The 143,402-nt window shown below is 43.2% G+C and overlaps 8 protein-coding genes, 2 long non-coding RNA genes and 2 other non-coding genes across 20 annotated transcripts in view; 6 read left to right on the top strand and 6 right to left on the bottom strand.

Annotated features, from left to right (window-relative positions):
* The first annotated feature begins 26,555 nt into the window (after positions 1-26,555).
* LOC109892278 (ras-related protein Rap-2a-like) lies at positions 26,556-28,325 on the top strand. The gene has a single exon (XM_020484731.2). The coding sequence runs from the start codon at positions 26,781-26,783 to the stop codon at positions 27,405-27,407; it is 627 nt and encodes a 208-aa protein (XP_020340320.1). The 5' UTR covers positions 26,556-26,780; the 3' UTR covers positions 27,408-28,325.
* Positions 28,326-31,128: 2,803 nt separating this feature from the next.
* LOC109893536 (phosphoribosyl pyrophosphate synthase-associated protein 1) lies at positions 31,129-42,336 on the bottom strand. Of its 4 annotated transcripts, none has more exons than XM_020486781.2 (11): positions 41,933-42,336; positions 41,319-41,371; positions 38,971-39,037; positions 38,390-38,562; positions 37,770-37,885; positions 37,600-37,655; positions 37,349-37,494; positions 36,299-36,343; positions 34,264-34,334; positions 33,919-34,065; positions 31,129-33,208 (listed from the first exon to the last, which is right to left on the bottom strand). In XM_020486781.2, exons 1-11 carry the CDS (start codon positions 42,013-42,015, stop codon positions 33,050-33,052), a joined length of 1,116 nt encoding a protein of 371 aa, XP_020342370.1. In that variant the 5' UTR covers positions 42,016-42,336; the 3' UTR covers positions 31,129-33,049. The 4 variants fall into 4 exon arrangements, with proteins under 4 accessions (XP_020342370.1, XP_020342373.1, XP_020342371.1 ...); XM_020486784.2 differs by having other exon boundaries at positions 38,390-38,460; positions 41,933-42,322; XM_020486782.2 differs by lacking the exon at positions 36,299-36,343 and having other exon boundaries at positions 41,933-42,325.
* Positions 42,337-45,527: 3,191 nt separating this feature from the next.
* LOC109893535 (cytoglobin-1) lies at positions 45,528-54,651 on the top strand. The gene is made up of 3 exons (XM_020486780.2): positions 45,528-45,913; positions 53,374-53,605; positions 53,693-54,651. The coding sequence occupies exons 1-3, from the start codon at positions 45,771-45,773 to the stop codon at positions 53,849-53,851; spliced, it is 534 nt and encodes a 177-aa protein (XP_020342369.2). The 5' UTR covers positions 45,528-45,770; the 3' UTR covers positions 53,852-54,651.
* A 2,447-nt stretch (positions 54,652-57,098) lies between these two features.
* LOC116374475 (uncharacterized) lies at positions 57,099-60,527 on the top strand. Its single transcript, XR_004210436.1, has 3 exons — positions 57,099-57,945; positions 58,046-58,089; positions 59,592-60,527. It is a non-coding gene; the product is annotated as an uncharacterized LOC116374475 (long non-coding RNA).
* A 9,661-nt stretch (positions 60,528-70,188) lies between these two features.
* On the top strand, positions 70,189-80,773 carry LOC109893532 (fas-binding factor 1 homolog). Of its 5 annotated transcripts, none has more exons than XR_004210433.1 (15): positions 70,198-71,526; positions 71,645-71,723; positions 71,852-71,906; positions 71,993-72,043; positions 72,146-72,496; positions 72,601-73,040; positions 73,125-73,218; positions 73,412-73,529; positions 78,812-78,960; positions 79,168-79,346; positions 79,523-79,664; positions 79,796-79,926; positions 80,116-80,210; positions 80,290-80,423; positions 80,625-80,773. XR_004210433.1 is itself a non-coding variant. In XM_020486778.1 (10 exons), exons 1-7 carry the CDS (start codon positions 70,215-70,217, stop codon positions 72,422-72,424), a joined length of 543 nt encoding a protein of 180 aa, XP_020342367.1. In that variant the 5' UTR covers positions 70,194-70,214; the 3' UTR covers positions 72,425-72,496; positions 72,601-73,040; positions 73,125-73,218; positions 73,412-73,640. The 5 variants fall into 5 exon arrangements, 1 of the variants encoding a protein (XP_020342367.1); XR_004210432.1 differs by having other exon boundaries at positions 70,245-71,398; positions 71,497-71,526; positions 80,116-80,423; XM_020486778.1 differs by lacking the exons at positions 78,812-78,960; positions 79,168-79,346; positions 79,523-79,664; ... (2 more) ...; positions 80,290-80,423; positions 80,625-80,773 and having other exon boundaries at positions 70,194-70,238; positions 71,374-71,398; positions 71,497-71,526; positions 73,412-73,640.
* On the bottom strand, positions 80,575-82,929 carry LOC109893534 (uncharacterized). The gene is made up of 5 exons (XR_002255769.2): positions 82,777-82,929; positions 81,627-81,686; positions 81,378-81,406; positions 81,117-81,174; positions 80,575-80,876 (listed from the first exon to the last, which is right to left on the bottom strand). It is a non-coding gene; the product is annotated as an uncharacterized LOC109893534 (long non-coding RNA).
* Positions 81,249-81,321, bottom strand: LOC116374522 (small nucleolar RNA SNORD49). The gene has a single exon (XR_004210489.1). It is a non-coding gene; the product is annotated as a small nucleolar RNA SNORD49 (small nucleolar RNA).
* LOC116374521 (small nucleolar RNA R38) lies at positions 81,484-81,555 on the bottom strand. Its single transcript, XR_004210488.1, has one exon. It is a non-coding gene; the product is annotated as a small nucleolar RNA R38 (small nucleolar RNA).
* Positions 82,930-83,631: 702 nt separating the features above from the next.
* Positions 83,632-104,791, top strand: LOC109892277 (sphingosine kinase 1). The gene is made up of 5 exons (XM_020484729.2): positions 83,632-84,294; positions 93,494-93,643; positions 97,437-97,531; positions 97,694-97,809; positions 100,804-104,791. The coding sequence occupies exons 1-5, from the start codon at positions 83,868-83,870 to the stop codon at positions 101,672-101,674; spliced, it is 1,659 nt and encodes a 552-aa protein (XP_020340318.2). The 5' UTR covers positions 83,632-83,867; the 3' UTR covers positions 101,675-104,791.
* A 530-nt stretch (positions 104,792-105,321) lies between these two features.
* LOC109892009 (serotonin N-acetyltransferase-like) lies at positions 105,322-107,944 on the top strand. The gene is made up of 4 exons (XM_031827752.1): positions 105,322-105,419; positions 105,845-106,131; positions 106,436-106,590; positions 106,774-107,944. The coding sequence occupies exons 2-4, from the start codon at positions 105,981-105,983 to the stop codon at positions 107,188-107,190; spliced, it is 723 nt and encodes a 240-aa protein (XP_031683612.1). The 5' UTR covers positions 105,322-105,419; positions 105,845-105,980; the 3' UTR covers positions 107,191-107,944.
* Positions 107,945-114,343: 6,399 nt separating this feature from the next.
* Positions 114,344-127,251, bottom strand: LOC109892008 (envoplakin). The gene is made up of 21 exons (XM_031827751.1): positions 127,073-127,251; positions 124,812-124,911; positions 124,434-124,588; positions 124,098-124,221; positions 123,661-123,792; positions 123,516-123,557; positions 123,058-123,327; positions 122,837-122,932; positions 122,633-122,743; positions 122,384-122,530; positions 122,109-122,263; positions 121,900-121,997; positions 121,576-121,748; positions 121,288-121,466; positions 121,002-121,140; positions 120,659-120,852; positions 118,893-119,043; positions 118,695-118,778; positions 118,470-118,577; positions 118,257-118,349; positions 114,344-118,144 (listed from the first exon to the last, which is right to left on the bottom strand). Exons 1-21 carry the CDS (start codon positions 127,114-127,116, stop codon positions 114,647-114,649), a joined length of 6,093 nt encoding a protein of 2,030 aa, XP_031683611.1. The 5' UTR covers positions 127,117-127,251; the 3' UTR covers positions 114,344-114,646.
* A 13,132-nt stretch (positions 127,252-140,383) lies between these two features.
* LOC109893531 (probable ATP-dependent RNA helicase DDX5) overlaps positions 140,384-143,402 on the bottom strand; it is a 5,451-nt gene continuing 2,432 nt past the window's right edge. The window contains exons 8-13 of one of the 2 annotated variants that reach the window (XM_020486776.2): positions 143,310-143,402; positions 143,099-143,209; positions 142,955-143,016; positions 142,825-142,884; positions 141,362-141,580; positions 140,384-141,134 (exon numbers count right to left, since the gene is read on the bottom strand). The exon at positions 143,310-143,402 is cut by the window's right edge and continues 80 nt beyond it. In XM_020486776.2, coding sequence (XP_020342365.1) covers positions 140,722-141,134; positions 141,362-141,580; positions 142,825-142,884; positions 142,955-143,016; positions 143,099-143,209; positions 143,310-143,402 — 958 coding nt within the window. In that variant the 3' untranslated portion in view covers positions 140,384-140,721. Of the gene's footprint in view, positions 141,135-141,348; positions 141,581-142,824; positions 142,885-142,954; positions 143,017-143,098; positions 143,210-143,309 lie in introns of both variants that reach the window. The other variant, XM_020486777.2, reaches the window with a different exon arrangement.

Genomic DNA, 143,402 nt, shown 5'->3' with positions numbered 1-143,402 from the left:
ACTGGCCAAGGCTGCCACTCTGTCCACAATGCCAGTAAAGTTAACTATGGAGATTGAGGGAGTGGGTGGAGGCACGCAGATTCAAGTAGAGAGCACCACTTAGATATTACAAGTCACGCACAAAAGCAAACCAAACCATTGTATTATTTTTGAAAAACAATCAACTACACAATTTAGGACCCTGCACTGTAAAACCCCTTACAAAGAGTTTCTACAGTTATTTGTCTGAGAGCTTCAGCCCACCTCTTCAAATTGGCTTTAAATTCAATTTCCTTGTTGACAAGCCTCATGGTTAGAGGTGGGGATGACCTACAGTGTGCTTCTGACCATCCTGACAGGGCACACAAGAAAACATTAACCCAAACACACAGGCTCAACCATCTTCAGCCCCCATTTATTTATTTCATTGAACCTTTATTTAACTTGGCAAGTCAATTAAGAACAAATTCTTATTTACAATGACGGCCAAACCCGGACGACGCTGAGCCAATTGTGCGCCATCCTATGGGACTCTCAATCACGGCCGGTTGTGATACAGCCTGGAATCTAACCAGGGTCTGTAGTGACGCCTCTAGCACTGAGATGTAGTGCCTTAGACCGCTGCGCCACTCGGGAGCCCACTACCCTCCCACTCATCTGTCTCACATGCCAAGGAGATGACTTCTCAAAAAGACACATTTCTCTTTCCATCCATCCGCCAAGGCAATTCTGTGAAACACACCTGTCGTACTATTGGAAGAGCGCATCACCATACACGCATCACAATTATATTTCTCCCGGTAGCCATACACTCCTGCACAAAAAGACATTACTCCAATCTATGAGTGCACAACCCCAACCTATGGCTAACCATTAACAGACTCAGTTAGCCATGCTGTATGAGATTGAAAAGCAGACAATAGCTTGTTGTCTTGGCACCTGAGATACATTGGGCAGATCTTAAAATGCCAGTGTCCAATTATGTTTACTAGAAAAGGGAGGAAAACTCATTTTCAATCACTTACTGTAGCTGCCATGGTTTTGCTTGTTGATTTAAATATAGACTTCAACAACGCTTAGTGGGAGTCGAAGTGATTGTGGTAATTAAGTCTACAATCTGTTCCCTCTAGTTCTCCTGTGTATTTCTGCCATTCACCTGCTCTGGACCTTTTATTTTATACTGGCTTGATTTTATCGCTGAATCATCTACATGGGACTCCTAATCCTTTCTTTTTGAGATGGTGTGTGTTGACTAGTTACTACCTGTAGCTCTTAGTTCTCTCTTCCATGGAGGCTAGCTGGTGCTGAAAAGGCGTCAGTGTCGGCACTAAGCTGAGCTCCCCATGGATCCTGCTAAGTGCCTCGTATCAGTCTTCCAGGCATTCAACGCTAAATCCTGCTGAGAGTTCAATAAATCCTCACTCACTTCATCACACCGTCAATAATTTGACAAAGGCTTCTGAAGTGGTAGTACATGTACAGTTATATCTTGATTCGATAAGTACTCGACCCCCTGAGTCAATACATGTTAGAATCACCTTTAGCAGTGATTACAGCTGTGAATGTTTCTGGGTAAGTCTCTAAGAGCTTTTCACACCTGGGTTGTGCAAAATTTGCCTATTATTCTTCTAAAAATTCTTCAAGCTCTGTCAAATTGGCTGTTGATCATCGCTAGACAACCATTTCAAGGTCTTGCCATAGATTTTCAAGCAGATTTAAGTCAAAACTGTAACTCAGCCACTCAGGAACATTCACTGTCTTCATGGTAAGCAACTCCAGTGTAGATTTAGCCTTGTGTTTAGGTTATTGTCCTGCTGAAAGGTGCATTAATCTCCCAGTGTCTGGTGGAAAGTAGACTGAACCAGGTTTTCTTCTACGATTTTGCCTGTGCTTAGCTCTATTCCATTTCAGAGATGAGGTAGTCATTCAAAACCATGTTAAACACTACTGCACACAGAGTGAGTCAATGCAACATATTATGTGACTTGTTTTTTTGGGGGGACTCTCTGTTGTTCCATGTAGTGAATCTGTTATTCAATGCGTTTGAATGGGCTAATAGCAGTAAGGCCAAAAATAATTTTTCATCAATAATAATATAGATTTTTTTTATACTTCAAGGGGTCTTAAAATTCAAAATCAAATAGGTAAAATATCTTAAACAATCCCATATAGCTTAGTAGAACCCCCCTTAGACAGGGCTTAGACTCTTATGGGAAAAGCACATTTTTACTCCTGAACTTATTTAGGCTTGCCATAACAAAGGGGTTGAATACTTATTGACTCAAGACATTTCAGCGTTTCATTTTTAAATAATATGTTGTTTTTTAAAAATCAAAAAACATAATTCTATGACATTATGGGGTAGTAGGGGTGCTGGAAGTGTTGCAGCACCCCCTGATAAATATATTTTCCCCTGAACAGACATAAATAAAAGCATTCAAAATACTATACCAGAAAGCATCATTTAGCCACAGAGGATCATTAGCTTCTAAAACAACTAATTGCTGTGGATTAAAGATTTATCACAAGCACTTACAGTTGGGAAGGCCGTAATATGAGCTGCACACGCACCAAATATAGAACAGCTTGTTGTGTTGTGGCCAGAGGCATCATGCCCATTATTCATGTTTTATTCATTCTTAACTAAACTTCATTTTTAAGCCCATATTTTATCGTAATTATTTATAAAAAGCCACAGGAGGCTGCTGAGCAGAGGACAGCTCATAATAATGGCTGGAAGGGAGTGAATGGAATTAAACAAATGGTTTCCATGAGTTCATAAGTTTGATACAATTCCAGCCATTACTAAGAGCCTGTCCTCCCCAATTAAGGTGCCACCAACCTCCTGTGCTGTCAACTGCATCGTTTATGCAGCAGTATCATCAGTGGAGGAGGAGAGAGTGTAGAGCAGGGCTCTCCAATCCTGTTCCTGGAGAGCTTCTGTCCTGTAGCTTTTCACTCCAACCTGAATTTGATCAAGCTATGTAGCCTATTGATTCCTTCTTGATGAAAGATAAAACAAAAAGCTTTTGTTGTTTCTCTGTAATAATAGCCTCCTAGCAATTTTATGAAGATGGCTTTAGCTAGCCAGCTAGATCTGTTCCCGATCTCCCAGCCTCATAACTAGCTACCAAACCATTTCAGGCTATCAATCAAGTTAAGAGTAGCTTGCCTATCTTAGCTGGCATTCCTTCTGGCAATGTTGCTAGACTATAGAAAAGCAAGCAATTAATAAATAAGACTCCTTTCAATCTTTTACTCAGATTTGAGCAAAAATGCATAGAAGCATATTTAGGGTTATGATACTCTACAACAGTGTTGCAGTTGTACTAAACAACTAAGGAAAATAAGTTCTCAAATAATCAATGTTCATCAATTAAAATTACAATTGAACAGGTTAAAAGGTATGCTTCGATAACCTACACAGAAAAATATACATATTTTTTACATAGAATTGGGCATAATGATTATAGTTCTATATTACAGGAAAAAGCTGTTACAGTTGTTTGAAAAATGCTAAATTATCTATCTTCTGAAGGGGGTGGATCAGCACACCTACGGACCACACTCATCCATCCACACAGACTTTGTGTCCCCTCTAAAATAATGGGTGCATGACGCCCCTTGTTGTGGCCATAGACATATAATCCATAGAAGGGTTTTGGAACCTCGAACCCTGGCTATTTGACTGTTAAACTCATGGGTTCACTAACAATGGCTGCCAGTCCTGACTTGAATGGAATCTGCAATCTATGGATTATGTTTCTTTTGTTGGTTGTAGCTGTCATTTGCCCTTTCGCAAATTTCTAAATACAATCACGAGAAAAACATACCATTTGGAAAGCCTACTGCTGAAAAGAGAAGACTAATCTGTCTGAAGAAGCTAACAAATGTATCCCCTCCACCCCGGTATATAAGCGTTCTCCCCTCTCTATGTCTCCAATGTCTTTAGCACATTCTTATCACTCAGAGCCAGCCGTGTCTTTCATTGTGGGACGGAGGGCATTGTGAATGGCTCCTCAGGAACCTGGCTAGGTGCCCACAATAAATGGCAACGAAGACCTTATTTAAATGGGCAGACAAACATAATTAAGTTGCAAATAGCAGCATTTACACAACACTTTCCAGGCTTTGGGCGTGAGGGTTTTGAAGGATAAGAGTCCTGCATGGTTATGTTTTTAAATTTTTTATTTAACTAGGCAATTCAGTTAAGAACAAATTCTTATTTTCAATGACAGCCTAGGAACAGTGGGTTAACTGCCTGTTCAGGGGCAGAACGACAGATTTGTACCTTGTCAGCTTGGGGGTTTGAACTCGCAACCTTCCGGTTACTAGTCCAACACTCTAACCACTAGGCTACCCTGCCGCCCCATGTGCACAATGTAAGCTTCAAATCTAAGGGCAGAGGTTAATAAAGAGAAAATCTTGCCGAGAACACTTAGCTGCAGCTTAACGTCATCTCACATCAGAGGGCAACATCCTCTAGCTGCAAAAACAGCCCTCACAATGCATAATAGACTGTATTACTGACAACAACAGCACTAAATCTATCATAAGTTTTTTTGTGATAATCATCAATCTCTCTTAGCTGTGCCCTGGCTACATTATGCATCATGGATGAACAGCATCCATTTCCCCTGTATTAAGCTCTTGGTTGAGATGAGTTGCATTGCCTAAAAGCAGGTCATAAATACATACACCACACAGTGGATACTGATCCTTGAGGATACTGGATGTCAAAAGACAGGAACATAAGGTGACGGATAAGAACATGTACCTGTTAAAGGCCCTGATTACGCAACACACGTGCACCCCTCTTTTCCATAACAGAGCTGAATATGTAGGTCAGAGGCCCTGACCTCTGTCAACATACTGATCATCACAAAGCCTCATAACCCACACAGGTCATACAGCTAAGTCTATATTGCAGAGAGCTAAGGTCAAACCACGTGCTTTGTTCCTCTGTGTTGAACATCTTAAACATGTCGGTATTACATGAGCTTCTACATCTACAGGTTAAACCACTTCAGATTCATGGACATCCTCCACCCTCTCAATCACACACAACACAATATGTCTGGCCAATGTGCTTGTGGTGGGAAGCTTTTATAAGTATGTTACAGTATTAGTGACCACGTTGAAATGACACAACATCTAATTCCCCTTGTGTTATGATGGTTAAGTGACACACGTGATGCTCTCATGGCCAAATCCAGCTCTTCTGTCCTAATTGTTGTTTTTTTGCTGACGGCGCCTAGCTGAGCCATCTGGCTGAGTGGTTGTGAAGAGCGCTTCTGGGCAGCTATCAAACGGATGCAGTAAAATTATTTATATACTTGAGCTGTATAAGTGGGGTCAAGAGACACGATAGACAGAAAATTACAACTAATATTATGCCATTTAGCAGACACTTTTATCCCAAAGCCACTTACAGACGTGTGTATACATTTTACATACAGCATGGGTGGCCCGGAATTGAACCCACGACTTGGCGTTGCCAGCGCCATACTCTACCGACTGACTTCATGAAACGGAAGTGACTTTAGAAACGTATGACACCAGAGGGGATAATCCCTAAAACTCTTGATTGAGTCTACCAAGGTTATTCACAAAAGGATGACATTCCTGCAGTATGGCAAAGAAATAAATCACATTTCCTCTTATTCAATCTAAATCAGTAAACCGCATTCAGAGGATAAGTTCAAGTAACTACAGTTCCTTCTTCACATGGAGGAAAGTCTTTTTTTCAGTTCTGTCCCTACTTTAGATCCATTCAGGGAAAGGCTACATGAGTGTACAACAATACATCTACAATCTTTGTGGTCATAATGTCCCAACCAAGCCAACGGGCTACTGCTGATAACACACTGTGTGGCAACAGCAACCCATTGACACATGCAAGTGGCTGATATTGTCACTGACCTTAGTTCTTTTGTTATGTCTTTGTTTTAGTATGGTCAGAGCGTGAGTTGGGTGGGTTGTCTATGTTCCTTTTCTATGATTTGGTATTTCTGTGTTTGGCCTGGTATGGTTCTCAATCAGAGGCAGCTGTCATTCGTTGTCCCTGATTGAGAACCATACTTAGGTAGCCTGGTTTCATTGCATTGTTACACAACTAAACCCTCAAGTGATTATTTGTTAAGCTTATCATTTATATATACCTAGATCAAAGTATTTAAAGTATGAATACAATATCGTGGTAACATTGCCCTCAAACCCAATGGTGCAACACCAGAGGGAGAGAAAGTGACAAGAGTAGAAAGTAGTAGGACAGAACTAACCCTTGATTACAAAACACAGTTGTCCCATGTTTCCAATTGATATTTTCCAAGAGCAAGCAAAGGCAAGGAAGGTGGCAAAGAAAACCTCTTTATGTAGGAAAAAACCTTGAGAGGAAGCAGCCATTTGCAGGGGAATCTCATCCATCCTCTTCTCCTTGACCAGATAGAGCTTTGATTAGAATGTGTTTTACAGTGAAACTATATTCCCTGCCACTTATTACATTTTATACAAGGCATTATAAAGCTATGAATAAATCCATAAATATTACTAACAGATACATAGCCATGAGTGCTTATGTGGAATATAAAATATGATAACCATGTTTGTGTACTCAAGCCTAGTCCATCAATCTTGGTAGCCTCTAAAGCAGGACTTTACACTGAGTGTACAAAATATTAAGAAACTGTGAAAAACCCAGCAGCATTGCAGTTCTTGACACAAACCGTGCCTGGAACCTACTACCATACCCTCGTTCAAAGGCACTTCCCATTCACCCTCTGAATGGCACACATACACAATCCATGTCTCAACTATCTCAAAGCTTAAAAATCCTTCTTCAACCCGTCTCCTCCCCTTCATCTACACTGATTGAAGTGAATTTAATCAGGGACCTTAATAAGGGATCATAGCTTTCCCTGGATTCCCCTGGCCAGTCTATGTCATGGAAAGAGCAGATATTCTTAATGTTTTGTACACTCAGTGTATATAGACATGTGTATTATTTTGATTCTCGGATGGTACTGTTTGGACCTTACTCCTTAAAGTTGTTTGGGTCAAACTAGCATGCTGCTAATGATCTGACCTCCAATAGCTCTCCACATTAAATGTGCCATAGCAGTTTGGCATATGCCTTCATATATCCTGCCAAGCTCTTTCCCTGAGGTTATATCTAGCAGGGAAGGAACATGGAGTAAGTCCACCGTGACCTGGTAGAACCAGGTATTTCATAACAGAGCATCAAGGGATATAGTGAATGGATGTTATGTAGAAACAGGTCATGAGGCCTGGAGGAGAAAAACACTCTAATGCCCAGCTTTGCCTGCCCTGCTGTGATTCTTGGGAGTCCCTGCAATCAACATTATCCAATGTGGATACAAAACATGTTGTAGACTGAGCCTCTTCAGGGCTCTGGGGTGGATCATTAGCCCCACTTCAAACTGAAAGCCAGACGTAGGTAGGTGTTGTTTACTGTATCCTAGGGTCATCTCCATGTTTATTTGTTTTTCAAATAAATAAAAATGTAGGCCTATAGGGAAGAATCCATCTAGGGCTAGTCAGAGGGCCGTGTTTTCTTTGTAAATACATTTGATCATAAATGTGCTGTCTAGGGTCTCCATGGTGACCAACAGCAGTTGTGAGGTAACCATGCTGTTATGAAAGACCCGCGGCCTACTGTTGAGCCTCATTCAGAATCAGGCTTCACCCAATCAAATCTTGTTCAGTCTCTGAGCCTCAAAATTCAATTCCACATACATTACATCATCCTATAAGGTCTTGCTCCACTCGATGCTTGTCGAATGGAATAAATCTTTCTTCTAGATCAACGTGAGCATTAGCGGCTTTGAAACTTAGGTCATTGAAAACTTGATGAGCGATAAAAGGACTGTCTATAATCTTGTAATAGAAGCTCTTTAAAATACAAAATGAACTTTTGTGTACTTTTTAGCTAGTAACTTTGAAAGTAGCAATCACAAGCCAAAAATGGTCCCCAAAAATTGCATACTACCTCACATATGTGCAGATAGGTGCACCACGTCATCACTCTCTCTATCTCTTGCTCTCTCTGCTGTGTCCACTGAGCCGTTGGGCCACCCTGCAACTTCATTGGATAATGCTGGGCAGGCCTCTTGCTAGCTGTCACTCAAATGGCAAGGGGCTGAACCACATTGACTGGAACTCAAATTGCTAAAGGGCTGGCACACGTGGTCCAAGCTCGCAGTACTCTAAATGGCGGGCACAGCTTCCAGAAAACAGTCACCTTCAAACTAGGGATTTCGTGGCTAATTGAGGTTAAGACAGTAATTCCGCTCATAGAATATGCATGTACGAATGTATGAACAACACATTGATACATCTAGCCCAAAACAGGAGGTTTAAAAAATACTTATTAGTCGCCAAAGTACCAGTGCATGTCTTTAATTTAAATAAACCAGCATACTCAATGAACTATGTATGATATGAGGAAGTAATCTGATGGGACACAGACAGTCTGGTGGTGAAATATCCTCCTGACCTTGGTCAGAGAGGAAGAGGTAAAGCGAGAGGGATAACTGGGCCCAAAATCTGTCTTCTCGAGTAGGTTGCGTTTTGAAAGTATTGAATTTGGTTAACAAAAAATTTAATGGCTTATTTCCTACGTGTGGCTCATTTGATTGAATAGACATTTCGTAATGCCTAGGTTGTTACGAGTGTACTGATATAAGTAGGACACGTGACATCCCGGCAACTTTTAGAACAAAAAAAAACGTTATATCGGAGTTGTACCTGTTGTTCATGTGCATATCTGCCCTCTCATTGGCTAGAATAGTCCCACCTGATCTTTGCCTGCTCCCGAATGCCTTCCATTTTTGAAGTAATTTATTTTCATTGTTAGAGCGGCCACTTGAGTATCTGGTAAATATAATAGATAATATGTGCCTTGGTTGGCTCTAGTGTTGTGATGATGCTCCTCATATGAGAACAGCCTCATCATACCCTTGTAGTCACTGACGGAACGTCATATTTCAGAAAGAACGGCACTCTGAGATGAGCTGCAGCAGCACGTCTGTCTGCTTAATAAAGTGGTAAACCTGGATCAGCAGATAAAACGCCCCTGCCATGCTATAGTGCCTATGCTAACAATAAAGCAAGGATTCAAGGTCATGTTTGTGTACCTTACAGGCTAACCTTCACAAGGTTTTCACACACTGTTGCTGGTATTTTGGCCCATTCCTCCATGCAGACCTCCTATAGAGCAGTGATGTTTTGGGGCTGTTGCTGGGCAACACGGACTTTCAACTCCCTCCAAAGATTTTCTATGGGGTTGAGATCTGGAGACTGGCTAGGCCACTCCAGGACCTTGAAATGCTTCTTACGAAGCCACTCCTTCGTTGCCCGGGCGGTGTGTTTGGGATCATTGTCATGCTGAAAGACCCAGCCACGTTTCATCTTCAATGTCCTTGCTGATGGAAGGAGGTTTTCTCTTAAAATGTCACGATACATGGCTCCATTCATTCTTTCCTTTACACGGATCAGTCGTCCTGGTTCCTTTGCAGAAAAACAGCTCCAAAGCATGATGTTTCCACCCCCATGCTTCACAGTAGGTATGGTGTTCTTTGGATGCAACTCAGCATTCTTTGTCCTCCAAACACGACGAGTTGAGTTTTTACCAAAAAGTTATATTTTGGTTTCATCTGATCATATGACATTCTCCCAATCTTCTTCTGGATCATCCAAATGCTCTCTAGCAAACTTCAGACGGGCATGGACATGTACTGGCTTAAGCAGGGGGACACGTCTGGCACTGCAGGATTTGAGTCCCTGGCGCCGTAGTGTGTTACTGATGGTTGGTTTGTTCCCAGCTCTCTGCAGGTCATTCACTAGGTCCCCCCGTGTGGTTCTGGGATTTTTGCTCACCGTTCTTGTGATCATTTTGACCTCACGGGGTGAGATCTTGCGTGGAGCCCCGAGGGAGATTATCAGTGGTCTTGTATGTCTTCCATTTCCTAATAATTGCTCCCACAGTTGGTTTCTTCAAACCAAGCTGCTTACCTACTGCAGATTCGTCTTCCCAGCCTGGTGCAGGTCTACAATTTTGTTTCTGGTGTCCTTTGACAGCTCTTCGGTCTTGGCCATAGTGGAGTTTGGAGTGTGACTGTTTGATGTTGTGGACAGGTGTCTTTTATACTGATAACAAGTTCAAACAGGTGCCATTAATACAGGTAACGAGTGGAGGACAGAGGAGCCTCTTAAAGAAGAAGTTACAGGTCTGTGAGAGCCAGAAATCTTGCTTGTTTGTTATTGAGCAAATACTTATTTTCCACCATAATTTGCAAAGAAATTCATTTAAAATCCTGTCGTAGTTGAAGTGTACCTATGATGAAAATTACAGGCCTCTCTCATCTTTTTAAGTGGGAGAACTTGCACAATTGGTGGCTGACTAAATACTTTTTTGCCCCACTGTATGCAGGCAGGTTTAAACGTGAGGAGATATAAAACATTGATGAAAATCCCTCCGGTCTTTAAAAAGAATGTGGAAGTACTTCTGAACTTCAGGGAGTAAGGTGGATAAGGGAAAACGTTTGATCAAACTTTCCTTTGTCATCTGTTCTGGAGTATAACTGTAGAGGTGACGCATCTGAAATCTGGCAACTCAATACTGTACATTACCATACCCTAGGACATATAGCACCTGTATGTCACAATGTATAAACACTTAGAAAAAAGGGTTCCAAAAGGGTTCTGTGGCTGTCCCCATAGGAGAACTCTTTTTCGTTCCATGTACAACTATTAGGGGTTCCATGTATTACCTTCTATGGAAAGGGTTCTACCTGGAACCAAAAGGTGTTCTTCAAAGGTTCTCCTATGGAGACAGCCAAATAACCCTTTTTGGTTCTAGATAGCACCTTTTTTTCTAAGAGTGTATGCAAGGATGATCCATATGGCTTTCTCATTTTCCCTTTGAAGAGTATGGTTGCTCTTACCTGTCTGTTGTTCGTTCAAGACCCAAGGACCACGGTTACGGTGTGTCCATTCTGTTCAACTGCCTAGCCTGCTCTTGATACATTTCCTCTCCCTGTGTTGTCTAAGCAGAGCAGCTGTTGAAACTTAGAGCCTATAGGGAATCAGACAAGTGGTGCTGTTATTTCTTTCATCAGCATGCTGTCACCTCCCAGACATTGACAAATGTATGTAAAAAAAACAAGACAGCTTTCTAACTTTATAGATATAGAGGCCTGCTGTCTCTCTTTATCAACAAGGAGAAACTTTCAGAGATACAGAAATGCATTGTGCAATATATTTTCTTTGGCATTGTCAAAATATTCACATCTAGGCTTCCCAGGTGGCGCAGTGGTTAAGGGCGATGTGCTGCAGCGCCTGCTGTGCCACCAGAGACTCTGGGTTCGCACTCAGGCTCTGTCGTAACCGGCCGCGACCGGGAGGTCCGTGGGGCAACGCACAATTGGCCTAGCGTCATCCGGGTTAGGGAGGGATTGGTCAGTAGGGATATCCTTGTCTCATCGTGCACCAGCGACTCCTGTGGCTGGCCGGGCTCAGTGCGCGCTAACCAAGGTTGCCAGGTGCACGGTGTTTCCTCCGACACATTGGTGCGGCTGGCTTTCGGGTTGGATGCGCGCTGTGTTAAGAAGCAGTGCGGCTTGGTTGGGTTGTGTATCGGAGGACGCATGACTTTCAACCTTCGTCTCTCCCGAGCCCATACGGGAGTTGAAGCGATGAGACAAGATAGTAGCTACTAAACAGTTGGATACCACGAAATTGGGGAGAAAATGGGATAAAAATAAATAAAGAAAATATTCACATCTATAGCAAGAAATTGTAAAAGAAAATAAAGATGAAATGTAGATCCCTGTGGCAAACAGATAAACAGATGTTCAGATGCTGCTGCTGTTGTTCAGGTACCATAGCAACACAGTCCTCAGGGTCTGGGCTTGACAACAAAATCTCCCAGCAGGCACTCATTACCGATTAACACATCTCAGCACTTGATATATATATATATATATAGACACACACACACACACAGCCCCTAAGTTGTACCCACATGTGAGCCAGCGTGGTGAGGGCCTGAGGTTCCACAGAGTGAGAGGGACAAAGGAAGGTCATTCATGTCTCAGAGCTCCGGTAGTGCCCTATCAGACACAGACACAAACAGACAACAACATACCATTGACATTTATGAGGTCTCTATTCCCTCGTAGGCAGTTTGGAAAAATTATTGCTCATGCCAAATGTTATGTTAAGAACAGAGCTGACCCTCACGAGGAGTCAAATCAAAGAGGAGTCACTGTCAGCAAATCTCTAATCAAAAGGGGTTATATTCAGTACAGTACACCATCAACACAAACTGACATAGTAACCTGGGGCCCATTACATTTCCTACTGAGCTGGTGTGATGTATTTAACCCTCACTGGAGTGTTAAAGGGGCAATCTGCAGTTACTGCCTCCATTTTTGGACTAATAAATTAATAATATGTACCCATTGATTATTGAAGAATATAACTTAGTTCAACTGTCGTACCCCATCAGAACGAAAAATATAAGTTTGTTTTACTCCAATGTTTGTAAACAATGTAAATGTAAACAAAAACTATAGCAGGGATCATCGACTAGTTTCAGCCGCGGGATGAATTTTTCTTGAGCGGAATGTCAGGGGGCTCGAACTAGCACTGACTTTACTGATAGCTACTTTATTGAGGAAAAATGTACTTATTATGACTGTGATATGTGGTTGTCCCACCTAGCTATCTTCAAATGAATGTACTAACTGTAAGTCACTCTGAATAATAGTGTCTGCTAAATGACAAAACATTTACATTTGTATACGATCACATACAGTATATATATATATATCTCTATTATATTATTGGGGCGGCAGGTAGCCTAGTGGTTAGAGCGTTGGGCCAGTAACCGAAAGGTTGTAAGATCAAATCCCTGAGCTGACAAGGTACAAAGCTGTCGTTCTGCCCCTGAACAAGGCAGTTAACCCACTATTCCTCATTGAAAATAAGAATTTGTTCTTAACTGACTTGCCTAGTTAAATAAATGTTGTTTTTTTAAATATGCATGGGAATATTTTGGAACAGATTTCCAAAATTAATATCACTTGTAGATGATTTGCTGTTTTTTCCCTTCTTTTAAGTTAAAAAAAAAATGTTAAAGTATAATTTTGATATCATGGAAGGTCAGTCCTTGCATCCATAGCTAATATCTATGAATTTGAATGTTTACATTTCTCCAGCCCCATCCCTCAGCCTTTTACCGAAACAGTGGCAGGAGCATGGTTTGTTATTGTTTCAACTGCTGATTGGCACTGTAAAGACGTGTATGTTGTCTGTGAGAACTGTCTCAGAGCTACTCTACTGTATTACTACTATGGTGATTGGGGAAGGTTTGTATGAGGACTAGGAGGGCAGAGGCAAATGGGTTTGGAAGTCCGCACACATACACTTTTACCACTGTATGTATTTCTGTGGATTGAATAAATGTTTTGAAATGAACAATACTAAGTCATTGAAATGAAAATAGTGATGCTATGACAAACTGCTGGGTGCCATGGACACCACATCAGTTCAGAACATTATCTAAACGAAAGAGAGAGAAGCAGAGGTCACGGGGAGCTTTATCTTACGATGTCAGATCATTTAATGGTTCCTAGTCAGAAAAGGCTAATTTAACGGCACAGGCTGAGATCAGTCATAAGATTCTCTCACATTCAGAAGAATAATACCATTCTAAACATTATAATGACCTAATTATACTGGCTCAGTGGCCACGGGGTCTTAAAGAGAACTAGGCTGAATGAGAAATTTTGATTAAGTGGTAGTGAGGTGACTGCGAATTTGTCCATCTTCCATTTAATCAGAAGTAATCTGCAGCTTTATTTTTATGTAATGATCCCAAAGTTTTGATAGATATTCATTCAAATGTTTGAGGGGGAAACTAAACATTTGTTTGGTGTGCTGGAGTATCCTCTCTCAACATGTTCCACAGAAAAACTTGGTCACAATTTGTTTAATAAAATACAATGGAAAAATAACAGCTCTGACTTCTTGTTTTCAGACTTTTCTGAATAATTTCTACATTGAAATAGAGTAGCAAAACAACACAGTATGAAACTGTTGCTGGTCAAACCACAGACATTTCAGTGTAAACTTTGGGACTTTTTCAATATCAATATTTTAACCCAAGTTCCACCCGATATGACATTCTGTGAATATTGATATAGTTCAAGGAGTCCAGCTAGACTTTACAGATTTTGCAGATGAATGTTGAATAGCCCTTGCACTCTGTATTCAATACTGAACAAAAATATAAATGCAACATGCAACAATATTACTGATTTACAGTTCATATGAGGAAATCAATCCATTTAAATAAATTAGGCCCTAATCTAAACTAATCTAATAATGCTGCGGTGCTATCAGGACTCCAGACTGCAACACTTATATCATACAAATCCAATTAAAGCTAGAAGTCTTCAAACGATCCCAAAGTGGGTCAGTCCTAAAGAGAGGCGCGGCTTCACGTGATGGTTCTGACGTTACATTCTGGATGATTCATACGGGGTCAATTCTCTGGCAGCGGAATAGAGAAGATTCCAGAGTGTGCTTTATATCATCCGATGCACCAAAAAGGAGATAACTACTCAGAATTATGGAGCTTCTCAAGTCTGTGACTAATGATGAATGACCTCATTATTGTACATATTCTATAGCAGGCTCTCCTACTCTCCTCATCTTGGATTCCTGTGTGTGACCTACAGATGTCGGATGTTAATTTGACCCCTTTAATCGCAGGAGGAGAATAATCCCGCAGCAGGAAAATTTGAATATCTGGAGAAATATTTCAAATTGTTGCCAGGGGGCAGCTGGAAGTAGTGTTTGTATACAATGCAGTATCATACCTCCATTGTACCTTCTGCAGGCTACGCGCAGGCTACAGCGCGTCGCTTGTGAATTCATATGTGGATTATAATAAATTAACATATTTGTTGGAGGTAAATGTATATTTTGTTAAGAAAAATAGTTTTTTTTTAGATCAATTGTTTCATTATATGTTGAAGGCAAGCAATAAGCAGAATAAATTCTTGGTTTCCTCAGTGCCTGTGGGTCCAGTGGTTACAGCAACTGACCCTGGCACACATACGCCCAAGTCGGCATGGGCTTGAATCAGGCTCACTTCCCTTTGACTTATGGATGAACTTATATTTCTGACACAGGGTTAAAACAGAAACAACTCAAAAGGTTAACAGTTTAGGCATTCATTCTGAGTGGTTAAGGTTAGGGCTATGGTTTGGGGAAGGCTTAAAACAAAATAATGAAAAATGCATGCCTATGTTTCATCAGTATTCATTAACTCAGCAAAAAAAGAAACGTCCTCTCACTGTCAATTGCGTTTATTTTCAGCAAACTTTACATGTGTAAATATTTGTATGAACATAACAAGATTCAACAACTGAGACATACACTGAACAAGTTCCACAGACATGTGACTAACAGAAATTGAATAATGTGTCCCTGAACAAAGTGGGGGTCAAAATCAAAAGTAACAGTCAGTATTTGGTGTGGCCACTAGCTGCATTAATTACTGCAGTGCATCTCCTCCTCATGGACTGCACCAGATTTGCCATTTCTTGCTGTGAGATGTTACCCTACGCTTCCACCAAGGCACCTGCAAGTTCCCTGACATTTCTGGGGGGAATGGCCCTAGCCCTAGCCCTCACCCTTCGATCCAACAGGTCCCAGACGTGCTCAATGGGATTGAGATCCGGGTTCTTAGCTGGCCATGGCAGAACACTGACATTCCTGTCTTGTAGGAAATCACGCACAGGATGTGCAGTATGCCTGGTGGCATTGTCATGCTGGAGGGTCATGTCAGGATGAGCCTGCAGGAAGGATACCACATGAGGGAGGAGGATGTCTTCCCTGTAACGCACAGCATTGAGATTGCCTGCAATGACAACAAGCTCAGTCCAATGATGCTGTGACACACCGCCCAAGACCATGACGGACCCTCCACCTCCAAATCGATCCTGCTCCAGAGTACAGGCCTCGGTGTAACGCTCATTCCTTCGACGATAAACGCAAATCCGACCATCACTCCTGGTGAGACAAAACTGCGGCTCGTCAGTGAAGAGCACTTTTTGCCAGTCCTGTCTGGTCCAGCGACGGTGGGTTTGTGCCCATAGAAGACATTGTTGCCGGTGATGTCTGGTGAGGACCTGCCTTACAACAGGACTACAACCCCTCAGTCCAGCCTCTCTCAGTCTATTACAGACAGTCTGAGGACTGATGGAGGGATTGTGCGTTCCTGGTGTAACTTGTTGTTGTTGCCATCCTGTACCTGTCCCGCAGGTGTGCTGTTCGGATGTACCGATTCTGTGCAGGTGTTGTTACATGTGGTCTGCCACTGTGAGGACGATCATCTGTCCGTAATGTCACCCTGTACTGCTGTCTTAGGCGTCTCACAGTACGGACATTGCAATTTATTGCCTTGGCCACATCTACAGTCCTCATACCTCCTTGCAGTATGCCTAAGAAACGTTCATGCAGATGAGCAGGGACCCTGAGCATCTTTCTTTTGGTGTTTTTCAGAGTCAGTAGAAAGGCCTCTTTAGTGTCCTAAGTTTTCATAACTGTGACCTTAATTGCCTACCGTCTGTATGCTGTTAGTGTCTTAACGACCGTTCCACAGGTGCATGTTCATTAATTGTTTATGGTTCATTGAACAAGAATGGGAAACAGTGTTTAAACCCTTTACAATGAAGATCTGTGAAGTTATTTGAATTTTTACAAATTACAGTGCCTTGCGAAAGTATTCGGCCCCTTGAACTTTGTGACCTTTTGCCACATTTCAGGCTTCAAACATAAAGATATAAAACTGTATTTTTTTGTGAAGAATCAACAACAAGTGGGACACAATTATGAAGTGGAACGACATTTATTGGATATTTCAAAAAAATTTAACAAATCAAAAACTGAAAAATTGGGCGTGCAAAATTATTCAGCCCCTTTACTTTCAGTACAGCAAACTCTCTCCAGAAGTTCAGTGAGGATCTCTGAATGATCCAATGTTGACCTAAATGACTAATGATGATAAATACAATCCACCTGTGTGTAATCAAGTCTCCGTATAAATGCACCTGCACTGTGATAGTCTCAGAGGTCCGTTAAAAGCGCAGAGAGCATCATGAAGAACAAGGAACACACCAGGCAGGTCCGAGATACTGTTGTGAAGAAGTTCAAAGCCGGATTTGGATACAAAAAGATTTCCTAAGCTTTAAACATCCCAAGGAGCACTGTGCAAGCGATAATATTGAAATGGAAGGAGTATCAGACCCCTGCAAATCTACCAAGACCTGGCCGTCCCTCTAAACTTTCAGCTCATACAAGGAGAAGACTGATCAGAGATGCAGCCAAGAGGCCCATGATCACTCTGGATGAACTGCAGAGATCTACAGCTGAGGTGGGAGACTCTGTCCATAGGACAACAATCAGTCGTATATTGCACAAATCTGGCCTTTATGGAAGAATGGCAAGAAGGATGGAGCCAAATACAGGACCATTCTGGAAGAAAACCTGATGGAGTCTGCAAAAGACCTGAGACTGGGACGGAGATTTGTCTTCCAACAAGACAATGATCCAAAACATAAAGCAAATCTACAATGGAATGGTTCAAAAATAAACATATCCAGGTGTTAGAATGGCCAAGTCAAAGTCCAGACCTGAATCCAATCGAGAATCTGTGGAAAGAACTGAAAACTGCTGTTCACAAATGCTCTCCATCCAACCTCACTGAGCTCGAGCTGTTTTGCAAGGAGGAATGGGAAAAAAATTCAGTCTCTCAATGTGCAAAACTGATAGAGACATACCCCAAGCAACTTACAGCTGTAATCGCAGCAAAAGGTGGCGCTACAAAGTATTAACTTAAGGGGGCTGAATAATTTTGCACGCCCAATTTTTCAGTTTTTGATTTGTTAAAAAAGTTTTAAATATCCAAAACATTTCGTTACACTTCATGATTGTGTCCCACTTGTTGTTGATTCTTCACAAAAAAATACAGTTTTATATCTTTATGTTTGAAGCCTGAAATGTGGCAAAAGGTCGCAAAGTTCAAGGGGGCCGAATACTTTCGCAAGGCACTGTATCTTTGAAAGACAGGGTCCTGAAAAGGGACGTTTCTTTTTATGCTGAGTTAGGTATTCTTAGTGCTTGCTAGAGCATTGTAGCACAGTGGTCTAAGCAGTGCACTCCAGCTCCGAGCCTCATGAGTTTACAGCCAGTGCTGGGTGATAATAGGCTGTGTTTACACAGGCAGCTCAATTCTATTATGGGTTTTCACACCTTTCATTATGTGACAAACGGGTAGCCTACAGAATGTAGCCTGTTGGCATATAATCAAATAACAAGGGGCCTATTGCAATCATCGATGGCACTAAATTATCATCAGCTGATGTCTCGTTATACCATCAATACCATTATTGGTCACCTCATTACCGCTCATTAAAAGATGATGTTGGTGTAACCCTTAGTCCTGCTTGCAACCAAATTCTTAAGATATGTTTGCCCTCTGGTTGGTATTGTAATCGGAACTTACTCCTTTTTGAACAATCTAAGGGTGATTTATCTATTTGACAAGCATTTTGTACAACAGAGCTAATGTATTTAATTGTTTACCACGGCAAATCAAAATGCTATTAAATTATTATAAAACAACGGTTGTTGATGTGTATGGATGCATTTAATTTTTGTACATTTCAATGTTGCGGTAATAGGACCTAGGCCTAGCGTTTGAGCGAGTGAGAGAGAAAATGATTTGGATAGCAAGAGAATTCTCTTTTTCAGGCACTCACTGGGCTCATTTGAAATTCCCGATGAACCAAGTTAAGATCCGACATATGTAAGTGATCGTCCCAATTTTTGAAAATAGTCTATTCCAATAAACACTAAAAATCTGAGAAACATTGTTAGTTTGTCCCAAAACGACATGTCTCATTCCACTCTTTTCTGAGTGTTCCCCCTGGAAAGGAGGGGTGGAGGTGTCTGAGTAGCAACCTGCATTGCTACTCGGATGAGTTCTGAGTGCACGATATCTAAGGAAGTCTCTAGGTTCTAATTGCCTGAGGTAGAGTATCTCATGATAAGCCGCAAACCACAGTATCTACCGAGAGAGTTTTAATCTGTATTTTTCGTAGCTGTCTACATACCACCACAGACCGATGCTGGCACTAAGACCGCACTCAGTGAGCTGTGTTCAGCCATAAACAAACAGGAAAGTGCTCATCGAGAGGCGGAGCTCCTAGTGGCCCGGGGATATTAATGCAGGAAAACTTAAATCTGTTGAACCAAATTTCTATCAGCATGTTAAATGTGAAACCAGATGTAAAAAACTATAGGCCACCTTTACTCCACACACAGAGATACGTACAAAGCTCTCACTCACTCTCCATTTGAGCAAATCTGAACATAATTCTATCCTCCTGATTCCTGCTTACAAAAAAATTAAAGCAGGAAGCCCCAGTGACTCGATCTATAAAAAAGTGGTCAGATGAAGCATATGCTAAACTACAGGAATGTTTTGCTAGCACAGACTGGAATATGTTCCGGGATTCTTCTGATAGCATTGAGAAGTATGCCACATCTGTCACTGGCTTCATCAATAAGTGCATTGATGACGTCGTCTCCACAGTGACTGTACGTACATACCCCAACCAGAAGCAATGGATTACAGGTAACATCCGCACTGAGGAAAAAGGCTAGAGCTGCCGCTTTCAAGGAGCGGGACTCTAACCCGGAAGCTTATAAGAAATCCTGCTATGCCCACCGACGAACCATCAAACAGGCAAAGCATCAATACAGGACTAAGATCGAATCATACTACACCGGCTCCGGCGTTCCTCGGATGTGGCAGGGCTTGCAAACCATTACAGACTACAAAGGGAAGCACAGCCAAGAGTTTCCCAGTGACACAAGCCTCCCAGCTAAACTACTTCTATGCACGCTTTGAGGCAAATAACGCTGAAACATGCATGAGAGCACCAGCTGCTCCAGACGACTGTGATCACGCTCTCCGCAGCCGATGTGAGCAAGACCTTTAAACAGGTCAACATTCACAAGGCCAGACGGAATACGAAGAGGTGTACAACGAGCATGCGCTGACCAATTGGCAAATGTCTTCACTGACATTTTCAACCTCTCCTTGTCCGAGTCTCTAATACCAACATGTTACAAGCAGACCACCATAGTCCCTGTGCCCAAAAACACTAAGGTAACCTGCCTAAATGACTACCGACCAATAGCACACACGTCTGTAGCCATGAAGTGCTTTGAAAGGCTGGTCATGGCTCACATCAACAACATTATCCATGTAATCTCTATTGCACTCCACACTGCCCTTTCCCACCTAGACAAAAGGAACACCTATGTGAGAATGCTATTCATTGATTACAGCTCAGCATTCAACACCATAGTCCCCTCAAAGCTCATCACTAAGCTAAGGACCCTGGGACTAAACATCTCCCTCTGCAACTGGATCCTGGACTTCCTGACAGGCCGCCCCCAGGTGCAAGGGTAGGTAACAACACATCCGCTATACTGATCCTCAACACAGGGGGACCTCATGGGTGTGTGCTCAATCCCATCCTGTACTCCCTGTTCACTCATGACTGCAGGGCCAGGCACAAATCCAACACCATCATTAAGTTTGCAGTTGACACAACAGTGGTAAGCCTGATCAGCAACAACGACGATACAGCCTATAGGGAGGAGGTCAGAGACCTGGCCATGTGGTGCCAGGACAACAACCTCTCCCTCAATGTGATAAAGACAAAGGAGCTGATTGTGGACTACAGGAAAAAGAGGACCGAGCACGCCCCATTCTCTTCGACGGGGCTGTAGTGGAGCAGGTTGAGAGCATCAAGTTCCTTGTTATTGTTATTGTTATTTTACAGCTGCCCTTCAATTACTTGTTCCTTTTATTTCTTATTCTTATTCAGATTTTTTAAACTGCATTGTTGGTTAGGGGCTTGTAAGTAAGCATTTCACTGTAACGCTGTTGTTTTCGGCACATGTGGGGCAGCAGGTAGCCTAGTGGTTAGAGCGTTGGACTAGTAACTGAAAGGCTGAAAGATCGAATCCCCAAGCTGACAAGGTAAAAATCTGTCGTTCTGCCCCTGAACAGGGCAGTTAACCCACTGTTCCTATGCCGTCATTGAAAATAAGAATTTGTTCTTAACTGACTTGCCTAGTTAAATAAAGGTAAAATATATATTTTTAAATGTGACTAATAAAATTTGATTTGGTAGAGTGGCCAGACAGAAGTCTCTCCTCAGTTAAAGGCACATGACAGCCTGCTTGGAGTATGCCAGAAGGCACCTAAAGACTCTCAGACCATGAGAAACAAGATTCTCTAGTCTGATGAAACCAAGATTGAACTCTTTGGCCTTAATGCCAAGTGTCACATCTGGAGAAAACCTGGCACCATCCCTACAGTGAAGCATGGTGGTGACAGTATCATGCAGTAGGGATGTTTTTCAGCAGCAGGGACTGGGAGACTAGTCCGGATCGAGGGAAAGATGAATGTAGCAAAGTACAGAGAGATCCTTGATGAAAACCTGCTCCAGAGCACTCAGGACCTCAGACTGGGGTGAAGTTTCACCTTCCAACAGGACAACGACCCTAAGCACACAGCCAAGACAATGCAGGAGTGGCTTTGGGACAAGGATCTGAATGTCCTTGAGTGGCCCAGCCAGAGCCCGGACTTGAACCTGATTGAACATCTCTGGAGAGACTTTAAAATAGCTGTGCAGCAATGCTCCCCATCCAACCTGACAGAGCTTGAGAGGATCTGCAAAGAATAACGGGAGAAACTCTACACATACAGGTGTGCCCCAATTTGTAGCGCCATACCCAAGAAGACATGAGGCTATAATCGCTGCCAAAGGTGCTTTAAGAAAGTACTCTGTAAATACTTATGTAAATGTAATATTTAAGTTTTTCATTCTTAATACATTTGCAACAATTTATAAAAACCTATTTTTGCTTTGTCATTATGGCGTATTGTGTGTAGATTGATGATGGGGAAAACCTATTTATTCCATTTTAGAATAATGCTGTAACGTAACAAAATGTGGAAAAGGTGAAGGTGTGAATACTTTCTGAATGCACAGTATAGTGTACGTCTGCTGCAGAGGAACAAGAGAGAGCCTTAGAACTGCTCAAAAGATGTTGGCACACCATTTAAAAAGAAGATGGAGAACAAGCTATAGGATGAGAAATACCAGAGTTTTGTCGCAGATAGAGCTGATTATTTTATTTATTTTTCACCAATTGATACTTGAAGTCACAGGATCGATATTAAATTGGCATACTCTACTGTATAGATTTTTCCCCCATCCCTACTTTAAAGCCTGGTCACCTCTGCCAACGCAAGTGACAGAGGACCAAGTACCCAAACACAATGGAACAATAAGAGCCGACAGAGCGTGCGACTGATGTGGTGTATTCACATCAACATACATACATCCTGTTAGCACTCAAAATAACATCCTATAACAAAGGCCTATAATCCTACCAGCTAAACATTACTTCACCACCTGTGTATATTGGTATTTTGGCTTACTAGATCAGGTTACTACATCATTTTTGCAGATCACTTCAGCAAAGGAACAGCTGCTTGCTACTGGCAACTGATCCTCTAGCCTACATCATTTATTCAATTTCCCTGCCATACATGTGCACTCCCTGTTTTTCAATGGCAATTTTCTGTGCATGCGAGCATCATGAGCTACACACACACACACACACACACGCAGGTAGCCTAGTGGTTAGAGCGTTGGGCCAGTAACCGAAAGGTTGCTAGAGCTGACAAGGTAAACATCTGTCGTTCTGCCCCTGAACAAGGCAGTTAACCCACTGTTCCTAGGCCTAGGCCGTTATTGTTCATTAGAACTTTTTCTTAACTGACTTGCCAAGTTAAATAAAGGTTAAATAAATAAGTACAAATAAAATAAACAAATAAAAAGGATTGCTTGCTGAACGCTTTGAGAGCCCATCCCCCTTCAACAGTGTGTTCTTAGAACAGGCTGTTCCTAACATCACCCATTCACACCCATGCATCATCACTTACACCTCTGGGGCCGTGAGAGCAACACACCAGCTCAGTATCACAGCCGCCGGGGGACTATATATTCTCTTTCGCTGTCGTTCTCCTAGTAGTGTTAGACATACAGAGGAATTTAGGGGGAAATTCTAAGTAAACACATACAGTGACAGGACTCTAATATTACTTTCTGGACTCTTTAATAACTGACAGAGTTGAGAGGGAGCTGAATTGCTGGGGGACACCGAGCCATCAGTAAACACAAGTTTCAATCTGGAAAGGACAGGACTTTTGAAAGGGCCAAAAAGTAACAGAAATGAGGCCAGACTAAGCGAGGAAACGTAGAACATTCAACTAAACAGGAGATTAATTCAACTAGATTTGACCTTCAGGTTGAATGTCTGGAGCCCAGGGAGGACTTTTTTTATTTGACAACTTCCTGTATGTGACAACTCTGCACCAGAAAATATATAAAACATGCCTTTGGATGACAGAGATGATGACTTGAGACAACAAGGCTGCTAGATTAAGCTAAAGGCATACACTTTCTACCCAACTCCACTCACCATTAGTAATAGGCATCACATCTGCCTTGAGAAGCAGCCTGGATGTTTTGTCTAGCTACCAGTTCCTCAACTTCTTCATAAGATCTTCAAAAGGGGAAGGTTTTCACCCTAGTTTTCACCCTAGTCATGAAACGTGAGAAACTGTGATAAGACTACTACAGACAGTCTCAATCCCATTTAGCACAATAGTACTCAAATGTGATGGCAATCACTCTATAACCCCCTCATATCACAATGCTGCCATAATGCTACTGAAAATTACAATAATTCAGAGAACAGCACATCAGTAATCAACGCTGTGAATAATGATGAGGTTAATAAGGCACAAATCCCTGCTCATTAAATAATTGTATCTGTTGTATCATAGCAACATTTTATAATCACAGCACAGTGAGTGAGCAAGCGAAGCCAAAACCAAAACCAATGATTGCAACGTTAAAAATAAATAAATAAAACGTTGTAATGAGGCTCTTTCAAGTGAATGATTGAGTATGACAGCTGAGTGCAAATCAAATCAAATGTTATGTCACATACGTGTGTTTAGAAGATGTTATTGCGGGTGTAGCAAAATGCTTGATTCTCTAGCGCCAACAGTGCAGTAATATCTAACAAGTAATATCTAACAATTTCACAACAATGCACACAAATCTAAAGTAAAGGACTGGAATTAAAAATATATAAATATTTTGACGGGTAATGTCAGAGCGGCATAGACTAAGAGACAGTAGAATAGGATAGAATACCATGTGTACATGAGTAATGAGATGAGTAATGCAAAATATGTAAACATTATTAAAGTGACTAGTGTGCCATTGCATGTAATATAGCAGGAGGGTCCACCCATGAAGACACACAGACAGACTCCTTAGCTGAGCGTTGAAGACAGAAGTCCTCCAGAAGAGAACTTTAGTGGAGAGGAAAGAGACTACAAAGCCAGCCGGTGAAGGGGGAGGGCAATGGGAAAATAAAGCCCTCTCTGCACAACACACTCATTGTCATTCCATGCAAATTCTCACTCAGTGTCTATGTGGCTTAACGAGAGCCTAAGTGGCCATGTGGGTGATTTGAGAGAAAGCCTCCTACGCCACGGCCAGTTGAGGGCGTACGTAGTGGGGCTCCCAGGTCCAGGCCGCCTCACACAGGACCAAAGGGAGAGATGAAAGAGCCACTCGACTTGGTCCTCAGTGCCAGACATGTGAGCTGGGCACTGGGATACACCAATCTATGGACCCCTATGATGAGCAATCCCACTGAGTGATGCAATACCCTCTCAATGTAAAGGGAACTCCCACTGTGACTCTGGCTTAACTGGGACACAGCAGGATGACAGAGACATAGAGATAAATTGCATGCAAGACGAATTGCATAAAAATGCATTGGGATTTGACTAAGTCAAAGTCTGGATCCTTCAACAAATTCCTATAAACAGTAATAGTGATTAACACAGACGTTTCCAGGACAGAATCCCTTTTACAGCGCTGTTATAACAACCTCCACTTTACCTGTTCAATCAGCTGTTCATTTAGATTGGCTATTAGAAATATGGATGCATTGACAATTCTGTAATGGAGAGGAAATCATGTATATTTAACAACATTTTATGCCATTTTCTCTGAGACAGTGACACAGTACCGGCATTTCCTCGAGTGGTGTGGTTCATTTGAGACCACAACCTTTCGAAACGTGCTGACCGTTTGGGTCTGGCGGGTCACAGAACGATGAGCATCAAATAACTAACCGGGATCCTGTGGGACGTGGAGGGCTGAGCTCGACTGACCACACAGACTGCTGGAAAGGTTTACAGGAAAAGCTAGGGTCTTACTGGAGAATCAGTAGAGCTGGTTTATTAAAAAAACTGAGCTCTTGAAGGCGCTCTCTCACACTGAGCTGAGGAATGGAGAGCAGAAGGACACAGAAGCCTGATAACCACTTGATAACCAGGCTGTGATAAAGAAGTAGCTGTATCCATAGATACACATATGTACTCTTTCGTACAGTATCTATGTCTATCAATAGCTCAAAGTACAGTATGTACTAAGGCAGAAGCCATACTCACAAAGATATTGGAATGTATCACACAATGCATCAAACATGCAAGCTCCCTTGTCAACACCTTTCGTAGGCATAAAATCAAGTGAGCTTTCAATAAATTCATTCTGCCGTGCTCACTCAAGGTCCTAAGTGTTGTAAAAGATGAGTGGTTAGTTGCTGGTCCTTTATGATCAGCATGGCATACCAATGATGTCATATAAGAAATTAACATGCAACTTGTGTTATCTTAATTTGATCTCTTGTTGCAGAGAATGTGGAATGCAAACTTGTACTGTTTGAGGTTTAAAAAGGCTTACAAAAGTTTGTCATTTCCACTTAATTTCAAACTTGATTTGTCCTCACAAAAAAATATTATCAACCCCTACAAAAATGGCCATTAATTATAATGATTCACATTTCATGTTGGTGCATGATTTACTTTCCTACTGTGAGAAACAGGTCAAATTAAGATCTGTACATACATATTGCATAAAAGAACAGTCAACATAGATTCTATAGTACACAAACACATAGGCTGATTTAACAGTCCCATACACAGAGCAGACAATTGCTTTTTGTGTGTGCAAAAGGTCTTATGAAAGTATATCATGGGTATACAAAAATCCTGGGTATACAAAAATCATCTCACTGCAAACAATGCATCCTACATACACCTGCTGGTTTGGGCTCACTCATATCCATCACCTCCCTCCTTCGCAATGGGATTCTGTCATTTGCATGAGTCTTTCTGATTGGCTGCTTTGAATTCACTCAAAGAGACACTTCACTCTCCTGATTGGACGAGAGCAGGAGGGGGCTTGGAATCTCTGATTGAGAAACACCATAAATAGCATGCACAGGCAACCAGACATACACAGATGCAACTGCCAGCTACTCTCAGTGATTTACTACTACAACCTACCACACTGTCCCTGTTCACTGACTAACTCCAGCAGCTTCTGCAGCAGAGTCCAACTTCTCCATCCTCTCAACAGGATCAAGGAGAGTTATTTTGTAACAAAATCAGAATTTTAAGTCTTCAAAAAGAAGACAGAGGAAGAGAGAGAGCCAGTGTTAGAGGAAGTGTGTCAGAGGAAGTCATCATGTCTCTAGAAGTGAAGGAAAAGACGGAGGTGCGTCTGGTGTTCCTGGGGGCGGCCGGCGTGGGGAAGACGGCCCTGATCAGCCGCTTCCTCCAGGACACATTCGAACCCAAGCACCGGCGCACCGTGGAGGAACTGCACAGCAAGGAGTTCGACATCGGAGGGGCCAAGGTCACCATCCACATCATGGACACCAGCGGCAGCTACTCCTTCCCAGCCATGAGGAAGCTCTGCATTCAGAACAGCGACGCGTTCGCCCTTGTGTACGCCATCAATGACCCTGACTCCCTGGAGGCTGTCAAGAGCCTGCGAGACGAGATCCTGGCTGTCAAAGAAGACAAGTTCACACCCATCGTGGTGGTCGGCAATAAGACAGACCGGCATGGCGAGAGGACGGTGTCCAGCGAAGACGTGCTGTCCACTGTGGAGCTGGACTGGAACAACAGCTTCTTGGAGACGTCTGCCAAGGAGAACAACAACGTACTGGAGGTGTTCAGGGAGCTGCTGCAACAAGCCAACCTGCCCAGCCGGCTGAGCCCCGCACTGAGACGACGCAGGGAGACCTTCCCCAAAGACGGCAACAAACGGCCCCCCATGAACAAGACCAACAGCTGCCTCATTTCCTAAGGCAGAGGGGCTGGAGGGGTCTGACAGACAGACAAAGACAGACAGGGGCCAGAGAGGCTGAGGATGGGGACCCGAAGCTGGGTCATTGTTACACACAAACACAGTGGTGTTGAATGTGCTACTACTGCTGCTGCTATAGACCGCGCTGCTGAGTTGGAGTCTGGCGGCTTCAATTCCCTGTAAGTCTCCTCATCTAACCATCCTAAGTATCTCCACCACAGCATTTCCACTGAAGTAGAGGAAAGGAACACTGACTGTTAAAGGGGAAGCGGAACTAATGACGTCACACAGGTGCGGGACATTGATAAAGCTGAAACTAAATGAAAAAAGTGCACTGAATGTCCTGAATGTGGTGGTGTCATTGTTAAAAATATACTATGACAGTGCAAAAGTGGCAATGAGCTTACTTTGTCAAGTTTTCAATCTATGTCCTACTATGTTACTGTTGTGTTTGCCTTTTGTAAGTGTCGATGGTGTTCACTTGCAATAACTGTGACGATAGACAGTTGTGACTAATTGGGCAAAAGCTGCATTTGGACATTGTGTCATGGGAGCTTTTTTATTCATCAAGTGAAGTTTCTTTGTGACAAATCTTTATTTTGCTTGTCATGGCAACAAAGCATAGTATGTGAGTCAACTCTGGTTGCGTTCCTCATTCTATAATACCAATTTGTTGTTTGGCAATATTCATATGCACTTGGAGTTATTTTGCACAGATATCATTATTTATTAAAAAACTTACAAAATGTGTTAAAATATAAATTATATAGAGTGTATTGTTTTTCTATTAATATTTGAAGTACATGTTGATGATTAAATCATGTTTATTCACCAAAACAGTATAACAAATACGTTATGGCTTTATTACTTGTTGTATATATATATTGTCTATTCATGATAAATAAAATATTATTATATATCAAAGTATTAGTCATGGTCATTTTCGGTGGACTCATTTTGGCAGGTGCTTATTGGAAACGAAAGTGCAATAAACTAATGGCCAAGTAATAACACATCTGGTATGAGGTGTGACAAGGACTTATTTATCATGCAAACATCAAACCTCTTTACTCAAGTCAAAACTCAACAAGCCAGAGACTGTATAACAGACTAGCCCAGAGATGATATTTCGAACAACTTACAAAGCAATACCCCCCAAAAATCTGTCAATTTCCAGTATGATTGCAGCAGAGACCTGGCAAAGCTCTGGAATAAATAAAAATAACATAAACAAGCATACAATCAACAAGACAGAAATGTGGTTATGCTGACAATAAAATCAGCTTCAGTACCAGGGGTGTAGAATCATCCCAAAACATACCAGTATCACAAATCCACTTCCTTAAAATTCACTTCCTCCCAAAACCGTCAACAGGTATCCTACCTCTTCAAGCATCTTCACCATCCTACCCATGCTAGATTACGGAGACGCAATTTTTAGATCGGCAGGTAAAGGTGTTCTCGAGCGGCTAGATGTTCTTTACCATTCGGCTATCAGATTTGCCACCAATGCTCCTTAAAGGACACATCAGTGCACTCTATGCTCCTCTGTAAACAGGTCATCTCTGTATACACGTCACAAGACCCACTGGTTGAAGCTTATTTATAAAACCCTCTTAGACCTCACTCCCCCCTATCTGAGATATCTACTGTAGCCCTCATCCTCCACATTCAACACCCGTTCTGCCAGTCACATTCTGTTAAAGGTCCCCAAAGCACACTCATCCCTGGGTCGCTCCTCTTTTCAGTTCACTGCAGCTAGTGACTGGAACAAGCTGCAAAAAACACTCAAACTGGACAGTTTTATCTCCATCTCTTCATTCAAAGACTCAATCATGGACACTCTTACTGACAGTTGTGGCTGCTTTGCGTGATGTATTGTTGTCTCTACCTTCTTGCCCTTTGTGCTGTTGTCTGAGCCCAATAATGTTTGTACCATGTTTTGTGTTGCTGCCATGTTGTTGTTGTCATGTTGTGTTGCTACCATGCTGTGTTGTCATGTGTCGCTGCCTTGCTATGTTGTCTTAGGTCTCTCTTTATGTAGTGTTGTGGTGTCTCTTGTCGTGATGTGTGTTTGGTCCTATATTATATTTTTTTATCCCAGCCCCCGTCCCCGCAGGAGGCCTTTTGGTAGGCCATCATTGTAAATAAGAATGTGTCCTTAACTGACTTGCCTAGCTAAATAAAAGATTAAATTATAATGTTAAAATGTCACCAGTTACAGTAAGTTGTCTCACATTACCCTCTAGTGGTAGGCCTATATGTTTTTGACATTGCTAGTCTGTCACACAACGCACCTTGAAATCTATGGGGAAACCTGCTAGTTAATACAAAACCTGGCCAGAGCAGAAATAAAATACTAGGGAACCTCTCACTGTGCCAGACAAAAGACCATTGTTTGTGCTGCTCGGCAGGATGTCAACTTGTTCCTCCAATGCCCAGATCATTGACATGGCTAGTAACAGAAACCATTCTGCAGGGAATCATGTCTAGGTTCCATATGAAAAGAGTGTGAAATTCTCACATAAGGATCTACTTTCCTGATCAATGCATCATTAACCTGACACTGCCACAAATAATGTCAGTTATATAATATTGTTGCATGGACATTAGCTATCTATGTGAACTTCCTGTAACTATCTGTATCAACAATTACCAGCAGATAATGTTTCCATAGTAACAATCAGAATCCAGTATAAGTGTACTTAATGAAAGTTAAGACTGTAACAACTGTGCTCTAGTGATAATTCTAATATATAATACTGTGCACACACATAAATATGTTTCCCCTTTCCAACCACACAAAGAGACATGGTGCATTGTTTCCCTCTGCCCAGACGAGGAAGTGACCTATGATCTGTGACACTCTAGTTCCTCTTTGGGTCCTGTTTAAACACACAGCTGTCGATGCACCAGCTAGTTCACACCACCAACACTCACCGACAGAGACCCACACTCAGGTGCGTACCACTCTCTCCGGGGTTGGAAGGGCTTCTGTTTACCATCTATCAAAACTTAAATGTACAATTTATTTTATAGGTGATGGGCCAACTTACAGCTCCTAAATATTATGTATGCAAATTATTTTCTGTGATCCAAGACTTCAAAGGGCCAACATCAGAAGTCAGCACTTCTAGTTAAGAGATTCTATTACTAGTCTATAATGTCTTTATCATACCTTTTTACAGTTCTTAGGAGTGGTGGTGAAGAATTTTAGCATGCGCATCCTTACCAATGCCTCCACTGCAAGGGATAAGAGTTTTCTAGTCCGTCTCTGCCCCTCGACTTGGTCAAAGCTCCTCAGTGATGAGTAGAAACCTGAGAAGTTTGGAACAAGTAAAGGGTCCCTGACTTCATCTGAAGAAGTTGTCTCACTGTACGGTCCACTCACTGCATTAGGTAGCTATACTACAACAACACAAACCAGAAGTAATGTTCTCTGATCAAAGCGTAGATAAAACTCAATGGTATTTTCCCCTGATCAAGTATAACAACTGACAATATTGGGATTGTACGATGGTCAAATAATTGTGTAACTACAAATCAATAGTTCTGGGATCTGATGAAGTTTGACCTGAATAATGTGAAGGGTTAATTTTAATAGAAGAGTAAATTGATTGTTAAGACTAGAGATACATTTTATTCTGGAGAATTGTAGTAACTGGTTACATTATTGAACACATAACAATTTTGTTCACCAATAAAAAGTCTGGCAAAAACAAATGAAGCCAAATGTTTATTTTAACTTACAAAAAATTGGATGCAGACACCAATTATTCGATTAAATCATAAACTCATAAAATAGGTTACATCAAGATCAGACAATGAGAGTGAAGTAACAAATCAATGTGCTATCGGAAGACATGGATATGAGTTGGCATAGCAACAGCTATTTCTCTCCAAGAAGGACCTTTCCTCATGTCTGTACCACACACAGGTAGTTAGCGGTTTACAATTAGCACATCCTACAGGATAACAAAGGAACGAATGTCAACAACAAAAGTAACAAAGAATGGTAAAGAGAAAGTTCTGTCAAACGGAATGTAACACATTTACATTTGCAGACTTTGCTGTACCAGAGACATAGGCACAAGCATTAAGAGCGGTTTTTCTTCACATACATTATGAATTTGGCTCAGAAACATATCTCCCTGAGCTTAAAGCTCCAACAGAGGGTTCAGACACAACTTCCCTTGAACATCAGTTTGACTATTAGTCCACATCTTTTCATAGGGGACACTAAATGGTAAAGGGTCACGATTACAATTTCTATCATCAAAACCATGACCTCAGCATGGACACATAATGCATATATTGTCAGTCTTTCTGAATGCCAATGAGAAGCAACAAGACTATATAGGAAAGTCTACTTCAGAGTCAGGATGTCATATCCCCCTTTAATATAAAAGGTTAAATCCATTCAGATCATCATGACATTTGTTAATTACACAGAGAACAGTTGACTGACTAGACCAATACAGTAACAATGACTAGGACAGTGTTTGGGATTCAAACATGGTGGGTCAAAATGTCCTAATCTGTGGCCTAATGTGTGGTGGTAGACAATACATGTGGTGTTATTAGATGTATTTGGTGAGTCAGCCTGAATTCACGAGGCTTAGGTGTCACACAGAACTGGTTGGGAGCTGCTGTACTAGGGTTCCTTTAGCTTTGTTCTCAGTAGGTTTTGCATTAACACACCTGCATCTAAATGCAAAGCAGTCACAGTGCTCGGTAGGCCTGGAGGGCCAGGGGGAAATGATTCAAGCAATAAGTGATGTTATTGGGAAGATACTTAAAGAGTGAAATAGGGTCAACCTCCTTCATAATGGAGAACTGAAGAAAAGTCATCATTAGATATGTTGACAGTGGCTAGACCAGGGGTGAGCAATCATTTTGGCTCGAGGGCCACATCGGGATTTCAACATTTATCAGAAGGCCACACAGATTTTTCCCAAAAGCAATTTGTGGGCCAGAAAAAGGTCAGTTTGAAAAAAAATATCAGTCTATTATAATATCTACATACTTTTTATCTAGCTTCAGACGTTCAAGAGTGGCCTGGAGTTTTTGACCCAACATAATATATATTTTTCCCACCCCTGGGCTAGACAAGGAAAGCTAGTTTTCATCATAACACTCACCCTACACCTTTTACTCAGGTGGGAAAAACAGTGAACAGTGAACCAACAAAATAACAAATCCCTTCATATCTTGAAGCATGGAGGAATTAAAAAAGACATCAAAACTACCATGGAGGTGAGGTACAGTAATTCATGCATTGCTGGTTTGCCAGACCTTAGCATAGTAAGGCAAAAAAAAACACAAAAGACCTGACAACAAATACACACGTTAAATCAACCTTTTAGTATTGCTCAACTTTTTGTTTCTTTTATCTCTTAACTCCATGTTATGTTTCGGGCACTAAAAGCTGATGAAAATGCATTTTATTGGTTTGTAAGAGGGGATATGATGACGGTACTCCCCCTCGTCCTAGTCATCGGAACTAGGCTGTGTGTGAAGGTGCAGACAACAGGGACAGTATGCACTTCTAGCACTGTGGAGAGAGGACGGGAGCATAGCGTGTATACCACCGGTTTTCTCCTAACACCTCACCTAGCACAAACTCAACCCTGTCTCTGGCCTTAGTCGTCCACCGTGATGTTGCGGAACAGGTAGGCCATGGACTCCCCATTGTGGATGCGGCGGATGGCCTCGGCCAGGATCATACTGACGTCCACTGTCTTGATCTTGGGACACTGGAGCTTCTGTACCTCGTGAGGGACGGTGTTAGTCACCACCACCTGGGGGGGAGACAGACAGGGAACAGAGGAGGAAACACCATAATGAAGGTTGGCCGTGTGCAGTAGATCACCTGCTGGGTGTCCACGAACAGTGTTGATGTTACATGTAGAATCGCTTGGAAATAAATATAAAATGATGGACGATGTACTGTGGTCAAAGGCGATAGGACTGCCGGGCCACCCGCTGCTTTCAACCGTTCGTCGGTGTGGTCTATTTAGTCTCATACCCAGACTGAACTGTGCCTGACTACCATATCTTATAACAGCCTTAATACAGGCGATGAAACATCCTATGAATCAAGTTGCAATATCTTGCACACAGGTGGTACATAGAAAGTGTTGCCAGTGCCTTTCTTTTGTAAAGTGACTGAAAAGCTTTTACGATGAGGAACTGAGCACTTCCCCATTCAAGATGTAGTGATAAATTCAGAACACAGGGCTGCTGTTACAGATGTAGGATCTTAATTTGATCACCCTGTTGCAGGAAATGTAATGCAAGAAATCTAAAACTTATAGTGTAATTGAAGTTTAAAAAGGCTTCTGAAGGTTGTCATTTCCACTTGATTTTCCCCTCATGAAAAATGTATCAACCCCTCAAAAAACGTCTATTAATTATAATCCACATAATAATTCACATTTCCTGTTGCTGCAGGATTATTTTCCTGCTGTAGCAAACTGTCTGAAATGAAGATCCTACATCTGTATCTCACCTCGTCGATGGCGGACTCCTCAATAAGACGGGGGGCATCGGCAGACAGCAGCCCATGTGTAGCCATGATGTAGATCTTATAAGCTCCTCTCTCCTTCAGAATCTCAGCTGCCGCCACAAAGTCCTCCACGTCGTCGATGATGTCATCCTGGGAAAGAACGGCAACCACGGGATTGGAAATGATGTACGCCTGTAGTTCCTTCATCCATAATCTAAGGCTGTCATATTCTGTTATTAAATACAATGTGGCAAAATGTTGCAAATTCATTTCAATTGGCTCATTTTAGCACAGGCCTTTGCAGGACAAAACCACAAATGGCCCAAACCAAATGGGCACATTTCTTACAACAATGATGGCGATTCTTCCTCCCACATCTCCTACAACAGTGATTGGGGGCTTCTCCTTGGCCATCATTACTGAAAAGGAAGAACGAACTGGTCACTGCTAGTCATCACATACAGTATCCATAGGCATAAACAGTCAAACTAATGAGGATACATCTCAGAGTAGATTGGGTAAAATGGGTTAAAAAGTATGAGCTTTCCACAATTACAAAGTCCAATTTCAATCACTGTTATGATTATGTATTCTTCAATTAATAGTTGATGTTCCATGCAATTCCCCTTCTACTGGGTAACTGACTCTTTTCCAAATGAGATGTAATTGGGAAATTAGATAAATTCTGTCAATTGTCCCAATTATACCCTTATAGATTTAAATGGAATGCCAAACTCATTCCAGCACAAGGATAATCAAAATGACAGGCTTTTTGCCCAGCATACCCAATCAGACGCTGATATTAAATTGCCTCCACTACACACTGTCTGCTCAGAGCTCAGTGCAGACATTTGGCAACAGTTTGCCTATGACAATATGCACAACCTAATCTTGTCGTTAATCCATCAAAAACGATAGAGGCAGACAAGCACTGATGAGGTAATCACACGCTTACTAATGTTCCAGGTTTGTCTTATTGAACACCACTGTTGTCAGTCAATGGGGGAAGCGCACAATCAGCGGATGGACAATCAGCCAGCCAGACTGGGGAAGCTGATTGTGGGAGTGGAAGCTAGAGATGAGTAGGGAACACAGGTTCATGCCAGGAACACATGCCTTCCTTACAGGGGACCACACACAAGCAATAATAAGCACTGGAACATTTCAGCTTTTCAAAATGCATCAACATCACCACTAAGTCTTAAAACCTTCTGTAGTCTTGAAGAGGTACTACTTAGAATATTTTCAGGTAGAATATAGAAATTAATCAAAATGATCTAGTAAAAACTATAGTTAGGCCTACACATATGTTAGAGATAAACTTGTCTTGGATATATGAGGCAAGAGTTGAAAAGCCTGAAGATCTCAGCAATCCTCTCAATGATGCTAGAAGCCAGCATTGCTGAGCTAAGGAATACATATGCTATAATACAACTAATATGTGATAGTCATGGTTAGAGGTATTTAATCAGATTTGCATATTCACACCCAAACCAACAGATGTGTTGTTACTGACATGTAGGGTCCACATTTAGGATTTACAGTTATTTAAATGTGGGAAGGCCCAAGGTGTGACACACAGCAGCCCACTGGTTTGTATGGGCAGCAGGGAAGAGGGTGAACACAACATAACCCTGACCTGACCTACTGTGGTGTACTGTACTGTGTGTTCAGCAGCACACACAAGAACAACATGTTGCCACCCACCCAAAAATCTGGATCTTTGCTTTAGATTCTGAAAAAAAGGATTATCCTGTTTCCTCTTCCTATCATGATGTATTAGGCCTATATATCAAAGGCATGCTTAATTAGTATTCAAAACATGCATTTCTGAAGGGCAGGTGTTAATCAGACTCCTTCGGGCGAGGCTTCAATAGGGAAGCATGATGTGTTGATTGGCAAGATGAGTCCGGATGAAAATATAAACATGTATCTGGGAGAAATGGTTCCATTTGTCAGATGATTGAAGAGAGTCTCACAAAGCAACTAACGGAGGACTTTCAGGCCATCTTGCAGAACAATCTGAAGTCTCTGCCTCTGACACCGGCACACTGCTGGAGACCTGACTGTGGATCAAGGAAGACATTGATCCATTCCTGATGAGGATCTCATCTACAGTATGCAGTGAGGGTACATAGGCGTCAGTACACCCACTATGGATCTGTAGCGCTGGACCACATCAACTAACTGATCCAGATCATTTGTAATTGGTCCATTGATTGTCTTTGTTATGCTTTCCTCAATCACAACTGAGGACCATGCACTTAAGACTGTTTGTTGGCAAGATGATTCGAAAACCCTTGATCACTACATGCACGCATTTAGGAACCATTTGGAGAGGAACCATTTGGTGGTCAAAAGGGAATTAAGTTTACGGTCGTACTTGGGAGCTCTATGCCTGGGAACGGAGCTTGTTGTTTGCTGCCAGCTATTATCAACAAATAAACACCACGTTAACACACATCCACAGAGACTGGACATAACAGACTACGAAGACATGAAGCCAGGACTGGGAAAATCCTCTTACATGAAGCAAAATCTTTAAAGCTAACCCGTGAAGAATCCAAAACCATTCCTCTAAGCTTATTCATTCAAGAAATGTGTAGGACAGTTTGCAACTGACCCAAGCTTACAATAAGAGGATTTTTTAAGTCAAGGATAATTAATTAAGTAAATCATATAAATATTATTACAAACACTAAAGCTGAAGGGGGACACAGCCAGTTGGCATAATAAATACTCTGGAGTCATTTGCCAATGACACAAAGCCCAGACAGAAAGTCTGACCATGTTGTCAGACCCGACTGTTTTAACAGCCTTACCGCAAATGTACTGAGAAAATGAGACATCTCCAATATCAAGTTACTGTCATTCTCTCTAAATGAAAAACAAAATATATGTTCTCTTATTCAAAATGTCATTTTTAAACATGCAAACCATTCTAAAACGATTTGGTATGAATGCCTTTACATTTTAGGGAGGCTAAGGTCGCAACATTAGTAGAGGCAGAGTATGTGTGGAATTAGAACGTGCAATAAATAGGCTACACAATTCAAGATCCTTTAAAAATAATGTCAGGTGTTGAAATGGTTATAGCAGAATCATCACTTATGAAGCCGTTAGTGCTGACATTAAATCCATATGATGAGGATTTTGCCATGGATATTTTGGGGGTTTGAAATAATTATTCAAATAATTCAGAGACTTGAACATTTCACACTACACTTAACATATTTTTGGATGCAACCATTGACGAGTACAGGCATCTATGCATCCATCTATATCTTACAGACACAGCCTGACCAACACTAAAGAATTGGGGAAGCTACAGACAAAGATACAGTTTCAATTTGATCTGATGGCAGACTGACTACAACTACACCTGGCGAGTTACCAAGCTATAAGCTATATAGGGCTTCTAGAGAGGTCTTACAAGGCAACTCCAGCCCAGGGTGTCCTGAGGTGTTACGGACACAGGGGGGAGAGTGTCGTCCGTCCGCCATGTCAGACTCTGAACACTGAGCCTCGCCATGCATCACTGCCAGGCCCAAACGCAGTCTCTCTGCATAGGACTGAGCTCTGAAAGACAACAGCAAGAAAACACCGGAGAAATGCAGACTCCCTTTTACATTATGTACATTAGATGATCACACTCCAGGCCTCCATAACTAAATAATATGTTACCTCTTAGCAGCAGACGGTGACTTTGCAACAATAATGGCGTTTCTGTAATCTGGGACCTGAAGGGAAGTGAGAGGAGCCCACATTTGACATTGAATAGGCTGCTGAGTGTAGTTTACTATCTTACAACTTTACTACCAGGCATGGCACATGAGCTACAGTGAGATGGTTACCTCCTCCTGGATGTACTGAAGCAGGAAGGGGGAGGCACGCAGGTTGTCCACTGGAAAACTGAAGAAGCCCTGAATCTCCTTCTGATGTAAGTCCATGGTGATGATGTGAGTTAAACCTGGAAGGAGAAAGAGAGAGGATGAGAAAAGAGACTGAAGAAACAGCAGACTGCTTTTAACAGAGGGTGCAGAATGAGAAATCAGCCACAGAGGCATGTTTAAAGGGAAATGTAAAACATTTGCCACTTTGATTTCCTCTCCAGCACAGCCCCAACATCAACACGTGAAAATGGCACGTTTCTGTTTTGTAGTAAAATAAATAGGTGGATACGTGCTTCCAATGACATCATCAACCAATTAGTAGACAATTAGAAGTCAATGCCTACTCATTATTGGTTAGAATCACATGATGCACACCGCTGACGACTTTGGAAACACTTGTCTTCCTCTATAATTGTTTCCACAAAACAAAAAAAAAGTGTGCCATTTTCACATATATTGATGTTGGGGTGGGGCTGCTTACAAATATGATGTTGAAATATGTCGACATTTTCCTTTAACACAGATGGTCAAGGGCAATGTAAACAGTAAACTGTTAACACTTGCATACAGGCTGTAATTACCTGCTTTGGCTAGCATGGAAGCCAGCAGCTTGCACACTATGGAACCCCTTTTTCTCATCTTGCACTGCTTGCTGTAGGGGAAATAGGGAATGACCCCAATTATGTTCTTTGCACAGGAGGTCTTAAGGGCATAGGCCATGACCAGCAGCTCCATGATGGCCGTGTTGACATCTCTGGTTAAAACAAGGGAAAAGTGTCAATAACAAATAATGGTCACATTTATGGTGCGGTCAGTGCAAACTCATACTGAGCAACTCTCCAGCAGAGGGCAACAGCATATGCTCAGTACAGCTTGTGCATGCCAAGTCAGATGACAGATAAGAGGATGGCTATTAATAACACTGGTAGCTATTCATATTATGGTAGATGAGCGTGTGCCTGATTTATAGTGTGTGAATCAAACAGGTTTGAATATGGGTAATGCAACCTAACACGTGATATGACTGTGTGAATACCCCTCCTACAATATAGATTGATATGCATAGTCCTAAAGGCTGCACCACATTACACACACAATATAGGTTAGTGTGTGTGTCCTAGAACAGAAGTGTGGAGGAGATGACATATTTCAGTCTACTCACCTGGGTATGGTCTGGATGATGAAGATAGTTTGGCCGCGAACAGATTCCTTCACGTCTACTCTGGTCTCTATCAAGGGTCACATAAAGTTGAATCAACAGCAAGTGTGGGTAAAATGCTAACTTTACACTTACAGCTCCCCAAATGTGCCTAGACTTGTTTATGTCAACTAGGGCATAACACTCAGTTCAGGCATAATTATCAAGCCATTGTAAATACTCATCTGTAACATGTCATGTTTTCCAAAAGAGAAAAATGCTTTGTATCAGGCCAAACAAATAGGTTGTCCTTTGTATTAGCAGAGTAGGCAGAGTGACTGGGTTTCAACTAGGAGTTGGAACTGGTTCAGGGAACAGAACCAATGTTTTTTTTTTTAGGAACAGAATCGGGAACAAACGTGATCTATACTGTTCCGGAACAGAACAGTTATTTTAAAAGTATGGGAACCGGTTAATAACATTATTTTATGTTCCAGGCATTCTTTTCCAGTCCCACAAAAAATCTCAACTTCAATTTCAGTCCCATCTCGCACCCTACACTTGTCTGTCCAATCCATGTAAATAGCTTGCCTGCTCCATAGCAAGCTATTCTATCCGCACTAATTGGTGGTGATTTAATGTCGAACTAAATGTTTTAAAAAATCTTCAATTTCAGGAGGTTTAAAAAGGAACAGAAAGGAATGATATAAACTGTTTTTTGGGTTAGAAACGGTTCACAAATTTATTTTGCTGTCGGAACACTGCAAAAGAACAAAAAATAAAATTGATGGTTCTGTTCAGAACGAAATTATTGGAAAATAATTTTAGTTCCAACCAATGATTTATACAGTGCATTCGGAAAGTATTCAGACCCCTTCACTTTTTCCACATTTGTTATACAACCTTCATCTAAAATTGATTACATGTTTTTCCCTCCATCTACAAACAATACCCCATAATGACAAAGGAAAAAAGTTACCAAATTAGTGCAAATATATTACAAATAAAAAACAGAAATATCACATTTACATTAGTATTCAGACCCTTTACTCAGTAATTTATTGAAGCTTCTTTGGCAGCAATTACAGCCCTGAGTCTTCTTGGGTATGATGCTATAAGCTTGGCACACCTGTATTTGGGCAGTTTCTCCAATTCTTCTCTGTAGATCCTCTCAAGCTCTGTCAGTTTGGATGTGGAACGTCGCTGCACAGCTACTTTCAGGTCTCTCCAGAGATGTTCGATCAGGTTCAAGTCCAGGCTCTGGCTGGGCCACTCAAGGACACTTGTCCCGAAGCCAATCCTGCTTTGTATTGACTTTGTGCTATGGGTTGTTGTCCTGTTGGAAGGTGAACCTTCACCCCTGTGGTTCCAGGTTTCCTCCAGACGTGACGCTTGGCATTCAGGCCAAAGAGTTCAATCTTGGTTTCATCAGACCAGAGAATCTTGTTTCTCATGGTCTGAGAGTCTTTAGGTGCCTTTCGGCAAACTCCAAGCAGGCTGTCATGTGCCTTTTACTGAGGAGTGGCTTCCGTCTGGCCACTCTACCATAAAGGCCTGATTGGTGGAGTGCTGCAGAGATGGTTGTCCTTCTGGAAGGTTCTTCCATCTTCACAGAGGAACTCTGGTGCTCTGTCAGAGTGACCATCGGGTTCTTGGTCACCTCCCTGACCAAGGCCCTTCAACCTGATTGCTCAGTTTGGCTGGGTGGCCAGCTCTATGTAAAGTCTTGGTGGTTCCAAACTTCTTCCAATTAAGAATGATAAGGTCCCCAAGAACACAGGGGCCTCTCAATGCTGCAGAAATGTTTTGGTACCCTTCCCCAGATCTGTACCTCGACACAATCCTGTCTCAGAGCTATACGGACAATTCCTTTGACCACATGGCTTGGCTTTTGCTCTGACATGCACTGTCAACTGTGGGACCTTATATAGACAGGTGTGTGCCATTCCATGTCTAATCAACTGAACTTACCACACGTGGACTCCAAGTTATAGATACATTTGAGTCTCATAGCAAAGGGTCTGAATAATTTTGTAAATAAGTGATTTCAGTTTCAAAATTGTAGTACAGTTACAAACATTTCTAAAAACCTGTTTTCACTTTGTCATTATGGGATATTGTGTGTAGATTGAAGAGTTTTTTAATTTAAAAAAATCAATTTTAGAATATTGGCTGTAACGTAACAAAGTGAAGGGGTATGAATACTTTCCGAATGCACTGTATACCAGTGGAGGCTGCTGAGAGGAGGACGGCTCATAATAATGTCTGGAATTGAGTCAATGGAAAGGTATCAAACAGATGGTTTCCATGTTATTATTCCAATTATTATGAGCTGTCCTCCCCTGTTATATACATAATTGGTTTCAACTCACCTCTATTGGACTCTTGATAGACCACCGACTTGCCCAATTCAACTCCTAGTCGTCTGTGAAAAAACACCAGACAAATCAGTACAAGAGGTATGACACTGTATGTCTTATTCAGACAGGACAGAGGCCCTGCATGGAAACTGATCCCACTCTGACTAAGCCTGCTGTACCGCTACCATTTGAAACCTAAGCAAACAAGCAACATGTTGTAATGTGTCACATTGTAATTCAGAGACAGTGGGCCCACTACCTTGCATATCTAGACATGGGATGAGTTCAGCTAGATCACAGGCACTCGCTCCCTGTTTCAATGTCACTAACGTTAATAACAGACAGTTCCCAGTTTCACACAGCGGAGACACCAAACATTGTCTCACATTAAATCAATACCCTTAAGCCTCTGAATGTCATTGTCAACATCTAGCAAATGACCAACTCATAAACCCAATCGATTAATGACAGTAAGCAAGACCCTTGTCTAAATTCAAATGACTTCATCTGTGGCCATGCACCTGCAAACACCAGCATACACATTTTAGCGACCTCGCTAGCAACATTATCTGGTTAGGTATCTATCATAACACGTACATTTAGCCAGAACAATAAAATATACATACTCAGTTATCTTCTTGGCTAGTTCTGTACATGCTGCAGTAGAATTGGCAGAAAAGACCCGATAACCACTTTTTGCGACATTCATTCTGGCAGCTGGTTAGCTAGCACCTGTGTAACCCGCTAGCTAGCTTCTTCTCAAACTAACGTTACCACACTTGCAGCTTGCTAGCAAGCTAAGCTAACTGTTAGGTAGTCATACGAAGAAAGATACAAAAAACGTGCGACGTTGATGTTAAAATGCACTTTGTTATTATTAGACCTTATTAAATCCAGTATAAATATAATATCCCAAGATAGTTATGCTCGTTGAGTGAAATAAATTGCTTGCGGCTAGCTCCTCTTTAGCGTTGCTGTCTGTCTGACTGTGTGTGGTTGGCTGGCTGTGCAAGACATGAACAACACAAAAAAAAAGAATCCTGAACCGAAACATAATACCTATCGGGTGAAGGTATTTTTTATTTATTTGACAGACCTGCCGCCTGTTATTAGTTGAGTTAGCAATGTATGTATTTTTTGTTGGAAACCGGAGTGTTTTTTAATCAATAAATTATATAGATTCCTGCACTGGGAGTCCAATAGCCCAAAGGCTGGCAGACAGCGATATTAAGTCGTTTAATTTCACCGTCCATCTTATTCTAATGTTGTATTTTATTTAACCAGGCAAGTCAGTTAAGAACAAATTCTTATCTAGAATAATGGCCCACCCCAGCCAAACCCGGACGACACTGGGCCAATTGTGTACCACCACCCTATGGGACTCCCAATCACAGACAGATGTGTGCCTGTGTGAGTGCCTGTGCGAGTGACTGTGATACAGCCTGGATTTGAACCAGGGAATGTAGTGACACCTCTTGCACTTAAACCACTGCGCCACTGGGCTGAATTTATTAGACGTGAATGAGAGGCTTGTAAGAAGCATGACTCTTTGGAGAATTTAGTTCATCATTTGCTGGTCCTGCATGCTCTGGGCATTACTTACTCAAATGAATGAAATTAGTCAAAAGATTTGTTATTTTGACTGAATGAGTTGAAAAGATCAGGAGCTTGCAGGGATTTGTAGTCTTGTATGATGTCTACTTTGATGCTAATTAGCTTTTTTGATTATTTGAGAATAAATAGAGCTGAATATGTTGATAGAGATGAGAGAGATTTACATGGAGATTTACATGGTTATCAAAACATCATGCCAATGTAAGCCTACACGAAACACAGGCCTTATTTTAAGTGTTTCTAAAATCCCCTATGGAAAAAACAAATAGTGTAAAAATGATTGGAACCATTTCCCTGTTTGATCACTACGTTCTATATGTATTATGACAACTCCACTGTGGGGCTCTATTAGGTTAGGGGTGAAAAAACAGACTGCTGCAACCTGATTGGCTGAACGCGATACACAACATCCGGGATTAACATTTAGCCACTCTAACAGGGCGGTGGAAAAAGTTTTTTTTATAAGAAAAGTACGCATATTTTCCCAATTCTTTCCACCTTCTCTCCATTAAATAAAGCTAATGAGGAAGGTGAAGCCTATGCAGCCTTCATAGAGAATGTTTCAGGTACAAAAAGGTCCACTACGGATACGAATTTATTGCCAGCTGCATACAATGCATTTGGACGGTAAAATGAAATGATTCAATATCGCCATCTGCCGAACTTTGGGCTTGAAGTCAAGAGTTTAGTTGAACATCTGATTTGCTTCTTGCAACAATCATCATGCGGAGAGTGCTGATGTGATGCACTACTGCTGTGTTGACAGGACTTCTCTGATCTATCTATCCTACAAAGGATACCCAAAAACAATACATTCATGTTTTCCTTTAGGCTATGTATAAAAGAAGCATGGAAACATTTTAGCACCTGTGATGTCTGTGTGTGTGTGTGTGTGTGTGTGTGAGTGTGTGTGTGTGTGTGTGTGGTTCCTATTCATTTGGTTTCTTCTTGCAATTGCTCAAAATAACCTCAAGAGGTCAACAACTGTCAAGTTGTAATCAGACCCGTAAATCAATCTAAGTAACACAATAAAAAAATGCCCATCAAAATCTGTCACCTCCTAAGGTTGATGTCAGCTAGAGATCTGTTTATTTTTCATTGGATGTGTCTCAATCCGCCGCATTTGCCTATGTCGCACTTCCGCATCTGCAGTGAAAGGTGACCAAGCTAGAGCGGTGTTTGTCAGACTATTCTCACAAAATCGTCTGTAGAGTCCAAACGGTTTGGCCTAGAAAATAATTATAACCCCTCTATGAGAAGATGAGACTCTCATGAAGACGATGGTGCTCTCAAGCATTTTGGGCGATCTGCCAACTTCTGTCTGTAGCATACAAACAGTTTGGGCTACACACTAATATGCCAGGACATAAGGAGAAAGATAGGTGCTGTAGCAAAGATATTTTTTTGTGAAACACTTTGCAAGCCGTGTCTTGTGAGTGTAAGCTAACGCATACTGAAGATCATTAACATCATGTGGAAAGCAGTCCAGTATACCAAATTCACAATATCAATTACAGAGTCACAGTGGCACATGCTTCAGCTTGCACTGCTCACTGTTTGACTAACCTATTCCCCATATATTTTTAATTGACAAGACAACGTCCACACCCAGCAAACCCTCCCTTAATCCTTGGGTATGTGTTCAAGTTCACACTACTTTATTGAGATGACAAATTCCTTTAAGTTTATATTTTGCAAAACATCAATCCCTCTTATATGAGAAAGTACAAATGAAAAACTATCCTCTCTATGGACATCTTTCATGTTTTACATAGATTTCCTTGATGGAGAAGTTTAGAAGAACTCTTACAGGTATTGGACCTCACAAAGCAAGGTGTTGAACATGTACCAGCTCAAGCTTGTAACCCTTATACAATAGTGATTTTTTGACTCCCATGTAACCTACTTTCTGCTTACAGATCCAATCCACAAGTCTCTTGTTGATTAGGTCCCCAACCCCCTCTGTTGTTACTGTATCTATTATTACCAAACCACAAGGACGGAAAGAAGGAGATTGTGATATAATAAGGTAACTTCTACACCAATGTCAAAGCACAATCTCAAAAGAAAAAGGGTGATCAAACTTAATTCATAACAAGACATGTCTGGAAATAACACTGACAACAGTGAACAAGCCATGAATTGTCGAGGTTTGTAAATGTGCAACTTGATACTTCAGGGAGTGTACCTGTGGACAACAGAAATACAATTCTAGTTACTGATATGATCTTTCCTTTATATGGAGGAAAACTAAACCAACAAAAGTCTGCTCCATTTCTAGCATACCTTCATCTATTGAGCAATGCCCTTTATCTGTGCTCATATAAGAGCAAACATAACATTTTGTTTAATGCAGATCATTTTCACAATGCCCTAAAAATCTGAATGCTTTTCCTCTCAATATCCCTTCCCATACACACACACACACACACACACACACACACACACACACTCACACACAAACATGAAGCATTTCACTACACCCACAATAACATCTGCTGAACTTGTGTATGTGACCAATAAAATTTGATTTGATGAACACACAAAAATAGAAAATAGGCAAGTACCAATTTGGGTGGGGAGGGAGAGGGGAGAGAAAGAGAGAGAGGGGGGAGAGGTGTGTGGCTCCTCCTCACTCTGTGTGCGCTCTCTTCCTCTCGCTTTTTAGTGTGTTCCTCATTCACTCACTCAGAAAAGGTTGTGAGAGGGTCTCTCAGCAAGAGAAGGGTAATAAAAAGGGGATTGTTTGAACAGAGAGACTGTGTAAACAAAGGGAACTGGGTTGTGTTCTTGGGGACTCTTATCACCTGTCTACAACACACCACTCCTGCAGCATTATAGGACTCCTGGATGGAGAGGCAGCAGGGAGAGATAACGGCAGATCGCCTGGAGCGCCTAGATCCACTCTGTGACTCAGAGAGAGAGATGATCAAGGACACCTGGGCCAAAGTCTACCAGAACTGTGATGATGTCGGGGTGGCCATTCTCATCAGGTAAACTTTACCTATACTCTCTTTCCCTTGTTTCTTGCCTATAACATCTTGAAATTGTCAGTCTAGAGACACTGAAAAACTTGCCTAGGTGCACCCATTTCTATTTGGGGAGTTATGGAGGGCTGATGACAGAAGAGCGGTAGCTTACTGAATGCTGACTGTTTCAACACAGCACACACAGCACACATTGCTGAACAATATAACAAACACACACACACACACACACACACACACACACACACACACACACACACAGAGCTGGTGATTGCAGTCCCCTGACCAGTGGCAACAGCTTCTGCCACCACAGGGAGCAAAACTCTCAGCAGAATCTTGTTATCATAGGGATGTTCAGGGCCTCAACCAAGGCTGATTTTAGAACCAGGCTAAAGTTTGCTTCTCCTTAATTATTACATTACCAACATGGAAATTGCACATGGCTCCTTATCTTGCTCGCTGGTTGTTTTACCAAATTGTGTTGCAATAGTTGAGTGTAATAAATAACTATGTACTTGCAACCTAGATTACAATCTCTCCATGACCCTTGCATGATCCCCACTATAAATGAAGGGAACTGAAAGTAATTTTAACAACGTGTGAAGATTGTAACATGACGATTGACTTGACTTGCATGCTCTCAGTCTGTTAGAGAGAGCGCCATCACTCATATCTGAGCTATTGCATCTCAAATTGGCTCCCTTCCTATTTATTTTATTTTATTTATTTTACCTTTATTTAACCAGGTAGGCAAGTTGAGAACAAGTTCTCATTTACAATTGCGACCTGGCCAAGATAAAGCAAAGCAGTTCGACAGATAAAACGACACAGAGTTACACATGGAGTAAAAACAAACATACAGTCAATAGTGCAGTATAAACAAGTCTATATACAATGTGAGCAAATGAGGTGAGAAGGGAGGTAAAGGCAAAAAAGGCCATGATGGCAAAGTAAATACAATATAGCAAGTAAAATACTGGAATGGTAGTTTAGCAATGGAAGAATGAGCAAAGTAGAAATAAAAAATAATGGGGGTGCAAAGGAGCAAAATAAATAAATAAATAAAAATTAAATACAGTTGGGAAAGAGGTAGTTGTTTGGGCAAAATTATAGGTGGGCTATGTACAGGTGCAGTAATCTGTGAGCTGCTCTGACAGTTGGTGCTTAAAGCTAGTGAGGGAGATAAGTGTTTCCAGTTTCAGAGATTTTTGTAGTTCGTTCCAGTCATTGGCAGCAGAGAACTGGAAGGAGAGGCGGCCAAAGAAAGAATTGGTTTTGGGGGTGACTAGAGAGATATACCTGCTGGAGCGTGTGCTACAGGTGGGAGATGCTATGGTGACCAGCGAGCTGAGATAAGGGGGGACTTTACCTAGCAGGGTCTTGTAGATGACATGGAGCCAGTGGGTTTGGCGACGAGTATGAAGCGAGGGCCAGCCAACGAGAGCGTACAGGTCGCAATGGTGGGTAGTATATGGGGCTTTGGTGATAAAACGGATTGCACTGTGATAGACTGCATCCAATTTGTTGAGTAGGGTATTGGAGGCTATTTTGTAAATGACATCGCCAAAATCGAGGATTGGTAGGATGGTCAGTTTTACAAGGGTATGTTTGGCAGCATGAGTGAAGGATGCTTTGTTGCGAAATAGGAAGCCAATTCTAGATTTAACTTTGGATTGGAGATGTTTGATATGGGTCTGGAAGGAGAGTTTACAATCTAACCAGACACCTAAGTATTTGTAGTTGTCCACGTATTCTAAGTCAGAGCCGTCCAGAGTAGTGATGTTGGACAGGCGGGTAGGTGCAGGTAGCGATCGGTTGAAGAGCATGCATTTAGTTTTACTTGTATTTAAGAGCAATTGGAGGCCACGGAAGGAGAGTTGTATGGCATTCTATCAGTTGGCAGAATCAGAGGGGAAAGCGTGCAGCTCAATCCATCTTGCTGCTTATTCCAATCTGACATATTGGGCTCTGCAGGTGCTCCCTCTCTGAGGGCAGATCATGTTTCACATATCTGCAGACCAGGGATTTCTGACCTGACTCACTGAACCCTCACAGGGACGTCTCTGTCTAATCCCTCATTGAGCCCCGTGAAGATCAGTGATCAGGGACACTCCCTCCATTCATCATTACATAGTGGACAGGAGGTCATTATACTGTATCAAACCATTAAAAGGCAGATAGCTTTGGGTATACTACCGTCCATGACTTACTGTATATATATTACAGCAGACAAGCAGTAGCTAACCTCTGTGACCATTTGTGATGAGCAAGGTCTTTGTAGTGGTGATGTTTGCACCATGAGACAGCATTGCCCCTCACGAGTCAATAACTACGTACCAAGAGAGTTTTCAATTGATATTTTTCGTAGACTTCTATTTACCACCACAAACTGATGCTGGGACTAAGACCTCACTCAATGAGCTGTATAGGACCATAAGAAAACTAGGTCAGCGCAAGCGCTGACCATTTGGCAAGTGTCTTCACTGACATTTTTAACCTCTCCCTGAAACAGTCTGTAATACCTACATGTTTCAAGCAGACCACCATAGTCCCTGTGCACAAGAATGCCAAGGTAACCTATGTAAATGACTAGCACTCACATCTGTAGCCCTGAAATGCATTGAAAGGCTGGTCATGGCTCACATCCACACCATCATCCCAGACACCCTGGACCGACTCAAATTCGCATACCTCCCCAACAGATCCACAGATGACGCAACCTCTATTGCCCTTTCCCACTTGGAAAAAAGGAACACTTATGTTAGAATGCTGTTCAGTTACTATAGCTCAGCGTTCAATACCATAGTGCCCTCCAAGCTCATCACTAAGGTAAGGACCCTGGGACTGAACACCTACCTTTGCAACTGGATCCTTGACTTCCTGCCGGGACATCCCCAGGTGGTGAGGGCAGGCAACAACACATCCGCCACGTTGACTCTCAACACAGGGACCCTCAGGGTTGCGTGCTTAGTCCCCTCCTGTACTCCTTGTTCACCCATGACTGCGTGGCCGTGCACGACTCCAACACCATCATTAAGTTTGCAGACGTCACACTATTGAGAGCATCTTGACTGGCTGCACACCACTTGGTATGGCAACTACTTGGCATCCGACCACAAGTCACTACAGAGGGTAGTGCGGACAGCCAAGTACATCACTGGTGCTGAGCTCCCAGCCATCAAGTACCTCTATACTAGGCTGTGTCAAAGGAAGTCCATAAAAATTGTCTAAGACTCCAGCCACCGAAGTCATAGACTGTTCTCTCTGCTACCGCACGACAAGCGGTACCAATGCACATATTCTGGAACCAGCAGGACGCTGAACAGCTTCCACCCCAAGCCATAAATCTGCTAAATAGTTAGTTAAATGGTTAAAAGGACATCATCTTGGTCATGAATTGCAATGCTTTCATTTGATGCAATACTTTAATACCGGTACTTAAATATCTTAAGCCTCAAATTGCTCTGGGGCATTCCAAATGCCTGTAGTATTACATGGTGACATGGAACACTTACAAGGAGCAAACTTTAGCTGTCAAGGGGTCTTTGAATCTTTGGCATCTTTGGAGATTTGAAGGCATGTTCAAGTATAATGTTAAACCTCAAAGCTCAACTGTTCTCTCTCTCTCTCTGTCAGTTTAATACTAAAAGCTATGCTTGGTTAATTTATCTATCTAAATAACTAAAATATCCCATGTGAAATACCCATAACTCTCTGTAAGTGTCAGGGATGCATCTCATTGTAACACATTCCAGGGTATCCATATGTAGTTGCATTTGCATTTATCAAATACCTATACAATTTCCACTCATGGCAAGTATGTCACATTTAGAACAGCTGTGCAACTATCTCAGAAATGAGCCCTTTCCCAGAGTAGGATTAACAGGCTGATGATTATAAAACATAAATGAGGCTATTTATATGCAGCCACCATAGATCAAGGGAGAGATTAAACACCACTGTCTTCACTATTTATGAGTGAAACAGAGGATCTGTCTTTACAATTGAAAGTCATTGCATAGACCCTCCATTTTAAGCAGAAGAAAATGAGACACCCCCTCCTCTGTCTTCCTTGTCTGCTTTCTCCCAATACTTGATTTCACAGGTGTAGGTAGTGGAAGCCATGTGCTTTCATCAAAACACAATGGCTTCCCCATAAAGCTTCCATTTTCTGTTATGGGTTTCAAAAGGATAGAGGTATGGGACATCTGGAACAGATACACACAGACAGCTGTATTGTATCTGTCCTGGTCACTGTAGGCTGTAGTTTATTGCTCAATACTATTCTCTTTCACAATGTGTTCTCCAGTGTTCGTTTATTCCACAAAGATAACCTATTTCATCATTGGAGTTATTCTGTTTTTATATGGTAGTATGTCTTATCCTAATACCTTGTTTGGGTGTTTACGAGCGCTGACAGGAATACACAAATACTGTAGCACAACAATGTTGAACATGAGTGTGGGTGTAGGTGCATCCGGCCAAACCAACCATATGGTATATCCCTGTGATGTTGAGCTAATTGTCTCCAACCCCGACAGTAACACAGTGAGAGGGAAGCAGCAGATGAAGTCACTGCTGCCTGAGTACACACAGCCATTCTGACCGTTTATTTCAGTGTGTAATTACACAAGCAACCAACTAACCATCTCAATTTCATTAGCGCACTTCACTGTTGGTCTGCTAATCCTATGGCCAGACATGGAGAGGATGAAACACTAGCTTTGTGAGTTTTAGGGGAGAGCTGTGCAGTTTGTATACAGTCACTGTCAGCCACTGAGACCAGACATCAGGGCCCACATTGGAAAAATGTGGAATCGTTATACCGTGTATACCGTGTATACTGTGTTATCGCCTGGGTTGTACCCAGTACCCAGTGCATCTTTTTCCAAATAAATAAATCACCTGGACCAACATGTCTCCTAGACTCAGGAGAACATAGCAGTAGCCACCGAAATGCCAGGATGTACATAGACCACAATTCTATCCTCCTGATTCCTGCTTACAAGCAAAAATTAAAGCAGGAAGCACCAGTGACTAGGTCTATAAAAAAGTGGTCAGGTGAAGCAGATGCTAAACTACAGGATTGTTTTGCTATCACAGACTGGAACACGTTCCAGGATTCTTCCGATGGCATTGAGGAGTACACCACATCAGTCACTGGCTTTATCAATAAGTGCATCTAGGATGTCGTCCCCACAGTGACTGTACGTACATACCCCAACCAAAAGCCATGGATAACAGGCAACATTCGCACTGAGCTAAAGGGTAGAGCTGCCGCTTTCAAGGTGCGGGACTCTAACCCGGAAGCTTACAAGAAATCCTGCTATGCCCTGCGACGAGCCATCACACAGGAAAAGCGTCAATACAGGTGTAACGCCCGGGGTGTAGAGGGTGAGAAGTCAGGCACAGGAAGCAGAGAGTTCAGGATAGTGCTATATCGTTTAATGCACAAAAACCGGTGAACATACACCAACCCCACGGAACACAGGGCGGACACAAAAAACAAATGCCCCAAACACGGGGGACTTAAACAGTCCAGCAAAACCCAAGAACATGGGCAAACCGAGACACACAGACGTGTACACCAAACAATCCCGCACAACAAGCCCGCCTGCTGGTAAATAAAGCCAGACCAATCAGCCTAAAATGAACACAGGTGAAACCAATAAACAGAAAGGGGGAAAAGGGAACAGTGGCAGCTAGTAGGCCGGTGACGACGACCGCCGAGCGCCACCCGAACAGGAAGGGGAGCCACCTTCGGTAGGAGTCGTGACAACAGGGCTAAGATTGAATCATTCTACACCGGCTCCGATGCTCGTCTTATGTGGCAGGGCTTGCAAACTATTACAGACTACAAAACGAAGCACAGCCGTGAGCTGCACAGTGACACGAGCCTACAAGTTGAGCTAAATCACTTATATGCTCGCTTCGAGGCAAGCAACACTGAGGCATGCAGCTGTACCGGACGATTGTGTGATCACGCTCTCCGTAGCCGATGTGAGTAAGACCTTTAAACAGGTCAACATACACAAGGCTACGGGGCCAGACGGATTACCAGGACGTGTGCTCCGGGCATGTGCTGACCAACTGGCAGGTGTCTTCACTGACATTTTCAACATGTCCCTGATTGAGTCTGTAATAACAACATGTTTCAAGCAGACCACCATAGTCCCTGTGCCCAAGAACACAAAGGTAACCTGCCTAAATGACTACAGACCCGTAGCTCTCACGTCCGTAGCCATGGAGTACTTTGAAAGGTTGGTAATGGCTCACATCAACATCATTATCCCAGAAACCCTAGACCCACTCCAATTTGCATACCGCCTAAACAGATCCACAGATGATGCAATCTCTATTGCACTCCACACTGCCCTTTCCCACCTGGACAAAAGAACACTTATGTGAGAATGCTATTCATTGACTACAGCTCAGCGTTCAACACCATAGTACCCTCAAAGCTCATCACTAAGCTAAGGATCCTGGGACTAAACATCTCCGTCTGCAACTGAATCCTGGACTTCCTGAAGGGCCGCCCCCAGGTGGTGAGGGTAGGTAGCAACACATTGGCCACGCTGATCCGCAACACTGGAGCTCCACAGGGGTGCGTGCTCAGTCCCCTCCTCTACTCCCTGTTCACCCACAACTGCATGGCCAGGCACGACTCCAACACCATCATTAAGTTTGCAGACGACACAGTGGTAGGCCTGATCACCGACAATGACGAGACAGCCTATAGGGAGGAGGTCAGAGACCTGGCCGGGTGGTGCCAGAATAACAACCTATCCCTCAATGTAACTAAGACTAAGGAGATGATTGTGGACTACAGGAAAAGGAGGACCGAGCACGCCCCCATTCTCATCGACGGGGCTGTAGTAGTGGAGCAGGTTGAGAGCATCAAGTTCCTTGGTGTCCACATCAACAACAAACTAGAATGGTCCAAACACACCAAGACAGTCGTGAGGAGGGCACGGCAAAGCCTATTCCCCCTCAGGAAACTAAAAAGATTTGGCATGGGTCCTGAGATCCTCAAAAGGTTCTACAGCTGCAACATCAATTGCCTGGTACGGCAATTGTTCGGCCTCTGACCACGATGCACTATATAGGGTAGTGCGTACGGCCCACTACATCACTGGGGCTAAGCTGCCTGCAATCCAGGACCTCTACACCAGGCGGAGTCAGAGGAAGGCCCTCTAACTTAGGTTTTTTGTTAACTGACAAACATTTCTTCTGCCTTATCAGCTAGAAGAAATGTGTGTTTTTACAAACACTGTTATCATGTATTTGTATAGCACATGCTTGTGCTCAGGCCATGGTTGAGTAAATGAAGCATAACCTGTACAGAACCTGGACAGTGGTTAAACATTAAAAGGGAAAACATGCTCTGCAGCTGTGTTAACACGCTCCAACTATGTTTACTTATAATATCTCACTGGACCAAGTAATGCACCTCCTTTCTTCTACAGGCTCTTTGTGAAATTCCCCTCCTCCAAGCAGTACTTTAAACAGTTCCAACAGGTGGAGGACCCTGAGGAACTGGAGAGGAGTGCCCAGCTCAGGAAGCACTCCCGCAGGGTGATGAACGCCATCAACACCCTGGTGGAGAACCTCCATGACGAGGACAAGATGGTATCTGTTCTGAAGCTGGTGGGCAAGGCCCATGCACTCAGACACAAGGTGGAGCCTGTCTACTTCAAGGTGAGGAAGAACCAGGCAACATGTTTTCACATAACCATTATCCACAGGCACACCAAAGCAAATGTATTCCCTCTCTCTCTTTCTCAGATCCTGTGTGGGGTGATTCTGAAGGTGCTGGTTAAAGACTTCCCTGATTACATCACTCCAGAGGTGGCAGTGGCGTGGACCAAACTGCTGGATGCCATCTACTGGCACGTGAAAGGCGTGTATGAGGAGGTGGGCTGGGCCTCCAGCTCTGCTATGTGAACCATCTGTCTGTCTGGGTCAAAGTTGCAGTCAGCGACTACTGTGGACTCCCGGAGACTGACTCCTACTGGGCCTTGGCTTAGGAGGAGGACGATCTACTTCTGACCATTCAAGGGAAGAAATGTATCTTTCCAGAGCTCATAGAATCTTCCTATGTATCATCATGGCTCCCTCCCTGTATCTTTCCCATGCCCCCACTGTGGGGTGTGTTCTTCTGATGGACTCTATTATGAATGATGGGGTGGTGGTTTGTGCTGACTTTGGTTGGAATGTGTGTGAATGGACATATGTGTGTATGCATTTATGTTTGAGGTAGAGAATAAGCCCTACACAGACTGATAGAATCTTGGATGTCTCTTCAGCTACATTGCCATGAGATTATGTTGAAAATTGAGGATTGGCAGACATAAGAACTGTATTATGCCATAGAGACAGTCTAAACGTACACTCTCATACACATTTTTATCTTTACACCAAAAACAGATATACAGGGGAGAGAATGTCTTCTGCTAATCACTCAGTTGTTAACCTGCTTTGTGCCTTTCTTTATTTCTGATACTGACATCAAGATCTTTGTTCATTTCATGTGATGCTTTGTTGGTGTTTCCTGCGCAGTATATTGTATTTCAGAATCCGTCACCCTTCAGAATCAGATCCACTTCACTGTCTAACAAAATGAGAAATAACTTGTGAGGTGTGGTGTCCACATTTAAGAAATGTAATTTTTTAATTTTTTATTATCAATCCCTATATCTGCATAATAACATAATAAACCAAAACAATGATATCTATAATGGAAATCATGACAAGCATGTTATTTTTAATCCCTTGTTTTTCACTGTGAGGTATTAGCACTCTCTTTCCTCCTGCTGTGGCCTACTCCCTGTGAGTCAGCAGTCCTAACGATAGGTGGATTAGCAGGAGGCCTAAAGGTATTTATAGAGAGAGTGTTGCTCGGTTCTGAATCCAACCACCTCTCCCTGCACATCATTGATTGTTGTGGGAACACAAGTGCACATGTGGCCTTTCACGCCAGCATCAATAAAGACTTGTGTACCGTATGTGCTCCCCCATACCAACCTACTGTATATAGATATCATTACACAATAGAAGATGCAGTAACAATACATTAGTATAATGAGTATGGATTACTCCATGACTTCTATGAAGGTGCAATGGAACTACTAGTGATGTTATTTACATATATGCCGAATCTGATACTGAAAACAATGACATGAACATGAACACACACAAACATGAAGACAGCTATGCTTTGTCCCCAAAATGGAAGCTTAATCTAGGTTTTCATTACATAAATTATTTTACACAAGATCAAGTTCAAGTAAACTCAATAATTCTAGTAGCCTACAAGTGTATGCATTCTTTGTTTAATATAAGCTACACACTCTACTCTGTCAAAGCCCTGAGACATTACACAATAAAGACAAAACACTCATTAGGACTTTAAGCATGAGAGTATGCTACTACAGCAAAATCAGGGTCCATGACAGCCCTGCAGCGCTAATTCAACCCACACCACATGAATGGCCACAGCACATAGTGCCCCTGTAAAGCTACACTAGTGGCGATGGAGGATTAAAAGGTTGAGCTCAGATCAGACCACAAACACTACTTTCTGTTCACCTCCTGCCCCTGCAACAGGGCCTTCCCCTGATCTGAGCTAATCCAACAGGCTAATCTTGCCACTAGCTTGAGAGCCACAGGAATCATTCTACTCTCCCTCAATGGGAGGAATAGTCCCAGTGTTCTAACCCAGCTGCAGTCCCAAAACGGGATACATGTGATAGGACCATGTGCACCACTACGATGGTCCTCACCACTATTGCTGTCATCCTATACAGAAAGTTCTCAAACCGAGTCGAACCGTAAGTACTCTTGTTTTTACTCTTTCTCATCCTCTGCCTCTTGCTCTGGTCACGTTCACTTCTTGAGGGAAAACCTAGTTGATAATACACAGAGCCACATGTATCTGGTCACATGTACAGGTAAGGTTGACAGATTTAGTGAAATGTATCTTGGTTGGTTTGATATTTTATTTTTTATAGTTTTTGGTTGCTTTGTACTTACCTCTTATGTCACGGTGTTATGTCACACAGTGCATCAGAACTGTTAACAGTAGTGTATTTTGATACTGCCATGGAATTCTCTCATGGGATTTGTATACTGTTTGTAAGTGTTCTCATGCCCTTCATAGAACATTACAGCAAATGTCTCAATAGCACTGAATGTTAATTACTTGAACAGATATCTAATTACCAAACAAACATGGAATCAAACATTGATCAAAATGTGATTACTCTAAGGGGCAATCATCTAAATGCTAGATAAATTATGCTATATCACTGAAACTATCCTGAAAGTCATAGCTTGTCTTCCTCAAATAATACACAATCTTGATCTAACATCAAGTGGAACGTTTCCAGGTCAGCTGCAACCTGGACTCAGGGGTAGGCGTAACATAGTAAACAAAAATCTTTGACACTCACATTAGAATGATATGCACGTTTGGTATGGTATGTATTAATTTGTGGTGCTAAGTAGTTGCAAAGTTGTTAATTACCTAAAATGCTAAAGTTGTCCATGATGAAATTCAAACACGCAACCTTTGGGTTGGTAGACGTTCATGTTATACCTCCCTCCTTAAATAATCTTCTGTCTTATGTAACCACACAAAACGCAACATATCATACTAATTTGAGTGTCCCGGACAGTGACTATATATTAACAAAATTGCATCTAATGTAAGGATGAATAAAGAAAAATGCATCTGAGCTGCTAGTTGACTCTCAGCCCCCTTGGCTCTGCATGACCATTCACACGGCAATGGCAAATAATGTCATGTGGCTGCAGCAACATATCAAGCTCAAAAGCATGGACACATATTCATTATCTGATTATATCAAATTAGGATTCATGGTTTTATCAGTCTTACTGACAAGTCAAGGATTGTAATGAAGCTGCAATATATGCTAACTTCAACAACACTGGATTTGTTACGAATTCCAATTTGTTGTGGCTAATGTTAGCTAGGTGGCTAACCTAATGTTAGCTAGGTGGCTAACCTAATGTTAGCTAGGCTAGGGGTTAAGGTTAGGGGTTAAGGTTAGGGATCAGGTTATGGTTACTGTTAGGGTTAAGGTTAGGGTTAATCTTAGGGTTAGGAGTTGGGTTAAAGGATTATGGTTGAGGTTAGCTAATATGCTAAGTAGTTGCAAAGTAGCTAAAAAGTAGTAAGTAGTTGCAAATGAGCTAAAATGCTAAAATTGTCCATGATGAGATTCAAACACGCAACCTTTGAGTTGCTAGACGTTCGCATTATACAGCCTTCCTTTCATTTTTTGGCCTTCAGTAACCTGCTGTATTATGTAACCATACCAAACAAAACATACAGTATTATACTAATTTGAATGTCTCAGACAGAGTGACTATATATTAACACATTTTATCAGTCTTATTGGCAAGTCAAGAATTATAATGAAGGTTCAATATGTGCTAACATCATCTCCCATTTCAGGCACAATGTTGATGATGCCAATGAGGTGCCCTACATGAAGAGCAATGGAGTCGACCCTAAGAAATAACAACCCTCACAGCAGATGTAGCTCTAGTCTACAGTCTACATGGTACATAAAAGTAAAATAACAAGTAGCCTACAGAAGTGAATGCTGTCTGATATTTCAAGATGTGGTGGAAAGGAATGCAAGAGGAGGAGGGGAAGAGAGAGGGAGGGAAAATGGAACATGTGGCAGAAGTAGAGATGCATGAAGTGAGAAGATGTATGCCCGTTCCACATTTAGCTTTCAAGTACTCACCACTATGCTGCTCCCACTAAATGATTTAGTGGCAGAACAACAATCCATCAGCTCTGTGGAAGGTTATTATAAATGCATTACCTCCCCAAGCCTACCAGTTCAATGGAGTCGTGCAGGGCCTCATAAATATGGGTCAATAAAGGTACACACACAAAAGACTCAGGATGAATGAAATAGGCTTTATTGTTTTAGTGTGAACTTTCACCCTACCTGTGCGTAGAAGCTCTCAGATCTGAGGCGGGTCTTTTCAAATGAAGAGACGTGAGTTTATTCATTTATTCATAGCATGATATCTCCCTAAATGATTAATGTCCCCCGCATGTATGCTTTTATGCACCCTCTTTTCTCTCTTTTCTTCCAGACACGAACTGAAGACAGGTCTTCACCTTGATGGCTACACATCTGGTGAGTTCTCTCAATGGCTGCATTCTATGTCTCAAACTTAAACACCAGAAATGGAAAAGTACTACTGAATTACTACTCATTACTACTACCTGAGATCTACACAAAACCTACTGGTTTTACTACTTGATTGCTATTGAGATGTGTAGTAAACCAGTGGTGATTTATGTAGTAATTTAAGTAGTAATGAGTGATCCATTGAGACGTTTCACTACTGGTGAACACTACATATTTCCTATTCAAGTCAATATATAATTCTTCCTTGATGACTACTGAGCTTTTGGGTATCTGCTACTTAAACTTCTTCGGGATCGGTGTCCACAGGACAGTTGAGCTAACATAGGCTAATGCGATTAGCATGAGGTTGTAAGTAACAAGAACATTTCCCAGGACATAGACATATCTGATATTGTCAGAAATCTTAAATTCTTGTTAATCTAACTGCACTGTCCAATTTACAGTAGCTATTACAGTGAAATAGTGCCACACTATTGTTTGAGGAGAGTGCACAGTTTTATTATTTATTAAAAAACAATTTAGGCACATTTGGGCAGTCTTGATCCAAAAAATTTACATAAATACAATGGTTCATTGGATTCGTAGCATTTTGACTACATATTTACAACCTGCATCATGTAGTAAAAAGCTCTACCTGATTACTACTGTAATAACTGTTTTCATGCTGAACACTACAAAACTCTACTTGTGTATCTTGAGTCGTGCATAATCTACACAATCCTTACAAGTCTCTACATAGTCACTACTGCACAAATAGGTTTTGTGTAATATTTCAGTAGTACTTTTTCATGAGGGCTAATTTACCCAGTGGTGTAAAGTATTTAGAGTAAGTAAAAATACTTTAAAGTACTACTTAAGTCATTTTTTGGGGTATCTGTACCTTACTTTACTATTTATATTTTTGACAACATTTACTTTTACTTCACTACATTCCTAAAAAAATATATATACTTTTTGCTCCATACATTTTCCTTGACACCCAAAATTACTCGTTACAATTTGAATGCTTAGCGGTACAAGAAAATGGTCCAATTCACAGACTTATCAAGAGAACGTACCTGGTCATCCCTACTGCCTCTGATCTGGCAGACTCACTAAACACAAATGCTTAATTTGTAAATTATGTCTGAGTGGCGGAGTGTGCATCTGGCTGTCAAGAAATAATACTAATAATAAGGAAATTGTGTCATCTGGTTTGCTTAATGTAAGGAATTTGATGTATTTTTACTTTTACTCAAGTATGACAAGTATACTTTATACTTAAGTATCACTGTACTTAAGTACATTTAAACCCAGATACTTTTAGACTTTTACTCTCAAGTAGTATTTTACTGAGTGTCTCACTTTTACTTTTGTCAATTTCTATGAAGGTATCTTTACTTTTACTCAAGTATGATAATTGAGTAGTTTTCCACCTCTGAATATACCACTGCTGATTGAAGCTCCTTGCTAACATGTTAACTCCTGTGCTTTGGGTATTTTTCCAGTCTAGTTTGACAGGCAAACATCCTATAACCTAAACTACAAAATGGATATGTTACAGACAACAGCAGCAGCTCCATCTCAGTCATCTGGAATTGATGCAGCTGGCGCCATTGTCTCTCCAGTGTTCAGAGACTGTGCATTGCCTTGTGAAAAGCATCTGGAATTAATAACAGGCCAGGGTAGGCCAGCACAACAAGAATCTTTTTTTTTTTTTTATCACATCTTCAATCCCCCATCTGTCCTGCAGATCCATCTAATGTTAGAGGAGTCCCAGGAAGGATGTGTCCATTGAGTAAATTATAATGGCTTTTAAAGAAGAGGCAGAACTTTAAAATTATGCACTTTAAATGGTAGGATGTTCTTGGTAATCTTTCACATTCCTAAAGTGACCTAAATCTTGTTTTGACTGAAACAAGGAGCTTTGGATAAGCAATATATTTCAAATGAATCGCTTGAACCCATAAATATTTGACCAAATGTCAGAGAACATAAATGTCTTGTAGTGAAGATGTGTGTGCCATGGCTACTCAATCTAAAGAGCAATGGAGAGAGGCATCTGTTTTGTACCTCTCTGTCAACCCTCTCCAGTCACAATGCATTGCTATGTGATGAAAGAAAGCATGCAATGAATCACCTCTTCCCCTACACCTTTAGCATCCCGTTGGTCCCGTTGAAGGAGCAACAGTCAGAAAGAGGTGTCTGCCTATGTTCAAAACACAGCTCCAACTTTCCTTGACATTTTTAAAAGCAGCTAGGTGTCACCTTAGTAAACGTCTGCCTTGAGTCAGAGCTTGGTGATGATGGTGGTTACTGGTAGGACGGTTTGTTACAGAATCGACTTTCCTTTGACATGACATCTTACAACCTGCTACTTCTCTCTAAAGCAAAAATTATGTCTGTTCTTTGCTCTCCCCACCTGATCAAATAAAGAGATTGGAAAAATGTATTTAGTTTGTACATATTTTTATGGCCTTGGTTTTAATTTTCCCTTGTTGTAGGATACCTACTCCCAAATGTTGCATTGTATGTACTGCATGATGACCATTACTGTATTACCACTTATAAGAGACCCTTCAACATGTAACATACACAGTCTGAGATATTAAATCTGTTCATGCTTGTTTTTTTAACCACTCCAAACAAGAAGAATACCAATACCTCAGGAAGACGTCAGTGATCATTCCACTCCACAGTATTAATCCACAAACGTGAGCAGGTAAATATAGCTTTGCTGCTGACACAACAGCCTTGTGTAATTTACTTCCAATCTCACCAGCCGTCAACATTTACTTCCAATCTCACCAGCCGTCAACAACATGGTTACTATCAAATTATTAGACTGGCAAATGACCCCACAAATTGATTGAAGGACATTGAAAAAGGTCCATAAAGAAGCCAAACGAGTCATGTTTAGGAAGACGCACGGCTCTCGACCTTCGCCTCTCCCGAGTCCATACGGGAGCTGCAGCGATGGGAAAAGACTAACTACCAATTAGATACCACAAAATTGGAGAGAAAAATGGGTAAAAAAAAAACAAGACAAGAAGAAGCCAAACGAAAACACCTATGGTGTTACAGGCAACACAATATTAGCAAAGATAATAACACCAGTTTCATGACAATGGCAAGATGTTCCTGAATAAATAGTTTGCAAATGCAGACTTTGGGAGAGGGTATTTTTTTATTTGACCTTTATTTAACTAGGCAAGTAATTGAAAATAAGGTATAGAATAAGGTATAGAATAAGGTATAGAATAAGGTATAGAATAAGGTATAGAAGACTTTCATTACCTCTGATCTCCCCACCTCTGTCAAAACTACAAAGGGATGGCAATACCCACTAGAGATAAATGGAACAGTCACTGTTACAACAACCATGAACAACCCCAAAAATGTGAAGTAGTGGTTAGAGGTCCCTCCATCTTTTACAAGCCTCCTCCGAGTGAGGCCTGGAGTGGAGACATCTGAAAGTGCCTTTGAGTGCTGGGGAAGTGGTGGCCGGGGGGGGGGGGGGGCTGTTAGTAGGCTGTTACTACCCCACTAGACACACTCTAGTTGAATCAACATTGTTTCCATGTTACTTCAATGAAATTACGTTGAACCAACCGCCACACCAGCAGTCACGAATCATGACCACAGTCAAATTCCACGTGACTGTTGAGGTATATAGGCTTCTCCAAAACTGCTTGCTGATGGTCATTAGCAGCCTACCAAACTTGCTACCGGCCAGTCGTTAATGGCCTGGTACTCAGCGCTCTGTTGTCCTGCTAATCACTCTGGCATCAATGCAAATGCAATTGAAAATCAAATCAAACACTTCATGAGAGCCCTGCCATTCAGAGTTTGAGTGGAATATATTGTGTTCATATAAGCCCATGTTGAACAACATTTATACAGGCTATGCTTTGAAAAAATAGTTTTGATGGCCTATATTAAAAAGAGGAGGATCCCATACGCTTTCTATAGGCGAGGCCTACTACACTGTACAAAAATATAAATACAACAAATGTTTTGGTCCAATGTCTCATGAGCTGAAACAAAAGATCCCAAAAATGCTCCATATTCACAAAAGGCTTATTTCTCTCAAATGTTGTGCACACATTTGTTTACATCTCTGTTAGTGAGCATTTCTCCTTGGCCAAGATAATCCATCCATCTGACAGGTGTGGCATATCTGGAAGCTGATTAAACAGCATGATCATTACACAGGTGCACCTTGTGCTGGGGACAATAAAAGGACACTCTAAAATGTGCAGTTTTGACACACAACAGAATGCCACAAATGTCTCAAGTTTTCCAGGAACGTGCAATTGGCATACTAACTGCAGGAATGTCCACAAGAGCCCTTGCCAGAGAATTGAATGATAATTTCTCTACCATAAGCTGCCTCCAATGTCGTTTTAGAGAATTTGGCTGTACGTCCAACTGGCCTCACAACTGCAGACCACGTGTATGGTGTCGTGTTGGCAAGTGGTTTTCCGATATCAACTTGGTGAACAGAGTGCCCCGGTGGTGGGGTTATGGTATGGGCAAGCATAAGCTACAAACGACAAATACGATTGCATTTTATTGATGGCATTTGAATGCACAGAGATACTGTACAGTGATGAGATCCTGAGGCCCATTGTCATGCCATTCATCTGCCGCCATCACCTCATGTTTCAGCATGATAATGCATGGCCCCATGTCGCAAGGATTTGAACACAATTCCTGGAAACTGAAAATTTCCCAGTTCTTCTATGGCCTGCATACTCACCAGACATGTCACCTATTGAGCATATTTGGGATGCTCTGCGTGTTGGGTTTATATTTTTACTCAGTAAATAATTACTACGGTCTAAATAAAAATATTCAAAATACTTCACCAGAGAGCATGACTTAGCAACACAGGATCATTAGCTTGTTTAAAAAAATGCTATGGATAGTTTCAAATCACAAGTGTGTAAGCCTATGCTTATTTGGGAATCACGGATTTTGACAACATGAACTGCAATATGCCTAGCTGATTGAGTTGCGTCTGTCAGTGACAAGCATCTGAAATATGTTATGCTTTAAATTCCTGACTGATGTCTTGAGATGTTGCTTCAATATATCCACATCATTTTACTTCCTCATGATAACATCTATTTTGTGAAGTGCACGAGTCCCTCCTGCAGCAAAGCACCCCCACAACATGATGCTGCTTTACGGTTGGGATGGTGTTCTTCGGCTTGCAATCCTTCCCCTTTTTCCTCCTAACATAATGATGGTCATTATGGCCAAACAGTTCTATTTTTGTTTCATCAGACCAGAGGACATTTTTCCAAAAAGTACGATCTTTGTCCCCATGTGCAGTTGCAAACCAGTCTGGCTTTTTTATGGCGGTTTTGGAGCAGTAGCTTTATCCTTGCTGAGAGGCCTTTCAGGTGATGTCGACATAGGACTCGTTTTACTGTGCATATAGATACTTTTGTACCGGTTTCCCCCAGCATCTTCACAAGGTCCTTTGCTGTTGTTCTGGGATTGATTTGCACTTTTCGCACCAAAGTACGTCCATCTCTAGGAGACAGAACGTGTCTCCTTCCTGAGTGGTATGAAGGCTGCATGGTCCCTTGGTGTTATACTGGCGTACTATTGTTTGTACAGATGAACGTGGTACCTTCAGGCATTTGGAAATTGCTCCCAAGGGTGAACCAGACTTGTGGAGGTCAAACAAACAAAAATCCAGAGGTCTTGGCTGATTTCTTTTGATTTTCCTATGATGTCAAGCACAGAGGCACTGAGTTTGAAGGTAGGCATTGACATAAATCCACAGGTACACCTCCAATTGATTCAAATTATGTCAATTAGCCTATCAGAAGCTTCTAAAGCCATGACATAATTTTCTGGAATTTTCCAAGCTGTTTAAAGGCACAGTCAACTTAGTGTAAGTAAACTTCTGACCCACTGGAATTGTGATACAGTGAATTATAAGTGAAATAAACTGTAAACCATTGTTGGAAAAATTACTTGTGTCATGCACAAAGTAGATGTCCTAACCGACTTGCCAAAACTATAGTTTGTGAACCAGAAATTTGTGGAGTGGTTGAAAAACAAGTTTTAATGAGTCCAACCTAAGTGTATGTAAACTTCCCGACTTAAACTATATGTCCCCAGTAGGCCAAAAAAATGACCGTTAATCTCCAGTCATTTTGTTATAGAAATTTATGTTAGTGCATGTATTAATTACAGTAATTTACAGTTCTCATTCTCAGAATGGAAACGTTGTTTGCAAAGTTCACAACCTCCTACACTTGTGAGAAACAAGTTCATGTAGGAAAGTGCCCATTTGGCAATGTCTGATTTCTGATTGTCTTAACTCACCACTTCGACCCACAAATAAAATTAGATTCTCAGTAATTTTTTCTTCACCTCACACAGTAAGTCAACAGTCTGTTTTTTTAACATCCACTGTGAATGAAATGTTTTTGTTGAAACATCATTCCAACACCTCCAGCCTCCGTAATCACCGAACCTTGGTGTGAAAGACCATAATATCATGATCTGATGATACCATATACAGTGGATTCGGAAAGTATTCAGACCCTTTGACTTTTTCCACAATTTGTTACGTTGCAGCCTTATTCTAAAATAGATTAAAATATTTTTTTTCCTCATCAATCTACACACAATACCCCATAATGACAAAGCAAAATAGGTTTTTCGAAAAATGGAAATAACACATTTACATAAGTATTCAGACCCTTTACTCAGTACTTTGTTGAAGCTCCTTTGGCAGCAATTACAGCCTTGAGTCTTCTTGGGTGTGACGCTACAAGCTTGGCACATCTGTATTTGGGGAGTTTCTCCCATTCTTCTCTACAGATCCTCTTAAGCTCTGTCAGGTTGGATGAGGAACATCGCTACACAGCTATTTTCAGGTCTCTCCAGAGATGTTTGACCAGGTTCAAGTCCAGGCTCTTGTGTGGCCCCTCAAGGACTTGTCCCGAAGCCACTCCTGCATTGTCTTGGCTGTGTGCTTAGGGTTGTTGTCTTGTTGGAAGGTGAACATTCACCCTGAGGTCCTGAGCGCTCTGGAGCAGGTTTTCAACTCTGTTAATCTTTCCCTCGATCCTGACTAGTCTCCCAGTCCCTGCAGCTGAAAAACATCCCCACAGCATGATGCTCACACCACCATGCTTCACTGCAGGGATGGTGCCAGGTTTCCTCCAGACATGACGCTTGGCATTCACTTCATCAGACCAGAGAATCTTGTTTCTCATGGTCTGAGAGTCTTTAGGTGCCTTTCAGCAAACTCCAAGTGGGCTGTCATGTGCCTTTTACTGAGGAATGGCTTCCATCTGGACACTCTACCATAAAGTCCTGATTGGTAGAGTGCTGCAGAGATGGTTATCCTTCTGGAAGTTTCTCCCATCTCCACAGAGGAACTCTCATGCTCTGTCAGAGTGACCATCGGGTTCTTGATCACCTCCCTCACCAAGGCCTTTTCTCCCGATTGCTCAGTTTGGCCGGGAGGCCAGTTCTAGGAATAGTCTTAGTGGTTTCAAACTTCTTCCATTTAAGAATGATGGAAGCCACTGTGTTCTTCGGGACCTTCAATGCTGCAGAATTTTTTTTTGGTGCCCTTCCCCAGATCTGTGCTTTGACACAATCCTGTCTCTGACAATTCCTTCGACCACATGACTTGGTTTTTGCTGTGACATGCACTGTCAATTGTGGGACCTTTATATAGACAGGTTAGTGAATTTCCAAATCATGTCCAATCAATTGAATTTACCAGAGGTGGACTCCAGTCCAGTTGTAGAAGCATCTCAAGGATGATCAATGGAAACCGGATGTACCTGAGCCCCATTTTGAGTCTCATAGCAAAGGAACCCGTTGTCATTATGCGGTATTGTGTGTAGAATGATGAGGATTTTTTTGTATTTAATCCATTTTAGAATAAGGCTGTAATGTAACAAAAAATATGGAAAAAGTCAAGGGGTCTGAATACTTTCCGAATGCACTATATCCAGTGGAAGAGTCATTAAAACAGCTGTATGTCCCGAGCTCACTGGCGTGTTGGAAACTCTGAGGCCCTGGAACAGGCTAGTTGATAAAATGTTGAACGTTAGCTACAGCTTCTGGCCACACCAAGTTGATGTTTTGATACAACGTGGCACTTCACTAGTAAGATACAGTGCCTTGCGAAAGTATTCGGCCCCCTTGAACTTTGCGACCTTTTGCCACATTTCAGGCTTCAAACATAAAGATATAAAACTGTATTTTTTTGTGAAGAATCAACAACAAGTGGGACACAATCATGAAGTGGAACGACATTTATTGGATATTTCAAACCTTTTGAACAAATCAAAAACAGAAAAATTGGGCGTGCAAAATTATTCAGCCCCCTTAAGTTAATACTTTGTAGCGCCACCTTTTGCTGCGATTACAGCTGTAAGTCGCTTGGGGTATGTCTCTATCAGTTTTGCACATCGAGAGACCGAAATTTTTTCCCATTCCTCCTTGCAAAACAGCTCGAGCTCAGTGGGGTTGGATGGAGAGCATTTGTGAACAGCAGTTTTCAGTTCTTTCCACATATTCTCGATTGGATTCAGGTCTGGACTTTGACTTGGCCATTCTAACACCTGGATATGTTTATTTTTGAACCATTCCATTGTAGATTTTGCTTTATGTTTTGGATCATTGTCTTGTTGGAAGACAAATCTCCATCCCAGTCTCAGGTCTTTTGCAGACTCCATCAGGTTTTCTTCCAGAATGGTCCTGTATTTGGCTCCATCCATCTTCCCATCCATTTTAACCATCTTCCCTGTCCCTGCTGAAGAAAAGCAGGCCCAAACCATGATGCTGCCACACCATGTTTGACAGTGGGGATGGTGTGTTCAGGGTGATGAGCTGTGTTGCTTTTACGCCAAACATAACGTTTTGCATTGTTGCCAAAAAGTTCAATTTTGGTTTCATCTGACCAGAGCACCTTCTTCCACATGTTTGGTGTGTCTCCCAGGTGGCTTGTGGCAAACTTTAAACAACACTTTTTATGGATATCTTTAAGAAATGGCTTTCTTCTTGCCACTCTTCCATAAAGGCCAGATTTGTGCAATATACGACTGATTGTTGTCCTATGGACAGAGTCTCCCACCTCAGCTGTAGATCTCTGCAGTTCATCCAGAGTGATCATGGGCCTCTTGGCTGCATCTCTGATCAGTCTTCTCCTTGTATGAGCTGAAAGTTTAGAGGGACGGCCAGGTCTTGGTAGATTTGCAGTGGTCTGATACTCCTTCCATTTCAATATTATCGCTTGCACAGTGCTCCTTGGGATGTTTAAAGCTTGGGAAATCTTTTTGTATCCAAATCCAGCTTTAAACTTCTTCACAACAGTATCTCGGACCTGCCTGGTGTGTTCCTTGTTCTTCATGATGCTCTCTGCGCTTTTAACGGACCTCTGAGACTATCACAGTGCAGGTGCATTTATACGGAGACTTGATTACACACAGGTGGATTGTATTTATCATCATTAGTCATTTAGGTCAACATTGGATCATTCAGAGATCCTCACTGAACTTCTGGAGAGAGTTTGCTGCACTGTTAGTAAAGGGGCTGAATAATTTTGCACGCCCAATTTTTCAGTTTTTGATTTGTTAAAAAAGTTTGAAATATCCAATAAATGTCGTTCCACTTCATGATTGTGTCCCACTTGTTGTTGATTCTTCACAAAAAAATACAGTTTTATATCTTTATGTTTGAAGCCTGAAATGTGGCAAAAGGTCGCAAAGTTCAAGGGGGCCGAATACTTTCGCAAGGCACTGTATATAGAAAGGGAGGCAGACAGTCGGAATAGAGAGATGAATGTGATTGAAAGAAACAGAATTTTCATCAAGATATTTTCTGCTGTCTTTATTTGTTGGCTTTAGGCCTCTGTATTTTACTTAGTTGTGTTTTACTTAGTTGACATGGAAGTTATAGGTCTACTGCTGCGTTGGGCTATAGGCTCTCTAGTTCTATGCACTAATTTCTCTAGCCGCCAGTGGACCACAGTGTATCAATTTGCCCATATTTGAACTTTTAGATTTTTATAGTTTTACTTCAGATTTGATGATTAACCACGTGAGAATGGGTTTGAATAAATAAAACGTTATTATTGAAATGAAACTGTTCCACAAAAATGCGCATATAAAAATCATCATAACTGTCACGCAGATCGGTAGAAATGGTAGGATAAATTGTAAGCTTCCCCAAACTTGAAACTCAGGAGCTGCCAATTGTCTTTACTATAACACCCATAAAAAAAAATATGAACGCGCAAGCACATGTACGCACACACAGGATGTCCCGTGAAAAAACGTGCTCACCTATGAAAATCAAAGGTCCGTCCAACGGTTTAATTCTGGCAACGGCCCTGGTGTGCAGTCTAAAGAAACAGTGCATGCATTTCTTTGCGACTTGTATCCTAGCACATAGGCTTATATGTTTTGATAATGTTTGTGTCACACCTAAAGTGTCCAAATAACCCCTGAACAGGGTTGGAGAGCCCATAGCCTACAGAGCTTGGTGAAACGTGTATTCTTATAAACCCAGTCATTGCGCAATCTCATCTGAAAACAGAGTTTTGACTGGCCACTAATTATGTTATATGTTTTAGGAAAACAGCTAACTTCCTGCATTTCAACACGTTTTGCCATGGGGCAGAGAGATCTGCAGTTTTATAATGCTATTCTACACATCTTTTCATGAGTCTGAGAAAAATGTACAGTTAAGTTAATTTTCTGCTACTCTTCACATTTTGCCATGATGCTGAGAGAAAATGTTGCAGTTTTAAAGTGAAAATCTCACTTTTAAAAGTTCATATTCTGTAAACTCATACCCAGATAATGTTGTTGACTCATCCTATACTCATATTGGTGACCAAAGCATGAATTTGAGAAAAAACACCCCACCTCAAACTTGTATCTCAAACAGACCATTTAAAAAATGCTTGCTATTTCCTCAGAGGATGATGTCATTCTCCTGAGGATAAACTGGCCAATCAGCGGTCTTTATTTAACTAGGCAAGTCAGTTGAGAACAAATTCTTATTTACAGTGACGGCCTAGGAACAGTGGGTTAACTGCCTTGTTCAGGGGCAGAATGACAGATTTGTACCTTGTCAGCTCAGGGATTCAATCTAGCAACCTTTAAAAAAGCGAGACGGAAAAGCTGCTTTTAACATACTTAATTAACATTTTTTGTTTTAAATTATAAATGAATGTTTGAAAATTGAGAAAGAGGAGTTTGACTGTTTTTTGTGCACAAAGTCAACCTTTAAAGTTAATTTCCTACATTTTGCCATTGCTTATGACGTGTTCATATGCTACCTGCAGGGTCCCAACTAAAAAAATAAAAAAATGTAAAGTAATTATTGACCTGTTCTGAATATTGGAGTCGCATCATGCAGCCTTAGAATGTATTAGAAATCCAAACATATAGATTAAGATTTGTATCACAACTAAAGTTGCATAAATAATTAAGCATATAGGAGGACCTGTTTCTAATGATCACTTTGTTAACTGTGCTCAATACAGAATAACTGCCTGTGCCCTCTGAAACCGTTTTGGAAAAATATATTTTATATTTTATTCAGCTATATTCAATTCAATTGTATTCCTCTTACTATAAAATAATATAAAATAATGCCATAGGAATTATAAGCAAATCCTGTCCGCTAAATGAACTAGTGTAGCCTACAGTCATATTGCATAGCCAGATCAGGGCCTAACATAAGGGCCTAAATCAACAATGGACTAAAGAAACAAATACCAAAAGATAGTTTTTGGGTGGAGTTGTCCTTTAATTCATCTGTTCGTGCCACTGAGATTTTGTTGGGTATAGTTTTTACAGTCCATCACCACCACTGACTGAATGATTAGCTATGTAGACCCATTAACAATGTTGTTATATAATAATTTACTTCGCTTATGTACACCAATACTGACCTGCAATTAAACAAAAAGTATTTAGCTAGATAAAAGCAATATTTGTTATTCTATATTCTGCTATTCTGTACAATAATGACTGATATTTTGAAATGTTCTAACCTGAAACGCCACCTGGTGGTGACCAAACATAATGTTTACCAATAATTCACTGGTAAACAGGGAGTGTACGTTGAAAATGCTACAACAGAGGAACCTGCGGGTAAAACACTCTGATAAAAGCATATGGATTGGTATTATATTAACTTAAATTGAGGGATGGTTAGATTTACTCTAAATATCTAAGTTAGTATTCAGTCATTCAACCTGGTCAATCAGAGGGAGTATGTTTTGATTTTCTAGCTAACGTTAGCTACACAGTTAACGTTAAATGCCTTCATGACGAGACAACCGCCTTTCCATGTCATTTGAATGTAGCTAGTGCTGGTGGTAACGTTACAACACCAGGCTGAGTCCACACTCAGCATTATTTGTCCGTTGTTTCCAAATTTTAAAAAAGGTAGCTTGTGAGCAAATATACTAGCGAAGTTTGTGAACGAATAGCTACAGACAGTAGCTTCTAGTCGTCTAGCCAAAGAAAATTTGCAGACTTGTTGGGATTTCCCTTCGCTGTGGTTACCATTAGTCACCTTGGCGCTTTACTTGAGCTAGCTAGCTAATATTAGCTATTACATTTGCTCAGATTTAACGCTGCTGCAGTCAGAGAAACATCATGGTAAGTATCGTATACTATCTAAATCAAGATAAGAGTATTTTATCACAAGTCTCCTAATACATTATTGGTCATTCTGCAAGATCAACCCTCTTAAGATGTAATAGTGCTCAGTATAGGTTGTTGAGAGCTAGATAATTCCCCACAACAAGATAGCTTCTAGTTAAAGCTAACAGTTTATTCAAGTGCCAGTCACCACCATTGACTGCAGCGAACTTTGTTTTAAAACCCCTAACCTGGGTGGGTATAATTTATTGAACGTTCCAAAAGGAATCTGTTCCAGAAACTTCGTAAATAACAAGGTTGCCAACAAACAACGCATACAAAGTTGTATAGCGGCCGAATAAGATAGCCCACTCCCTACCGGGTATGTCATTAAGTTTTCACTCATCACGTTTATTCCGAAAAATGTCTGTCCTCACTCTGGTAGCCTATGGACAAACATTAAGAATAAGCTATGTGGTGAGTTGATGCCTATTCGACAGCTAGTTAGCAAGGTGCATTTATCGTGCTACTTTGTATGCGTTGTTTGGCAATCTTGTACGACGTTTTTGGAACAGATTCCTGTTGAAAAATTCCACAAATGAAACCCACCCCCTATCCTATGTGTTCCTAATCGATACAGGCTAAACAGAAGAAAGGACAGAAGAGTAAGTCCCTCTGATGTTGTTATTTACCCATTTAAATCCTGCACAATACAACTTGAATGGAGCTCACAGATTCATTCAATGATGTTTTTGTACTACAGGTTCAATTGATGATATGTTAGGAGATGATGGTATGTGATTACATCCCTACAACAGATCTATGACAATTCAAAATGACAAATCATTAGTATAATATACTGCAAGTACACACTGTGTAGTGATGGTAAAGTTATCCTGTTATTTGTACAGATTTCCCAGTGAAGGCCAAAGCTCCGGCCCGTGAAGCAGGCAGACTAGGACCTCCTCTACCATCACGCAGTGGAAAACAGTGAGTTAACTGGGACTGAAAAAATGTACTGCCAGATCAGAGAGTAGTCTCAACTCTTTCTTTCTTGACCATTTAGACAGAGGATACTGTCAGTCTGCTTGCTAATTCTATGCGTTTTGGTTCTCCAGCTCACTATTGGGCGACGACTTCTTCAGCAAACTGGCTAAGGAGGCTGAAAATGAGGTGAGTTGGCAGGTCATACATTAAGTATAGCAGGGAGGCTGTTGACTGTTTTCCATATACATCTTTTATATTCACTTCCAATCCAGGGCTCTGATGTTTCTGAGGCTGATCTCACAGCCTTACTGGAGAGCATGAAGGTAATGATGCCTTGTTCTAATGACGTCTCCCCAGGGAGTAAGACTCCAGGCTTTATGTGTGAACATCCATAACCCAGCTGTGTCTGTCCTATCCTTACATAGGACATGGATGATATGGACGCTGATCTCTTTGGATCAAAGAAAAAGCCCAGTTCAGCCCCAGCTCAGAGTAAAGGCTCCGGCATTGGAGGACCTACAAAAAATCCTCCTAAATCAGTAAACAAGTTAAAAGGAGGAGGAATCTCAGATGAGCTACACATTGAGGAGAAGAAGCCAAGTTCTGCTCCTGCATCGACAGCACGTGGCTACAAGAGGTCTACAGACTTTGATGACCCTTTGGCTGACCTGTTAGAGGATCTACCCATAGAAGACAAAAATTAGCTAAAAATCATCAAACAAGCTCCTCCAGAGAGATCAGTGCTGCCCCCAGACTCCCCTATCATAAAGAAACAGGTTGGTGAACCTTTTTGTGTGTTTTATTTGTGAATTTATACATTGTAACATACCCAAAAGAAGAGCGAGCCAGAATGTATCAAATGCATATATTTCTCCTGTAGCCTCACCAGCTCCAGTTCCAAAGAAGCGGGACGAGCTTACGTTTGATGATGACGAGGATGACCTAATGGATGCATTGGGGTTTGGGGAGAGTCCCAAAGAAAGCCCTAAGAAGAATGAGACCGTGCTCATACCAAAGAACGAGAGGTAGGGTCTCAAATGCCTCAGTCAACATCATCAGTTCCAACCAAGGCTATCACAAAACCTATGGACTATGATAAACCCAACAAAAAGTTCATTGGAAATGCACCCTCCCTGTTCCTCTGCGCTGACTGTATATAGCAGCAGTGAGCTCCCTCAAAGAGCACGCACCAGGCTAGATGAGATTCTGGGGCGTGGGACGTCCCCTCGCCTTCTGGAGCGCCCTCTAACAGGGGAGACGAAGGACGCTCCGCAGGAGCAGGAAAAGCAGAAGCATCATCAGGAGACCCCCACTACTAAGGTTAGCTAACACTCCATGTTTTTGTATTTAAAGTGTGATATGGTATTCTTGAATGAAATGAGAGTTGATGTTTCCCTTTGTCAGACCCCTTCCTAGAAGAAGAGCTGACGTTTGGTTCCTATCAACCTACACTGGTCACTACACCTGAGGGACGCCACTCATGCAGACAGTCGGTCAGGTAAGTCAGAGCTCTAGCAGAAGCCCTCATAGTTTGTTTTGGTCAAAGCCTGGATCAACCAAGGTTGGGTCAATAACAAGTCCATCATATTTAGATATAATCTGAGTTCCTGAAGATTATCTATGTAAGTTAATGGACCAGAGTGTATGTCAAAGGAAATGGCCACCATCTAAGATTAGCCACTCCTTTTCAGATTCTCCACTGAGGACAACAGTGCATCTTCTCCTGAGAAGAAACCCAAACCCATCACCCCCACCACGCTCACCCCTACCTTCCCCCGGCCTGCTGCAGACTGGCTGGGGCTCTCGCAGGTAGATGATGAGGAGGAGGATTCTTAATTGACTTACTTGTATAAATAAAAATGTTGCCATGTCACTCTGGAAGAAAATGGGATTGTAAAGAAAAACGTGTCTTGAGTGACTTCATTTGAGGTTTTGTGTGTGTCAACACAGGGCTCCAGACTAACGTTTTCTGTTGGTGGCACCACGCCCCCAATTTTTTTTAATTAGGCACCATCTTATAAAATCATTCACAATGCTTTATCATATATGCAGTCACTTTAACTATACATCCATGTACATACTTCCTCAATTGGGCTGGCCAACCAGTGCTCCCGCACATTGGCTAACCGGGCTATCTGCATTGTGTCCCACCCACCAACCCCTCTTTTAAGCTACTGCTACTCTCTCTTCATGTATGCATAGTCACTTTAACCATATGTACATACAACCTCAGCCTGACTAACCGGTGTCTGTATATAGCCTCGCTACTTTTATAGCCTTTCTTTACTTACCTATTATTCACCTAATACAGTTTTGCACTATTGGTTAGAGCCTGTAAGTAAGCATTTCACTAAGGTCTACAGTCGTGGCCAAAAGTTGAATGACACAAATATTATTTTCCACAAAGTTTGCTGCTTCAGTGTCTAGATATTTTTGTCAGATGTTACTATGGAATACTGAAGAATAATTACAAGCATTTTATAAGTGTCAAAGGCTTTTATTAACAATTACATGAAGTTGATGCAAAGAGTCAATATTTGCAGTGTTGACCCTTCTTTTTTTAAGACCTCTGCAATCCGCCCTAGCATCTTGATGGCAGCCCATTCTTGCATAATCAATGAGTTTGTGGGTTTTTGTTTGTCCACCCGCCTCTTGAGGATTGACCACAAATTCTCAATGGGATTAAGGTCTGGGGAGTTTCCTGGCCATGGACCCAAAATATCTGTATGTTTTGATCCTCGAGCCACTTAGTTATCACTTTTGCCTTATGGCAAGTTGCTCCATCATGCTGGAAAAGGCATTGTTTGTCACCAAACTGTTCTTGGATGGTTGGGAGAAGTTTCTCTCAGAGGATGTTTTGGTACCATTCTTTATTCATGGCTGTGTTCTTATGCAAAATTGTGAGTGAGCCCACTCCCTTGGCTTGAGAAGCAACCATGTTTGACAGAGGAAGAACAATGATTCTAAGCACCACCCTCCTTTTGAAGCTTCCAGTCTTATTTGAACTCAATCGTCATAACAGAGTGATCTCCAGCCTTGTCCTCATCAACACTCACACCTGTGTGAGAGAAGAGAAGAGAATCACTGACATGTCAGCTGGTCCCTTTGTGGCAGGGCTGAAATGGAGTGGAAATGTTTTTGGGGGATTCAGTTCATTTAAGGCAAAAAGGGACTTTGTAATTAATCTGATGACTTTTCATAACATTCTGGGGTATAGGCAAATTGCCATCGTACAAAATGAGGCAGCAGACTTCAAAAATGAATGTAATTCTCAACTTTTGGCCATGACTGTACACCTGTTGTATTCTACGCATGTGATAACTTTGATTAAGTGTAACAGATGTTATTCAATAAGTTACATGTCCAAGCAGGATTCAAATGTTTTATATGCAGCCTAGTCCAGTGAATGTCATGAATTGTTGGTTCACAAGTCAAAATAGGGCTCCAGAATATAGACATGAATGTACCTTCATCCTTCGTCCTCATTTTAATTCCAAACTACAACATTTTCAGACAAGATAGAACTGCCAAAGGGGGCGGTGTTGCAATCTACTGCAAAGATAGCCTGCAGAGTTCTGTCCTACTATCCAGGTCTGTACCCAAACAGTTTGAACTTCTACTTTTAAAAATCCACCTCTCTAAAAACAAGTCTCTCACCGTTGCCGCCTGCTATAGACCACCCTCTGCCCCCAGCTGTGCTCTGGACACCATATGTGAACTGATTGCCCCCCATCTATCTTCAGAGTTCGTGCTGCTAGGCGACCTAAACTGGAACATGCTTAACACCCCAGCCATCCTACAATCTAAACTTGATGCCCTCAATCTCACACAAATTATCAATGAACCTACCAGGTACCTCCCCAAAGCCTTAAACACGGGCACCCTCATAGATATCATCCTAACCAACTTCCCCTCTAAATACACCTCTGCTGTCTTCAACCAAGATCTCAGCGATCACTGCCTCATTGCCTGCATCCGTAATGGGTCAGCGGTCAAACGACCTCCACTGTAAAACGCTCCCTGAAACACTTCTGCGAGCAGGCCTTTCTAATCGACCTGGCCGGGGTATCCTGGAAGGATATTGATCTCATCCAGTCAGTAGAGGATGCCTGGATATTTTTTTTTAAATGCCTTCCTAACCATCTTAAATAAACATGCACCATTCAAGAAATTTAGAACCAGGAACAGATATAGCCCTTGGTTCTCCCCAGACCTGACTGCCCTTAACCAACACAAAAACATCCTATGGCGTTCTGCATTAGCATCGAACAGCCCCCGTGATATGCAGCTGTTCAGGGAAGCTAGAAACCATTATACACAGGCAGTTAGAAAAGCCAAGGCTAGCTTTTTCAAGCAGAAATTTGCTTCCTGCAACACTAACTCAAAAAAGTTCTGGGACACTGTAAAGTCCATGGAGAATAAGAACACTACCTCCCAGCTGCCCACTGCACTGAAGATAGGAAACACTGTCACCACTGATAAATCCACCATAATTGAGAATTTCAATAAGCATTTTTCTACGGCTGGCCATGCTTTCCACCTGGCTACTCCTACCCCGGACAACAGCACTGCACCCCCAACAGCAACTCGCCCAAGCCTTCCCCATTTCTCCTTCTCCCAAATCCATTCAGCTGATGTTCTGAAAGAGCTGCAAAATCTGGACCCCTACAAATCAGCCGGGCTAGACAATCTGGACCCTTTCTTTCTAAAATTATCTGCCGAAATTGTTGCCACCCCTATTACTAGCCTGTTCAACCTCTCTTTCGTGTCGTCTGAGATTCCCAAAGATTGGAAAGCAGCTGCGGTCATCCCCCTCTTCAAAGGGGGGGACACTCTTGACCCAAACTGCTACAGACCCATCTATCCTACCGTGCCTTTCTAAGGTCTTCGAAAGCCAAGTCAACAAACAGATTACCGACCATTTCGAATCTCACCATACCTTCTCTGCTATGCAATCTGGTTTCAGAGCTGGTCATGGGTGCACCTCAGGTCCTAAATGATATCTTAACCGCCATCGATAAGAAACATTACTGTGCAGCCGTATTCATTGATCTGGCCAAGGCTTTCGACTCTGTCAATCACCATATCCTCATCGGCAGACTCGACAGCCTTGGTTTCTCAAATGATTGCCTCGCCTGGTTCACCAACTACTTCTCTGATAGAGTTCAGTGTGTCAAATCGGAGGGTCTGCTGTCCGGACCTCTGGCAGTCTCTATGGGGGTGCCACAGGGTTCAATTCTTGGACCGACTCTTCTCTGTATACATCAATGAGGTCGCTTTTGCTGCTGGTGAGTCTCTGATCCACCTCTACGCAGACGACACCATTCTGTATACTTCCGGCCCTTCTTTGGACACTGTGTTAACAACCCTCCAGGCAAGCTTCAATGCCATACAACTCTCCTTCCGTGGCCTCCAATTGCTCTTAAATACAAGTAAAACTAAATGCATGCTCTTCAACCGATCGCTACCTGCACCTACCCGCCTGTCCAACATCACTACTCTGGACGGCTCTGACTTAGAATACGTGGACAACTACAAATACTTAGGTGTCTGGTTAGACTGTAAACTCTCCTTCCAGACCCATATCAAACATCTCCAATCCAAAGTTAAATCTAGAATTGGCTTCCTATTTCGCAACAAAGCATCCTTCACTCATGCTGCCAAACATACCCTTGTAAAACTGACCATCCTACCAATCCTCGACTTTGGCGATGTCATTTACAAAATAGCCTCCAATACCCTACTCAACAAATTGGATGCAGTCTATCACAGTGCAATCCGTTTTATCACCAAAGCCCCATATACTACCCACCATTGTGACCTGTACGCTCTCGTTGGCTGGCCCTCGCTTCATACTCGTCGCCAAACCCACTGGCTCCATGTCATCTACAAGACCCTGCTAGGTAAAGTCCCCCCTTATCTCAGCTCGCTGGTCACCATAGCATCTCCCACCTGTAGCACACGCTCCAGCAGGTATATCTCTCTAGTCACCCCCAAAACCAATTCTTTCTTTGGCCGCCTCTCCTTCCAGTTCTCTGCTGCCAATGACTGGAACGAACTACAAAAATCTCTGAAACTGGAAACACTTATCTCCCTCACTAGCTTTAAGCACCAACTGTCAGAGCAGCTCACAGATTACTGCACCTGTACATAGCCCACCTATAATTTAGCCCAAACAACTACCTCTTTCCCAACTGTATTTAATTTTAATGTATTTATTTATTTTGCTCCTTTGCATCCCATTATTATTTCTACTTTGCACATTCTTCCATTGCAAAACTACCATTCCAGTATTTTACTTGCTATATTGTATTTACTTTGCCATCATGGCCTTTTTTTGCCTTTACCTCCCTTCTCACCTCATTTGCTCACATTGTATATAGACTTGTTTATACTGCATTATTGACTGTTTGTTTTTACTCCATGTGTAATTCTGTGTCGTTTTCTGTCGAACTGCTTTGCTTTATCTTGGCCAGGTCGCAATTGTAAATGAGAACTTGTTCTCAACTTGCCTACCTGGTTAAATAAAGATAAAATTAAATAAATAAAATGTGCGCCAATATTATGGAGGCCTAATTCAATTGCCGCTAATTCACCACCTGAGGAAATGGAAACCCAAAACACATTAGCTAGATCTAAATAAACACCTATTGCTAGAAGCATGCATTCATCTAACAGTAAAGGGAACGTCCTAAAAAACAGTGCACTTTGAGCTCAGTAATGATCATTAAGAAATGTGTTATACCTACAGAAAGCAGAGACCCCTCCATTTTTAACATAACTAGCTTGCTTCCAAAGTGATTTTCACCGCAAATGCATGAGGCTTGCTCATTACAGCATACAGCACCATTGAAAGAGGCAGGTACAGTGGCACAGCAGACATGAGGTTAATGCACTTCACTGTTGAACAACTTCATGGTTTTATCCTCCCCAAAATTGAATGTTTTGATTGAGGTGACCAGGTAGAATGTGCAGCTCGCACCAGTGCCACCAATAAAAGATGTACTTGTACAGCCAAATCAATATTATATTCACGAAGAGAGGTTGTCTTGAGTTGCATAAATAGTTAGCGTTTCCTTCCATTTCTCCAGAATGTTAAATATGACGATTGTGTTGTGGGAGCGCTGGAGAGTGAATGCAGAGCAGGCTAAGGCCGACTCATCTCAGCGAGGCCTGGACAAAGAGAGAGGCTCTAACTCAGCACATCAGCATGGAGAGAGAGGAGCTGGAGAGGGCAAAAGTAAGACATATACTGAGGGAGAAGTGGTTCAAGACATCCGCCAGATCCCTACTCAACTGTTTCCCAACCCTGGTCCTCAAGTAGCTCCTACAGTACACCTGATTCAACTAATCATCAAGCCCTGAATGAGGTGTTAGGTTGGGGGTACTTGAGGACCAGGGTTGGGAAACACTGACTTCAAAGACCCCTACTCCCCTCCATGTCTAGAGTGCCTTGTTGGAGGAGCAGCAGCAGGTAATGCAGCACTGCAGAGGAGAGAAGGAAGCTGGTGGCTGAGTGGACCCAGTTCCACACCCAGGAGAAGCAGAGGCAGGACCGAGCAGAGGCGGCCAGCCGGGCACTGGAGAGGGATGCCCACAGAGGGCTCCATCATCAGCATGGCACAGGTACTGCAGACTAGGATAGGACAAGAGGCTTGTATGTCTAGCATTGTCGCATGCAAAATGCCAGAGTTTTACCATGTTCAGGCAATGGAGTTTACCTAACCCAATCATTACATTTCACTCACTTGATCTCAAGCAATTGAGATTTGCAGAGTTTTGAAACAGGCTGTCTTCTGTAGTCACCATGAACAGGTGGACCTGAAGCTGCGCGCTGGGGAGCTAAAGCAGCATGAGGCGGCTGTAGCACGGGAGAGGGAGGCTCTGGACAGGGAAAAGGAGAGGCTGAGTGGTACAGGCCTGCAGCTGAAGACATTCAGCAAGGTCTGGACCACAACCTCATCACTATTAGCTAGCTATTGGTTGACAGTAATGTATATAAATCGTTGGTTGTTGTATGCGATAGTGGAGGTAGCACAATGTTGTGACTGGGTGCCCTGCGTCGGTATTTGCAGCTGGCATCAGAAAAATAGGAGGGGGAGAAGGCCCTACAGGAGTCCAGACAGGTGGAGACTGAGCACCAGACCAGGCTGAGGAACATCCACTCCCAGATGGAGACAGACAGCAGGAGCAGCACCTCCAGCAGGTAAATAAGTGTGTGTGTGGGGGGGGTTATACCAGCCAATCTCCTACCAGCACACATCAGGAACGGCGCAATATGGTTGGAATGGTTCCATTCCAGCCAGCCCTCCTATAGCACCTTTGAATTGTGTACAAATCATATCCAGACTAATGGAAATGTTAGTGTATCAACTAACCATTTCCCCTTCTGCAGGAGAGTGAAGATGACTGAGCAGCGTAGAGCAAGGGAGAGACTCAAGCAAAGCATCCCAATCACTTTCCCTCAATCTATGGCCCCTATATACACAGGTGGGCGGAGCCTTTTACAAAACAAATAGTTGTTAATTTGTCAAATTAACACAGAACAGCATATTTTTCAATACTGTAGACTTCAGACCATTGTTGGCAGTACCTCAAATGGCCTCCACCAAGGCTATTTGCCAGCCCTCACCCCTGTTCTCTAGTCCGGATTCTACAGAGCTCCAGGCCAGGTTGGCCCTGCTCAGGCACACAGCAGAGAAGGTAACTATAATACATTACTAACCAAATCGAGTGCTTACATTAAATCAGTTTCAAGTTGACAGTTTGAGCCAATTTCTGAGGGCCCAAGCAGTTTACAACAGAAGTCAGCTTTGAATATTACTGTTGATGGTCTAGTAAAGATGGAAGCAGATTAGTTTCAAATCTTTATTGTAGATAAAGGTACTTGTTTTATCTTCTTAGGATCGTGACTTTCTGCAGGACGAGCAGTTCTTCCTGGACACACTGAAGAAAGCACCTTATAATTCAGCCTTTCACACTGATTAACTGTGGGGCTTAGAGCCCGGTGACTTTCTGGTTTTAAGTGCGCCATTAAACTTGACATTTACTAATGTTTGCATTGAACTAGTTTCTTTTAGTCAGTCACTGATCATTCTTTTGGTGAATTTCAGTTCTTGAGTCCGGTCCTTGGCACAACATCTTTGACCCCATTACCTAAAATGAAAAACATCTAGTAAGCCAAGGAAGGGCTCCAACAGGCAACTGTTACCTTATAAAACCAGAAAGTGAGCACATATGGATCTCCCATCAAGCCTCAGGGGTTTCTGTAAGTCAACACTGCTGTTCAGACAGGGATAACATGTTTCATCACAGGCTTATTACACTCTTCACATCTGCGCCACCATTACTCATACCATTTATCAGTCATAAGACTAATTCAGTTCACCTAGTTACCTGATCCCAATGGCATTACTTGCTGTATTTTCAGGGGTTCACATCCAGGTTGGCAGACCTGTAAAGAAGTTACATTAATTTGGTTCAATGCTACAATTGCCAAAAGCATGGTGACACTCAGGGCTGTGAATTTCTCAGAGCAGCTTTATCCAGCGTCAGTTATCGCATCAGACGGCACTTCCTATGCAGCATTTTCATCTCTGAAACCAGTCACCATTATATCCACTGTAAAGTAAACTTAAAACCTAGCTGAGCACTTACCAATTAACTGTCCTCTTGACCCACCGGCACTATAAACATTTGAAATATTAATACATGTTCATGGTAATACTTTAATGAATCATTATCCCACAATATGAATCTCCCATCAAGTCTCAGGGGTTTCTATAGGTCAACACTGTTGTTCAGACAGGGATAACTTGTTTCATCACAGACTTGTTACTACACCCCCCACAGATTGAACACCATTACTTAACAATCTGACCACTTAATGTCAAAAGTAGTGGTTACCTGCTCACATGGGAGTGACTTCATTGGAACATTTATGGGATCACACCCAGGTTGGCAGACCTGTAAAGAAAATACCATGTTTGGTTCGAATTAGCACAACTGTCAAAAGCCCCCCCCCCCCAAAAAAAAAAAAAAAATCGTCCCGCCACATTCTCTACACTACATACGTTCGAAAGACTGAAATTGTGCTTAGGGTAGGTATTTATACATTTCAAACGTCATTACCCCCCATGTGACCAATCTTGGACCAGTATTTGAATTTCCAGGGGCAGACCTCTGTGCATTTCAGAGCATCTTCAGTGCTAAGTAAAACTAATCCATGTCTCCATTTGAGTTACATGAGACCATAGAGGTTCTAGCTAAGTACCTACCAAGCAACTGTCCATTCACCCTCCGAGGCCACAACACTACAAGGGTATCAATTAGTCCATTACGGCACGAGTTCAATTAATGATCTTGCTATGCAACATGGCAACCCTGAGAAACTACGCCACACAATACAGTCACTAAACTAACTACTGCCAAAAACGTACCCATTCAAATCATATGAGTTTTCCCATCAAACCTCAGGGGTTTCAGTAAGTCAACACTGTTGTTCAGACAGGGATAACTTGTTTCATCACAGGCTTGTTAATTATGCTAGGCAGACACTTCAGACCTGCTCAAATCTGACTGTCAAACTGCCCAATTTAAAACTGGTCAAACGTAATCATGGATATTGTTTTACCGCTTGAGTGGACACAGCCCATAAGACTTCCATCCACGTGAGTTAAGATGGGAGAGCGTTCAAACGGTTCTGAAAGGTGCAGACAAAGATCAGACGGATACATAGCTAACCACATACATTGTTTTCACTGTAGATCGTTTCCGCGCTAGTAAATGAATCATAAGTCTGCCGCAAATGTTGACGCAGACCACGTTCCCACACCTCAGGCGACATGCGCCAGTGATTACTAAAAAACCCAACTAACTAAAACCCGTTAAGTGATAAGGAAAATCAGGTAACGTATGTTCGAACCTGATCTACAGAAACACCAGGGTTCTGAATGTTATTTAAACAGGCCAGGCCTAGACTTTGTCAGAAAGTTAGCTAGCCATGTGGCTAGCAGTTAGCGAACTATTTTGCACATGGCTAACAGTGGTTACTTACAGTTTACACTCATGGTGGCTGGTTGACACTGGAGTTCGTAGTGTCTTTTAAGCATTTTGCTATGAGTTGGTGCAGAAAGTTACACACACCCCCCCCACAAAAAAAAACTGCCCGCCACATATTCTCTACACTTACATACGTTCGAAAGACTGAAATTGTGTTTAGGGTAGGTATTTATACATTTCATACGTCATGTGACCAATCTTGGACCAGTAGGGAGTGGGGTTTGAATTTCCAGGGGCAGACCTCAAGTGGAGCACATATCAGGAAGGCTACTCAGTCAGCCGTTAGGTTGGGTGACTTAATATTTTAATCAGTGGTTGCAATAGGTCTCAGTGAATGCACCTATTAATACATATTTGTGATTTCATTTTCATATTTTTCTTCTTTCTTTGCCCTCTGTTGCAAGCCAGTGTCCATTGGTGCACATTTATGCACGTTTGGAACACTGGGGGGCATAAACTCCAGGACATAGCAGGCATATATCCGACTTTGTGAAATAATAATGGAAATATATATACCGGTAGTCTAGACCTAAATGAACAACATGGGATATTCTGACCATATAGCCTTCGAATAGACAAATGAGTGCCTTGGTTTGAAAATACCTAATTGCATTTGGTGAGGCTATAAGAGAGTAATCAATCTAAAGCATTGCATCTCGTCTTTCCTAATAATATTCTAACATCAAAAGATCATATTATTTGCTACTGGTAAAATAGGGCCTTGAAGTAGCCTAGCCTATTCATATTCCACGAGGTAAATAGCAAAGCGGTAAATAGGCCTAACTGATCAACAATGTAACCATTAGCCTGCAGCAAAATTGGTTATTTACCGCTTTGCTAATATTTGCTCACGATGCTAAACATTTATTATATTCCATGAGAAGAGGTGGATTCCTGACATGGGGCACCTTGTCCAACTTTAATTTCTCAGTGTGTGATTCCCCTTTTAGTCACTAGGGAGAGACCTTTCAACAAGGAAAACAGCTGGTTGACTCCGGGTCCAACAGCAGTCAAACAGGCAGAGGCAGCCAGCCGCAGTCATCCTCATCAACCGCACGCCGATCTGCGGATCACATCGTCCACGGGATGGATAACGACATGGCCGAACCGGACCCATCCCGTCAGCGCAATGGTGTCGTGGAAGTGCTTTATGGAGAATTCACGGACTCGCTCAATTCAAAGGTCAGATATTCTGTGAGCTTGACTGAGAGTGCTCTCACTATACAAAAGATATCATCGTCACTTGAACAGGATGAGGTGGTTTTCCATTTAGCTGACTGTCTTGGCTGCCGGGCTTATAAAGTGGAGGACGAAGCGGACGTTGGGGCGTTCTTTACAGCCTATTTCTACCCGTTCAAGAGGCGATGGATAAGCACAGGCATGGCCCGGCAGAAAGTAGAGCAGTGCTTTCGGGTCGCACTGGTCCAGGACCCTCTCACCAATCTTCAAGAGGCAGAGAGATGGGCGCGTGCCATCAGAGAGGCTTCTATCCGCCAGATACCCCGACGACATGGTGAGAAGAAAGGCTGCATAGTTTAAATAAAACTGTTGTTTCTTTCTGGTATAGTTATGTTTGATGAGGGCGTAGGTTCTAATTTAATTTTGCCAAATGGCATCAAACTCTAGGCTATTTATATGGATAACCTGAAAAGTCTGTCATCATTGCGATGTACTGTGGGTCTATATGTTTCCTCATTTATTTCGAGAGGAATTGTATACTTTGCCCATGGAAATGGGGCTTATAAATTCAGTTCAAAATGTGAGGGTAACTTTCCATCCCCTTTATCCCATACTGCACCTAAGGTCCAGTAATTCACAACCTGCTTACTCGGTTTCTATAGAATATGATAGGCTTAAGTGCCAACTGACTGGGTAAACTTGGAGAAGGAAATGGAATGTCCTGGAAATGGAATGTCTTTAATCTCTCACACCCAAGAACCAGCATTACCTGCTGTGGGAGGATGACTGCCAGTTACCTTTCTCAAGAGTGAAATCATTTGTATAGATTTGCAACTGTGAAATTTCTGTATAATTTGTCAGGGGTAATTAAGTCATCGCAAAAGCAACATAGCTGAACCCAAGTACTCAAGTGATTGTTTTTCATCTAATGGTGCTTATGCCGGTTGTCTTGGATCAGGAAAACCCTTATTACAACACAACCGTATTCAAATGCCTGCTTTTGAAATCTTCAGTCCATGTCATAGACCCGACTGACCCTACTGAATCAGTTCTGAACATGAAACAGAGTGCTGCTGATGCTAGTTACCCAGTTATCACTCACTGAGGAGATCATTTGGTGTGGATGAAGCTGCCACAGGGAGAGCCATATGCAAAATACTATGCATATGACATTCTGTCAAAATATTGCACATTATCTTGAATTGAGTTTATCCAAGTTATTGCTACAAGATGAAATGTCTCACATTAATGTGTGCTTCGCTAAATTGCATTATTAGATTGGTTTTATTAGTTTATTCGAATCCCCATTAGCTCTTGCGAAGCAGCAGCTATTCTTCCTGGGCTCCACACAAAAACATAGAACATGACAAGGAACAAAACACTGATAGGCTGATAGACAAGAACAGTCACGCAAATAAGATAGGAGTGCATGTGCCAAGGGCCTAAATAGGCAGAATGTAAGGGAATTTCCATCTGAACAAAAGGGAGAGCTGTCGAGGATATAGTCAATCATAAATCTAATCGGTTTAAGTTGCAAGAAGGAGACACCCTCCAGCATAGAAACATAAAAAACTTCTAACGGTCCTTCTCTGAGAAGGCACTTATATATTAATCAAACAGTAGCAAATATTCTCTAAACATCAGCCCGAGAGCCTTGTAATGAAGTCAAAATAAAAGACAGTGACTTTGCCATCTGCTACAGAATCACACAGTGTTCATAATGTCATTGTGTCCCTAGTCGTTGTTTCTTCAGTAGCTCTGGCATCAATCACTATCGAACGATATGAGAACAATCCATAACATTCAGTGACAGGTCTAGTGACCATCAACCCCTACACAAATGAGTATCATAAATAGAGCACTGGAAATCATGTATTACAGAACGGGAAAACATATACATATGCTAAGCATTGTGTTAATTATCTTAACTGAATAGCAACTTTTTTCATCTTAAATATTTCCCATTACACAGAGTGAAGATAATTGTCCATAAAACAAGGGTGCCTGCCTATTATCTGCTTAGGGGCCATGCTTAGGGGCCCATGCTTAGGGGCACTCTCTAGACCCCTCAGTGGCATAGTTCTAGAGGAAACGGATATTTGATTTGGCAGTGACGGATTTGGAATGTTGGTTGCCAGAAATGGAGTCAGGTGTTGGTGGAATAAGGAATGAGGTCGCCCCTTGAATTGCCCTTTAGGTGTCCAAGGCAACTGAGACAAGGGTCTTTGTGTGAGTTGCACCTTAGGCCTGGAGCCAGCAGGAGTTGGAGTTTCAGAGCTTTGCCAAGAAGACAGATGGTAACCTGACCTGAGAGGTAACTGGTAGCATTCTCTCTGGCCTGCTGGACTTCAAAAGCCACCAAAGAACATTTTTAAAATGTCAATTCGCACATATTAATGAAGTGTCTTTCGATAGCCACTGATGATAAGCCATTGAAATGCTAACAATTGATGAACTGTGGCATGACTCAGGATTCCTGCTCTATAGTACAAGAAGGCTTCTCCATCTGTAGTACAGTGACTACTGCATAATGCAATGATATCATTAATTGATATGGTTTTTTTTAGCATTCAAGATTCGGGCCAGACAATAATACAGTATTCAACAGAATATATTATGTGTTTTAAATGAGTAATGGGAAGCTAATAGATGCAACAAAATACGCCACATACATTTTTGTTCTGGAGCAAGGGTGCCAAACTCATTCCATGGAGGGCCTAGTGTCTGCAGGTTTTTGTTTTGCCTTTCAATTAAGCCCTAGACAACCAGGTGAGGGGAGTTCTTTACTAATTAGTGACCTTAATGTATGAGGGACAGAGGGCGTATGAAAGTCAGAGGTTGTATGAAAGTCTGAGGGACCGACTAATCCCTGAAGGGATATTTATGTTAATTCATTTCATTTTATCTGGTGATGCAGCTGGATAGGTTGGATTAAGAAGGTAATTTCTTTTTTTCCTATAAGGTTAATGTTTAGGGAAAGCTATCAGACACTTTCAGTGCATAATACCACATCAATTTGTTGAGACTAGATGCTAGATATTCCTTTTCCAGCAGTTTTTTTGTGGTTCAGTCACAGCTTGACTGTGTAAGGACTGCACAGTGTGTGTTTAAGTATCTGCTGTCTACCATTCAGTTCCTGTCACAGCCAGGTCATATCGGACTGAATGAGGTGTAAATAATGAAATCCTCAAACAATGTGATGTACCTTTGCACATCAAAGGCCATGGAAGGTAATATCCTGCTATTTGCAATGCTTAGAGGTACCATAAAATGAATGTCTGCATTTTTGTAAGGAAATTCAGTCTGTCTTGACTTTCAGGAAGGTAAAATGTTTTCAGTGTGAACTTATATGACTAAAACCAGATAGAAAAGATAATGGACCTATATATTTTTAAATAAGATCATCTTTGAGAACTAACAATCACCAAAATAAAAACTCAGGGAGAATCTAAAATGTAAAAAAAAATGTCATGGCCCCCATTGATTTTGTTATAATGTTTGAGTCACTCAGATAGCATAAGAACACAACATAAGCCATGGCAAAATGTGTCAAATTGCAGGAAATTAGCTTTAAAACGTCAAAATGTTGTCTCTCTGTGTGTGTTCCACGGAGAGAGTATGTATCTGTCACTGTGATATCGCCCTACGGCCCAATGCTCTGCTGATGCCCCAGTGTCTCTCAGTGATGGAGACAAGAGCTGAACGGTGCCCTTGCTACATCAGTGGCCTCTCACCCTAGCCAGGCTGGTCCCCCGGAGCCCTCATCTCCTGCCCTTTTCCCTCAGACAGGCCTGCCTGTGACAGGCTGTCAGGGCCCCAGGCTCTACCTCTGTGGGCTGGGTGTCTAACCCCCAACCCTAATCTTGGACTCACTCAAGCTTGTTTGCAGATATGCCAGCTATGTCTGAGTCATGGAGGTAGTGTTACACCTTGGGGACACCTGAGACAGCAAGCTTTCACTTAAAGCCATTTCTACCAGCATTGTATTTGGTTTTCCTCAGTGTTCTGGCTAGTTTTCACTTATAGTGATGTGTCATAGCAATAATGCAATAATGTGTGGACATAATGAGATATATTATGTTCTAAATTCATGTATTTAGTAATGCTATATTTATTGCTTTAGTAATAGATTGAATATACACAGCAAAGTTGATCAGCTAATCAGTTCCATTCATTTGATCCCAGCCTCAGTACTTGTTAGTACTCACACTCAGCCACCTCACCTCTCTGTTTACTCATTTCCTCAGAGAAACACACACACTAGCTTGCTTGTCAGACAGCCCTTCAGCATGAGTCAGGGTCACGTCTGCCCACAGGCACTTAACCACGCACACACACACACACACACACACACACACACACACACACACACACACACACACACACACACACACACACACACACACACACACACACACACACACACACACACACACACACACACACACACACACACACACACACTCATACACACACACACACACACACACACACACACACACACATACACATACACACACACACACGCACGCACACACAGGACCTAAAAGGTTGTTTCCACAGAAATGACTCTGGGCAGCATGTTACAAAATATGACTTAGCTCCTCATTTAGGGTCCACACTGTTTCTGTAACCAACTTGACTGGTGAAGATCACCACCTGCAACAGAAGCCCTGTTCATACCTAGTTCTAGCATGCGCCTTTTGTCCTGATCTTGTCAACATTCTGATTGTGCCCACATTTTTCAGACAGGTGTAGACGATGAAAAGACACATTGTGATTTGATTGTAATCAGATCTTCCTGAGGTAGTCAGGCACGGATTTTGTCTGGATATCAGTCAAGTGTAAACAGATCTGGAATGGTCAAACTATTTAAATTATCATTATACCAGCCTCAAACATCAATGACAGATACCACCATTGATTTACAGCATCAGTAATTGTCTTAAAATAAATACATTCATGTTATTTTGAAAGAATATCTGTCAAATAATTTGCTTACAGGGAGGCACCAGCTAATCTGGTCACAATGCGGACACAGTGAACGGATAAGAGACACATTTTAATACAATGTGTAGACACAACAAACCTTGATCACATAGTTATTGGATCATATTGATCAGATCACATGTTAGCGCAAGGTGTAAACAATGCTATAATGAACCCTGTATGCCTGCTACTGAAACCTTTGTAACTATCAAGCTCTGATAACCAACTTCAATTCGGATAGCTTTGCTTTCGTACTGTATCCATGTGAAGGAGTTTTTTTTCCTGTGATAAGTGAAATACAGAGCTGTACAGTATTTCTAGTTGCTGTCCATAGGTGCACAAACGTACACTTCTTTTAATGTCAACTCGATATGTTTTCTATACCCAATTTTACCATAGATAGACCTAATAATGATAACCGGTCTTTGACTGATTAGATCACCTGTGAGCACATATGTTAGAGCCCACCTCTTATTGACCCAGGAACCATGGAAATGCTTCCTCGACATATACTCAGAGGCTCCTGGGAGCTGAAGGCTTTTGAACAATGGGAGGCCCTATGTTTGAAAGTAGCGTTACCAAGTTAATGAGTAGACCAACATCTAGATTGCGTTTTTAGTTTTAGCCCCAAGCAACCATTAATGTACTGCTACAGGAGACTGAAGTAGTCAGGAGACAGGAAACACAGCAGAATACAGCAGAGCATGATATTGCTTACATGGAAATATCTCATGTTCTGTGGTGGTAAAGGCGGTGCTGAATTCCTACTCACAAGCTGTCAGGGGAGGATGTTAAACCGCCTCTGTATTTGAGGCACAAGGACTACAGCATTGGCTTTGACCCCTGAGGAGGCAGCGATTGTTCTGTCATCCCTGAACTGTTTTATCGAAGCCTTTATTTGGCTCATTGTATTGAGAGCATTTTATAGAGCTCATTTGACCTCACTTGAGTGGAAAAACGGACCCTAAAAGTTATGTACCTAAAGGCAGCATCCACCATTGTGTCTGAAAGACATGTAGAGAGAGCCTTTTGTGTATAAAAGCCACATTGTGTAGTGTGAAGAAAAAAATACAATGGCAACCCTTTGTATGAATGGGGAAGAGTTAGCAAGACTGTGTTTTGATACTGTCTTAATACTGCTGTTTCTGATGGAGTCACACTTCACTTTGAGATATTTTGGTACCTCTGCTGTCCCTGCACAGGAGCCAAATGAGTAGGAGGTGCCACTCCAGGTCAGCCGGCTGGTAATTGGATTTCTGGGCAGGGACAGGGGAGGCCATTTCCGCTCAGACGGCACTGGGCATGAACCAGACAGAGGGGCCTTGTGTGGAGGGACAGTGGCACAGCAGGGTAAGGGTGTACTGGTGCCAGTCCTGTTGGCATGAGGCTACAGGATGGAATTCACAGAGCAGCGCGATGGCTGTTTCACTGCTCCCAGGGGTCCAATTAGGCCCATGGGACCAGTCCCAATGCCCAGCAGAACCGGACTCACACTCACTGGTGAGAAGTTGCTTCCGCATGTGGCACATGCAGGGTTCAGAGGATAATGCTCAACTGCCAACCTTGATCCGGTATTGATAATGTCTGACAGGGTTCATTTGAGTCTGAAGTACTACTCATAACCACAAACAAGTGTAATCTCTGTAAGGATGACCCCAATTAGTCGATTGGTCGATTGTTTGGTCGATAGGCTGTTGCTTGACCAAGATTGTTTTAGTCGAGCAGTGGCAAATATATAAAAAATAAATTATGTGGACTAATCCATTTTGAGGCCTCAGGGATGGCAGACCACAGTATTAATTACCATAATTTCTCATTTGGAATGTTTGTTTGTTTATGGTAATTTATGTTAATACATTCAATATCTTATCATAATTACAGGTCCTGGGTGGCACAGCGGTCAAAAAGCACTGCACCGCAGTACTGAGGCATCACTACAGCCTGGGGTTCGATCCCAGGCTGTGTCACAACCAGCCGTGACCGTGAGCCCCATAGGACTGCTCACAATTGGCCATCTGGGGTATGGGAGGGTGACCGGTCCGGCTTCCCTTGGCTCATCGTGCTCTAGCAACTACTTGTGACAGGGCCGGGTGCCTGCAAGCTGAGTCCGGTCATCAGTTGAACGGAGTTTCCTCTGACACATTGGTGCGGCTGACATCCGGGTTAAGTGAGCAGTGTGATAAGAAGTAGGCGGCAAGGTGGGTCATGTTTCGGAGGACCTTCGCCTCTCCCGAGCAATTGAGGAGTTGCAGAGATGAGCCAAGGGACCTAATTTGGGGAGAAAACGGGGTAAAAAAAAATATGCTTGTGACTGTCGGGCCTGGTTAGTACCGGGACGGGAGATCGCCTGGGAATACCAGGTGCTAAAAACGATATTATTATTACAGTCTTACCGTTGTCATTGTAGGAGTGGAAACGTTGTTGGCAGAATGCACATCCTAAGTTTTGGTTTATTTCATTCCATTTCCGAGTTGTCAATATATTCACTGTCTTTTGTTTGAAGCGCTCCTGTCAATCTTGAGTAAAGACATGCACCTGATTACACATAGAAGTAGGTCTAGGCTACCTGGCCTGCAAACAAATGTAGGCCTATAAATGTGCCCATTTGGGGATCTGATACTATTTCTGATTGTCTTAACTCACAATCACTGTGGAGCTTCTCAAAGTCATCTTTCCTTCGCCTCAAACAGCAAATAAACACTCTGTTTTTACATCCATTGAGAATCACAATAGTTCCTTAACGTAGCCTAATTGAGAAATTCGCTCCCTTTTGATAACCACTCAGCATGAAAGGGTGAAAAAATCTCATGCTCTGATCCGGTTGAAACGTCATAAAATAGGCCTGCCTGATTAATTCTTATCACTTGCGCAAATAGCCTACAGCTGTGTCTGTTTGGGAAACTCTTAGAGCCCAGGATATTTTTACATATTGGCAATGGCAATAGAAGTTATTTTTTATTTGATTAATTTTCATTTAGATAGAATTGTGATTAACCACATGACATTGATTTTGAGACACGAGGACTTCAATATAAATTAAATTAAACTTTTCCACGAATATGTGCATATGAAAATCATAACTGGCACGCAGATCAGGAGAAATGGTATGATAACTTGGCACTCCAAATGGAAAAGGCTGCCAACCGCTGGTGTATTCTATTACTGGCAACTTCAGGAGCATAATGGCAGAATCTGCGAAGCCCAGCAGCAGCGAGAAGAGGAGGGTCGGGTCAGGAACAGGTTAGGCTTATTGATCTCTGGCTTCCTCTTTAGTAATTTGTGTGTCTTCATTTTTAATCGCAGTGCTTAAAGCATCAGACAAGCTAAGTAGCCTGCATATAGTTGTTTTTATTCAAACATAGGGTGTGTCTATAAATGGAAAAATACATGTTTTTACATTTGGAACAATCTATTGGTCGAAAGAACAGACGACTCTCGACTAAGATTTGTTTTTGTCGGGGACAGCCCTAAATCTCTCTTATGATTTAGAAGACAGTGTGCAGAAAGACAAGGGCATCTACAGTAACTACAGTATCAGAGGCTAGGAGTTCATCCTGAGTTAAAAACAACTGTCTCTGAAATGATCTCTCATGGCGCTCTGCAACATCTGAACAAGTTCTGCCAGCTTTTAATTATTCCGTTGGTGTCTGGTAATAATTCTAAAGATAACCACACAGATCATAACAGAGTAGCATTACTTAAATAAATTCTCTGGTACTTGTGTATACGTTTTAGCCAGTAGTTCTGAAAGGAGCACTCATGAGCCAAAAGTGATCCCCGAAAATGGTGTACTACCTCACATATGTGCAGATATGTGCACCACGTCATTGCTTTCTCTCTCGCTCTGCTCTGTGTGCATCTTGCTAGCTTTCACTCATATTGCAGGGGGCTGAAGCTCATTGGCTGAAACTCAAATTTCTAGGTGTCTGGCTCACGTGTGGGAAAATGTAGGGAAAATGGCACAGCACAGAAAAACTGTCGCTTTAAAACTAGGGATTTGTGGCTAATTTAGGCAAAACTGCAGATTGACACATCCAGCCCAAAGCGGGAGATTTAAAAGTTCCGGAGCATATCTTCAACTACAACATTAGGCGAATGAGTTGAGGTGGCATTGTGTTTTGTTAGACTTACATTTCTGGGGGAAAATAAGTGGATCACAAAAACAATAATGTTAAGCACCATCTGTGAGTGAATGGTGTCACTGCCCTTGGCATCACTGTTTAATGCTATCTTTTTGAACAATGGTTTTCTGCCAAGGGATCGAGAGGGTAGAGACTCCTTTCATAACCTCTTTGACATGTCTGAGATTGATGTCAGAAAAACATTTTGGAAGACAATGGAGAGTTGCATGATTGATGTTTCCTTGATACTAGAAAATTAAGTGGAGCAATTATTCCCATGACAACTTGAGAATACCAACTCACAAACTATTCATTTTTCCCTCTTCTGTTTATCTACATCTTTCACTCCATTGCTCTCTTTTTCTATTCTCTCTCTCTCTCTCTCTCTCTCTCTCTCTCTCTCTCTCTCTCTCTCTCTCTCAGATGTGAAGTACTATGAGGTACGGCGGCCCTGCAGGATCATGGTTCTGGTGAACCCCCAGAGTGGGCGGGGCCAGGCTCTCCAGCTTTTCTCCGGGCAAATCGAGCCCATGCTCACCGAGGCTTCAGTCCCTTACACATTGGTCATCACTGGTCAGTCCCTACACATTGGTCATCACTGTTCAGTGCCCTACACATTGGTCATCACTGGTCAGTCCCCTACACACACTGGTCATCACTGGTCAGTCCCCTACACACTGGTCATCACTGGTCAGTCCCCTACACACACTGGTTATCACTGGTCAGTCCCCTACACATTGGTCATCACTGGTCAGTCCACTACACACACTGGTCAACACTCAGTCCCTTACACATCTACCTGCTTGAGCCCTATTATCTCACTGTCCTGATTGCGTACACACGCACGAGCACGCACGCACGAGCACGCACGCACGCACACACACACACACACACACACACACACACACACACACACACACACACACACACACACACACACACACACACACACACACACACACACACACACACACACAGTGTTTGACTGTGTGTACGCAATCCTTGTCGGATCCCCTGCTCTCAACTACTCTCAACTGCTTTTCACTAACAGTAGCAGTGAGTTCAAAGTCACTGAACTCTGCATAACCTTTCACTGAATAAAAGTCAGGTATCTTTGAGCAGCAGGAACAATCCAAGGAGTCAGAAAGACTTTTAAAAATCACTTCAGCTACACATTAACTCCACCACCTATACTTCACCATCACCCAGTATAGCTGACAAGAAGCTATCTCTGCCAGCGTTACAAACCATCACCAAGACACCTATGAGTTGTTCAATGCCTTCTTAATCTTTGAAACAACTGAAAATGGAGAGAACAGAGAGAGAGGAGAAAGAGTGTGAGTTCAGTCCCAGGGGACCCAGGCCCCAGGTTAGCATCTGGGTGTTGATGAAAAAAGACAGTCTAATTACCGATGGTCGGCGTGACGATGCCGTCCTGGGACTGCTGGGAGCTGGGAGAATACCACTGCTAGCACTGCTTCCCCTCCACTGCCTGGGTACTGTAGCTAGCCTGTCTGAGTGGATTAACCGGCGCCACCTCGCTGCCCTGCCTGGGTACTGTAGCTAGCCTGTCTGAGTGGATTAACCAGCACCACCTCGCTGCCCTGCCTGGGTACTGTAGCTAGCCTGTCTGAGTGGATTAACCGGCGCCACCTCGCTGCCCTGCCTGGGTACTGTAGCTAGCCTGTCTGAGTGGATTAACCAGCACCACCTCGCTGCCCTGCCTGGGTACTGTAGCTAGCCTGTCTGAGTGGATTAACCAGCACCACCTCGCTGCCCTGCCTGGGTACTGTAGCTAGCCTGTCTGAGTGGATTAACCAGCACCACCTCGCTGCCCTGCCTGGGTACTGTAGCTAGCCTGTCTGAGTGGATTAACCAGCACCACCTCGCTGCCCTGCCTGGGTACTGTAGCTAGCCTGTCTGAGTGGATTAACCAGCACCACCTCGCTGCCCTGCCTGGGTACTGTAGCTAGCCTGTCTGAGTGGATTAACCAGCACCACCTCGCTGCCCTGCCTGGGTACTGTAGCTAGCCTGTCTGAGTGGATTAACCAGCGCCACCTCACTGCCCTGCCTGGGTACTGTAGCTAGCCTGTCTGAGTGGATTAACCGGCGCCACCTCGCTGCCCTGCCTGGGTACTGTAGCTAGCCTGTCTGAGTGGATTAACCAGCACCACCTCGCTGCCCTGCCTGGGTACTGTAGCTAGCCAGTCTGAGTGGATTAACCAGCACCACCTCGCTGCCCTGCCTGGGTACTGTAGCTAGCCTGTCTGAGTGGATTAACCAGCACCACCTCGCTGCCCTGCCTGGGTACTGTAGCTAGCCTGTCTGAGTGGATTAACCGGCGCCACCTCGCTGCCCTGCCTGGGTACTGTAGCTAGCCTGTCTGAGTGGATTAACCTGCGCCACCTCGCTGCCCTGCCTGGGTACTGTAGCTAGCCTGTCTGAGTGGATTAACCAGCACCACCTCGCTGCCCTGCCTGGGTACTGTAGCTAGCCTGTCTGAGTGGATTAACCGGCACCACCTCGCTGCCCTGCCTGGGTACTGTAGCTAGCCTGTCTGAGTGGATTAACCGGCACCACCTCGCTGCCCTGCCTGGGTACTGTAGCTAGCCTGTCTGAGTTGATTAACCGGCGCCACCTCACTGCCCTGCCTGGGTACTGTAGCTAGCCTGTCTGAGTGGATTAACCAGCACCACCTCGCTGCCCTGCCTGGGTACTGTAGCTAGCCTGTCTGAGTGGATTAACCAGCACCACCTCGCTGCCCTGCCTGGGTACTGTAGCTAGCCTGTCTGAGTGGATTAACCAGCGCCACCTCGCTGCCCTGCCTGGGTACTGTAGCTAGCCTGTCTGAGTGGATTAACCAGCACCACCTCGCTGCCCTGCCTGGGTACTGTAGCTAGCCTGTCTGTGTGGATTAACCAGCACCACCTCGCTGCCCTGCCTGGGTACTGTAGCTAGCCTGTCTGAGTGGATTAACCAGCACCACCTCGCTGCCCTGCCTGGGTACTGTAGCTAGCCTGTCTGAGTGGATTAACCGGCGCCACCTCGCTGCCCTGCCTGGGTACTGTAGCTAGCCTGTCTGAGTGGATTAACCAGCACCACCTCGCTGCCCTGCCTGCCTCCACTTAGAGAATGGAGCCCTGCAGAACTATCATGTCATCTACTAGTCTATGCCAGAGGACTAAGGCACACTGAGAGGATCGTCTTTCAGCGAGGGAGTAAATCTGTGGTTTTCTGTGGTGTGTGTTCATGTGTTTGTGTGCACCTGCATGTGTGTCTCCCTCAGAAACTGAGGGAGCTCATGTGGAAAACAGTTCAATGTTCAAGTAGGTATGTATTCAGAAACTGAGAGCAGAAAAACGTTATATTGGGCATCTAATGTGATATGTATCATCCTAACCCAAAAGGGACCTTGGTTCATATCACATTAACAGAGAGTAGCTACCAAGCTATAGCTCATCAGAAGAGAGGATTACATCAAATCCAGAAAGTCAAGAGATAGTGAGGTAGCCCCTGTCTATGTGTGTTTGTGTGTGGCAGTGACCCCGTGAATAAGGAGAGGGCTGGGAAGTGCAGCCTCAGCCTCCAGCCAGCAGCATAGAGTGCTGAGTCAGCCGCAGCAGCCTCCCTCTGCTTTTGCCTGACAGCACAGGACCACATCACTCCGCTCTCAGTCTCCCCATACATACCAAACAGCATGGACTTAAAGGAAACTCAGTGGGTGAGGGAGGGCTAGGGGACAGGTATATGTTATGCTAGGAGAGGAGGAGAAGAGGAGGAAGAGGGGGGGGTGGATGTAGTAATGGAGTGTCTGGTCATTTTTCAAACCTCAACACATACGGTAACTCAAGCAGAAAAGTAATGCCCTTGTGATGACAATGCCTCAACACACCCACAGAGACACACAATTGCAAAAACAAACAAACACAGTACTGCCTTTAGCAGAGCTGATATTTGCTGTAGAACACACGTCTCAGCTGGCAGAACTGTGCTAGACAGTGTGCTTAGGGGGGATCCAATAAGAGCCCCTGCAGCGCGACTGTCTCAAGGACATCTCCAATAAAACTCCACTAAACAAACAGAGTCGGCCCCAGTCGTCACATCAACTATCACAGCAGTGGCAGATGTTTGCACTAAGGCCTGCTGCTTTGAAGACTGCCATCGGCCAGTTGAATAGCCACTGCACGGTCTAATGATATGTATGGACTGATAGAGGGAAATTTAATCCTTTTTCTCTCCCATCCCACTGATCCCTCCCTGGGGGCTTCTGGTGAAGGGAGGCCATCTCTCGGACCTTATTCCTTCTCTCTTTCCTCCCTCCTCCCTGTCCCTCTCTCTCATGGCGTTTCTCTCTGTCCCCCATAGAGCACCAGAACCATGCGAGGGACCTGGTGAGAGAGACTGATCTGTCACAGTGGGACGCTCTGGTCATCCTGTCAGGGGACGGGCTGCTGTTCGAGGTGCGCCAAGTATAGACACTGCATGAACACATTTCCAGCATAGCTAACTTGTCTAAAGTTTCCGTAAGACTGTTTGAATAAGCAGTGGGGTTTGTGGGGTACTACTCTCAGTTGGAGGGTCGTGGCCTGATGCTGTTTGTGTGTGTTTCCCTGTCCGGTCAGGTGTTGAATGGTCTTCTGGAGAGAGAGGACTGGGAGGAGGCCATCCAAACCCCACTGGGCATCTTACCAGGGGGCTCGGGCAACGCCCTGGCAGCCTCTGTCCACCACTACACTAAGTAAGTCCACTAATGAGACATTTAAATGCATAGAGTACAGTAGAATGGAATGCGACAAAGAAGGTGATTTATCCCTTTTCTATGGATGTAATTATCACATTAGCTGACTGGGCAGAGTAGGCACATTTCTCCAGAGACAAGGGAGAGAGATAGTGTCTGCTTCAGCTTCACACTTCATAAAGTCCAAGAAGAGTCATTATTTGAGGGTAGCTGATAGCTACTTTTAATGGAGTGATGTAATGGGTTCTAGAGCAACTGGAAATTCAGTGGACTACTACTGAGGTAGTGTCTGGACCGCCTTTATTACTGCCAGTTTGTGAAATATGAACCCCCTAAATATACAACGTCAACAGAAAAACAACAACAAAATACACAGCGAGTTGTATAACATCAGATATCTATCACAGTTGAATAAAGCTTTGCAGCCTATGAACAACCCTAACCCTAACACCCCAGTTCAACTCAACTCAAACCAAGCTAACCCTAGCCACAACCATTATCCTAGCCATAACCCTTACCCTAGCCACAACCCTTACCCTAGCTTCATGTCCACACCCCAGTTCAACTCAACTCAAACCAAGCTAACCCTAGCCACAACCATTATCCTAGCCATAACCCTTACCCTAGCCACAACCCTTACCCTAGCTTCATGTCCACACCCCAGTTCAACCCAAACCAAGCTAACCCTAGCCACAACCATTATCCTAGCCATAACCCTTACCCTAGCCACAACCCTTACCCTAGCTTCATGTCCACACCCCAGTTCAACTCAAACCAAGCTAACCCTAGCCACAACCATTATCCTAGCCATAACCCTTACCCTAGCCACAACCCTTACCCTAGCTTCATGTCCACACCCCAGTTCAACCCGAACCCCATTATCTTACAGTCAGACAGTGCAGATGGTTATGTTTAAAGTACTGTAACTGTCCAGTGTTTCCAGATCTCTATGAAATATGACCTATAATTAATTACTATATGAGTTAAATAGTGTTCCTTCCAAAATAATTGTAATTAATAATGTTAAAAAGCAGCTGTTCTGTGTTGGAATGGTGTGGGCATACCCTAACAACGGAATGGTGTGTGCATACCCCAACAACGGAATGGTGTGGGCATACCCCAACAACGGAATGGTGTGTGCATACCCCAACAACGGAATGGTGTGTGCATACCCCAACAACGGAATGGTGTGTGCATACCCTAACAACGGAATGGTGTGGGCATACCCTAACAACGGAATGGTGTGTGCATACCCCAACAACGGAATGGTGTGTGCATACCCCAACAACGGAATGGTGTGGGCATACCCCAACAACAGAATGGTATGTGCATACCCCAACAACGGAATGGTGTGGGCATACCCCAACAACGGAATGGTGTGTGCATACCCCAACAACGGAATGGTGTGGGCATACCCCAACAACGGAATGGTGTGGGCATACCCCAACAACAGAATGATGTGGGCATACCCCAACAACGGAATGGTGTGGGTGTACAGTGTACCGGTCATTAAAAATATGAATGTGAGTAAACTGCTGATTGTCCAGCTCATCCTCCTCAGGAGTATGACATCATGCTCTATGAGGAGATAGCAAGCATTTTTGAAATGGTCAGTTTAAGTTTTTCTCCCAGTTATACTTTGGCCACTGAAACGAGTATAGGACGAGTCAACAACATTATTTGGGTATGAGTTAGCAGAATATGAATTAAATTAAATGTGAGATTTTCACTGGACAGTTACTTTAAAACAATGGGATTAGGGTTTAACTGGCATGTGGACATGAACCTAGGGTTAGGGTTATGGCGAGGGTTAGGGTTAGCCATAACCCTTACCCTAGCCACAACCCTTACCCTAGCTTCATGTCCACACCCCAGTTCAACTCAAACCAAGCTAACCCTAGCCACAACCATTATCCTAGCCATAACCCTTACCCTAGCCACAACCCTTACCCTAGCTTCATGTCCACACCCCAGTTCAACCCGAACCCCATTATCTTACAGTCAGACAGTGCAGATGGTTATGTTTAAAGTACTGTAACTGTCCAGTGTTTCCAGATCTCTATGAAATATGACCTATAATTAATTACTATATGAGTTAAATAGTGTTCCTTCCAAAATAATTGTAATTAATAATGTTAAAAAGCAGCTGTTCTGTGTTGGAATGGTGTGGGCATACCCCAACAACGGAATGGTGTGTGCATACCCCAACAACGGAATGGTGTGTGCATACCCTAACAACGGAATGGTGTGGGCATACCCTAACAACGGAATGGTGTGTGCATACCCCAACAACGGAATGGTGTGTGCATACCCCAACAACGGAATGGTGTGGGCATACCCCAACAACAGAATGGTATGTGCATACCCCAACAACGGAATGGTGTGGGCATACCCCAACAACGGAATGGTGTGTGCATACCCCAACAACGGAATGGTGTGGGCATACCCCAACAACGGAATGGTGTGGGCATACCCCAACAACAGAATGATGTGGGCATACCCCAACAACGGAATGGTGTGGGTGTACAGTGTACCGGTCATTAAAAATATGAATGTGAGTAAACTGCTGATTGTCCAGCTCATCCTCCTCAGGAGTATGACATCATGCTCTATGAGGAGATAGCAAGCATTTTTGAAATGGTCAGTTTAAGTTTTTCTCCCAGTTATACTTTGGCCACTGAAACGAGTATAGGACGAGTCAACAACATTATTTGGGTATGAGTTAGCAGAATATGAATTAAATTAAATGTGAGATTTTCACTGGACAGTTACTTTAAAACAATGGGATTAGGGTTTAACTGGCATGTGGACATGAACCTAGGGTTAGGGTTATGGCGAGGGTTAGGGTTACTGCTGTAAGTACAATGTATTACCATTCTAGAGTTAGGGTTAGGGTCATTACTTTTAAGTGAAGGAGTAGCTCTGGCTCAATTGAACCACAGACTGATACCTAACTGCCTCAGTCTACTGTGAGCTGACTGCTACTCCCTGCAGGTCTCCCCCGGCCTGGGGTAAGGAGCTGCTGCTGAGCTGTGGCTTCCTGCTGTGTAAAGGCCTGGTGACTCAGCTGGACCTGGTCTCTGTCCACCTGGCCTCCAGCCAGCGCATCTTCTCCTTCCTCTCCCTGGCCTGGGGCTTCGTGGCCGACGTCGACATTGAGAGCGAGAAGTACCGCCTCGTTGGCCCCATGCGATTCCTGGTTGGTACGCTGATGCGCCTGGCCTCCCTCAAGGTATATCAGGGTAGGCTGGCATACCTGCCTGCTCCTCCCTTCACACCCCAGAACTCCTCCCTCTGCTCCTCTCTACCCTGTGGGCCCAACAGCTCCCCCAATCAGAACTCTCGCCACAACCACATCACAAACTCCAATCACAGCACAAACTCCAACCACAACATCGCCCACAACTCCTCCAACATTGCCATCACAACCATGAGGACCGAGCCCCAACCAGTCAACCAGAAGGGGCCTCCTGACTCGCTCCTAGCAGACCTGGAACAGCCGGTGCCTGATCATTGGACAGTAGTGAATGAGGAAGACTTTGTACTGGTATTGGCCATGTTCCAGTCCCACTTGGCTGAGGACCTGTTTGCCGCCCCTGGGGCCGCAGCAGACGACGGCTTCATCCACCTGTTGTATGTGCGTGCAGGCATCTCCAGGCTAGCTCTGCTCACACTCTTCATGGCCATGGAGAAGGGGGGGCACCTGGCTATTGGCTGCCCACACCTTGTGTATGAGAGGGTGAAGGCCTTTCGCCTGGAGCCTCTGTCCCCCGAGGGAGCGATCACTGTGGACGGGGAGATGGTGGAGTACGGGCCAGTACAGGCCCAGGTTCATGAAGGAATCGCCAGGCTCATCTCAGGCTGAGAATCTACTCAGAGAGTTGGTCCTCCCCACAGCTCTTACTTCTCGCTCCCTTTCTTACTCTGTCTACTGTATATACAAAGTGCCAAAGACATTATATCAGCCTTTGGAAAATCCCCCCTCTTTTTTTCTACAGATACATTCAGTATCTATCTCTGTGTCCTGTTGTTTAGAGATCCCTCCCTTTCCTCTCCATGCTTCATTCAGGGTCAAAGCCATGGATGTTCTTGCAGCTGGCTGGTCTCAGCTAAGAGTGTGTGTGTATGACAGTGTGTGTATGATAGTGTGTTGTGAGCGGTGTGTTTAGTAGGGAGGGGCCCACTGCTGAGGAGTACCTTGTGTGCTCCGCTGTCTGACTTAATGAGTGTGACACACGTGAAGAGAAGCACATTCTTCTGTCCCGCGAGGATGTGGCAGGCAACCAGCTCTACGTCCGCTATTTATCTATCCGTAATCATTCTGTGGAGGATGAGACACGGGCCTGACATGTAGGCCTTCCCCCCTCAGGATATGCTGTTCGAGTCATGGGTGTAGGTTCTCTATGGAGAAGCACAACGTTGGAGAATGCAGCATTGTAGACCTCCACCAATGATATTAGGTTACTCTTCTCCTTCTCACCAGTGAAAACCTCTCCTTTACCTCTGTGTTTAATGGATGAGGTGGAAGGGGTTAGGTGCTAGTGAGGTCGTGTTAAAGCAGCATGGAGGTTCAGGAACCTGGCCAGCTGAGGTTACCTTCTTATATATCTCGCCTGTCTCCTACCCTGCTGCTGCTGCAGCTCAAACCAACATGCTTCTTGGACCAACTTCTTCCTGACACACACAAACACACAGGCTTGACACTCCCTTTCAGATCTGGAGCACTCAGCAAGGAGGGGGATGGTCTCGTCTGCTACATATGACCCCTTCTAGCTGTGTTAAGGTTGTACTCCCTCCTCCTACACAAGATGTTGGAGCCATCAGCACCTAATGTGTCCTTATTCTGAAGCTTTATGGGTGAATGAATAATACTAGCGGATGGAACTACAAGCAGTTGAAGATAAAAGGACCATTGTCGATTTTTATGAACGGTTTTATTGTAGATAAAATAATTTACATATTTCTGTTGTTTTCTGTCCAAACACACTAAGAAGGGAAACATGGTTTTGCACTACGCAGCACTGCATGGGTCAGTGGGTTTTGCACATTGATTCGATCAATAAGAGTTGGAGCGACCAGGCCAGAGTGCTGCGCTCTCTACTGGGGCCTTTTTCTTGTCGGGGTGGAGATGATGAGCATTAGTGCACTGGAGCAGAGACAAGCGCAAATGTGAGCATTATACTCGCACCAGTTCATGCCAGGTCGGGTTCACCCCAGAGATATAATAATTACTGGTGTAACTAATCCTAGAGCACACACTTGGTTTGGTTTGGCTCAAAATGTCATATGGGTGGAAGGGTTTTAATGTACTGTATAATGAATCTAAAAGGATGCTTAAAATGACTACCTGAAGGTATGCTGACTGCAGATGTAACATTATCTTCTCCCATTCTGATTTCAATCTTCCATGTCTGTGCCTGTACCTGACTTTGATATGCCTTTAGATAAAGAAAAGTTTGTTTTATTTGTCACATGCACAAGTACAGTGAAATGCTTAACTTGAAAGCCCTACCCAACAGTGCAGTAGTATATATATATAAAAAGTATAATTCATAAGAAGAAAAACAAGAAAAAACAAGACATAATAAAGAAGAGAGGAAGCTATATTCAGTGTCAGGAGCAAATGTACAACGTACAGAGATACTGGAGTATTGAGGTAGATAGGAAAATGTAGGCAGGGATTAAGAGAAAGGGACTGGAGCAGGATAAATCATTTGTTATTATAATATTAAACATACTGTATGGTACCTTTTACCCCATACATACCTATCTACCTACCTAATCCTCATTTGTCAGGCTCTACTGGTGGTGTTGACAAGGTCATAGACCATGCATACACAAGTTTAAGCACATATCCAAATTGAGAGATTAGCTATGCAAATTCTTTCAATGTGGCCCGTTCTGGGACACCTCACTGCTCTTTATGCAGTGGGAGGGGTCCCCCTAGTGGATTTACCTCAACCAGTCATTGCAGTTCAAGTGGTGGAAGTTCTGACATAGTACTTGCACATTTGTTTCTATGGTACAACAGTAGTACTGTATAAAATGTGATATGATAGCTCACTTTCATTATTTGTATGTTTGGTTGCATTGATTCACTAGCATACTGGTATCCAGGTTATGAAAACAATTACAAGCCATTTGAATTAAACTACAATCACTTGTCATATTGCCATCTGAATATCAAAAACCTCCATTTGAATCACTTCAGGTACGGTAGCTCATGCTAGACTGTGTATACTGAGTATCATCTCTACAGTCGAATATAATCTCTCCTCAACCGAACAGACAAGCGGACATCCATTGCTGACCCTGGCTGACCCTAGTGACTGTTATGTAATATGTATAAAAAACAACTGGTCTCAACACATCTGAGTGGAGTAATTGCAATTGTGTTGAACTACTGTTATCTTCTCTGTCCTGTACCCTTGGCTGGTAGGGTGGACTGTGGAGTGACTACATCATAGTACTGTTATCTTCTCTGTCCTGTACCCTTGGCTGGTAGGGTGGACTGTGGAGTGACTACATCATAGTACTGTTATCTTCTCTGTCCTGTACCCTTGGCTGGTAGGGTGGACTGTGGAGTGACTACATCATAGTACTGTTATCTTCTCTGTCCTGTACCCTTGGCTGGTAGGGTGGACTGTGGAGTGACTACATCATAGTACTGTTATCTTCTCTGTCCTGTACCCTTGGCTGGTAGGGTGGACTGTGGAGTGACTACATCATAGTACTGTTATCTTCTCTGTCCTGTACCCTTGGCTGGTAGAGTGGACTGTGGAGTGACTACATCATAGTACTGTTATTAATGTTCAAATACTGCTGTAGTCTTCTCATTGCATTCATGTCCTTTTTTATGTCATCATTACCGTGTAGGAGAGAGATCTATATTTTTCCAGGGTTTCATTTAGTAAGAACCACAACTAAATACATGAATCATGCTGTATCGACTGTCTGAATTGTAATAAAATTCCCAAATTCTTCAAGAGAATCTGTCTTGTTCATCATTAGCAGCCATCTTTTCCAGAGAGCATCAACACTGTTAATTGTCTTTTTAGTTTTTATATAAAGTGAAAATGATCACCCAGTGGTTAATATTGTCCATTACAGGTGTTGTGTATTTGAGGGTGTATTAAAGTTCTGCTTGTAGGACCAGACTAATCTTATCTTTATGATAGCAGTGTTCCAATGTCAGTACTGCTGATAGCTTCTCTCCCTCTAACCATGGATACCCATTCTAAATATCCACCTGTTGAGAGAGTAACCACTAAATAATATCATTTGTAGGCCTATACTGAGCAGACCGGTATAGAGAACTTGGCTGGAGCAAGAGTTGCCCACAATTACCCCATGCCTACTATATCTCCCAAATATACAGGAGAATATACACTTGTGTCAGTCAAACTCAAGGGATGAAGATAGAAGCTAATACGCCGAGTTGTGGAAACAACTTCTATAATCTGTCACGTGACATAGTAATAGTCACTGGCTTTATAATGAAGAGGTGGACGTCTTTCAGGGCACGCAAGAGAGAGAGGAGGGAGGAGAAAGAGAGGGTGAGTTAAGACAATAAGGCAGGTAGAGAGAGTGTTCGGATGAGATTGCATCAGGTAAGTAAAGCAACGTTATTTTTAGTTACAGTGCTCTTGTCGGTTACCATATAAATTCAGAGTATCTGCATATGAGTATCTGCATATCATGGCAAACAAATATCGAATGGCATAGGAAAAAACATATTGTAAATTCATTACATTCAGTGTGTTAATTCTCTATTTTGTGGTACATTAATTCTCTAGGCAAGTAATAAACAGGTTGTCACAACACTGCCATTTGTGCGTAAAGCAGCAGACCTCAGGTCGCTTAATTTCTGGTTCTAGTTAATTGCTCTCCACTCTCCATCGCTTCAAATGCTATTATTTCATTCATGAGCACCGACGTCGTACTATTCATATTCTAAATGGTAAAATGACTCACATATACATGGACCACATCCTATAAATACGGATTCTACTCCCTCTTGGTCATCTGTGCACAGGCTGTCCCAACAAGAGGAGGAAACTGAAGATTAGCCTTCGTGTAACAGCCAAGAGAGAAGACTTGTGCAAACAAACAACAATAGAAGGAACAGAAGAATATCGAAGTAATCCAACCGGAGTTATACAAATTGTAAAATGTCTCTAGTGGGCGCCTTGCCTTTCCTGAAACCGCGCCTATCCCCTTCTGTTTCTCCTGGGCGCCAAAGAAGACACACATTGCCAGCAAGCGAGTTCCGACCGCTCAACACGCAAGATGCCATCAGCGTGTTCGAAATCGAGAAAGAGGGTAAGTTGTCCATAAATGCAGTTATAAATGTTTGTATGTATTATGTGTTATGAATTAATGGCACGAATATACAATGTATGAGCGTTATCAGGGGTACTCAAATCGCGCGTAAAACTCGTGCCAACAGCCTCTCCTTGGGCTTTACGCACGTTGACTGGGCGCGCCAGTCTGTCTCTTCCTTTCCATAACACTTTGTATTAATCCCTTGTTATAGGTTTAATGCACTGATACGGATCCGCCTTGGCATTCTTAAATACAGTGAGTCCAAGGATGATGAAAACGTGTCTCTCTTTTCCTCCGCCAGCCTTTATATCTGTGTCTGGAGACTGCCCGCTCCACCTTGATGAGGTGCGTCATTTCCTCACGCTGTGTCCAGAGCTGTCCATGGGCTGGTTTGAGGAGGGGAGACTAGTAGCCTTCATCATTGGGTCCCAATGGGACCAGGACAGACTCACCCTAGTAAGACACTTCTATGATGTTATATAATTTACTATTGATTCATAGGTCATTTACTCTATATCTTACTGTGTTTTTATTAGCTCACTGATATTTTTTCTCAATCAGGTGCTCTGTATTACATCACCATACATATTCTTGAATGAACTCTACTTGAGCTACATTTGCATTTTTCCTTTGCTGCAGGATGCCCTAACTCTTCACAAGCCCAAAGGTTCCACAGTTCATATCCATGTGTTGGCGGTCCACCGGACCTTCCGGCAGCAGGGCAAGGGCCCTATCCTGATGTGGCGCTACCTGCAGTACCTACGCTGCCTGCCCTATGTGCGCCGTGCAGTGCTCATGTGCGAGGACTTCCTGGTTCCCTTCTACCAGAAGTCTGGCTTCAAGGTGCAGGGCCGCTGTTCCATCACGGTGGCATCACTGACCTTCACAGAGATGCAGTACCCTGTGAGGGGCCATGCCCTGATGCGGCGCAACAGTGAAGCTATTGGTTTTCCTCAGACTGTGTTATTATTGGAGGAACCAATTCAGAGGAGTGAGTCTGCATTGTTATTGGAGGAACAGACTCAGAGGACTGAGCCTGAGTCTGCTGATGTGTAAATCTTTTTTTACTCAGTTATATATTAGATTCCTGTTGTACATATCAACTATGATGTAAAATAAAGTGATGTAAACATTTACATTTATATCTAAGATGGTAGTCTAAAGTGCACACCATACATGCATGACCAATGCAGGGAGTCTTTAAGCTTTATTACAATGTTTTCATTTCAGATACCTAACGTTATTTAATATGTGAATATTTCAATGTTAACTAGCTACATGCTAATGAATGTTAGAACAAATATTGTGTGACTTCTGTCTGTGTGAGATTATATTTTTTACTGCAAATGTTCCCGTTTTATTTATTGTAAGTTTTGTCTGAAGGTTTGGGTTGCAAGCCCCCTCCTCTCTGACGGTATATGGACTGACGTCACTGACTACCAGGCTTTAGCAGCTCAACCGTGCCTCTTTATCTCTATTAGTGGGCATTAGGTATACTGTAAACGTCTGAGGATTTACAAGAGGATCCTTTCATTGGACTGCCGGTAGATCTAGTGACTTAACAAGCCCGTTTTCATACGATGAGAAAAGTAGGCTACATCCACACCAATTTGGATTAATCTGTTACTGAAACTGTTTGTCTATTCATTTCCCTTTGGGTCATATGTGCAGAGCGTTATTCAAACCATGTAGTATCTTCTCTTACTCCACCAGAACCTGTCTTACCCTTGAAACCAATCATATCTTTAATAAATATGTTTTTGTACTGTTTTTGTTATTAAAAAATATAATAAAGATGATAATGTATTAACGTTCTGAGCATGTTCAATTTGCATGACTTCAGTATAATAATTACATTTACTGTTGATTCATTTAACTATATTTATTCATAAGAATGTACAACATCATACGCATAATTTGGCTGTGTTTACACATGCAGCCCAATTCTGATCTTTTGCAAAAATTATTGGTCAAATAAGTGGGAAAAGATCAGAATTGGGCTACCTGTGTAAACGCAGCCTACCATTTGTCACGACCCAGAACTAAAGCTTGCGTGAACATGGCCAGCTACTGGACAGCAAAGACTACTGGACAGCAGCTTTCAATCTATAGCTAGAGGACTGGCCACCCCACATAGCCTGGTTCCTCTCTAGGTTTCTTCCTAGGTTTTGGCCTTTCTAGGGAGTTTTTCCTAGCCACCGTTCTTCTACACCTGCATTGCTTGCTGTTTGGGGTTTTAGGCTGGGTTTCTGTACAGCACTTTGAGATATCAGCTGATGTACGAAGGGCTATATAAATACATTTGATTTGATTTGATTTGACTCCTGATATCTCCAGGCGACTTCAACCTACTTACGTCTACCTTCGGTTAATTTCTTTCCACCTCTTTCTTCCCCTTCTTGCCTCTTCTGGCTTCACCCTTTCCCGGACCCCTCCCACTCACAAGGCAGGCAATACGCTTGACCTAATCCTTACTAGAGGCTGTTCGCCTACTAATCTCACTGCAACCCCCCTCCAGGTCTCAGATCACTATTTCGTTTCCTTTTCCTCTGACCCAACCCACTCAGCCCCTACCCAGATGGTCATGTGCCGTCGCAATCTTCGCTCTCTCTCTCTTCCACTACTCTATCCTCATCTATCCTATCATCTCTCCCTTCTGCTAAATCTTTCTCCCTCCTGTCTCCTGATTCTGCCTCTTCAACCCTAGTTTCCTCCCTTTCCGTATCTTATGACTCGTACTGTCCACTTTCCTCCCGGCCGGCTCAGCCCTCCCCTCCAGTTCCATTTCTGAGAAAATCATTGCGATCATACAGAACAGGGCGAAAATCGAGGAAAGCTAAACTTCTGGAGGACCAATCCTCCTTTCATTCCCTCCTCTCTACATTTTCCTCTTCTGTATCCGCTGTGAAAGTCACTTTCTATCACTTCAAATTTCAAGCTTCTTCCTCTAACCCTAGGAAACTATTTTCCACCTTCTCCTTCCTCCTTAATCCTCCACCCCTTCCTCATCCCTCTCTGCAGATTACTTTGTCAACCACTTTGAAAATAAGGTGGATGACATCAGCTCCTCATTCACTCAGCCTATTGAGTCTATTGGTCCCACTGACACAGAACAACAACGCTACGCTTTGACCTCTTTCTCCCCTCTCTCTCCAGATAAAATCCTGAGACTAGTGGGGTCCGGCCACCCGACAACCTGCACGATCAACCCATCCTCCCCTCCCTTCTCCTGACCATCTCTGTGGAGACCTTCTCACTTCCCTCATCAACTCATCCCTGGCCACTGACTGCCTCCCCTCTGACTTAAAAATGTCCGGAGTCTCTCCCCTCCTCAAGAAACCAACACTTGACCACTCTGACATCAAAAACTATAGACTGGTATCCCTTCTTTATTTTCTTTCCAATACAATTTAGCATGCTGTCTCTGACCAACTCTCTCGCTAGCTCTCTCAGAATGTCAGTCAGGCTTCAAGACAGGTCCCTCAATTGAGACTGCTCTCTTCTGTATCAGTGAGGCTCTCCTCACTGCCAAAGCTGACTCTCTCTCCTCTGTTCTCATCCTCCTCCTAGATCTGTCCACTGCCTTTAACACAGTGAACCATCAGATCCTCCTCTCCACCCTCTCAGGGCTAGGCGTCTCAGGCTCTGCACACTCTTAGATTGCATCCTACCTGACAAGCCGCTCCTACCAGGTGACATGGAGAGAATCTGTCTGCACTACATACTCTCACTACTGTTGTACCCCAGGGCTCGGTTCGAGGCCCTCTCCTTTTCTCTCTATACGCCAAGCCACTCGGCTCCGTCATATCCTGACATGATCTCTCATATCATTGTTATGCGGATGACACTCAACTACTTTTCTCCTTCCCCCTTCTGACACCCAGGTGGTCATCTTTGCATGCCTGGCAGATATCTCAGCTTGGATGTCGGCCCACCACCTCAAGCTAAACGTTGACAAGACGAGGCTGCTCTTCCTCCCAAGGAAGGCCTGCCCACTCCAAGACATCTCCATCACGGTTGACAACTCTACGGCGTCCCCCTCCCATAGTGCAAAGAACCTTGGTGTGACCCTGGACAACACCCTGTCATTCTCTGCAAACATCAAAGAAGTGACCCGCTCCTGCAGATTCATGCTCTACAACATCCATCGAGTATGACCCTACCACACACAGGAAGCAGCGCAGGTCCTAATCCATTCACTTGTCATCTCCCGTCTGGACTACTGCAACTCACTGTTGGCTGGGCTCCCCACTTGTGCCATCAAACCACTGCAACTTATCCAGAATGCCACAGCCTGCCTGTGTTCAACCTTCCCAAGTTCTCCCATGTCACCCCGCTCCTCGGCAGGCTCCACTGGCTTCCAGTCAAAGCTCGTATCCACTACAAGACCATGGTGCTAACCAACGGAGCAGCAAGAGGAACTGTTTCTCCCTACCTTCAGACTAAGCTCAAACCCTACACCCCAACCCGAGTGCTCTGTTCTTCCACCTCTGTGGTTGTCCCACCTAGCTATTTTAATATGAATGCACTAACTGTATGTCGCTCTGGAAAAGAGTGTCTGCTAAATTACAAAAATGTAAATGTAAAGTGCAGGGGCTTTTGACTCAAATTGAAAGTTACAGATTGTCATAATTCCTGACTGTGCATTTCGGTGAGGGTGAAATAGTAATATTTTGGAATTCAGTGGAAATAAAGCACTGACTGCCATATATCAGTGTTGTCTTTTTACATAAAGTGTATTATTACACCTGCTTAAATTGATAATTTATTTATTGGAGAGAAGACAAAGCCTTCCAGAGTATATTTTCCCCAATTAAGGCATACTGTCACCCTGTCAGTCTTCATCCACAGACCTGCCAGGTGAACAACTGAACCCACACGGAAGGGTAAATCTGGCACAAGGAAATAAACTCCCCTCACTCATTTATTTAGAACCAAATCTACAAATTAAGCTGAATTATAACATGATCCGATTTTTCATCCTAAAATTTTATCATGACAAATTCTTTAAATCCCATCTACAAAGGGGAGACAACCACCACCATACATGTCAACAAAGCCATGTAAACACTGCTATGGTGTGTTTGAACTAATTCTAGCCACAGATCACCTAATTCCATCCTTTTGGTTAGAAATGTGTGCATTTCCCCTAGCTGCTCTGGATGTAATAGTGTTGGGATATTTTCTAGCTGTTAGTGAGGAGTGCTGCTGTATGATGTGTTGGCTGAGGTCACAGCAATGAAAGAAGGTCGACTCCCCCAGCCATCAGAGTTAGAAGCGTGAGCGGCACTAAATTGTATTCAATGAAAGACAGGTGTCAGTGACGCCTATTCAGTGGAAACAGAGTGGTGCAAATGCTTCCTCTTGTGTGCAGTGGGCACAGGATCAGTGCCAAAGACCGTGGTATGGCATTATGGCAATAATCACACAGTAATACAAAAGGGCCTGCAATTACTTTCGTCATCCATTATGCTTTGTTTACAATGACTGAAAACAACTTACTGTCACACCCTGATCTGTTTCACCTGTCTTTGTGCTTGTCTCCACCTCCTCAGATGTCGCCCATCTTTCCCATTATCTCCAGTGTATTTATACCTGTGTTCTCTGTTTGTCTGTTGCCAGTTCATCTTGTCGAGCTTACCAGCGGTTTTCCCACACTCCTGTTTTTGTTCTAGTCCCTGTTTTCCCGGTTTTGACCATTCTGCCTGCCGTTCTGAATCTTGTGACACTACCCTGGATTACTGACCTCTGCTTGCCCTGAGCCTGCCTGTCACTTATCCCTCTGGAACCGTGTCATTACGCACACCTGGTGCCCATTTCTCTGATTGTAATTGTATAAATGTGCCCTTTGGTTCACACCATTGGGCTGTCGATTATTGTTCCAATGTCCGTTGGTCGTGTGAGTACCTGTGCTGTGTTTTGGCTTTTGTGCCGCTTGTATTGCACAGATGATTATGGGTCTCGTCCCGTGTGGTATCATTGTGTGCGTGTATTTATTCAAGGTACTCCTCGCTCTTTTGTTTTGGTTTCTGTTTTGTATGTGTGTTTGTATATGTGTTTGTTTGGTCTTCGTCCCCGTGCCTTTACATGGCACTCTGTAATTTGGGTCAATAAAAACCCCTATTACGCATTCCTGAGACTGTCTCCCGATCCCTTTATTCCATCGTGACACTGCCTGTCATTCTGTACGTTTCGGACTGCTCTGGATTACTGACCTCTGCTTGACCTGTCGTTTGCCTGCCCCGTTAGTGTAATAAACTTCTGTTACTTCGAACTGTCTGCATCTGGGTCTCCTCCTGAGTCGTGATACTTACTGTACATTCATTGAGGTGGACGGACGATTCCATGCCACACCATCTTCCGTACTGCTAGTGAATGAGTGAGTTGTCATCATAATGTACACCATAATTTGTGTCGTTTCAGTCATGACAGTTATTCAGACAGCATGGACAAAGCAACAAAGTGGTCCCTTAGACCTTTGACTGCTGTTTACAAGAACAGTATTACAATGATCAATCTGCCAACCAGGGCATTCAAGTTGTTGCTTGATGGATTTTTCTCAATTTTGGAATTTAGGGATCATCTACCTCAGCATGGAACCACTGTAACTCATTTCACCAACCAGTGCAAAATACAATGTAACATTTGGACCTAATGGAAAAATTCACCATTGTCAAATGCATTCTTCTCATAGCTTAGGCTGTGTTTTGTAATCGCTCTGTTTTAATCCCTATATCATTTTAACCAGTTATGGCACCAGGTCACTAATTTTACAACCTCATTTTACGACCCCACTTACAGGAGGGGGCCACTTCCTCCCCCAGGCAGGCTCATGTCCAGTAATCCCATAAAGCCCTGTCTGTAACCAACTAATCTGTTTACTAGACATCCCATCAGAGGGGACTCTCTCCAGTCCCCACAACACCTTTCACCTCTCACCAGTCCCCACAACACCTTTCACCTCTCACCAGTCCCCACAACACCTTTCACCTCTCACCAGTCCCCACAACACCTTTCACCTCTCACCAGTCCCCACAACACCTTTCACCTCTCACCAGTCCCCACAACACCTTTCACCTCTCACCAGTCCCCACAACACCTTTCACCTCTCACCAGTCCCCACAACACCTTTCACCTCTCTCCAGTCCCCACAACACCTTTCACCTCTCACCAGTCCCCACAACACCTTTCACCTCTCACCAGTCCCCACAACACCTTTCACCTCTCACCAGTCCCCACAACACCTTTCACCTCTCACCAGTCCCCACAACACCTTTCACCTCTCACCAGTCCCCACAACACCTTTCACCTCTCTCCAGTCCCCACAACACCTTTCACCTCTCACCAGTCCCCACAACACCTTTCACCTCTCACCAGTCCCCACAACACCTTTCACCTCTCACCAGTCCCCACAACACCTTTCACCTCTCTCCAGTCCCCACAACACCTTTCACCTCTCTCCAGTCCCCACAACACCTTTCACCTCTCACCAGTCCCCACAACACCTTTCACCTCTCACCAGTCCCCACAACACCTTTCACCTCTCACCAGTCCCCACAACACCTTTCACCTCTCACCAGTCCCCACAACACCTTTCACCTCTCACCAGTCCCCACAACACCTTTCACCTCTCACCAGGACAAGGGGAGGGACATTTACATCTGTAGATCCTTATTTACTGGCATAACGGCCCGTTCCGGTTGGACACACAGCAGCACAGAAACTCTCCAGTCCCCACAACACCTTTCACCTCTCTCCAGTCCCCACAACACCTTTCACCTCTCACCAGGACAAGGGGAGGGACATTTACATCTGTAGATCCTTATTTACTGGCATAACGGCCCGTTCCGGTTGGACACACAGCAGCACAGAAACTCTCCAGATTAAATCCACTGTGTATTTCATTAGCATGCTACCTTGTTGTATGGTTTTGCCATCTCGTGAGAATGTCAAATCAGGGACATCCTCATGTTATCATGTGGTCTCAGCTGGGTCACAGAAGTGAAATTGATTTTATTCATTTTTCACTTTTTCTATTATTGTTGCATTGTTTAAAGGTGAACATGCAAGTAAGAATGTCCTTGTACTGTGTACAGTACACCACAATGTGTTCCTGTCCATATGACAAATAAACAACTTGAACTTCAACAATTACCACCATATGGGAGTAATCATACACAGAGACCAACACTTGTTTTGAAAAATGTAATGAGTGCTTATTTGGAAGTTTATTGGAAGAAATGGCTCTCACAATACTGAAAAACAAATCAAAGAAAGCTCTTCACCAAACATTAATTTAAATTATGTGTACAGCAACTCTCATCAATAAAGAACAGGTAAATGTGTACAGTACAACCTAGACATTTTCTGACTTCAACAATCAGAACTATAAAAATGTTCTATCTTTACCATAAAGACATAAGAACATGTGTTTGTGTTGTGATGTGAATTTCTATTTAGCACCTGGAGCTGTAGCATCTCTCTAGATCTGGCATGTGTGTCAGCCACATGTCTAGACTTGGCTGTAGGAGCCAGGGAATCGATAGTTGGAGTATGATGGTGCATCTTTGGAGTCACCGCTGGAGGCTGCAGGGAGAAGCAAGAGCCCTGTAGTGACATCTTTTTTGCAGCGATCCATTGCCTCCTTGTACGAGATTTTCTCTTTCGTGATGGGGTCAATCAACTCTTTGGTGTGGGCAGACTTGTCTTGGAGGTTCTTGGCTACTGTGCTGTTGATTATCTTGGTGTTAAGAGCATCTTGGACACAGATGCGACCAGCTTTATGGGGGTTCACCAGCCCCCCAGTCAGGTACTGTGCTTCCATGTACCTCACGGCACTATCCTGAGGTATCCAGCCTTTCTCAGCCGCTTGCCCTACTGCGAGACGCTCCTTAGTCACAGGATCCTCCACTCCAGTGAAGGCCTTCTGAGCATTCAGCAGCAGATGCATGTGACTTTTGTCAATGAGACCCAGCTCAACTGCTTTGTGAACAGAGAATTTGTCCTTTCTGTTGAGGTCGACGATGCCACCCGTGGCTGCCTGTGCCTCCAGGAGCTTCTGGGCTGTGGTTGGGTCAATAAGGTTTCGAGTCAGGGCACTACGTACAGACATACGACTGTTGGTGGTGGAGTCCAGCACCCCAGAGATTGGGAAGAGCTCATCACCGCTAGAAATATTCAGGTTGCTACTGCTGCCATATCTATTGTTTGTGAGACTTGAGTAGGAAGACCTTAGTGATGATGGCATTGTGCTCAAAGAAGATGCCGCAGTGGTATTTGTCGGTGTCCTTGGTGTTGCGATTGGACCAATGTAAGGCTTTGGTCTGGAATCCCCAGCGACCAGGAGAGCAAATTCTGAGATAGGCATTTTACCCTCCTTGTAGCGGTGCAGATCGGACTGGGTCAAGCGGCCATCTTTTAGAGCATTCTTGACAGAGAACTGCTTTCCACTCTTGCGATCCTGCAGAATCGAGGTCTCCCCATCTGGACCCATTGAGGTGATCTCCTCCCAGTCACATTCTAGCTCCTGAAGGTGGATGTACTGGTTGCGGTCAATCAGACCCTCTAAGTAGGCATCATATGGTGACATGTCTTTGCCAGTCTCGGGGTCAAAGATGCTGATTCTAGTGGAGAGGTTGGTCTCTCTGGTGTGTGTCTCAGAGTGGTCATCTTTCTTAAGATTGTTCTGCAGCTCCATAATGTAGGTCTCCTTTTGGTGTATCCGGTCTTTTTCATCCAGGATGTCCTTCTCTAGACGTTGTACCTCAGAATCCATCTTGAAGCCCCTTTGCCTGTTAATCTGGTTTCTCTCACTCATCAGCTTGGATTGCAGCTGGAACGATATGCTTAAATCATGTTTCTCAGACTCCAAAGTCCTCAGTGTTTTGAGGAAATTTTCCTTCTCTCTCATCAGGGAATCTCTATTGAGGGTGATGCTTGTTTCTTCATGAGAGGTGCTTGACTTTGTGGTCTGGAGCCGGGTCACTTTGCTATTAAGCCTCTGGATTTCATCTTCTTGATCCCGTCTGGAACTTCTTTCCTGCAACACTAGATCTCTGAGATGGTCCCTCTCAGCCTCCACATTCTGGTCCTTCTCCACCCGAATCACCTCTTTATATACAGTCTTTTCAATGGACTTTTCCTTGCGCAAGATGTCCAACTTGATCTTCAGGTTTCGGATGTCCCTTTCCAACCGACTGATGTTGGTTTCCTCCATATCCATGTCTGTGCGTAAGCCACTGGTTAGTTTCTCAAGCTTGGGGTCTCTCTCCACTTTGAGAACTTCCTCAATAATGATCTTCTCCGCAATGGGTTGAGGGGTATTGTCAAGCTCAAGGATGCGAGATTTGATCTGTCTAAGCTCTGTTTCTACTTGGATCTTCTTTTGCCGGTCGTCCATCAGTGCCAAGTTTCTATCTTTCTCCTCAACCAGGACTCTCAACTGTCGAACTTCCAATTCCAGTTTTCTACGGGATTTAACCTCTTCATCCAAGTTCTTGTTCAGCTTTTCATACTCCAGGAGTTGTTTTGGATCCTTCTCAAGACGCACCACTTCCTGCATCACAATCTTCTCCTCTGGTTTCTGCCTTTCCACCATGATGTACTTGTTCTGCAGGTCAAAGACAGTTTCCTCCATGTTGCGTCGTTGCTGGATTTCCTCCCTCACATCTCTCCTCAGACGGTCAGCCTCCTTCTCCAGTAGGGGGTCATTTTCGTATTTGACTACCTCTTTGTTTACAAGCTTTGTCTCTAACTTAGACTTTTCGACCTTCCATTCATCTCTCTCTTTGCGCAGGCGGCTCAGCAGATCCAGGGTGCTGTCATATGAGACCCGCAGAAGTGAAACCTGGTCATTCAACCTCTTGATTTCCCTGATGACCTCTGGGCTCTTCTCCTCTTTAATCACTTCCTGGGTCACTTCCTTGTACTCCGACTTGGGTTTCTGGGAACGCAGAGTTTTAAGATCTACCATAACTGAGTCGATTTCTTTCTCCAGATCAGTGTGGTTTCGATTAGAGTCGTGCAGCTCTTTCCTTAGCCTCACCAGCTCCACCTCTGTCTCAGGGTCCACCCTGTAGATCTCATTGACGATCTCCTTGACCTCAAGCTTGGGCCGCACCTTCTCCACTTCACTGTAGCGGATCTGGAGGATGGTGAGTTCCTTCATCAAATCACTGTTCATCTTGTTCTCCTCTTCCAGGCTGGTGTGGATAGTCTTAACCTCATCAATGAGTTTTGGGTCCTGTTCCACCCTCTTCAACACCTTGGTAACAATCTTAGGCTGGATAGTGGGAATGATCCTCTCAAGTGTGTTGATTTGGCTCCTAGTGCGGAATATGTCATCATTGAGGGACTTGGATCTTAACCCCTCCTCTGAGATCTCGGTCTGAAAGGTCAGAACTGCTTTCAGCATCTCCGGGTCCTTCTCTAGTCTCACCACCTCCTTTTTCACTACTCGCTCTTTGATAGTCGGTCTCTTCTGTGCCAGAACTGTGATCTCAGTCTTCATGTGGACCGTCTCTGTATCTCTCACCTGGACCTCCTGCTCCAGCTTGCGCATCTCCTCTCTCAGCTTGGTGGCCTCCTTGTCAAGCTGGGGGTCCCTCTCAAACTCAGTCAACACCCTGGTCAACAGCCTAGGTGTGACATTTGTCAGCTCAGTCTCCCGGCGGATGATATTCTCATTGACAACCTTTATCTCTGTCTGGGTGCCAGAGTGTTTTATAGTCTCATCTTGGATTCGACTCTTCAGGGACACCAGGTCACCCTCTAGTTTGGGGTCACGGTAGTACTGCACAACTTCCCTCTCCTCCATTCGTTCCACACCTCTACGGCTTTTCAGTGAAATAAACCTCTTTCTGTATGTTGCTAGGTCATTCTCAGCATGGGAGCGCCTGGTGGTCTCATCCGCCAGCTCTCTCTTTAGAACGTCTGTTTCCTCCAGGTCTTTCTGCTGGCTCTGCAGCTGCCGCTGCTGTTTCACCTCCACCTGGCTCACCTTCTCTTCATTCTGTTCAGAGCAGGTAACAGTGGACAATATAGTTGAACCTATACTAGTGTTTTTTTTATAAGGAATTACAGAATCCACTGTGTTGATGTTTTACAAAGTAATTGTGTCATACCTGGGCAATTATGTTCTTAGCGAATCCCATCTTGTTGAGAAGCTGATCATTCTCTGCAGACACCTCTGAGTAGAGGTTCAGTAGAGCTCTTTCCTGAAACAGAAACATACAGCCTCTAGTCAGATCATGGATCTTGAATCACTGCCCAAACTTGAATGCAAATTAAGTCAACTATAGGATGAGGATTGTTGCAGTCTCTCAGGTCCACAATACCTTTTTAAGCACAGCGTCAGCCATGGCGGATGTGTGACGTCTTTTGGCATCTTCATCATCCACATCTTTCAGTGTACCACGGTACTTATCAGATTTGGCCTCATACTCCTACGAGACATGGTGAATATTTATTTTCTCTTTTTAAGAACAACATTGACCAAAACCCTTCAACGGATATGGACATTTTTAATGGTAGCTCTGATTAGATGTATTTTTTTAACTCACATTGAGGACATTCTGCAAGTCACGGGACTGTTTCACTGCTAGGCCCACATCATCTGATTTCCTTTTTATATCCTCCACCACTCTCTGAAAAGAAAGCAAACACACAATAAGAACAAGAGAATGTACTGCAGAAAACTAACGATGTTCATAGCAGGGACAATTGTAGAGATAAAATAACACAAAAATAAACCCACAAACCTTCTGAGAGTTCTGCTTGGAGTTAATTTGAGAAAGTCCATCACTTGGATTGATCGTATTATTAGGCAGGTTGGTCAAAAATAAGTTCAATGATTGGACAGAGCTCTGGAAGCCTTGATTCTTATTGGTTGCCTCTTGTAGCAGAACCGTTCTATAACAATAGATGTTTTATTAAGCATCAGTATATCATAGACCACAGAAGTAACCACAGATACAAGACATATAACTGTGACATAAAAACTCAGAAAAAAAGAAACGTCCTCTCACTGTCAACTGCGTTTATTTTATGTGTAAATATTTGTATGAACATAACAAGATTCAACAACTGAGACATAAACTGAACAAGTTCCACAGACATGTGAATAATAATAACAGAAATGGAATAATGTGTCCCTGAACAAAGTGGGGGTCAAAATCAAAAGAAACAGTCAGTATCTGGTGTGGCCACCAGCTGAATTAAGTACTGCAGTGCATCTCCTCCTCATGGACTGCACCAGATTTTGCCAGTTCTTGCTGTGATATGTTACCCTACTCTTCCACCAAGGCACCTGCAAGTTCCCGGACATTTCTGGGGGAAATGGCCCTAGCCCTCACCCTCCGATCCAACAGGTCCCAGATGTGCTCAATGGGATTGAGATCCGGGCTCCTCACTAGCCATGGCAGAACACTGACATTCCTGTCTTGCAGGAAATCATGCACAGAACAAGCAGTATGGCTGGTGGCATTGTCATGCTGGAGGGTCTTGTCAGGATGAGCCTGCAGGAAGGGTACCACATGAGGGAGGAGGATGTCTTCCCTGTAATGCACAGCGTTGAGGTTGCCTGCAATGACATCAAGCTCAGTCCGATGATGCTGTGACACACCACCCCAGACCACCCCAGACCGGACCCTCCACCTCCAAATCGATCCCAATCCAGAGTACAGGCCTCAGTGTAACGCTCATTCCTTAGATGATAAACTTGAATCTGACCATCACCCCCTGTGAGACAAAACCACGACTCGTCAGTGAAGAGCACTTTTTGCCAGTCCTGTCTGGTCCAGCGACGGTGGGTTTGTGCCCATAGGCGATGTTGTTGCCGGTGATGTCTGGTGAGGACCTGCCTTACAACAGGCCTACAAGCCCTCAGTCCAGCCTCTCTCAGCCTATTGCGGACAGTCTGAGCACTGATAGAGGGATTGTGCATTCCTGGTGTAACTCGGGCAGTTGTTGCCATCCTGTACCTGTCCCGCAGGTGTGATGTTCAGATATACCAATCCTCTGCAGGTGTTATTACACGTTGTCTGCCACTGCGAGGATGATCAGCTGTCTGTCCTGTCTCCCTGTAGCGCTGTCTTAGGCATCTCACAGTACGGACATTGCAATTTATTGCCCTGGCCACATGTGCAGTCCTAATGCCTCCTTGCAGCATGCCTAAGGCACATTCATGCAGATGAGCAGGGACCCTGGGAATCTTTCTTTTGGTGTTTTTCAGTCAGTAGAAAGGTATCTTTAGTGTCCTAAGTTTTCATAACTGTGACCTTAATTGCCCACCATCTGTAAGCTGTTAGTGTCTTAACAACTCTTCAACAGGTGCATGGTCATTAATTGTTTATGGTTCATTGAACAAACATGAGAAGCAGTGTTTAAACCCTTTACAATGAAGATCTGTGAAGTTATTTGGATTTTTATGAATTATCTTTGACAGAGTCCTGAAAAAAGACAGAGTCCTGAAAAAGGGACGTTTCTTTTTGGCTGAGTTTAGCTGTGGGACAGATGGGGTTCTCACCTCTCCTGTAGCTGACTGTTGACGTTGGCATAGCGGTTCTTCAGGTGTTTGACCTCTGTCTGCTGGCGGCGGATGTCTGGGCAGTACTCATGGAAGCCCTTCTGCAGGGAGCTGCTCAGCTGCTCTGTGGACTCCAAGTCCCTGCTCAGCTTCAGCATCTCGTCCTGCTTTAACGCTACATCCTTGCGCATGTTCTGTTTGTAGGACAAGGGAGAAACACAGGGGACTGATCAAAGAGGATGGGTCAATCGAAACAAAACACCCCCTGCAACTTGAAAGAGTCCATCATAATGACATGATGTGTGATGAACTTTAAGTGGTCATATGACTGAAATACTGTTACCTGAAGCTTCTGGATGCGTGTCTGGAGGACATTGGGAACATCAGGGATGGCAGCATCTTCAGCCAGCTGCTCCTCAAAGCCAGAGACTGAGTTGTCCACCATATTGATCTGCCTCTCCAAGAACATGGAAGCTGTGGCTCTGGTCAAGATAAAAAAAAATTGTGAGTGAGAATAATCTTGAGCAATTGGATGTAAATAAAATAAAAACAAGTAAAAAATCAGAACATTTCTAACACAACCTTTACATAGGTTTTTATTTATTTCACATTGTAAACTAAATTCTTACTTTTTGTTGTACAGGTCACAGAGGACGTTGGTGTCGTCAAACTTGTTGTTAAGACCACTCAGTTTGAGGGACAGGGCGGAGGTGCTGGGCCCAAGGGGTTTCTGGGCTAGGATGGGATCCATATCCCTCTGGACCGCTGCCTTCTCTGCCTCCAGGTTCCTAACAGTCAGGGTGGCCCTCTGCAGGGCAAAACACACCATGGATATCACACTCTGGAACCACACTGTCCATTATAATGATACTAAGTAGCAGGCTGCAGTGGTCTGAAATAAAAAACAATCCCTTCACCTCATGCTCCTTCAGTCTGTTGGCCAGGTCACGTGTGGGGTCACTGCGATCCAGAGGGGACCTCAGCCGGCTCAGGATGTCCTTCTCACTGTGGTCCAGGTTCTTGCTGATCTTGTCCAGCTGGCTGGCCAGAACTGTGGTCTTTGGGTCCACTTGGGCATTAGCCACAGGGGCTGAGGACAAGCAGAGGGCACAGTGAGAAATAAGGGGACAGGAGAGGGCCACACTGAGTCTAGTCCCCTGTATCGACTAGGGTCCCACTGTGAGTTCAAACTTAGTGATTTCTGCTAAAGTTCTTAGCAAGTGGGGTGATGTTCCACTCACCTGCTCTCACTGAGCGCACCACCTCCACACCGGGGCTCCTCAGGGAGGCCATCAGAGTAGTTCTCTTTCTCTTCAGGTTAGAAAGCTCTCTGTCCAGACTGGACACACAAAAACACAATGTCATTACACCTTAGCACAGGCACAAAGGTTGGGATGGTGGTTAAGTTTTGGGTCATTGTAATAAGGAGTCTTTTTTCCTCTCTCTTTACCTTTCCACTTTCTCAAGGGCCTCAGTGTCTGGCGGTGGGACCAGGAAGCAGGCCCCAGGCAGGGTTTTGGTCTTCCCAGTGCTGGTCTGGACCTCCCAGTTCTCATCGTCTAAGTTGGACTTTAGCATGAGCTTCTCTGCTTGAGACACTGAGTCCTAAGGGTGACAGGAGTTAGCATCATTATATTGTGCTACAGCTGTCAATTGACAGGACATTAGCTTGCCCTTTAACTTCTCAGAACTCTCACAATGCTATTCTATGAAGCTATTTTCTACCTCTCCATTGGTCCATTCACACAGGGACACCACAGGGGTGGGTTTGGTAGGGCGGAGACGCCGCAGCTTCAGAGGGGCGATGGTGCTGCTGAACTCCCTCAGGGCTACGAGGCGCTGTTCGTTCCTCTCTATCGCTCTCTCATCACCCTGAGGATATGAGGTACAGAAGATATTAGAGAACAGATTGAAATAATGCTGTACGTCATAGAAACGACTGAACTTAGATACAAAGTATAAACCAAATCTCACCTCAAGCTGTAGCAGGATCTCTGGGTTGTTCTTGTTGTTCAGTGATTTGGGGTCCAGATTAGAGTTGAGTCTCTTCATGGACTCAGACAAGGTCTCTACATCCAGCTGGTACTGTAGGTAGGAACACACATAGGAGCAATGTTACATTGAGCCATGACAACGAGACATAAGAAACGTCCTTTCCCAGGGTTAAGAGATGACTACCTTCCTGTAGTTGTCTATGTTGTCAAGGTGTACCTCCTGGCAGATACACAGGTTTAGGAAGCTCTGCCACTCGTTCTGCAATGCGTCGCTGTGTGCCTGAGACAAACCAAGCATATTGCCCCAGGGAAGATCAGAGTAGATGATGTGGTGAGTAACTCAATGTCCTATACTTAAGCTATTACAATGGGAAAGGTTTATATTTTGTAGCCATATAAACATACCCGTATTGTGGAGCTGGCAGGGTGCTTCATTTCAACAAGACGATCCCCATCCATCTGTAGCTGGTTGGTCTCGCTCTCATGTGTTAGCAGAGTGTTGTTTTTGAACTTCTCGTACTCCATGCGCACCCCTGGGGGGTCCAGCATGCGGTCGCTCCAGTCCTTCCTGAGGATCCTCTCCTGGTACTCGCTCAGGTAGACCAGCTCCTTACTGCAGCCCTGCATGTAGTCATACAGAGAGGCCAGGTACCTGTGTCTCCACAGGGAGGCCTCCTGCACCACACAGCATGGGGAGAGACAGATCAGTCACACCTCGACTATCTTATAGTCAACGATGGAGAGATAGCACAGGCACAAAGGTTCAAATACAACCACAACAGTGTAGCATTCTGAGCCCCTTTGACATGTCAGAGCCATACTTTAATGCACACACAGATGTATTACATAACTTCTGGACTCACCAAGAGATCTGTGTACTGTCTCTGAATGGTAGACAACTTTGCCTGTGGACAGAAAACAAACCATGATAATCATTGTTTCGAATTTATCCCTAGTTTTGGTGAGATTCAGAATGTTGAAAGCAGCCGAGGGCTTTGTAGTCGTTACCGGAGAGCCAGTGCTGCTGCGGTTCATTTGGGAGCCGTAGGCCTCGATCTCCTGGTGCAGGATGTTATGAGAGGCAATCTGCTTCTCCACATCAGACAGGTTGGGCCCGTACCTCTCTGCACTTATCTGCTTCTATAACACACAACACAACATACAGGTATAGTAAATCCTCTAGAGTTCAGCTGTATGTTTACCTCGACCACATGTCTTGTTAACTTTGTTTGGCTGTTTTCCCCCTGGGGATAAAAAAGTTTTGTACCACTACTACTACATTGAGAAAGATATGTTACTCCAAGCAACTAGGAGCTAATAACAAAGGTTTGGTTGCACCAGCAGAAAGCGGTGGTCAACCAAAGTTGTTATATAATGGCAGGACAGTACCGTCTATGGTCATACTGGTCTTGAATAGAGTGTTACCAAGGATATGGCAGGCTCACCTGTTTCTCCTCCAGCACCTGAGACCAGTCAATCCTGGGAGTGAGCTCCACCTCCTGCACTGCCTCATACAGGTCCCGATATATGGTACAGTCCTTGGACCAGCGGTCATGGAGGTTTCTCACACTGAGGACCAGAAAAAAAGGAGAAATAAGAGGCATATTGAAAGAGGGAAAGAGTGTGTGTGTGTGTGTGTGTGTGTGTGTGTGTGTGTGTGTGTGTGTGTGTGTGTGTGTGTGTGTGTGTGTGTGTGTGTGTGTGTGTGTGTGTGTGTGTGTGTGTGTGTGTGTGTGTGTGTGTGTGTGTGTGTGTGTGTGTGTGTTCTTGCTGGAACTCACTCAATCTCTATCTCTCCAGCCTGTGGGTGTGAAAGCTTCTTGGCCCGGTCCACATCCAGGAACAGATCCTTCAGCAGCCCCTCAGCCTCAGCTAGGATCTCTGTATTCTCCTTCTGGTGCAGTAAGGGCCTGTACTTCTTGTCATTCACTGTGTCCTGGAACAGAAACGGAAAGCCACTCATCATGACACATTTGTGTTGAATTGCATATTGATAAAATATCTGTGGGGGGATTGAAAAGTTTTTACTTGATCAAGTGGAATTAAGGGATGCGTATTTCATTAAGTTGGGCATTGTAACGTGTTAGGTAAAAGTGTACGTATAACTGTGTAATTACATACACAGGCAGTGTGTGGGTAGGGATGGTAGGACCTCTTACCACAGCCATCAGCTCCTCAGAGCGCAGCACATTCTTCTCCACCTGGTCTGCATTGCTCTGCATGCGCGCCACCAGCACAGCCACATCATTACCTTGGCTCCTGGGAAGAGAAAAGACAAACCTCCATTCACATCAGTGTAATTGGCACATTGTTGAAACTAGTAGGCCTATCTAAGAGAGATCAGTAGAGCAACCTGAATGTTCAGGAACCAGACTCCAGGTTTGGTAGAATAATCCAAATGAGAACCAGACTCCAGGTTTGGTAGAATAATCCAAATGAGAACCAGAGTCCAGGTTTGGTAGAATAATCTAAATGAGAACCAGACTCCAGGTTTGGTAGAATAATCAAAAATGAGAACCAGACTCCAGGTTTGGTAGAATAATCAAAAATGAGAACCAGACTCCAGGTTTGGTAGAATAATCAAAAATGAGAACCAGACTCCAGGTTTGGTAGAATAACCAAAATGAGAACCAGACTCCAGGTTTGGTAGAATAATCAAAATGAGAACCAGACTCCAGGTTTGGTAGAATAATCAAAATGAGAACCAGACTCCAGGTTTGGTAGAATAATCAAAATGAGAACCAGACTCAGGCAGAACAAAAAATATTCCTTAGCCTCCCCCATCCAACTCCACAAAGGACTGTCAATCATCTACACTCATCTAGCAATCAACACATCTTTAAGTCTGTATGTTCTTGTACTTATTGTTCTGTCATTCCTACTCGTAGTCGCTGTTATGAAAGTCAGCTATTTATTCGTACACACCCTCACATTGATAGATTATTGAGGAGTGTCCTCAGGAATTTACAGTGAATGGGTGACATAGCACATGGAATTCTACTGATGTCCCATGAATCGCTTTGATCCAAGTTAATAGCTGATGAATGCAATTACATTCCAATGGGACAATAAATTAATAGTGATAGTGGGGGGAGAGATTTACTGTTTCAACATTGTGGTATCCAGTATCTCATACATGCCTTGTTGAAAGTTCTGAGTCATTTAGGCAACTGCTTATCTCTGTTAGTATATGTGGTAAAATGACAAAGTCCACATAGGTTTGGCAGACATATCCTGTCATACCCTGTCACATCCTAAAGAAGGTTAAAAGGAGTTAGATAATGCATAGCTACCGTACCAAAGCAAACAGCACACACACATGTCAGGGTGACTGGGAGTGTGACAGGCAGACACTAAAGGGAAGCCTAAAAGTCACCCTGCTGGTTCTATAAGATAGAGAGCTGAAAAGGATCCAGACTCTACACCCTGTCGCTCCAAGACACACCCCAGTGTAGGAGTGATGTGGAGGGTGTTCCTGCATGTGGTGAGGGACACAGTGTTCAGTGATGTAAAGGAACTGAAACATAATCCTCAGATTATTGATTTATCAAGGCACACTTGAAAGGAACATAGTACATATTTCACAAAAACATATAATCTATTCATCTCTACGCAACTTTGTATATACACAAATCTGATAGAACCTGTTGAAGCAACAGAACACACAGTACATACCCTCTTCTCTATATAAACATAAATCCTGAGTGTTCCAGCAATGTACCGAAACACATTCCACATCTGCTGTCTGTCACTCACTTCTGTGAGATCACACTTCTTCAAACAGTGCGTTTATGTGCTCTGGGCTCTTTGTTACCGGGCCAAGCCACTTTAGTGTAACATAGTATTATCCATCAGAGCTATTGTTGCTCTGTCTACATAATTAGTCAGAGCAGCCATCTACTGAATACTGAGAGCAATGTGGAAGATCAATGCACCTTCATGTCACACCCCATTGCTAAAGGCACACATCAGTGGTTACATACAACACAGTCCAAAAACCAGTGAGATTACTCTTTTCTCAGTAAAGTTAACAAATTGTGACAGTTACTACAGAAATGATTGTCTTGTCTCATCATCAATCAGTGGCAGATAAGATTGATTTTACACTTATGTAAGGTAGCAATGAGGCGTTACCAATACTAAGTGCTCATAGATCAAATCTGATACTTCATCTAAATCATCTCCTGCATTTTCATGGAAAACTGCAGACTCTTAAAATACACTATCACTCCAAGTTGGACCTAGAAAAGACCAATCAACAAATGCCCACATGTGCAGTGGACTAGATTCCAGGTCGCCCCAACAGGGAATACAAGCAGGCTGAGATGAAATGAAAAAGAGAAATAAGAGACAGAGAAAAGAGAAGCAAAGAGAAGGAAACATGACACATTAAAGTTCAGGCAACGGAGGGCAAACTCACTGGGCCACTTTCACCAGGTCGTACTCCTTCTTCTTGCTGAACATCCTGGGAGGCTGTGTGTTCGGTCAGTCCCAGTGAAATGACCTTACTCCTCACTTCCCTCTCCTCGCTGTACCTCTCACTCTAGCCGTGTCTCCTCTCTCTAGTTAAAGAGCAGCCACCTGCCTCAGCTCCACCCCAATGAACAGGTGTGTCATCATGAAGGCACTAGACCAGAGGAACAGACCGGGTAGACCTGTTCCTCTCTCCTGTTCTCCATCCCACTCTCTCTCTCTCGCTCTCTCTATCTCTCTCTCACTTTCTCTCCATTCCTACACACCTGCATTCCTATCTTTTAATATATTTACTTTGTCTTACCTGGGCATAATCAATAAAGATAGTTTTGTTAAAGACAATGTTGAATAGGCACTGCTTTTCTAAATCAAGGGAATCAACACTAAGAGATACACATTATTATAACAGTGTGATTCCTCATTGGTAGACTTCCAATGGAGAAACACTGGAATGTGGCAGGGCCAGTCCCCTGTTAGATTCCAGGGTGCTACTCACTCACATTTACTGACTTCAATCAAACCAATCAAAATTCATTCCCACCTTGAAACATGGGAGATTGAATTATCTAGTAATGACATTAAACCACTGATTAGTTGTCATTACAACCAGAATATCTAGATTCTAGACATATTTGGGATGAAATGCCAGAACACCAAAAGGCTATAGTGTAATGCCAAACAATGCCCAAAGTTCACACTGCATAAAAACATATCCAACAAGAATCGTAATAGTTAATACTACATACACCTTTATTGAAGGTTGGGCACACCACATCCCAACTGTGCTATCCACCCAACAAGCAAACAGTGAAGGTCAATAATGTTTAGAGAGTATCAGACTAAGGGGGTGTGATCTGTGGGTAGTAATAATATCACAAAAATATGCAAGGAAAATGTAATAGCTTTTTGTAGTAATGTGATGACACCTATTTAAATGTTGTGTTAGCCTGACACGCTAGCCCACTACAGAAAGGGTGCAGTGAAACTGGACAAGTTAAAACAGGCCTATCTTAAAACAACCTAAGATAATAAACAAAACGTGACAAGCATTTGACATCACCATTGATCCTTTATTTTAGGAAGTCAAAACTGTGCAGACCAAAGTGAGTGGTCGTGCTGGTTTGCATTGTATTCTGTTTGTAGCTTAGCCATCGGGTACAGCATCAGACACTACAGTACAGTAGGCTAAAGTTCCCCAGGCTTCTGAGTATGAGTGATTATCAGACACACGCCCTGTTGAATTACCACTCTTGGTATTTATATATATATATTTTTACCTTTATTTAACGAGGCAAGTCAGTTGAAAATTGTTATTTTCAATGACAGCCTAGAAAAATTGGCTTAAATGACTTGTTCAGGGGCAGAACGACAGATTTTTTGTCAGCTCGGGGATTGGATCTTGTAACCTTTCGGTTACAAGTCCAAAGTTCTAACCACTAGGCTACCTGCCGCCCCTAGTATAAGGAGTCAAGGTCTCAGAGAGGAATGCAGAGTACACTTACCGCTGAGGGAAGAGCTGGGTCCTCTGCTGACAGTAGATAGATAAACATTTATGAGTGGATGTGCATTGTACCCTCATAATCAAAAAATCAAATCAAATCCAATTGTGTTCATCACATGCTTGTAAACAACAGTGAAATACTGACAGGCCCTTCCCAACAACGCAGAGTCAAAGAAAATAGAGAAATAATAGAAAAATAATAACACGTAATAATACAAGTTATAATAAATACACCATGAGTAAAGATAACTTGGCTGTACCAGTACTGAGTTGATGTGCAGGAGTACGAGGTAATTGAGGTAGACATGTACACATAACTAGGAATAAAGTGACAAGGCAACAGGGATAGATAATAAACAATAGCAGCAGCATACGCAATGAGTAAAAAAAGTTTGTGCCAAAAGGGTCAATGCAGATAGTCCGGGTTAACGATTTAACCTACTATTTAGCAGTCTTGTGGCTTGGGGGTAGAAGCTGTTCAGGGTCCCATTGGCTCCAGACTTGGTGCATCGGTACCTCTTGCCATGCGGTAGCAGAGAGAACAGTCTATGACTTTGGTGGCTGGAGTCTTTGACCATTTTTAGGACCTTCTTCTGACACCGCCTGGTATATACAGTGCCTTGCGAAAGTATTCGGCCCCCTTGAACTTTGCGACCTTTTGCCACATTTCAGGCTTCAAACATAAAGATATAAAACTGTATTTTTTGGTGAAGAATCAACAACAAGTGGGACACAATCATGAAGTGGAACGACATTTATTGGATATTTCAAACTTTTTTAACAAATCAAAAACTGAAAAATTGGGCGTGCAAAATTATTCAGCCCCCTTAAGTTAATACTTTGTAGCGCCACCTTTTGCTGCGATTACAGCTGTAAGTCGCTTGGGGTATGTCTCTATCAGTTTTGCACATCGAGAGACTGACATTTTTTCCCATTCCTCCTTGCAAAACAGCTCGAGCTCAGTGAGGTTGGATGGAGAGCATTTGTGAACAGCAGTTTTCAGTTCTTTCCACAGATTCTCGATTGGACTCAGGTCTGGACTTTGACTTGGCCATTCTAACACCTGGATATGTTTATTTTTGAACCATTCCATTGTAGATTTTGCTTTATGTTTTGGATCATTGTCTTGTTGGAAGACAAATCTCCGTCCCAGTCTCAGGTCTTTTGCAGACTCCATCAGGTTTTCTTCCAGAATGGTCCTGTATTTGGCTCCATCCATCTTCCCATCAATTTTAACCATCTTCCCTGTCCCTGCTGAAGAAAAGCAGGCCCAAACCATGATGCTGCCACCACCATGTTTGACAGTGGGGATGGTATGTTCAGGGTGATGAGCTGTGTTGCTTTTACGCCAAACATAACGTTTTGCATTGTTGCCAAAAAGTTCCATTTTGGTTTCATCTGACCAGATCACCTTCTTCCACATGTTTGGTGTGTCTCCCAGGTGGCTTGTGGCAAACTTTAAACGACACTTTTTATGGATATCTTTAAGAAATGGCTTTCTTCTTGCCACTCTTCCATAAAGGCCAGATTTGTGCAATATACGACTGATTGTTGTCCTATGGACAGAGTCTCCCACCTCAGCTGTAGATCTCTGCAGTTCATCCAGAGTGATCATGGGCCTCTTGGCTGCATCTCTGATCAGTCTTCTCCTTGTATGAGCTGAAAGTTTAGAGGGACGGCCAGGTCTTGGTAGATTTGCAGTGGTCTGATACTCGTTCCATTTCAATATTATCGCTTGCACAGTGCTCCTTGGGATGTTTAAAGCTTGGGAAATCTTTTTGTATCCAAATCCGGCTTTAAACTTCTTCACAACAGTATCTCGGACCTGCCTGGTGTGTTCCTTGTTCTTCATGATGCTCTCTGCGCTTTTAACGGACCTCTGAGACTATCACAGTGCAGGTGCATTTATACGGAGACTTGATTACACACAGGTGGATTGTATTTATCATCATTAGTCATTTAGGTCAACATTGGATCATTCAGAGATCCTCACTGAACTTCTGGAGAGAGTTTGCTGCACTGAAAGTAAAGGGGCTGAATAATTTTGCACGCCCAATTTTTCAGTTTTTGATTTGTTAAAAAGGTTTGAAATATCCAATAAATGTCGTTCCACTTCATGATTGTGTCCCACTTGTTGTTGATTCTTCACAGTTTTATATCTTTATGTTTGAAGCCTGAAATGTGGAAAAAAGGTCACAAAGTTCAAGGGGGCCGAATACTTTCGCAAGGCACTGTAATTACACAAGCATGTGCAATTAATAGAGAAGTGGGAGGTGGGAGTTTATGTCTGAGTTATATTAACGCTACTAACTCATAATGTGATGTCTATGGCTGAGTCAAAGCTGTGGTTTAGCATGCTGTTGAGCATCAGGCTTGACGTAGGTGTGTCTGGCTCACTTTCATATTGGGTACAGTACTCTCCTGACCAACGGCAACTTGCCAGTAGAGAAACATGCAAGATACTAAAGATACAAAAAGTGAAGAGTGATGAATGAAGAGGGAACTACAGGTAACTGCCAAAATAAAGGAAACACCTGAGTAAATGAGGGATACAAAGTATATTGAAAGCAGGTGCTTCCACACAGATGTGGTTCCTGAGTTAATTAAGCAATTAACATCCCATCATACTTAGGGTCATGTATAAAAAGGCCCGTTTATTATTTTGGTTACCATGACTTTTTAAGAGGGGTCTCAAAGATACATAGGGGGTTTAAAGGGGGTGTGTGTGTGTGTGTGTGTGTGTGTGTGTGTGTGTGTGTGTGTGTGTGTGTGTGTGTGTGTGTGTGTGTGTGTGTGTGTGTGTGTGTGTGTGTGTGTGTGTGTGTGTGTGTGTCAGTCACCAGATCTCAGCACAATTGAAAACCTATGAGAGATTCCTGATTTCACCACCAGCAACAAAACACTAAATAATGGAGTTTCTCGTGTAAGAATGATGTCGCATTCCTCCAATAGAGTTCCAGACACTTGTAGAACTATGCCAAGGCGTATTGAACCTGGCAGCTCGTGGTGACCAAACGCCCTATTTAGACACTATACTGGTTGTCACACCCTGACCATAGTTTGCTTTGTATGTTTCTATGTTTTGTTTGGTCAGAGTGTGATCTGAGTGGGCATTCTATGTTGTGTGTCTAGTTTGTCTGTTTCTGTGTTTGGCCTGATATGGTTCTCAATCAGAGGCAGGTGTTAGTCATTGTCTCTGATTGGGAACCATATTTAGGTAGCCTGTTTGGTGTTGGGTTTTGTGGGTGATTTGTTCCTGTCTCTGTGTTTTGCACCAGATAGGGCTGTTTTTGGTTTTCCACGTTGATTGTTTTGTAGTGTTCGTGTTTATCTTTTAAAAATTAAACATGAATCAATATAACCACGCTGTGTTTTGGTCCGCCTCTCCTTCACTGCAAGAAAACCGTTACACTGGTTTTCTATATTTTACCATACACTAAATTACCAAAAGTATGTGGACACCTGTTTGTCGAACATCTCATTAAAAAATCATAGGCATTCATATGGAGTTGGTCCCTCCTTTGCTGCTACAACAGCCTCCACTCTTCTGGGAAGGCTTTCCACTAGATATTGGAACATTGCTGCGGGGACTTGCTTCCATTCAGCCATAACAGCATTAGTGAGGTCGGGCACTGATGTTGCGCGATTAGGCCTGGCTCGCAGTCAGCGTTCCGATTCATCCCAAAGGTGTTTGATGGGGTTGTGGTCAGGACTTTTGTGCAGGTCAGCCAAGTTCTTCCACACCGATCTCGACAAACAATTTCTGTAAGGACCTTGCTTTGTGCATGAGGATATGTTATGCTGAAACAGGAAAGGGCATTCCCCAAACTGTTGCCACAAAGTTGGAAGCAGAGAATCGACTAGAAAGTCATTGTATGCTGTAGCATTAAAATTTCCCTTCACTGGAACTAAGGGGCCTAGCCCGAACCATGAAAACAGTCCCAGTCCATAATTGATCCTACATCAAACTTCACAGTTTGCACTATGCATTGGGGCAGGTAGCGTTCTCCTGGCATCCGCCAAACCCAGATTAGTCCGTTTATCATTCATTTAAAAAAGATGTAGGCCTATCTCACTTCATAATCCCAGTTAAAAAATACTCTGAGTAAAGCAGCAGCATCTTTCAAAGTTCAGGTTTTCCTAATGTGGTCATAAGGTGTGGGCTACCGGGGCTGCATATTATTGCATTGTAAATGTCCAATCTCATTTACTGACTTAACATGAAACCCCACCAGACCCCTCCCCACCCCTCCCCTATCCCACTACACTACACCACAGGGCAGAACACATACCTGTTTAAATTGCACATTGTGCAAGCCTGGCTGCCATTCATCTGGGAGAGGCTCAGCCAAGAACACACAAATCATTTACAGAGAGAACACATTTCAGTCAATGTATGTAACACTGAAGAGCAGGGCTTGAACTACAAGGGTTATGGGAACAAAGCAAACAAGGGCATCCCCTTAATCGTTGAAAACATCAAAAGGGTCCCCAAGAATAGGTGTTTAATACTTATGTTTGCCCAGGCCCCTATTTTAGGGAACTGTCTAGTGAATATCAAATAAAATGTTATTGGTCGCGTACACATATTTAGCAGATGTTATCGCGGGTGTAGAGAAATGCTCATGTTCCTAGCTCCAACAGTGGAGTAATACCTGACAGTACAAAACAATACACTCAAATCCCAAAAATAAAAATAAATAAAAAATAAATATAGAAATATTAGAATGAGCAATGTCAGAATTCGGAACGTTGAATTTCTGGTCCAGATGCTGGTGAGAGACCGCCGATATAACCAAAAGTTATTTCCAGCTGTAGGTAATAATGCAAGAAACGTTCTGAGCAAATAATGTAAGAAATAACACACAAATATACTGCGGCGACCATGTCCGTAGGCGCCATCTCCGCCAACGTGTCATTTCAACCCTGACAAAGAGCTCTAAAGAATCACTCTTTTTGAAACACTTCTTAATTGCACATTTACAAATTGAGACATGAATGGATGCAGAAGAACATAATACCTGTGTCTGTGATTCACTGTGGCCTGTTGCTTGGGACAGGACCTCTAAACCTGCCACTGTTTATTTCTCACTGCTGGATCATGAGAAAGCACCAGTCATAAGAGAGGTGAGGCTGCAGCAAACAAGGAAAGATAAATAAATATAACCAGCTTTCGTAGGCTACTAACAAAGGAAAAAGCAGGCAGTATTTACAGTTAACATGCCAAACATACACTATATATACATAATTATGTGGACACCCCTTCAAATGAGTGGATTCAGCTATTTCAGCACACTTGTTGCTGACAGGTGTATAAAATCGAGCACACAGGCATGCAATCTCCATAGACATACATTGGCAGTAGCCTTACTGAAGAGCTCAGTGACGTTCAAGGTGGCACCATCATAGGATAAAAAACAAAAACATTTATTTAACTAGACAAGTCAGTTGACGGCAAACACTAGCCAAACCCGGACAACGCTGGGACAATTGTGGACTGCCCTTTGGGACTCTCAATCACAGCCGGTTGTGATACAGACTGTATTTGAACCAGGGTGTTTGTAGTGACGCCTCTAGCACTGAGATACAGTGCCTTAAACCCCTGCGCCACTCAGGAGCCCGACTGGCCTGCACAGAGCCCTGACCTCAACCCCATTCAACACCTTTGGGATGAATTACGGGGTCTGAGATGCCGAAGCTTCCCACCATTAGCTATGACAAATTGAGAAACCTAGTCATTGGCGACTCCATTACCCGCAGTATTCGACTTAAAACGAATCATCCAGCGATCATACACTGTTTACCGGGGGCAGGGCTACCGACGTTAAGGCTAATCTGAAGCTGGCTAAAGCTAAAACTGGCGAGTGTAGAGAGTATAGAGATATTGTTATCCACGTTGGCACCAACGATGTTAGGATGAAACAGTCAGAGGTCACCAAGTGCAACATAGCTTCAGCGTGTAAATCAGCTAGAAAGATCTGTCTGCATCAAGTAATTGTCTCTGTCCCCCTCCCAGTTAGGGGGAGTGATGAGCTCTACAGCAGAGTCTCACAACTCAATCGCTGGTTGAAAACTGTTTTCTGCCCCTCCCAAAAGATAGAATTTGTAGATAATTGGCCCTCTTTCTGGGACTCACCCACAAACAGGACCAAGCCTGGCCTGCTGAGGAGTGACGGACTCCATCCTAGATGGAGGAGTGCTCTCATCTTATCTACCAACATAGACAGGGCTCTAACTCCTCTAGCTCCACAATGAAATAGGGTGCAGGACAGGCAGCAGGCTGTTAGCCAGCCTGCCAGCTTAGTGAAGTCTGCCACTAGCACAGTCAGTATAGTCAGCTCAGCTATCCCCATTGAGACCGTGTCTGTGCCTCGACCTGGGTTGGGCAAAACTAACCATGGCGGTGTTCGCCTTAGCAATCTCACTAGGATAAAGACCTCCTCCATTCCCATCATTATTGAAAGAGATCGTGATACCTCACATCTCAAAGTAGGGCTACTTAATGTTAGATCCCTTACTTCAAAGGCAATTATAGTCAATGAACTAATCACTGATCATAATCTTGATGTGATTGGCCTGACTGAAACATGGTTTAAGCCTGGTTTAAGCCTGATGAATTTAATTTACGTTAAATGAGGCCTCACCTCCTGGTTACACTAGTGACCATATCCCTCGTGCATCCCGCAAAGGCAGAGGTGTTGCTGACATTTACGATAGCAAATTTCAATTTACAAAAAAAAAAATGACGTTTTCGTCTTTTGAGCTTCCAGTCATGAAATCTATGCAGCCTACTCAATCACTTTTTATAGCTACTGTTTACAGGCCTCCTGGGCCATATACAGCGTTCCTCATTGAGTTCCCTGAATTCTTATCGGACATGGTAGTCATAGCAGATAATATTACATTTTTTGGTGACTTTAATATTCACATGGAAAAGTCCACAGACCCACTCCAAAAGGCTTTCGGAGCCATCATTGACTCAGTGGGTTTTGTCCAACATGTCTCTGGACCTACTCACTGTCACAGTCATACTCTGGACCTAGTTTTGTCCCATGGAATAAATGTTGTGGATCTTAATGTTTTTCCTCATAATCCTGGACTATCGGACCACCATTTTATTACGTTTGCAATTGCAACAAATAATCTGCTCAGACCCCAACCAAGGAGCATCAAAAGTGTTGTGCTATAAATTCACAGACAACACAAAGATTCCTTGATGCCCTTCCAGACTCCTTCTGCCTACACAAGGACGTCAGAGGACAAAAATCAGTTAACCACCTAACTGAGGAACTCAATTTAACCTCGCACAATATCCTAGATGCAGTTGCACCCCTAAAAACTAAAAACATTTGTCATAAGAAACTAGCTCCCTGGTATACGGAAAATACCCGAACTCTGAAGCAAGCTTCCAGAAAATTGAAACGGAAATGGCGCCACACCAAACTGGAAGTCTTCCAACTAGCTTGGAAAGACAGTACCGTGCAGTATCGAAGAGCCCTTACTGCTGCTCGATCATCCTATTTTTCCAACTTAATTGAGGAAAATAAGAACAATCCTACATTTATTTTTGATACTGTCGCAAAGCTAACTAAAAAGCAGCATTCCCCAAGTAAGGATAGCTTTCACTTCAGCAGTAATAAATTCATGAACTTCTTTGAGGAAAAGATCATGATTATTAGAAAGCAAATTACGGACTCCTCTTTAAATCTGCGTATTCCTTCAAAGCTCAGTTGACCTGAGTCTGCACAACTCTGCCAGTACCTAGGATCAAGAGAGACACTCACGTGTTTTAGTACTATATCTCTTGACACAATGATGAAAATAATCATGGCCTCTAAACCTTCAAGTTGCATACTGGACCCTATTCCAACTAAACTACTGAAAGAGCTGCTTCCTGTACTTGGCCCCCCTATGTTGAACATAATAAACAGCTCTCTATCCACCGGATGTGTACCAAACTTACTAAAAGTGGCAGTAATAAAGCCTCTCTTGAAAAAGCCAAACCTTGACCCAGAAAATATAAAAAACTATCGGCCTATATCGAATCTTCCATTCCTCTCAAAAAATTTAGAAAAGGCTATTGCGCAGCAACTCACTGCCTTCCTGAAGACAAACAATGTATACAAAATGCTTCAGTCTGGTTTTAGACCCCATCATAGCATCGAGACTGCACTTGTGAAGGTGGTAAATTACCTTTTAATGGCATCAAACTGAGGCTCTGCATCTGTCCTCGTGCTCCTAGACCTTAGTGCTGCTTTTGATACCATCGGTCACCACATTCTGTTGGAGAGATTGGAAACCCAAATTGGTCTACACGGACAAGTTATGTCCTGGTTTAGATCTTATCTGTTGGAAAGATATCAGTTTGTCTCTGTGAATGGTTTGTCCTCTGACAAATCAACTGTAAATTTCGGTGTTCCTCAAGATTCCGTTTTAGGACCACTATTGTTTTCACTTTATATTTTACCTCTTGGGGATGTCATTCAAAAACATAATGTTAACTTTCACTGCTATGTGGATGACACACAGCTGTACATTTCAATGAAACATGGTGAAGCCCCAAAATTGCCCTCGCTAGAAGCCTGTGTTTCAGACATAAGGAAGTGGATGGCTGCAAACTTTCTACTTTTAAACTCGGACAAAACAGAGATGCTTGTTCTAGGTCCCAAGAAACAAAGAGATCTTCTGTTGAATCTGACAATTAATCTTAATGGTTGTACAGTCGTCTCAAATAAAACTGTGAAGGACATCGGCGTTACTCTGGACCCCGATCTCTCTTTTGAAGAACATATCAAGACTGTTTCAAGGACAGCTTTTTTCCATCTACGTAACATTGCAAAAATCAGAAACTTTCTATCCAAAAATGATGCAGAAAAATTAATCCATGCTTTTGTTACTTCTAGGTTAGACTACTGCAATGCTCTACTTTCCGGCTACCGGATAAAGCACTAAATAAACTTCAGCTAGTGCTAAATACGGCTGCTAGAATCCTGACTAGAACCAAAAAATTGTATCATATTACTCCAGTGCTAGCCTCCCTACACTGGCTTCCTGTCAAGGCATGGGCTGATTTCAAGGTTTTACTGCTAACCTACAAAGCATTACATGGGCTTGCTCCTACCTATCTTTCCGATTTGGTCCTGCCGTACATACCTACACGTACGCTACAGTCACAAGACGCAGGCCTCCTAATTGTCCCTAGAATTTCTAAGCAAACAGCTGGAGGCAGGGCTTTCTCCTATAGAGCTCCATTTTTATGGAATGGTCTGCCTACCCATGTGAGAGACGCAGACTCGGTCTCAACCTTTAAGTCTTTACTGAAGACTCATCTCTTCAGTGGGCCATATGATTGAGTGTAGTCTGGCCCAGGAGTGTGAAAGTGAACGGAAAGGCTCTGGAGAAACGAACCGCCCTTGCTGTCTCTGCCTGGCCGGTTCCCCTCTCTCCACTGGGATTCTCTGCCTCTAACCCTATTATCTAACCCTATTACAGGGGCTGAGTCACTGGCTTACTGGTGCTCTTTCATGCCGTCCCTAGGAGGGGTGCGTCACTTGAGTGGGTTGAGTCACTGATGTGATCTTCCTGTCTGGGTTGGTGTCCACCCTTGGGTTGTGCCGTGACGGAGATCTTTGTGGGCTATACTCGGCCTTGTCTCAGGATGGTAAGTTGGTGGTTGAAGATATCCCTCTAGGGGTGTGGGGGCTGTGCTTTGGCAAAGTGGGTGGGGTTATATCCTTCCTGTTTGAACCTGTCCAGGGGTGTCATCGGATGGGGCCACAGTGTCTCCTGACCCCTCCTGTCTCAGCCTCCAGTATTTATGCTGCTGCAGTAGTTTATGTGTCGGGGGGCTAGGGTCAGTTTGTTATATCTGGAGTACTTCTCCTGTCTTATCCGGTGTCCTGTGTGAATTTAAGTATTCTCTCTCTAATTATCTTTCTTTCTCTCTCTTTAAGGACCTGAGCCCTAGGACCATGCCTCAGGACTACCTGGCATGATGACTCCTTGCTGTCCCCAGTCCACCTGGCCGTGCTGCTGCTCCAGTTTCAACTGTTCTGCCTGTGGCTATGGAATCCTGACCTGTTCACCGGACGTGCTACCTGTCCCATTTCTGAACATTTGAACATCTTGGCCATGTTCTGTTATAATCTCCACCCGGCACAGCCAGAAGAGGACTGGCCAACCCTCATAGCCTGGTTCCTCTCTAGGTTTCTTCCTAGGTTTTGGCCTTTCTATGGAGTTTTTCCTAGCCAACGTGCTTTAACACCTGCATTGCTTGCTGTTTGGAGTTTTAGGCTGGGTTTCTGTACAGCACTTTGAGATATCAGCTGATATATGAAGGGCTATATAAATCAATTTGATATGAATTGGAACACCGACTGCGAGCCAGGCCTAATCGCCCAACTTCACTAATACTCTAGTGGAGGTATGGAAGCAAATCCCCACAGCAATGGTCCAACATCTAGTGGAAAGCCTTCCTAGAAGAGTAGAGGCTGTTATAGCTGTAAAGGGGGAACCAACTCCATAATAACGGCCATGATTTTGGAATGAGATGTTCGAAGAGCAGGTGTCCACATACTTTGTCATGTAATGTACTTTAGGGCCATTCAGATCACGGCTGTGAAAATTTGTATCTGTCACCCTCAAGCTATCTAGAAGAAACGGAGTTCATGAGATCAGTGCTTTTCTCTAGCATGGTCAGACATCACAATACAGTCACTATCTGCTTGCCATCTAGAATGGATACAGTACAAGCTGTCAAAACATGTTTAATACAGTTTGAGCTGGGTTGAGCTTTAATTTATGTGTGTCACTCCACCCAAACAAGTCCCTGTCAACACCTTTGGGAAGACAGACAGGGCAAACCAGTTACCCAACCCTCACCAGCTTGTTAAGAGGGATGGTTTCATGTGCTGCGCAGTAAAAGCAGGCAGAGAAACATGTTTGGTAAATGGTGAGTATATCCAGGCCATAAAATGCCTTCATGGATGGGATGGCCTCATGAAATTAACTGACACTTTTCCTTCCAATAGCGGCGACTCCAATCAATATTTAGGTTGTGTTCAAGACGACAGCTGGTAGTTTCCAGTACAGATTCTCTTACTGCATTAGGTATTATATACACCGCACTACTAACAGTGGAAGAAACCATGAAGCCAAAATAATCATAAATGAAATCAGCCAGGTCAGAGCCTTTCCTAGGATTGGAAAGCAGACAACACCTGCAAGACAATGTGCACATTTGCCTCAGCATATTGAGTTTAATAAAATGGGTATCTGCAGACATCCTTGCGCAGTGTTAGCCATCTGGTCAATGAGGGAAATTGAACTGGGTACTGTCTGCAACCTGCCACTAAGGGCAGAGGTTGTTTAATCTTTGATTCACAAAGGCACATCAATAAGCTGACAAAGTCACAATAGCACAAGGGGTGTTGTGCAACATGAGGCCAATGAGAATCCCCAGAACTCCTCAAAATCTTATGATTTATTTTTTTAATCTCTGAATGAAGTCTTTAAATCCAAGTACACTAGTACATTGATGTTACATAACTGCAAGCCTCAACATAAGCGCTACATAGTCAAGTGTAATAGGAAACCGTGAGCATTGACTAATTTAAGCAATTGACCATGTTCATATATCCCTCTAGACAAAATATTAATTCCATACTGCTCCTGAGAATGAATCAATTTACCTGTTGAGGCAAAGTGGAACAGACTTAAGCATTTTCTGAAACTCGTGTAAAGAATAAGACAACAAGATAGGTATTTTTGGTTTTTATTGCGAAAGGCCATGCAGTGCCTCCCAGTTAAGATCTTAACATATCACTTTAAATGGTACAGGTGGGACAAAACAATACATCTGCAATAACTAGTACAAAATAAGACTAAACGTTACTGAGGAATGTAACAAATTAAATAAGTAAAAGAAAGCAAAATTGTGCGCCATCGCTATTGCTGCGCTGCAGGACCACCCCGCCACAGGGACTTTAGAGGTTCAAAAATTGGTTGAACCCTAGTGTAAAAAATTAAACAGTACATTTTTGTAGAGTATAGGACTAAGACAAAAAAGCAATAATTTACCATCTTTACTTTCATGTTTACTGTGGGAATTGAGGGGGCATTGGGTAAGGCACCATGGGCTGTGGTGCTTGCTGCTGTGTGAAGGGAAACTGTTGATGGCTCATGCCACTCTGTGCACCGCCTTGGTTGGCACTAAACTGTGGGGCCTGGAAGTTCTGCGTTGGGAACACCCCGGCCTGGCTGGCACCATAGTTTGACTGGCCGTTGGTGCCGTAGCCGCCGCCAAAACCATTGCCGCTTTTGTCAAAGCCACTTGCCCCATAACCTCCACTCTGTGAATTTGTGCCAAAGACTTTCTTTGGTCCACTGTCGAAACCTCTATCGTTTTCCCTGTCCCTAAAGCTACTGAAGTCACGCCTGCCCCCGGAGGAGTACCTGTCCCGGCGGTCATCCCTAAATCCACTACCACCTCTGCCTCCCCTTGAATGACCTGAAAGGAAAAACAAGAACAAATTAGAATGGGCTTTCATGCTAGTTCAAGTGATATGAAATGGGTACATGGGAAAACACTGTAGGGGTAAATAAATGGCTAACAAAAATTAATCAAGATCCCATAGCTTTGACTGTGCCAAACCCATCCACGTCAACAAAAAAAGGGGGGGGAAAAAAATGGCTGCAGCTGAACCACAGTTCCTGTATCTCACCAATTAGATTTACCTCCTCTGTCCGCCATCTGGAGGAGTTTAGGGTTGATGGCCTGGTTGGCCTCACGGAGCACAGCAACGAGGTCGCTGGCCTGCCTCATGTTGTTGGGGGTGAAGAAGGTGTAGGCTGTGCCAGTCTTTTGGCTCCGGGCAGTTCTGCCAATGCGGTGGATATAGTCCTCAGAGTTGTTGGGGTAGTCAAAGTTGATGACAAATTTCACATCTTCAACATCTGTAGGATGTGTTGCAGTGTGGCAAAAAAAGGAGCGCACAAAGATGCACACCACAACAGCCAGACCAAAAGAGCAAAGTTAGTACAACCAGTCACTGGATGTAGCTGGTTTTTCCACTAGGCTGTAAAGAATAGTATTAGATAACTCCAGAAAGGCTAAATCCGTGGGGATACTACGGTGGGAAGAGAGAAACGATGCACACTCCAAATGCTTCCAATCCAGATAACCCCTCAATTCTCAACAGCCCCCTCCCCCAAAAAGGATCAGAAGTCTTACCCTAAAGGAGTATGCATTCACTAGTCCATTCCCATTGCAGAAAACTCCCCACACAATGTCAAGTGACTGCAGGGTGCTTCTACACAGTAAGGCCACTATGCGCACTGTTGCCTCTTCATGTGCCAAAACTAGGGCCTTATGGTGATAATGAAGGCCCTTTCTTCCCACACACTCATAAGAAGCTCGCTATAAAGGCAACGTCTTGCCAAGACCATAAACAATTGGGGAAAGCTAAAAATGGAGCCACTTACTCCTGTGACCCATAACAAAAGTACCCCCAGTCTCAAGGCAAGATATTCCCAGAACCAGTGTTCACGTGATCAAATGTCTCTCGTTGGCAGGTCTCGACATGACTTGAAACACAGGTGAGGGAGGAGTGCGAGCTTGGATTTTGTCCCCAGCCAACTGACATGACCCACTGACACTAAGCGCCAGTAGCCATATCATTACAGAGGTGAACGTGTAATGGGACTTACAACTGGTCTCAAAACAGAAGTTTAGGATACTGCCACATTTGTCACACATGCTTTGAGAAAAGCGACACCTTCCAGAATTCGATGACTTGCAATACAATGCCCAAACCGACATGCAAGACATGGAAACAGCAGAGCCTGGTGGAGCCATGAGCTTGGGTGTGAAGCAGTCCAAACCGATGCCAGAGAACAGCTGCATTTACAGGGGTGCGGCAGCTAACCCTCATTTAGGCCCCCATTTGGGCAGCCCAGCGTGATATTCAGCACTCGGGCCCCGCCACCTCTGTATGTGACTGGGTGATGTCCCAGTCAGGACACCTCCAAGAGTCCTCCTTCCCCCTCTGGAGACCTGGGCGTGTCATGCCAAGGCCCTGCCTCAAAAGACCGCTCCTTCAGATAGGGGAGAAACTCAGAAGGCAGAAGAGTTACAGAAAGAAACACTTTCTTTCAGAAAAAAAGTTGGTACAAGGGACCAAGGACAAAATGAAACTAACCTAGACCCCTGGAGGCGACATCTGTGGCAATGAGAATTGGCGCCTTTCCAAACTTGAACTCTGAAAAAGGAAAAGAAATTGATAGCTGGCCATAAAAGGGTGTCATAAATGGTTCTTGTGATAAACTCACCATTGAGCACCCAGTCCCTCTCCTGCTGGCTCTTGTCTCCATGGATGCCCATTGCTGGCCAACTAAAAGGAGCAAGTGTCAATTGAGTCCAGTGAAACAAATGATTAATACTTTGTTCTTTAAACCCGGGGTAATGTCACTTACCCATCCCGCCTCATCCTCCTAGTGATCTCGTCACATCTCCTCTTGGTCTCTGTAAAGATTATGGTTTTGTTCTCCTTCTCACTCATGATCTCCTCTAGAAGGCGGAGGAGTCTGGAAAGGCAGGGAAGAATTCAATTAGTGACTTGACAAAACAAGCGTCTTATTTTCCACCCATTACATATACAGAAATGACAGGTCGGCAAGGACTCACTTGTCTTCTTTCTCGCCATCATTGCAAACATCCACGATCTGCAAGATGTTGTGGTTGGCACTCAGCTGCAGAGCTCCCACATTAATCTGGACG

Source organism: Oncorhynchus kisutch, linkage group LG6 (assembly GCF_002021735.2).
Source record: "Oncorhynchus kisutch isolate 150728-3 linkage group LG6, Okis_V2, whole genome shotgun sequence".
Taxonomy (NCBI): Eukaryota; Metazoa; Chordata; class Actinopteri; order Salmoniformes; family Salmonidae; genus Oncorhynchus; species Oncorhynchus kisutch.
Note: the sequence above shows the minus strand (reverse complement) of the source record. Positions and strands in the feature narration are given on the sequence as shown.

Coding starts and splice junctions, on each gene's coding strand:
- LOC109892278 (XM_020484731.2), top strand. CDS start 26,781: ATGTCTCTAGAAGTGAAGGAAAAGACGGAGGTGCGTCTGGTGTTCCTG.
- LOC109893536 (XM_020486781.2), bottom strand. CDS start 42,015: ATGAATGTCGCAAAAAGTGGTTATCGGGTCTTTTCTGCCAATTCTACT. Junction 34,066..34,263: donor GAAGAATCGCCATCATTGTT/GTAAGAAATGTG, acceptor GTTCTTTCCCAG/GATGACATCATCGACGACGT. Junction 33,209..33,918: donor AGGAGTCCGCCATCGACGAG/GTGAGATACAGA, acceptor TCTCCCCCCCAG/GTGGTGGTGACTAACACCGT.
- LOC109893535 (XM_020486780.2), top strand. CDS start 45,771: ATGGAGAGGCAGCAGGGAGAGATAACGGCAGATCGCCTGGAGCGCCTA. Junction 45,914..53,373: donor GGGGTGGCCATTCTCATCAG/GTAAACTTTACC, acceptor TTTCTTCTACAG/GCTCTTTGTGAAATTCCCCT. Junction 53,606..53,692: donor TGGAGCCTGTCTACTTCAAG/GTGAGGAAGAAC, acceptor TCTCTTTCTCAG/ATCCTGTGTGGGGTGATTCT.
- LOC109893532 (XM_020486778.1), top strand. CDS start 70,215: ATGCTACAACAGAGGAACCTGCGG. Junction 71,399..71,496: donor ACAGAAGAAAGGACAGAAGA/GTAAGTCCCTCT, acceptor TTTGTACTACAG/GTTCAATTGATGATATGTTA. Junction 72,044..72,145: donor CCTTACTGGAGAGCATGAAG/GTAATGATGCCT, acceptor ATCCTTACATAG/GACATGGATGATATGGACGC.
- LOC109892277 (XM_020484729.2), top strand. CDS start 83,868: ATGGATAACGACATGGCCGAACCGGACCCATCCCGTCAGCGCAATGGT. Junction 97,532..97,693: donor GGGACGGGCTGCTGTTCGAG/GTGCGCCAAGTA, acceptor CTGTCCGGTCAG/GTGTTGAATGGTCTTCTGGA. Junction 97,810..100,803: donor TCTGTCCACCACTACACTAA/GTAAGTCCACTA, acceptor TACTCCCTGCAG/GTCTCCCCCGGCCTGGGGTA.
- LOC109892009 (XM_031827752.1), top strand. CDS start 105,981: ATGTCTCTAGTGGGCGCCTTGCCTTTCCTGAAACCGCGCCTATCCCCT. Junction 106,132..106,435: donor GTTCGAAATCGAGAAAGAGG/GTAAGTTGTCCA, acceptor TTCCTCCGCCAG/CCTTTATATCTGTGTCTGGA. Junction 106,591..106,773: donor ACCAGGACAGACTCACCCTA/GTAAGACACTTC, acceptor CCTTTGCTGCAG/GATGCCCTAACTCTTCACAA.
- LOC109892008 (XM_031827751.1), bottom strand. CDS start 127,116: ATGTTCAGCAAGAAGAAGGAGTACGACCTGGTGAAAGTGGCCCA. Junction 122,531..122,632: donor AGATCCTGCTACAGCTTGAG/GTGAGATTTGGT, acceptor TCATATCCTCAG/GGTGATGAGAGAGCGATAGA. Junction 122,264..122,383: donor GTGAATGGACCAATGGAGAG/GTAGAAAATAGC, acceptor TGTCACCCTTAG/GACTCAGTGTCTCAAGCAGA.